General features: G+C 44.2%; 1 long non-coding RNA gene across 1 annotated transcript; it reads right to left on the reverse strand.

The window, feature by feature from the left end:
- Positions 1 to 22,376: 22,376 nt before the first annotated feature.
- Positions 22,377 to 118,658, reverse strand: LOC143963051 (uncharacterized). The gene is made up of 3 exons (XR_013270867.1): positions 118,409 to 118,658; positions 55,758 to 55,853; positions 22,377 to 24,440 (listed from the first exon to the last, which is right to left on the reverse strand). It is a non-coding gene; the product is annotated as an uncharacterized LOC143963051 (long non-coding RNA).
- Positions 118,659 to 144,179: the final 25,521 nt, after the last annotated feature.

Raw genomic sequence — 144,179 nt, forward strand, 5'->3', positions numbered from 1 at the left:
GCAAATAAAAAACTGAAAAGTGGTGCGTGCAAAATTATTCGGCCCCTTTACTTTCAGTGCAGCAAACTCACTCCAGAAGTTCAGCGAGGATCTCTGAATGATCCAATGTTGTCGAAATGACTGATGGTGATAAATAGAATCCACCTGTGTGTAATCAAGTCTGTATAAATGCACCTGCTCTGTGATAGTCTCAGGGTTCTGTTGAAAGCACAGAGAGCATCATGAAGACCAAGGAACACACCAGGCAGGTCCGTATTACTGTTGTGGAGAAGTTTAAAGCCGGATTAGGATACAAAAAGATTTCCCAAGCATTAAACATCCCATCCTCACTGTGCAAGCGATCATTTTGAAATGGAAGGAGTATCAGACCACTGCAAATCTACCAAGACCTGGCCGTCCCTCTAAACTTTCAGCTCAGACAAGGAGAAGACTGATCAGAGATGCAGCCAAGAGGCCCATGATCACTCTGGATGAACTGCAGAGAACTACAGCTGAGGTGGGAGAGTCTGTCCATAGGACAACAATCAGACATACACTGCACAAATCTGGCCTTTATGGAAGAGTGGCAAGAAGAAAGCCATTTCTCAAAGATATCCATAAAAAGTCTCGTCTAAAGTTTGCCACAAGCCACCTGGGAGACACACCAAACATGTGGAAGAAGGTGCTCTGGTCAGATGAAACCAAAATCGAACCTTTTGCCCACAATGCAAAACGATATGTTTGGCGTAAAAGCAACACAGCTCATCACCCTCAACACACCATCCCCACTGTCAAACATGGTGGTGGCAGCATCATGGTTTGGGCCTGCTTTTCTTCAGCAGGGACAGGGAAGATGGTTAAAATTGAGGGGAAGATGGATGCAGCCAAATACAGGACCATTCTGGATGAAAACCTGTTGGAGTCTGCAAAAGACCTGAAACTGGGACGGAGATTTATCTTCCAACAAGACAAGGATCCCAAACATACAGCAAAATCTACAAAGGAATGGTTCACAAATAAACGTATCCAGGTGTTAGAATGGCCAAGTCAAAGTCCAGACCTGAATCCAATCGAGAATCTGTGGAAAGAGCTGAAAACTGCTGTTCACAAACGCTCTCCATCCAACCTCACTGAGCTCGAGCTGTTTTGCAAGGAAGAATGGGCAAGAATTTCAGTCTCTCGATGTGCAAAACTGATAGAGACATACCCCAAGCGACTTGCAGCTGTAATCGCAGCAAAAGGCTCTACAAAGTATTAACGCAAGGGGGCCGAATTATTTTGCACACCCCACTTTTCATTTTTTTATTAGTTAAAAAAGTTTCAAAAATCCAATAGATTTCGTTACACTTCACAATTGTGTCCCACTTGTTGGTGATTCTTCACAAAAAATAAAAATGTTATATCTTTATGTTTGAAGCCTGAAATGTGGCAAAAGGTTGAAAAGTTCAAGGGGGCCGAATACTTTCGCAAGGCACTGTATATGCTATAGTTTGTAGGTACTATAACTTTCACATCGATATATACTTATTATGAGTTTTTTTTTGTATCAAACACATGTAGCAGAATATATTTTGGCCAAAATGTATGAAGAAAAAATATTTTATTTTATTGGCTGTTTGTAGCAGGAGAAAAAAATAATTTTTTTCAAAATTGTTGGTCTTTTTTCCTATACCGTATATGGCAAAAACAGAAAAAAAAACAATGGTGAATACCACCAAAAGAGAGCTCTATTTGTGTGAAAAAAAAATATATATGAATTTTGTATGGCAGGGTTGCATGACTATGCAGCTGTTAGCTAAAGTAGCACAGTGCTAAATAGCAAAAAATGGCCTGGTCATGAAGGGGGTAAAATCTTTCAAAGGTCAAGTGGTTAAACAAATTCAATATCTGCACTGTAAAATCACCAAACACAGCAATAAACAAATATTTTACAATCAGTGCAGCACTCCAATCAGTGACCTTTCATAAAAAAATTAACTGATATCTGTATAATACACTGTATCAACCAATATAATCTCGACGTATATACATACACTTATAATGTGCAACAAATGAAATAAATGTGCAACAAATGATATATACTATATAAATGTTCACTTTCTGAGAGGCAATGAAGTGCAATATACTGTTATTCCACACTTCGCAGCTGTGCTCTTCTCCAAACACCAATGTGCCCAATCAGATATACTCTCACCTGTACCGATGGATGAGGACAAACCAAACGTTTTAATATTAAGATGGCTTCCCCCAGGACTCCTGCTTAATGGGAATATTTTAGACTCCACTCTGAATCCCACAGTTTTTTTCTCCACACTCCAACATCAATTCAAAAATGCTACACCCGCTTATTTATAGTGCTCACTTGGGTATTTAATAAATGTATACCAAATTAATTGCACTTATAGTTTTAAATTATTAACACAAGTGCTTCACAGAGTTAGAACCAAGATGTATTGAATGCAGTCCTGCTGTTGGATTGTCAGACTCAGTATGATGACGTCACAACCTACTCCACCTGATGTGTTGCGTCCACTGGACGTTCTCAAGGGCTTTTGAAAGTGTGCACACTCTCTGCTAATTTGAACGCAGTAGTTATCACTGAGCAGCAGGTGTGTCAGACCACTGGAGATAGAATACAGCTGTCCCACAGAGGGCAGTGATCCTCACCTACAGTGTGCTGCTGGTAAAGGGGACTCTGGGGTAGGGCAGGACAGCTTTTAAAGCTCAGTTAATACCATTTCTATATTACTGTTAAGCATTCAGGGTTTAAAAAAGCAAATAATATATGTTTTGTGTTTAAAATGCTGTAGAACTATATCAAGTTGCTATGTGTCTGCAGCATGCTGGAGATTTCGATTGTAACACAGAATGCAGTGGTTTGGATCTCCAGTGGTCCCACATGCCCCTAGCACAGTGCTGCAATTAACAAAGCCACACAAGTGAGACAACTATAATTAGAAAAAATATAAATGTTTAGAAAACCTTATATTATTCATGACACCACTAAGAGGATTTATATAAGGCCTTAGAGTCAGACTTGGGGGTCTGCAGCCCTTGTCATAAAAGTCATATATGGATAAAACATATTTGATATCCAAAAGCAAATGACTCTATAAAAAGGCATCATAGTTTAAAGTGCAAAACACCAAATTGGGAACCATTTAGACTCCTTAGTCTCCATGGTTAGCCTAACATTGGTTTCCTTTGTTAATGTATTCATCAATCATGAATAGAATTGATATGATATACTGCATAAATTATAATTTATAAACGTCATATTTATAAACAATCAATTATACTATTTATTTTTGTTTCTGCTTTTACCCTGGTCTACCCTATGCTTCCTGTTATTTTTTTGTGGCTGCTGTTTACGGACCTTCTGTACATGCTGTTATACTTGAAGAAAGCTTTACACTGCACACCAGACAAAAAAACTTATTGTAGCATAGTAAAGGGAACATTACAGCGTGGGGCTGCTTTGCTGCCTTAGGGCTTCAACAGACTGTAATTACTGCAGAACCACTGAAATCCAAGTTGGATTAACAACTTTTTACTGCTGAATATCAGGGTGTCTGCTTGTGATCTAAAACTTGATAGAAACAGGACAACGAACCTAAACACAAAAGTCTAATACAGTGCTGCACAAAAGGAAAAATGTGTTTATTTTAGAACGACCAAGGCCTGACTTCAGTTCAAATAAAATACCATGGTGTAATCTGAAAGAAACTTCTCAAGCAAGACATTAAAAAAATATTCATGAATTGAAATGGATTAATGTTCAGGAATGAGACCAGCTTATTTATTTCTTCTGTTATTTAAATACAATTGTAGCTTAAGCTTTCACAACTTGGTCTAAGTCAAGGTGCAGAAATAGTTAACTTTTTAATAATCTTACTTTTTTCCTTTTTTGTTTAAAGCCAAATTAAATCTTTTTTGCTTTTCACAATCAAAGTTTTATTGAATGTTGACAGAATAACAAGGTAACATAATAATATTCATCAGATGCAATTTCCAATCTTAGGTCAGTTTACAATTGTTTAATAATCCAATGTATTCAGCAAAAATTTGCAAAAAGGGGAAGACACCCCTTGATCTGCAGGGAAAGTATGTATAGGGTAGATTTAAGGTTGAGGGGATGGGAAGTAAGTGGGGTGATGCATAGTAAAATAATAACAGATACGTTATAATATTGAGGTAATGAGTGAGAGTATGGCCTATTAGTGAAGAGTATAAAGTTTAATGTTATAAGGACACTTTAATGCTTCCTTGATAAAGGAAAAGGAGTAAGAATGTTTTACATAGGCGTTATTTCTTATCTTCTGATTGAGGTTGGATATCATTCCAGTTCAACAAGTTTGGGTAATACTTGCAGTTATTTATTCATTAGCTTTTGCAAACTCATCGATTGAGTGAAAAGCCACCAGTGTTTCCACATCTTATGAAATTTAACAGTAGATTCCTTCTGCATTGCTAAAGTTTCCTCCATATTATAGACAGTATTGACCTTTGCGAACCAGTCCTTGAGTGTTGGGACATATGTGGATTTCCAATAGATTGGGATAAGGGCCTTAGTTAGTAAGCGATCTCTTGTATTTCCAGATGGAGTGAGAGTTTATGTGTGATAAGCAAGCAGCAGCATCTAAGACCAATGGAGTATCCATAATCCATAATTTGTGTGATCCAGCGTATGATTTGTTGCCAAAAGTCATGGATTGGAGAACAGGTCCACTACATGTGCAAGAATGTGTCCATGTTTAAGCAGCATCTCCAGCAAGTATCCAATGCAGGTTACCCTGTGTGGCTTCGCCTTTTGACCACATTTTTATAGCACTGATCACGGTATAATTGTCACTGCTCCCAAAAATGTGTCAAAAGTGTCTAATGTGTCTGCCGCAATATTGCAGTCCCAATAAAAATCGCAGATTGCCACCATTACTAGTAAAAAAACAAAAAAATAATAATAAAAATGCTATACATTTATCCCCTATTTTGTATAACTTTTGCGCAAACCAATCAATATAAGCTTATTGCGATTTTCTTTTCCCCAAAGATATGTAGAAGAATACATAGTGTCAGTGATAATTCCCAAAAGATACCCTTCAGTCATAGTAATGGACGAACATGAGGTGGTAAGAATAGGCTTCTCGACGACTTGCACCCGGGTGGTCTACATGGTAATACTCGGTCCAATCCCAATGAGGAGGGTTCGAGTACACTTACCAACAGATCAACTACACAAGTAGATGAACACCATGATATGGGTAATCCAAACTCTGCACAATCCCCCGCTCCTTCTGGCACATCCACACCTTTGTTTTTTTCCGGGCCAAAGAAAGGGGTGGCTCCTCCACCAAAAGAAAGGAAACCAAGCAGAAATCTAGAACCATTTGTAGACAAGACCACATAACTAACACTGCCCTGAATGTGATCGATCAATGTGATTACAGTTTGACTCCTGCCAAAACAAAAGTATTGAGCCTAGGTTTAACATTTTGTCCCACCCAGGAAATAGATCAATTTGAGACTATTAAGGATTTACATTTGTTTGCTCATAAGCTGACCTACAAATATCTATTTGATTCAGATAGAAAAAGAAAAGATAAAGATAAAAAACTTGGGGATCAATGGAAAACCTTCTCAGTGAGGGACTTTCGAGCACTAAGAGACTTAACGGATCTCTTGGAAGAGAACAAAAGATATGATCAGCAATTACAGACCCCACAAGTTATGGACAGGAATGTAATTCCCAATGTCTATACGGATAACCTCTCTCACATCTCTATGAAAAAGAAATCAAATAAATTACCCCCCATTGCAAACAAATCCAAATATCTGGGCATTTATTATACAGGTTGCAAAACAAATTGAAAAATTACAAGTTTATCCTCATAACGTGGATAATTTATCTCCCATGTAGAAACAGGCTTTACAAAAACTTTGTTCACAAGAGGAAATTGTTATAAAGCCCTTGGACAAAGGGGGCAACATTGTCCTTATGAACAAAGTTCAATATATTGTCATGTGTAACAAAATCCTAGAAAATTAGGATTGGTATAAAAGGATCCTTGCAGAATATGTCAGCAAAATTCAGGATGAATTTCATTTACTCTTTCTGGACTCCTTTCATCAAGGATTTATCACTAAAGATCTACACAAGCCCCTTCTCGTCAAACATCCTACCATCCCTACCTTTTATTTTCTACCTAAGATGCATAAAGATCTGGTTTGTCCTCCTGGAAGGCCTATTATTTTTGAGAATGGTGCATATACCAAACAGGCTGGTCAATTCGTTGACAAATACCTTCGCCCTCATGTCATGTCACTTCCTATGTTCAGGACACACCAGATCTTTTGTGACGTCTAGAAAATATCCAAGTACCCACCGATGCCATTTTAGTGGCCATTGACGCTTTGTACAGTAGCATTCCACATTCCTCAGGCCTCTCTGTTATACAGGACTTACACAGGACTCATGGTCCTTTAGCAAATGTATCTTTTAATGATTCTCACTACCTCCAGGTGCAGGGGGTTGCGATGGTGACCTCTTGTGCCCCATTGTATGCCAACCTGTACCTGGGGGTGGGAACGTATGCTGTTCTCAGATGAAAGATACGTCAAATATTGGGATTCCATTCTAATGTGGAACCGATATATAGATGACGATGCTTTGGACTGGTTCCACTGCCGACCTGGCTAATGTTATGCTTGATTTAGGCCACAATGTATTCAACTTAAAATTCACTATGCATCAGAGTATGCAATGTATTCCATTTTTGGATATAGCAGTTGTGATTGAAGGTAATCTTCTCTACTCTCTGTGGGGACGGGATGAGTTCTGAGACCTTTCTCTTATAACGGTGGTCAAACATAGTTGCCAACCAGTAATAATCCTTCTACTTTATGCCACGTATTTTTGGGTCCTTTCGCAGGCTTTGAAGCATGAGGTTGCCCATGCGCCTCAAATTTGCCGAAGCTTGAGACGCAGACTCCTTGGGGTTACTCAGGATGACAGCATCTGGAACTTCCTCCTCCCAGTCACATACTACTCCCAAGGGTCCTGGGGTTGGAAAGCCATCGCTTACAGATTGACGCATGTCTTCCTCTTCTTCAAAGCCCATGAAAGTGCCAGAATGCCCCTCCTCATCCTCCTGCCCTCTCTCCTCCTGTGTGTTCTGTGCTATAGGAATGATGGTGTCTGGATCAAGTGGACCTTAAGAGGAAAGGAAGTCCTCCTCTTCCTCCTGCTGCTCTGCCCCCAGTGCTCTGTCCATATTGCCACGCAGAGCCTGCTCCAGCAGGGACACAACCGGGGTTGTGTCACTGATGCATGCACTGTCACAGCTCACCATCCTTGTGGCCTCTTAAAATGGTAACAATACAGTGCATGCATCCTTAATGCCATTGGCGTGGGGAAACAAAGCCGAGTTGGCCTGAGAATGTCATAGTGCCGTATTCGCACAGGTACTTGTTGATGGCCCTCTGCTGCATGCATAGGTCTTATTACACTACAATGAAACTATCTGAGCTGACCCTACTCTAGCTGCACACTATGCAAAGCTGAATGATAGTCCTCCTCACTACACTCACACTATTCCTATGCTGACACTAAACTAATATTCTACACTGACAATTGAAGCAAAATAGCTCAGTATAGCACACTAACTAATAGTACTGAACAGAGCCTTGTTCTACCTCTCTCCATGTCAAAATCACACTGAAAATGGCAGCCATTAAAAGAATACTTTTAGGGGGCGTGGCTAACCGCCGAGCTTGATGGACGCCTGAATCCTCAGCTCCTGCACCGACCGGATTATACAACGGAACCATCGCCGCTCAGTCTGCTTTTCCAATCTCCTAATCACACGGAGAGACTGCCGCTAGACCCAGCTATGTCCCAGCCGAACCGCAAACGAAAAGATTACAGGCCGCCGAAGAAACTGACTGATTACTTTAATCAGCCGCCTGACTCTGAAATCCAAGATGGCGCCCGCGGCCCTGCTTGAGAATCATCTTCATACACAGACCTCCCAGATGCAGATGAACATGTCATATCTACTCTGCAGCACTCTCCCGAATCATCCACACAGTATACTCTCTCCTCGGCCAGTAATAGCCCAGCAAAGGCGCGGATGCGACTGGATTCTGCAGGGCCCAACTCTGAGGTAAGCCCTGCATCCCTCACTATCACACATCAGCCTTCAGCTATTGCGGCCTTCCCTACCTCTGACCAGCCTGTCCTGGACACTACCATGAAGGAGATGCTCATCTCCCTACAATCCTCCCTACATGCTGAACTTACATCCATGTTCACTAAATTTTCCTCTCATGTGCTGCACATAGACCGCAAAATCCAACGTGTTGAACATCATATGGGTGACCTGACAAATACAGTCAATGACCTTGTAGATGCCCAAGACCACACGCATGATGAACAACAGTGGCTGAAATCCAAAATGGCGGACCTCGAAGACCGCTCTAGATGTAACAACGTCAAAATCAGAGGTATCCCCGAATCGATCTTGCCTCATGACCTTAACACATATGCCAGAAAAATGATCTCCACTATCCTGCCAGACCTGTCACCTATGGAGACCATAATTGATCGCATACACCGCATTCCCAAGCCGCCACATCTTGCAGCAACCGTACCCAGGGATGTCTTGATGCGGATCCATTTTTTACACGCTAAAGATCAGTTACTATTCAAGACCAGACACCTGAACAAGCTACCCGAACCGTTTACTGACCTGCAGCTCTTTGCAGATCTGTCGCAGCATACCAGACAACTGCGCAAACAGCTGATCTCCATCACCAAACCACTGTTTAACCACAAGATCCCCTACCAATGGGGATTTCCGACTAAACTAATCGTCACCAGAAATGGAACGAAACATGTCATCTCTTCAGTCCCTGAAGGCTTAAAGCTCCTACAACAATGGGACATCATCCCAGAAGAACCTACTGCATTGTCCAATACTCGAAAGGGTCCTTCCCAACCCCTCTATGCCAAACAACCTCCCAATGCTCGCTGAAACCACTTTTTAGGCGATGATCATTCTTCTTACAATATGCTTACTCCGGTCGGTGCCCTGCTTGGGCAGTGTTCACCACAAACTTTTACCCAATTCACTTAACACAGCCTAGAGTTTACGGCTGTTCTAAGCTATAGTTCATACCGATTACTTCACTGTTCTGTTTACAGTATTACAGTTGCTACAGTTACCACAGTATTCTATTGTAACCTCTTTTCTCCACCTTCTCCCTCCCTGATCTACCTTCTTCTTGAGAAATCCACCTGCAACGCCTACAGGAACTTGCACCCAGGAACCATTTGCCATTCTACAGAGATTTCCACTTAACGTGAGTACTACCTACTACTACTACACCTAGCACCCAAGCCTACTATACATTATGCCTAAATTTCTTTCACTTAATACAAAAGGACTTAATCATCCGGCGAAAAGATCTTCCATGTGGAGGACCGCTACTCAATCCAAATGTGACATCTTATGTCTCCAAGAGACACACTTTAAAAAAGCTGATGAGCCTCGCTGTACTAACCGCCGATTCCCCCACATTTTTAAGTCTTCAGGTCCTAACAAACGCAATGGGGTTATGATAGCGATTAAAGACACCATTACCTTCACTCTACACAACAGCATAATGGATGAGGATGGGAGATTCATAGCACTAGACTGCACTCTTGACAAAACAAGATACACCATTGTAAATGTCTACTCCCCCAATACTGGCCAAATCAAATTTCTATCTAGATTGATGAAAAAGCTCGAAAAATTTCGGCAGGGTTGTTTCATTATTTGTGGAGACTTTAATGTGGTGCCAGACAATTCGATGGACGCTTCTTCACGTTCTTCCAGACTAGCTTCTCCAATGACCGCCTTCATCCGAAACAACAACCTCTACGACATCTGGAGATGTCATCATACCACAGAAAGGGACTACTCCTTTTTTTCTCATAGGCATAACTGTTTTACGAGGATTGACTACTTTCTTGTCGATAAATGGACGCTAACCAGATCCACAGACTCGGGCATCGGTACGATAACCTGGTCGGACCACGCTCCAATAACACTCACTGTTACAGATCATCCAAATTCCCAGCGACACGGGGTATGGAGGGCAGATGCAGACATAATCCATTCCACGGAACATTCTTCTTATATTCGCACTCGGCTAGAAGAATATTTTAAGATCAATGCTGGCTCAGTCTCTAGTAACACTGTTCTCTGGAATGCTCACAAGGCATTTGTTAGAGGGATCATTATACAACTCTCTTCACGAGAGAAGAGGAGGAGATCACAGCGCCTAGACACCATTATAGCCAAGATACATGCACTTGATGTGCAAAATCAAACCAATCCAGATCCCAAACTCAAAGACCAGTTAGTTCTCCTTCGGCAGGAACTTAGAAATGTACTCCTAGAAACACACACTAAGTTCCACACAAAATTGAAAGCACATTATTACACTACGGGCAATAAAGCGGGAAAGGCACTTGCACTCCAGATTAAGGGTCGCTACATTAAATCCAAAATACACCACCTCTTCCACCCCATTTTAAAGCAGAAACTTTTAGATCCGCAGGCTATTGCCGATACCTTCAGTCATTACTACCAATCATTGTACAACTTGAAGGATGACACTAACACGAAACAACCCTCCTTCGCAGACATTAACACGTTCCTACATACCATTGATTTACCGACACTATCTCCACAACACTTAACTGACCTGAATGCACCCTTTACCCAGTTGGAAATTCAAAACACAGTAGCAGCGTTACCTACCAACAAATCACCAGGGCCTGATGGCTTAACCAATGAATACTACAAAAAATTCTGTACTACCTTGGCTCCTTATCTCTCTCAAGTGTGCAATGACGCTGCCTCCTCCTCTTCTCTTCCAGATGAAATGCTTAAAGCTCTAATAATTACGCTGCCGAAGCCAGGGAAGGAACCTGACACACCACAAAACTTTCCCCCAATCTCACTCCTCAATGTAGACACCAAAATATTTGCTAAACTTATCGCTAACCGACTGATTCAAATTATGCCCACTCTGATCCACCCAGATCAATCTGGCTTTACGAAGGGTAGACAAACCTATGACGCTTCCAGGAGACTCATCAACATAATACACCATGCAGAGACCACCAGAACGCCTTCTCTGCTTCTATCCTTGGATGCAGAGAAGGCGTTCGACAGAGTCCACTGGGCTTATTTAGAAGCCACACTTCATAAATTTGGTTTCCATGGCCATATATTTTCGGCCATCATGGCCTTATATTCCTCCCCGTCTGCACAAGTTTACACTGATGGCATTGTCTCCCGCTCCTTCCCAATAACCAATGGAACCCGTCAGGGCTGCCCCCTATCACCACTCATCTTTAACCTAATAATGGAACCCCTAGCAGCACATATCAGAAAATGTGCCACTATAACAGGCTTCAAAATAGGACACCTTGAACATAAAATAAATCTGTTCGCAGATGACGTCATAATGATGCTTACCAATCCCATGACTTCCCTGGCTTCGGTACAACGTGTCCTAACCAACTTCGGTTTGGTTTCATACTATAAGGTCAATGAATCTAAATCGTATATTTTAGACCTAGGTCTTGATGCTATTACCAGTTCTATTTTACTCCATCAATATGCATACCCCTGGGCTGACAATGGTATACCATACTTAGGCATCGTACTCACCAAATCAACTTCCAGATTGTTCCAGTCCAACTATATAGTCGCCAAACAAATGCTAATCAAAGAACTATCCAAGCTGACCCAATTTGAACTCTCATGGTCAGGTAGACTAGCAGCCTTTAAAATGTTTCTACTACCCAAACTATTATACACGTTTCGCACCCTTCCCATCCCCTTATCTAAAGCCTACCTAAATTCTTTGCAATCTATCCTTGCCAACTACATATGGCAAGGTAAAAGACCTAGAAGCAACCACTCTAAGCTTATCAAACATAAACGTGTGGGGGGCATGGGATACACCGACATCCGGGATTACTACTTAGCCACTATCCTTTCCCAATTGCAGGAATGGACTAATCCCCCTCACACCACTCTATGGGGAGATATCGAAAATCACGCCACTCCCGGCTCTGATCTTAAAAGCTGGCTATGTAGCACCTCAGCTTTTGTAACAAATTTACGCCTCTACTCCCCCACTATACAGGCATCGATCTCTGCATGGAAAAGTTTGCTCAATAATAAGTGGATATCGTTTCCCACGAAAGACATACAGATACCCCTACAAACTCTCCAAATTTTGTCCCCCGATCTGACCCTCCCTACTTGACTCACATCACACGCTTCAACACAGCTGAACTTAGAACCCTCACTGACCTCAAAACATTCCCTGAGATCCAGTCCGCATACGGGGCACCCAACTCAGATTTCCTCACATTCCACAGGATACGCTCCTGTCTAACCACATACACTAGCATAGAAGGGTCACTACCTACCAAATTGTGGAATTTCTATTTCTCCCATAACTCCACGGCTAAAGGCATCTCACTTATCTACCCATTACTTCAAGAAAAAAACATCTTCTACAAATCCAAACCCTTCTTGGACTGGGAAACAGAAACACACATGCAATTCTCTGATGCCCAATGGCAACAAGCATTAAACTCTGTCTATAAAGCCACACGGTGCACAAACTTATGGGAACTAACAACTAAAATCACACTTCGATGGTACCTAACCCCTCACAGGTTGGCTAAATTTCAAACCTCCGTCACTCCATTATGCTGGCGAAATTGCAATCATACAGGGACTCTGATCCACATTTTATGGTATTGTCCTAAAATTCAATCCCTCTGGTCAGAAGTCACTCATCTCATACATGAAATCAGTAATACCACTCTTTCCTTGACACCACAACTGGCCATACTTAATATAATACCAGATGATGTCCCCAATACATTTCACACAGTTCTTACTCACATACTTCTAGCTACTAGACTACTTATAACTAGAAACTGGAAATCATCAAACTTGCCCACTATCCTTGACGTCACTACATTGGTTCACTCACACTTCACCTATGAACTGCTAGGAACAAGAGGCCTAGCCTCATCCATCAAAACTCAGAACAAATGGCTCCCATGGCTCAGATGGTATAAATCTAAAATTAATTGATCATCCACTTGTTGACTATTTTTCTCTTTTGTTATTATTCCTGTACGTGAAACACTACATGCCTTACAACCCTAATCTCAAGACCCTTATCCCTTCCTGATCCGCCCCCCTCCTCCCTCTCCTGCCCCATTTCCTATCCCCTTACCCTATACTTCAGTTGTTGCATGGCACACTAACAACTCTTTTGCCTTTTTCCTGATTTACTATCAATTGTATATATGTGTGCCGAGAATATTGTTCCTACTGGCAATTTCTGTTATGATATATTAAGATTGTATCCAATTGAATGTTATTTCTTTTAATATTGTCCATTGTGAAATTCAATAAAAAAAAAAGAATACTTTTATACTGTGGGGCGGGAATGAGCCATGATTGGATAAAGCCGTGATGACAGTGTCCAATCATGACACTGACAGTGCTCTGTGCCCTGATTGGCTGAAGCTTTCACTGCTTCAGCGCAATGCATTGTGGTCGGTTCGGGGGGCCGAACAAACGGTCAAATGACCCGTTTGTTCGGATGTTCACCGAACAACCTAATAACGTAAGTTCGGCCAGAACTAATGCTCAGGCTGAACCATTCGCCCATCCCTAGCCATGAGTGGTTCTGTGAGTTGGTTGTGTACAGAATGCCCCAGGAATATAATTTCCTGTAGATGTGATTGGCTCAATACATTTCTGATAAATTTGCATAGAGCTTGAAGTCAAATTATAGCTATCCATTGCAAATAGAATTTGAATTTTTTATGAAACCCTTTCAGAGCCTTTCAGATAAAAATGCCTAGGATTTCTTAATGAAATATTGAAACTTACTTAGGAAAGAAGTCTGCCAAAGGTTCAGTTAGAGCTTGTTCACATTTGATGCTTTAATTTCTGAAGAACGATCAATTTCAGACAAAGCATTAAAGAGCATTTGACAGGCAGTGAGGAGGCATTGAACTGACTCCTCACCACCCATAATTCCTGCTGTAGAGCAAAGCATTGTGGCCATGGCATGTGTACACTGCTGACCGCTGCCTCTACAGGTATAATTAACATTGATAGGGAATTTTACTTATCACAACAGGGGTTATATAATTGTGCAGCATAACAGCTGCATAAACTTATATTATCAATTTTATAGATAGATTAGGTCTTCTTAAAGAGGAACTTCACCCTTCCTAACAATTGTTTGTATTCCTTGGTAATTGTACGTGAACAAAGTCATACTTAATAGTCCATACAATGTCCTATTCCAGCTCAAAGGGTTTTTTTTTTGGGGGGGGGGGGGCGGCCCTGCTTCTGTGGGTCTTTTAGGACCTGTCGAAGACTTGCGGCATGTTTGCGCATGCACAAAATCTGTTTAACACCCTCCACACATGTGCTGAAATGTTGTGGTTCTCTGACAGGTCCTGCAGATATGGAGATATGCACAGCCTTAGCAGAGTATACATCTTCCTTGTTTAGGTTAGGGTGGCAGAAATAAAAACTATAAAAAAGGTAATTTTTTTTCAATTGCTTAAGAGGGAGGGGCAAGGCATTAGAGGAGAAGAAGTTCTTTTTTATGGGCAAAGCTCTGCTTTACATATAAACCATATTTTTTACATGGTCAAACATCTGATTGTCACCATCCCTACCGAACAATGGTTCAAAAACCCACACAGCAGCTCCTTTCCCTGCAGAAAAATAAATGTATCATATTATTCATCACTGCTCTACAATGTAATTATTCGTTTTCAGAAAGAATTAAGCATATCATATCTCTGTGCGTTTTCATTTTTTTGTTTTGTTTGTGCTTGATTGTTTATTTGGTTCATCTCTCTTTGTAGCCCTGGTGTTCAGTACACTCACAATATACTCATTATGTGCAAACAGCAATGCACAATGAACATGTAAATTATATTTCTCTTAATGCTCGAAACCATAGAAACCTTTTAGAGACATAACCTTTATTCATTGTTTTAGGAGACACACTGTGATGTGATAGGTTGCACCAGTTCCTACTTTACCCAGTTAATTTTACAGCATAAAACACTCTTTAGAATATATTGTGTGTTGCTCGCATCCACCTTTTTAATGATTTTGAGGAACCTTGTTAAACAGTTTCAAAGTATAGGGTATTGTAAGGAGGGACGATCCTCCCAGTAGGGGTCTCAAAAGGGATAGAGTTGTGATTCTTCCCTTATAATAAATTAGAGCAGAACTAGATTCTTCAAGACTATACAGGATGGCCTTCAAAAGAGGCACTTCAATAACAGTGGGGTCAAACTCCAGGGCCACGCTTTGGCAGGATGCTTTCTCTATCATGGAAAGACTTGTCACAACTATCTTGTGCATCTTGAGTATAAACTTTGGTTGACTATTGTGCCAAGATCTCGCCTTGTGGCTTCGTCCCTGAACTTGATGGTCTCTCATGTACCTGGTGGAGATTGAGATGGAGAGGAGGCTTCTCTTGTAACCCTTGTCCAACACCCCTGGTAGTGATGAGAGGAGGTGTGAGAATGCAGAGTGGCATGAGAGCTGGCGTAACAGGTACAGCCAGCTAATGTTTGCATGAAGGAGCGTAGTCGGGACATAAACCAAAAGGTCATCAACAGCCAGGCAGCGAGGTATAGGAACATCAGGCAGAAGCAGAGTTATGCCCCGTACACACGAGAGGAATTAAGTCTGACAGACCTCCAAAGGAGTTCCGCCGGAGTTCCGCTGGAGTTCCGACGGAGTTCTGGCGGACTTTTCGACCGAACGGACTTGACCACACACCATCACACCAAACTCCGACGGAGTCGAACGTGATGACGTACGACTGGATTCGACGTAGGAAGTTCATAGACAGTAGCCAATAGCTGCCCTAGCGTCGGTTTTAGTCCGTCGGAGTAGCACACACACGAGCGGATTTTTCAAAGGGGACCGGGTCCGGCGGAGTTCCGTCGGGAAAATTTAAAGCATGCTTCATTTCTAAAGTCCGTCAGACTTTAGCTTCGCTAAAGTCCGTTGCAGCCCACACACGATCGGATAGTCCGCCGGACTCAGTCCGTCGGAGTTTGGATGTCGAAAAGTCCGCTCGTGTGTACGGGGCATTAGGATACAAGCCAGGATTGGTATACAGCCAGGCAGCAAGATACAGAAGACAGGATCAAAGTCATAGTACAAGTCAAAGTCACAGCAGGCAGGCGGAAATCCAGAGACAGGTCATGGGCAAGCCAAGTATTAAGTAAAATAAAGTTTATCTTTAAAGTGAAAATAAAAGTACAAATACATACCTCTGCTCCAAGGGTCAGACGCCCACAAAGACCATCAAAGGTGCCATAAACGTTTCTCTGCATACTGTTTTTTGATCATCTTGATTGGTAGGTGGGTGATGACGTCACTCCTGCACATGCTTGGGAGTCATTCAACCCAGCTCACTGGCACTGTGCTGGAAATGTAAATTGGGGTGGGGGGGGGGGGGCATGGCTTGGTGGCTGGCTGATGTGAAAATACCCTGACTTCAGAGCTTCTGCAGAAACCTTGATTACTTTTTTGCGTCAGCGGGCCAACCACTGTTCCAGCTGCTTCTTAACAGATCGGACAACCCAGATAGTGATCCTGATTCGCAGATGCCCTGCCTGCATCATAACAAGAAAGATTAAAGTCAAGCAAACCATGCCAGGCAGAGTTCCCCAAGATGGTGCAGGATCTCTGCTGCAGTGTGCTCCAAGAGACAGTAGAAAAGGGGTTTCTAGTAAGCTGGAGAGCTTTGTTTGCAATCCAGGGAAGGCCACAGTGCAAAGAGGTGGTCAGAACAACATAACTATGAATGTCACTCTACTACTACTGGAAATGCTATTGCTGCTCTCTCTTTGCCCACCTGGGCTTAATGGGCAACCTCTAATCCTTTCTTCGTAGCTCCTGTGGCAGTTCTGGGACATACTGTATTTCATCGAAAGCATTGTTGCTATTCCTGTGCTGTTAGATGTTTGTAAAATTTTGGTATTAATTGCCTCTCTGCTTGAGGACCATATTAATATGTTTTGGGCTGTCGCTTTGTGCCTATTTGATTGTTTTATTTATGAGTAAAAGAATATTAGTTACTTCTTGGAATGTTAGGGAATTGAAATACCCCAATAAGAAATATGCCTTATTTCATACTTTATCACAATACAGTTCTCTAGTGAGAACTTGCTTGCAGGCAACTAATTTAACTTAGGAGGATACTGGTTTGGTTAAAGTGCTACTAAATATAATTTTTTTCCTAAAATAAAAAAGAAGTTACTCTTACCTTGGTCTGTGATATTGCACAGAGCAACCTCTCACCTCCTCTTCTGGGGTCCCCCGCCAGCACTCTCCGCTCTCCCTCTTCTTTGAATGCTGTGTACTGAGGGGGCACTCATGGGGGCACACTTTCAAGCTGGGTTGTGTGTGTCTATAGACACACATAGCGCATTATGGCTCCCACTCTCTCCTGACAGGATTTGGCTGACAGTGGCAGGGGTCATGGGGTGCAGCAATGTATCCTGTGAGGAGAGGAAGAGAGAGCAGCGCTTTCGCAGATGGGCATATTACTGAATCAAGAGAGGACTCAAGGAAAGTGTTAAGAGGTGGGGGAGGAACAAGTAGTGGGGTGTTTTTTACCTTAAAGTGGAGTTCCACCCAAAAGGGGAACTTCCGCCCATCTGATTCCTCACTCCTAGAGGCGATTCAGTTCGCATTGTGCGCTATATAAGTATTTCATTCATTCATTCATTCACTCCCTCCAGTGCCACATTTGGCACCTTTTGGCAGGAAGGGGAAGAGGATACCTGTCTTTCACAGGTATCCCGTCCCCACTTTTGGGAGCCTGCCGCAGCCCTTGACGTCACTGTTAGGCTCCCTCCTCCTTCCCCCGCTGCTGGGCCAATAGGAGAGAGAAGAGGAGCACATGCGCAGTAGGGTTTCCAGCGTGAAGCTGAAAGGCTACACTGTCTGGTTCCCTTCTCTGCAATGGCGGCGGCAGTACCCAAGAGCTGCAGCTATGGGCTTTTAATTTTTGAAGCGGTGGGTGGACCTCTTCTTTAATACTTCACCCACCAGATGCCTTCACTGGTTAACCTTTCTTGACTTAAACTTTTCCCAAAGGCTTTTTTCTGTTGGGTAGACTCTAGGGGTTGATTTACTACAGGTAAATGGACTTACAAAGGGCAATTACACTCTGAAAATGCAGTAGCTCCAGAGCTTAGTAAATAAGGTAAAGCTTCATTTTGCAAAAAATACCCAATTACGTGCAAGGAAAAAAAAAACATTTTAGCATGTGATTGGATGATGGAAGTCAGCATACAGTAGCTTTACCAAGCTGTGGAGCAACTGCTCTGGCATAGTGCAACTGCACTTTGCAGCCTGCTTACATCTAGTAATAGCACCCATACAGTGTCATCCTACCTTTCATATAATTACTATTCAGAAAAATAGCTACAGAAGAAGTTCATACAGTATATGAATGCTGATTTAGACACTGTTGGATTTATAATGTTGTTTAGCCAATCTCCTGATTTAAAGAGACACTGTTACCTTGTCCATGCAGGGCAAAGTGACAGTGTATGGTTACAATTCTATATCCACAGTGTTCAAATAAATACTCTCATACTGTGCCTGGACCCCTTGCTAACCTGATTGCCTGGCAGAGACTACCTCTGCCCTGCCCTTAGTGGCAGTGGTATACTTAAAAGGTGGTATGTGTTGGTGCATTTTTTTCCTATACCTTTGAGGCATCCCTCCTATATATGTATACCGTACATATCTTGACACCCTTTGTTTGAAATCCGTTGAAAAATGTCTGTGCTTATTTTTCCCTCAACCTCTCTACAAATCTAAGTGGCGGACAATAAACAAAAAATCTTACCATCAAGTATATTTATCAATAAATTCATCATCGATGCATTTTAATGATAAATATACAGAATTAAGCATCCTTTTTAAAGCCCATCTTCTGCCCGCTGCCCTGCTTTCAGTTTGAACACCACCCATCGTCATTCAGCATTTTCCTTTGAGCTTAGGCTGTGAAGAATACACCTCCTGGGCTAGCATCATCAAAAAGGTGATGGGTTCACAATGTAATGAATAGAATGGCTCTTACACATCACAACATGAGTAGAGGAAGAGGGCAGTGCTCATGGTAGACACTTGAAATTAAAGTGGAGGATAAGGCTAACCTAACTATTCTTAGTTCCCTCCCCTTCCGCCTACCTATCCTGCATAACCTGTACGAAAAAAATAACATTTCTGAACTAACCTTTCTTTTAACACCATCATGTCACATGATCCAGCAGCTCCATCTCCCCTGTGTCAGTGAGCAGTTGCAGTGGAGAGAAGGGAGCATCAACAATGGAGGGGCAATGGGAGCCTACGGTGATATCACTGTTCCTTGAGAATTTACATTGTTGAGCCGAACACCCCCCGGTTTGGTTCGCACCAGAACCTGCGAACAGACCTAAACTTCGTGTGAACTTTAGAACCCCATTAAAGTCTATGGGACTTAAACGTTCAAAATCGAAAGTGCTAATTTTAAAGGTTAATATGCAAGTTATTGTCATAAAAAGTTTCAAAAACAGCCGTTTTTTGGGAAGAGTGATTTTAATAATGCTTCCCCAATGATGTTTGGGTGACCCCGCCCCCCACTGATGTAATGCAGGTTTCCGTTACATCAGAGGGGGCTGGGTCACCCACACGTCATTGGGAAAGCCAGGCTTTCCCACTTGCATCAGAGGGGGGTGGGGTCAGGTGATGGGTGGCCCCGCCCTCCTCATATAAGAAATGTCAGGCTGACGGGATCCCCGCAGTGTCTCCGCCAGTGGAGACAGAGGATGGATGGACGGTGCTGCACTGGAGGGAGAGATCACCCATCGCTGGATCAGATCAGCCATCGCTGGACCCCGGAGAGATGATCATCTGTCACTGGATAGCAAGAGTGGATTACTACCGCTGGAATCTTTTAAAAAAAAAATATATTTTTAATAAAGGACTTTTTCAACGGTGTGTGCGTCTTTTTTAACATTCTTCTACACTTTCTTTGTGAAATGGTAGTACCCCCTTACCATTTAAAATGAGGGGGCAGGATCTGGGGGTCCCCTTGTTAACCACTTCCCACCCAGCCAATGTACATATACGGCCGGGTGGGAGCCATCTACTTCTTATAGGACGTTCAGGAACGTCCTTCAGAAGGAGCGGGATCGCGTGCGCGCGATCCCGATGTGCTCGTGTCACCCGGACACGGCGCATCTCAGATCGGCAGAAGGGCTCTGTGATTGGCCCTCCTGATCACATGACGGCTGTGTCCAATCATGGCCGTCATGTGATGTAAACAAACAGCTGGTTGCTAGGCAATCGGCTCCTCCTCTCCTCACACAGAAGTCATCGCTGAGGAGAGGAGAGCAGATCGCTGCAGCCGGCTGATGATCAGTGAGTATAAGCTGTTTTTTACATTATTACATTAATTATTATACACTTAACGGATTTTTTTTTTACCAAAAACATGTAGCAGAATACATTTTGGCTTAAATTTATGACAAAATTCGATTTTATTGGATTTCTTTTAAAATAGAAAAAAGAAAATATTGTTTTTTTTCCAAATTTCCGCTTTTTTTGCGCTTATATCGCAAAAAATAAAAAACGGAGTCGTGAATAAATACCACCAAAATAAAGCTCTATTTGTGCGAACAAAATTATAAAAATGTAATTTGGGTACAGTGTAGCAGGAACGTGCAATTATCACTGAAAGCGCGAGATCGATGAAAGCTGAAAATTGGGCTGGGAAGGAAGGGGGCGAAAGTGCCCTGTATTGAAGTGGTTAAAGGGGGCTTCCAGATTCTGATAAGCCCCCCGACCGCAGACCCCCACAACCACCGGCCAGGGTTGTGGGGATGAGGCCCTTGTCCTCATCAACATGGGGACAAGGTGCTTTGTGGGGTCACAGACCCCCAAAGCATCCTCCCAATGTTGAGGGCATGTAGCCTGGTACGGTTCAGGAGGGGGGGCGCTCTCTCGTCCCCCCTCTGTTCCAGCGGCCTGCCAGGTTGCGTGCTCGGATAAAGGGTCTGGTATGAATTTTTAGGGGGAGCTCTATGCCATTTTTTTTTTAAATTTGACTTGGAGCTCCCCTTAAAATCCATACCAGACCTGAAGGGTCTGGTATGTATATTTAGGGGAGATCCCACGTCGTTTTTTTTTATTTGACGTGGGGTTCCCCTTAATATCCATACCAGACCTGAAGGGCCTGGTAATTGAATTTGGGGGAACCCCACATTTTTTTTTTTATCAATGACTTTCAATGATTGTTCTCTGCATTACGGGGAGCCGACAATTCATTATAGCTGCGAGTGCTTTTAAATTACTTTTTTTCCTGCAGAAATGACACTTTGTGCAGGGACTGTTCTAAGCATGGGAAACATGCGCCCCTTCACAGGCATACTATAGACACCCCCAGGTACAAAATTTAAATATTACACTTTTATTGTTTCACTTTAAGCATTATTAAAATCACTGCTCCCGAAAAAACTGCAATTTTTAAAACTTTTTTTTGCATTGATACATGTCCCCTGGGGCAGGACCCAGGTCCCCAAACACTTTTTAGGACAATAACTTGCATATTATATTAGCCTTTAAAATGAGTACTTTAGATTTTTCCCATAGACTTGTACAGGGTGTTCCGCGGCTTTTCGAATTTTCCGCGAATACCCCAAATTGTTCACTGTTCGCCGAACAGGCGAACAGGCAATGTTCGAGTCGAACATGAGTTTGACTCAAACTCGAAGCTCATCCCTATCGTCGAGCACTCCTGTACATTGGGTAACCAAAGCTGCTGGATCATTTGACCAGACTCCATTAGAAAAGTTAATTGCGCCAACCTTTTTTTATACATGGCTTGCAGAATATGTAGGAGGAGTGGGAGAGATGGTTTTTAAAAATAGTTTATAATTATGAAATCATCATTGCAAGTAGGGGAGGGGGAAAGAATTGTTTTTCTTTAGTAGGCTGCAGGTGATCTGAACATGCAGTCAGTTTTGGTTTCTATGTGGTCTTCTGATTGGGGGAACTATGCAATCCAATAGTGTAATGGTAGCTCAGCCTTTAAGGCATGCACCATACTGCTTACAGTCAAGTGTAAAGTTTGTAATAATAGACATAGGTGGTAACATTATGACCTGTACAAAAGAACACTGTTAATAGATTAAAGGTAACATAAATACAGTCTGGACAATCCAAAAAATATTTTTATTAACAAGAAATGCACTGTAATATTATTATAAGCACGTTATTTATTTATTTATTTATAATTTAAAAGAGGCAATCATGAGTGAATATGTACAATAGGATTGTCCTTAGTGGTAAAGAAGACCTTTAACATCTTTGTCATACAGATGAGATGATAAAGACAGTTCTATCCAAGTTACTACTGATTTACACCTGGTGCAGGTGCACTGTAAGTGAGAAATCCATTTGATGGATTAGAGAAGCTATAAAACAGAATGAACAAATTTTGAATACGTTAAAAATATTTTACTACCAGAATCATATGTTAATATTAGATCAGAACAGCATAAATCAAAGCTAATTAACTTCCAAACTACAAACTTGCAAATAACAACAACAAAAATAATCCACCAATAATTCAGTTAAGGTTGAAATGTTTTATACGATTGTTACATATTTATTTTGCGTAGCTGTTTGTTAATAAGATTTGGTGGCTGATGCAATTCAATCAACTTGCAAGTTCTGAGATAGTGATAAAAAAGCTTATCCACTATAGCAATGTTTCTCAACTCCAGTCCTCAAGTACCCCCAACGGGTCATGTTTTCAGGATTTCCCTCAGATAAAACGGTTGTGGTAATTACTAATGCAGTGAAACTCATCAAATCACCTGTGCAAAATAATGCAAAGCCTGAAAACATGACCTGTTGGGGACACTTGAGAACTGGAGTTGAGAAACATTGCACTACAGTGTCATCAGAGAAGTCTTTGTGCCAAGCTTTCTGAAAATTATTTCAGCATACCTTGGCAAATTTGAGATTAAGCATTAGATAAAGATAAGATATTGAGTAGGAACCTTAAGGCTTGATCCACCACCGATAGTGGAAAGAGATCTTTCTCTGTGTAGCACGCCTTGGTATAGTCATTAAGCAGATGGTAGTGGAATACATGGTGAGGAGATAGGTGAATCTCAAACACTAGTTCCGAGTAAGATTTTAATTTGAGTGTCCTTGTGGAAAGGAAATTACACTGATGTCAAATCTTTACATTTCCAACTGTAAAAAAGCTGTATATTCCATATTTTCGGGCAAATAAGGGGTTGTCATGGATTGAAAGGTATCGATTGGAATAAATAACTGCTCCCACCTCTCCCTCCAGGTGACCAATGTGTCTCAAATAAGCAGATTTTGCTGAAGTTCTCACAGGAGCACAGTCAATTTACTGTGTAATAGTGCCCGAAGGTTGAAAGGAAGCACCATCTTTGCTTCCAAGGCATGGTTTGTGAAAGTCGAGTTTAATGCAGATTGTTTGTTTAAGGGCTGCCGCCCCCACTGCTCAGGTTACGTGGGGGAGCCACACTCTTGTTCTCTCTCATTCAGCTCCAAGGTGTCTGCAGCAGATGTCTGCTCTAGCTCCTCCCTCCTTCGTAGTCATGCCCCCGGCACCAACAGCTGACCTATATGGGTGGCCGCGTGACCGCAGAGAGGCTGAAGGTGTCTCCTCTAGCTCCTCCCCCTTCATGTTTCCGCTCCCCTGGTGCCGATTGTTGAGCTTAACTGGCAACCGGGCGGCCGCGGAGCCCTGCAAGGATTTGCGGCCTGGCGGCCCGGCGGCCCGGCTCACTGGATAAGTTTGCCCTGTGGCCAATCCAGGCCTGACTATGGGAGTTAAGCTGATAGGGAAAATAAAACTACAGTTGCTAGGTGGAGGCGGGATAGACTTCTCTGAACAGAATGGTTTTCAGGGATCATCTGAAAGTGGACAGAGTAGGAAATAGTCAGGAAGATTGGGGTAGGAATTTTCAGAAGATTGGAGTGGCTAGGGAGAAGTCATTGAGGTGAGCATGGGAGGAGGCGACAAGGGAGCTAGAGAGCAGGCGGTCTTAGGCGGAATGAAGAGAACCATTAGGTTGCTATTTTGAGACTAGGCTAGTGATGTAGCTGGAAAGATAGAAATATATTATACATATAGTAGAGAAACACAATACACCTGTAGTTGGAATAGCTTGTGGAATGTTTATAGAGTTGCTAGGAATTTCAGAAGTTGATGGAAAGTATTGGTGGTTCAATAAGATCTTGTCCCTTTTTTGATGTTTGGTCAATACTCCCAATCTAAAAACAACAAAAAAAAGGTGTTTAATTGCAAAACAAAATGTATAATTTAATGATAGCATTTAGCATAGAGGTCCAAAATACTTGTAACACCAAATAAACTGTTAAAAAGATATTAACAGATTTTTCTGACATGCAAGATGGATTTACATTGGGATGCAGGAGACAATGGTTTTTCCCTTTCCCTTTTTGATTGTGTTCCATTGGGCAGACTTCAATCCTTTCAAAATGTGGGGAATCCCCTTTTGGTTGTCACAAGAAAATCTTGGGTGCAAATTGTGTTAATAAACAATGAAAACATTAATAAATAGATTCCTTATATTGTCAGGTTTGCCAATTATTAGGCCATCTTTAGACCAAATTGGCAACTAAACTCAAACTAGAAAAATAAAACCTAAAACCTGAGGTTTGTTTGCCCACATACCTGGAAATTCAGCTTGATGCTTCCATTTTATTCTGTAGGTCTCATCATAATAGAGCTCCTTCTTTTCCTCACTTAACGTGGCCCCGTTTATTCCCACCTGTATTCTAATGTCTTTGAAGTGGGCCTTTGGGTTAACCTTTTTTAGTTTTTGCTGGAATTGTGGGCCACACCATAAAAGTGTTCATAGGCTGCTTGATCAGTCCATTTAAATTCCTTCCAAAAGGCACATCTGGGAATCCTGAGACAAAATAGTATAAAGTAGCAACCCCCACTTATTGCTTTAGAGGGTATACATTCTAAAGAGTTAAAGTACTACATTGAGGAGCCCATAAATGTAATTAGGAAAAAGCAGATCTACAACTATAGCTGTAGTTTTTGTTGTTGTTTTAGAGTGAAGAAGGGTTAGAACCTCTATTTTTTATTGCTGTCTGTGTACCTATTTGGAATATATTAATAAACTAAAAATACCCATGCTATGACGATATCCTATTGTTCTTAGGGGATATGAGATACTCACTACCAAGGGCAATGGGACTGGTGCAAGGGTTTGGAGGCTTTACTGGGCTGGAGATAAATTGGGAAAAATCGGAATGTCTCCCTTTGGACCCAATTGGTCAGCAAACGGCCCTGGGAACCCCCCAAATGCCAATAGTGGATAAGTTGAAATATCTGGGAGTAACCTTGTCAAGGGATCCTAAGCAATATATAAGTCATAACTTAGTCCCATTATTGGCTAAGTTTAAACAAAAAATTGCTATATGGAAACGAATGCCTCTCTCGGTCGCTGGCAGATGCAATCTGATAAAAATGATATGGATGCCCCAACTTTTATACATATTACACAATGCCCCAATTTGGATTAACAAAAGCTGGTTTGATAAAATCGAGATGCTGTTTAGGGAGCTAATATGGAGGGGAGGACAGGCTAGATTGAGATTGCGGATGCTTCAGCTACCGGGAGAGGAAGGAGGATTCGCGGTCCCTTACCCGGAGTGCTATTTTTGGGCGTCCCAATTACAACAGCTAGGGGGGATCGATGAGAAGAACGGAGGAACCCCAAATGGGAGATTAGTATTAACAGGCTCCCCACATAGTACCCTGATTGAGACCCTGGAAGCGGACTCATTCCAGTGTAGATGCCCTACAGTAAAAATGATGTTAAAGCTATGGGGTACAGTTAAAAAAAAAATGGGATATAGTGAAATAACAAAGTATACGCCTCTATGGAACAATAAGAAGCTACAGGAAATATGGCGGGTTGGAAAAATTGCAGATTGGGAAAAATGTGGCATTGTAAGGCTAAGCCATTTATATGGCGGCAGGGGTATTAAATCCTTCGACCAGCTGCAAAGAGAATTTAAGATATCACAAAATTCATTCTATGCCTATATACAAGTGAGGCATGCTTTAAGGACCCAGTTTGGAAATCTGTTATTAACATGGGAGGAAATGCCCTTGCTATACCCAGTAGCACAAGCAGGACCCACTAAAGGATTAATATCTAAATTCTATGCCCAGCTGGGTGAACAGATTAATAGTGAGAGGAAAGGGAGGGTTGAGAAAGGGAAATGGGAGCAAGACCTAGGTAATATAACACGAGTACAGTGGAAAAATATCCTAGCGGCATGCCCAAAGGTCTCGGTCTCTCCTCCTCAGAGGATTTCCCATTTAATGGTAATTAATAGAGCATACTATACTCCCCAGAAATTATTTAAATTTGGTAAGAGAACAGATGACTTTTGCCCCAGATGTGGGGGGTCAGGGAATTTAATGCACATGCTTTGGAAATGTCCCAAATTATTTAGATACTGGGAAGGAGTGGTAAAGATAATAAGTAGGGTCTTTGGGACGGTAATAGAGTTAAATCCCATAGTGTGCATTTTAGGCTACAGAGAGGAGGAAGTAGAAAGGAAGGGAACAACAACGGCAATCCTAAGATGTTTATTTCAAGCTAGAAGGATGATAGCTAGGAGATGGCAATCAAAGCTACCCCCTACAGTAGAGGATTGGACAAGGGCGGTAAATGACTATCTATGTAAGGAGAGGGCAGTATATGCAAAACGAAATAACTTAAAGGAGTTTAATAGGAACTGGCGAGAGTGGATAGAAGTGATGCATACCCCAGTTTAAACCATGATAGGAAAGGGAAGAGGGGAGGGGGAGGGGGGATGGGTAATGGGAAGGAGTAGGGTAGGGTACATTAAAGGTTCGGGAATCATTATAACACAATTATGCTATACTGTAGGATAGAAGCACCAATATATATATAAGAGGGGAGGGGAGGGGGGGCGGGGTTGATAGAAAGGATGGGAGGGAGGGGTGGGGTTATAACAATAGGAAAAACGTAGGAATTGCAAAAATAGTGATGGTAGGAGAAGGGGGGATATGGTATTGTTTAGATAATGTGCTTTTTTTTTTTTTGCTAATTATATGTGATGTATGGATGTATCTTCATGTCCCCCTTCCCTTCCTAGAACTCTAAAACTCAGATCTCGGAAGGGAAGAAAGAGGTATTTGAACCCTGGTAATGTTATTTTAAAATGTGGTCTGTATAAATGTGAAAATTTAATAAAGATTAATAATTAAAAAAAAAAAAAAAAAAAAAAAAATACCCATGCTATGGACTTTATTAATATATTCGTGCTATTGACGGGCAACCGTACCATAGCCAATAGTACAACGAGCAGTTATAATCAGAGATCTGAGATTAGAAAAAGTCCCTATTGTTCTGGCACATTAGATCCATCCAATATTTATATCAAGAAGATCTGAAACACCTTGGTTGGAGGGTTCATATATTCCCTACCTTGGAGGATATGGACTCTGAAATGAAACTGAGTTGGGAAAAAGTACGTCACACCTGTTCACTTGGTTTGCTGGAACTCCTGATAGAAGAATACAAGAAAAGGTCCAGCACCCTTGATATTGACATTACTAATCTATGTGGTAAACTACAACTTTTTAAAGCACATACATCTATATAGAATAGAGAGAAAACATTGGAAATAGGAAAACAGGAAATATTGTTCAAAAAGGGACAGAAATTCCTACGGGATAAAAATGCCTTTCAAGGAAGAAAGGCATATAAATGGAGTCATACTAATAAGACCAGTGTTAGAGCCAATCTGTACTGTGTTCAACTTTAATCTTCCTCGAAACCGTCTAGTAATGTATTATCTGTTCCCTCACATGTATCTGTTCAACACAAAAATGGACAAAGCACTAAACACCAGTATTATGGCGACTCCACACAAGGTCAAAAAGAGAAAGAGTCCGGACACACCTCACAAATCTTTACATGTCACCAATCGAAAACTAGGGTGTAACCCCTCTGGGGGACATAGACAGAAGCCCTTCTCTGTCTGTTGGACAAGCCCTGACTCCAGCAGTTAATCCCACTGATCTCTCAACATTTATGGCCACTTTCTCTAACATGCTCGCCAGGGGCCTTGCACAATCAGCCACGCAAATTACCTCAACTATCCAGGCTGACCTGCACAATCTGGAAGCAAGAATAGAGGCCATTGAACAAAAAGCAGAGCATACGATTGCCAGAGCTAATCAAAATACAGCTCGTATACAGGATCTGCAGGATCAGCTGGACTTTGCTCTTGGGAAAATTGATGACCTTGAAAACAGGTCCAGGCGTTCTAACTTCAGAATCAGAGGACTTCTAGAATACTTTAAAGATGTTCCTATGGCAGTTCGCTTCCTAATCAAGGACCTGATACCAGACACACCAGATCATCTAGAGTTGCATAGAGCACACAGAGCATTGCAACTACTTCCCTCTGATGGCCTCCCCAGGGACATTGTTATGAAATCACACTATTATAGTGTGAAGGAGGACATTATTCAGAGATCTAGGGAGGCTGACCAACTTACTATCCAGGGTCACCCTGTCCAGATGTTTGCAGACTTATCCCCTACTACTATCCAGAGAAGCTGCTCTCTCAAATCACTACTACTTATCCTGTCACATAAGTCTACCAAATACTGTCGGTCATTTAAATTCAAGCTAAGCTTCACTTACTGGAACAAAACACACAGCTTCTCTACAATTCAAGATGGGGAATATCTACTCCTGCACTTGGGTTTTATTTTTCAAGATCCTGCATCTTCTTCTTCCTACAAAATCTCAGAATATTCCAAGAGGCCTCCTCCATTGAGCCCTGTCATCCCAGTATGGAAAAAGCAGCAAACCAAGAGGTCCAAAGACTCTAGGGCTATTTGATTACATTCTTTGCCCATTAGGATCTTCAAATTCCAATTTCTCCATGATTATAACTGTTGGCTTGATACTTATTACAGTATCCTTCAAGAGCTGTTTAACAATTATTCAGTCCCCTATCTTCCCTATAAATTTTGATTATATACATGTTTGTACGTTATAGTTTTACTGCTTACTGTTTACTATGACACATTTTGTCAGGGAGAACCTGGAGGCTTTTCTTTTTCAACCCCAGGTCCTTCCTCACAGGTTAACCTTGTAATTGTATTCTTGCTCATCGAGCCTCACTTACGGTACTGTCTGGTCCCATCCTGCTATGACCATCTGTTTTGAACTGCCTTGAATGGGGACCTTTGTGCATTTGGGGTCTTTACTTCCTGAGGGTTGTTTTTATCCTTGAGGGAGCTGTTTAGTTGAATAGGACCTAGGCCGGAGTGGTGTACATGCTCCTCCATCTACCTTAATTTTGGGATTCTAATTGGTGGATACTCTATGGCTCCCTTCTCTTTCTCTTCTTTATTTCACCATGCTGCTCTAGTTCACAATAATATTCTTCTTTTTTTTAGACATCAAGGATACTTCCCATATGGTAACTCTCTGTTCCCTTTTACCCAGGTGCTCTTGCTACTACATTTATCAGGTACATCCTCACTTCATATGGTAAGACTCGGCTATGTGATGAGTATTGATCTCTCTCTGATCCATGATGCCTACTGACACTTCCACATACCTCATACGGACAGCTTCCCATAATGTACAGGGCCTAAACTCTCAGATTAAACATCATAAACTGTTTCAAACCTACCACTCCCAACACTTAGATGTTCTTTTCCTACAAGAGACACACTTCCCTAAACAATATAATCACTCTTTTATTCACCATAAATACCCACAGTTTTATCTTTCTAATACGGAGGAGAAAACTGAAGTGTGTCTGGAATATTTTTTTCAGACACACCTCCTTCTCCCTATCAAAAGAAATGAAAGAGCCTGAGGGTAGGTTTCTTCTCCTTGCAGAAACCATTGATGGATCCAACTTCACCTTTGTGCCCTATTATGCTCCTAAATGTGGGCAAGGTGAATTATTTTCATCTATGATGAAGACCCTCTCCCCCCACTTTACAGTCATGGTTATTATAGGGGGTTATTCGAAATGTAGCTCAGATCCTTTATAAATTGGGAGATGAACACTCACGCCTCCTCCACAGAGAGCTATTGATGTAATCTTGCTTCTGTTGTCACATTGGGATGGGGGGACTCCTGAGAAGGGCTTTCTCCTGTCCATCAATTTAAAAAAAGCCTTTGACACAGTGGAATGGCCATACTCATTTGAGGTTCTTTCCAAGAGGGTGTTTGGACCCCATTTCTTAGGGATCCTTAGGGCCTTGCATTCCAAGCTGACCGCATGCGTGAGACTTCAAGGCCACTATTCGGACCCACTTCCTATATCAAAAGGCACGGAACAGGGTTGTTCCTTGTCCCCCCATCTTCATCATCGCGATTGAGACACTGGCAATTGGGATTAAGAACCCTCTGATATTCATGGGGTGCAGTGTGGCCCTCAGACTCATAAGTGCGCTCTATTTTACGATGACTTATACATTTTGTCACATCTCCACTGATTTCTACACCAAACATTCTGACACTGCTATATAAATTCAGGAGGGCTTCTGGGTTACAAGTTAACTTGTCTAAATCTATGGCACTAAACATTACCATTCTGACTCCACTACTTTAAAGACTGAAAAACTATTTCCCCTTTCATTGGAGCTCATCTTCTCTTCCTTAATTGGGGGTCAACCTAACCGCTGATATGGGACATCTTTATAGTGATAATTTCCCTAAAAAACTGAGTTTTGATTTGGATACATGGTCCAGATGTGATCTATCTTGAATAGGTAGCGTAAACTCTGTTAAAATGACCTTATTGCCAAGGTTATTATACCTCTTCAGATCTCTACCTATCCCAATTTTAAAATCCAACCTTAATAAATTCCAATCCAAAGTCATCAATTTTGTTTGGGGTTCTAAGGTCAATTGATGTCCTAGGAGTGTTCTCTTCAGATTGCCAGCTCAAGGGGGCTTAGACCTTCCAGATTTATGGAGGTACTACCAGACAGCCCAACAAGCTCAAGTTTCCATAGTCTATGCTCGTGGTAATAGACCTGATTGGGTCAGCATAGAGAGACAATCCACTCCCAGGCACACCATAGATTTTCTTCTTTAGTGACCCTACAAGAGCAGACCACCTAATTTAACACCTACCATCTCACATTCTATGGCCTTATGCGACTCCCTTTACTCTAACCCTGCGTTCACGTCTGAACTTCGCCCATTAACCCACCTCTTTCGTAATCCGCAATTTCATCCGGTTCTTGATATTAGAGCTTTCCAGCGGTGGTTAAATAAAGGGTTGTTTAGGATAGGGCACTTCCTCTCCTCTCTGGGTCCCTTAACTCGAGCCATTGTGTTAGCAAACTTGAGATGCCCTAATCTGAGAAATTCAGACTGATACAAATCCAAAATTTCTTGCTTTCTATCTAAACCAAATAAGTTTATATTGGTCTCATCAGACCACAGGACATGGTTCCAGTAATCCATGTCCTTAGTCTTCTTGTCTTCGGCAAACTGCGGGCTTTCTTGTTCATCCTTTTTAGAAGAGGCTTCCTTCTGGGACGACAGCCATGCAGACCAATTTGATGCAGTGTGCGACATGTGGTCTGAGCACTGACAGGCTGACTCCCCCACCCCTTCAACCTCTGCAGCAATGCTGGCAGCCCTCATACATCTATTTCCCAAAGACAACCTCTGGATATGACGCTGAGCACGTGCACTCAACTTCTTTGGTCAACCATGGCAAGGCCTGTTCTGAGTGGAACCTGTACTGTTAAACTGATGTATGGTCTTAGCCACTGTGCTGCAGCTCAGTTTCAGGGTATTGGCAATCCTCTTATAGCCTAGGCCATCTTTATGTAGCGCAACAATTCTTTTTTTCAGATCCTCAGAGAGTTCTTTGCCATCAGGTGCCATGTTGAACTTCCAGTGACCAGTATGAGAGAGTGAGAGTGATAATACTAAATTTAACACATCTGCTCTCCATTCACACCAGGGACCTTATAACACTAATGAATAAAATGACCCCTGAGAGGGAAAATGGATAATTGGGCCCAATTTGGACATTTTCACTTAGGGTTGTACTCACTTTTGTTGCCAGCGGTTTAGACATTAATGGCTGCGTGTTGAGTTATTTTGAGGGGACAGCAAATTTACACTACTTTACATTTTAGCAAAGTGTAATTTCTTCAGTGTTGTCACATGAAAAGGTATAATAAAATATTTACAAAAATGTGAGGGGTGTACTCACTTTTGTGAGATACTGTATGTATGAGATGCCCCTTGAATAGATGGTTGTTTGAGCCATAACATTGTAGCAGGGGAGGTAGAATCTTGGCCTGTTCTATCCACTGTGTTTTAGTGAGAAGAGATCTGATCCTGAGGTAGATGTAGAATGTTCTTGGAGAGAGGTCATATTTGGCTTGGAGTTTTTCAAAAGTCATTATACAAGAAGAGGCGAAGAGCAGGGGCGGACTGACAACTCATGGGGCCCCTGGGCAACAGGAGATTATGGGCCCCCAAGCAATCAGATTATGGGGCCACACAGTATACAAAAATACACACACACAGTATACAATCACACAGTATACACATACATGTACACACAGTATACACAGACATGTTTCTATTGGCTGAGAAGGTACTGGAGAGGTGGTGCAGCTATAATCTCTGGATTTTTAGACGAAAAGGATGTCGGTAAGGGGTATTTCAGAGACAGATGTAAAAAACAACACAGATTTTTACATACTGTCCCTGGTTTTACTGAGGCTGGCAACCCTGATGGGGCCCCCTAGTGGTCCGGGGCACTCGGGCAGTGCCCGAGTGGCTGAATGGTCAGTCCGCCCCTGGCAAAGAGGTTTCCTATGGTGCTAATTCCTGCATCAATCCAAGGATGTAGTTGAAGATCCGGAAGAATAAGTGTGATAGCTTGGATTGGCAAGTGTGATAGTATAGTATGAGATATACCTTTCACCATTTGAGGTATTGATGACCAGATTCTTAAGGAGGCTGTTATTGTGTCCATTGGGAAGTGCTTAGTAACGGGGGGTTAGAAGTGATTCTTTGGTCAGTACCACTGCTTCTATTTGTTTCCAATTGGAAGGGACATCTGTCTTCCACCAGAGCTTGAGTTGGTCCAGTAGGACTGCTTTGTAATAATAGTGTACATTAGGAGTGCCTACTCCACCCATTCGTGTTGGGAGCATCAGGTTGGCTTTTTTTTATCCTGGGGCATTTTTGCTGCCATATAAAGGAGTTAATACGAGTTTGTATAGTCCGTAATTGCACTGGAAGGAATGGAACGGGTAATATGTGAAAAATACATAAAACAGGCAGAAGCATATACCTTTTGACTAAAGAAATTCTGCCGGCCCATGACACAAAAGGATGGTGAAGGTAATTTAAAAATCATTGAAGCTTTTCTACAAGGTCTGCTAGATTGGAGCGTAATATTTTTTTACTGGGTGAGATCAGGAGAAAACCTAGGTAGGACAGGGATGAGTTTGGCAACCATAAAAATGGGGATTGTTTTGAAATGTGTTGTGTGGTGTGCTTGTCTAATCCTATTGCTAGCATATATGACTTATTATGATTTACTTTGTATAAGGATATAGCCCAGGATCTGTAAGGGCAATTATCAAATCATCAGCCCAATTTTGTGTTCTATGGTAACAATGTTGACACCCTTGACTTGGGGTGTGGAGTTAATCAGTTGGGCTAAGGGCTCCATAACCTTGTCAAAGGTTAAAGGTGACAATGGGAAACCTTGTCTCGTGACGTTTGTGATGTTAAAAAAGTTCGATATTACCCCCCATATACATACATTCACGCTTGGGGACGTGTATAGGCTGAGGATGGGCGTTTTAAAATATACCTGCTATGCCGAACTTATGCAAGCCTCCAGGTAAGTCCATTGTTCTCTATCGGAGCAGAGCGGAGCAGAGACAGCATTCGTTTGTCTTCTACCCATCTTGGTCTATATGTATAAACCAAGGTGAGACAGAGTGCTAGTAGTTTTGTGTATAGTTTTGTGTCTGTATTTAATAGAGAGATGGGTCTGTAGTTCTTCGGAGTATGTTGTTTTGCCCGGTTTGGGGAGAGTCACTATTAATGCTTCCAGGGATTCTTTGGGAATTTTCCCAGTTTAGGCATATTGATTAAATGTGGTACATAGGTGAGGTGATAGAATGTCACTCAAGTGTTTGTAGTATTCATTAAAAAACCCATCAGGACCCAGGGCTTTGTGAAGTGGAAGCGATTTAATAGCTTTAGAGACCTCATCCGGAGTGAAGGGGGTAGATAGAGCTGTTGTGTGGGAGATAATGAGGGGAGATGTATGGATGATAGAAAGGATTATATTTTTTCTAAATCTGGTGAGGTGGTGGATTCTGACTCTTGCAAGTTGTATAGTTGAGCATAGAAAGATGCAAAGGTATTGGCTATGTCCAGTGGATTAGTCATGCATGCTCCTTGCGGGTTTAGGGGGAAAGGAATTTTGATGCAGATTTGTTGCTGTTTGATTTGTCTAGCCAGGAAAGCCCCATTTTGCTCATTATGCAAAATAGGGAAGGACACTCTGCCAGTTGTAATATTAATGAATGATAAGAGTGTGGACTTTCATTATGCAAAATAAGTGAAGGACTTTCTGCCAGTTATAATACTATTTAATGAATGATAATTGGGATAGTTTAATTGATTCATGTAATACTTATTGGCGCAGCTCTATATTTGCCCTCATTTTTATAACTCAAGGAGTATGAATTCAGCTTCATATGGTTGACATAGTAGTTGAAATGATGATAGAGGAGTCCGCTTGCGTTATAGGTTGCCTGATTGGGTGAATTTTTATTTGTTCTAGAGTTTTGAGTTGCTGTAGCATTGAGTCTATTTCAGCTGACTTTCTTTTATGCTCTTGAGTGCCAAATTTAATAAGAAGACCTCGTAGAAAGGCTTTATGTGCTAACCATATCATAGATTGATCATTAATAGAGTTAAAATTATTCTTAAAATAGTTCTCTAGCTCAGATTTGATTTGGGTTTCATATCTTGGGTTGGTTACTGTAGGAGGGATGAATTTTGCCTCCTCAGAGAATGATTGGTTGGGCGAGATTGGGGAAAAAGTTTAAGAGAGATAGGGGCATGGTCTGACCATGTAATGTCGGTTTCTAATGTAGCCAACATTATTTAATATCATATTTATGGTATTTCATTCCCTGTCTGATACAGGCAGTTGAAATGTAACCAGTTACACATCAGAACTTGTAACATATCAGAATCTGCATCTGAAATCTAGCAAGGTTTGGCTCCAGATCGTCTATTGCTATAAAGTAATCTTCAAAGAGCTATGGCTGCCAGGTTGGTTGATGATGGTGGGTGACAAAGATCAAAGGATCAACAGCCATTAGAGATGATACATGGACAATGCTGCCCCTATAGAGCAATACAACAGGATGAAAATATTGAAAGGAATACCTCTTGGCAATGCCTCATTGGGCAGGAGGCTAGTGGAGGTGGTTATGAATAGTTCTGGATGAATGTGTAAAAATAACACACAGGAAGCAATGTCCCTTTTTTGTTCTTGGTTCAAGCATGGTGAGCCTGATGACTCTCCGAGCCGCATGGCTATCTTTTGGTCATCTGAGCCTAGCTAGAAGAAACAAGTCTCGCGGAGAGCCTTGTGATAAGTATCTTTGATTCTTGTATTATATATTCTGGTTATATGATTTGTAATATTGTAATATCTTTCTTTAGTATTCTCATGTTAGCGTTTTCCTATCTTCTTGAGACTGTTTTATTAAGCCCTGTGCTTGATTTCATAGCTAACCTTATTATATAGTGATATCAACAGTAACGTGATTAGAGTTTTAATAGACTAGATGACTAGGGGAATAGACAAGTTAATACATAGGTACAATAATATTTATTGTACCATTTACTTCAATTGGCACCCCAGATGGGACTCAAACCCATAATATAGATAGAGGGGACCCATAACCACCTTTGTATAATATTTGTTTGCATCATTTTACTTCAGAGGTCCATCTGAGAGTAGGAATTATTAGAAGGGAAGTAGAAGGTATAATCACACTCAACGTCATGCAAGCACCACCAAGGATGGTGTAGATCTTAATTTTCAATGAATGGGGAGAGGGCTGATGATCTATGTCTGTGAGGATTTGTGGAGGCCAAAGTGGAGTTTGGGATATTATTAAAGTCACTGCACATGACTAATGCAGTGTTTTTATAGGAGGCCCAGTTTGTTCTGAAGCTTTCAGTAAAATTTACGTTGGGCAGTGTTGGGTGCATAAATGTTCACTATAGTCAGGGGGTGATTGTCAATAGTGGCCGATAAGATTATGAATCTGCCGTCCTCATCTGTGTCTACATGGTGTAAGATGAATGAAACGCTGGCAAACAAATAATGAAAGTATTTTTTAAGGGTGCAAGGGGGGTTTGATTTTGGAAAGATTAGTCTCTTGGACACATAGTATGTCTGCGTTTTGGGAACATGCTTCTTCCAAGAGAAGAGTCCTTTTAAAAGGAGAATTAAGCCCTTTGGCATTAATAGATGTAATATTGAGTAACATATTTTTGGAATACAGTGGCTGGCCTGTGGAAGTTGAGCAAGACTATAGCACTGTATATTTTAAGTAGTTTTAAAAGGAGATTGATATACTGTTGTATTAAACATTATAATGAAGAGCAATTAAGTCTGAACGTGTTATTACAGATTATGAACGTTCGGTAAAAATACCCCACACTAGAAATGGAGAAGAAAGGCAAGAAATGTGTAACTTGTGAGGTGGTATAGAGCAATGTTCAACTTGGCACACTATTGACATAGTATCAATGAGTGTTCTCTGTATTAGCCGACAATTCATTCATTGATAAAAAAAAAAGCGTAGGGGTTCCCCTAAATTCAATTACCAGGCCCTTCAGGTCTGGTATGGATATTAAGGGGAACCCCGCATCAAATTAAAAAAAAATGTGGGGATCCCCATAAAAATCCATACCAGACCCTTTATCCGAGCACGCAACCTGGCAGGCCGCATGAAAAGAGGGGGGGACGAGAGAGCGCCCCCCTCCTGAACCACACCAGGCCTCATGCCCTTAGCATTGGGAGGATGCGACCCCTCAAAGCACCATGTCCCCATATTGATGGGGACAAGGGCTTTATCACCACAACCCTGGCCGGTGGTTGTGGGGGTCTGAGGGCGGGGGGCTTATCAGAATCTGGAAGCCCCCTTTAACAAGGGGACCCCCAGATCCCACCCCCGTTTGAAATGGTAAGGGGGTACAAAAGTACCCCTACCATTTCACAAAGAAAGCGTAAAAATGGTTAAATAAGACAAACACACTTTTGAAAAATTCCTTTATTAAAAAAATAAAAATAAATCCAGCGGTGCTAATTCACTCTTGCTATCCAGCGATGGATGATCATCTCTCCGGGGTCCAGAGATGGCTGATCTGATCCAGCGATGGGGAATCTCTCAGTCCAGCGCTGTCCATACATGCATCCGTCTTCTGTCTCCACTGCGGAGACACTGCGGGATCCCAGCGCTGACGTTTCTTATATTAGGAGGGCGGGGCCACCCGTCACCTGACCCTACCCCCTCTGACGCTGGTAAGGGAAGCCATGGGGTTCCGTCTCTGGATAGCAAGAGTGGATTAGCACCGCTGGAATCTTTTTTTTTTTTTTTTTTAATAAAGGAATTTTTCAAAAGTGTGTTTGTCTTATTTAACTATTTTTACACTTTCTTTGTGAAATGGTAGGGGTACTTTTGTACCCCCTTACCATTTCAAACAGGGGGGGGGCGGGATCTGGGGGACCCCTTGTTAAAGGGGGCTTCCAGATTCTGATAAGCCCCCCGCCCGCAGACCCCCACAACCACCGGCCAGGGTTGTGAGGATGAGGCCCTTGTCCCCATCAACATGGGGACATGGTGCTTTTAGGGGTCACAGACCACCAAAGCATCCTCCCAATGTTGAGGGCATGTGGTCTGGTACGGTTCAGGAGGGGGGCGCTCTCTCGTCCCCCCCTCTTTTCCTGTGGCCTGCCAGGTTGCGTGCTCAGATAAAGGGTATGGTATGGATTTTTAGGGGGACCCCCACCTCAAATATTTTTTTGAATTTGATGCAGGGTTCTCCCCTTAATATCCATACCAGACCTGAAGGTCCTGTGCAACAGGAAGAAACAGGGTATTGATATTTGGTTGGAAGTAGAGTATATTGGGCTGAAACTGAGGTTGCCATAGGTGATGGAGGAAGAGACTCTTGGGCAGGCAGGTGTTTGGTAGCAGAGATGGTTTGTTGTGGGCTGGCTGTGGCTGATTGCAAAATACCAGACCATGCTAAAAGTAGTGGTTGTACAAACTGTGGGTTACAGACTGCCTCTCTAACAAGGGATTATACGGAATCAACACATTCTATTATCATCTATTGGGAACAGGTCGTGTAATGCTCAAAAAAGTAAAGGGAATCATCTTCCAGAAGCCATACCAGTGATGTGACTTGATTAATACTGAAAGGAGGAGAAAAATCATCATGGCCCCCTGGGATGCAGGTCAGGGCCAGCTCTGTGCAGATTTGAATTAATGGCTGAACATCCCCAAACAGCATACAGCCCTGATCAACCCAGGAGTGAGCTAAACGAATGGTTTCCAACAGCTGATCACTGGTCCACTCTTTCAGTGTCTGGCGGAGATAGTCACTACTCTCAGACGCCAGCAAAGCATAATAACGAATCACCTCTAAATTCATTTCAGTAAGCAACCTGAACCAAGATGGTCCCTCTGTGTAGCCACTTCTGGTCAGGGATGGCCTTGGTATTCTGTCATGTATCAGATAAGACCAGAACTGTGTGGACTGCAACAGAGGAAACCCAAATGTGTATAAGTGAAATATAATGATTTATTAAGGAAAGTGAATAATATAAATACAACCACACAGTGCAATAAATCAACCAACAGAGACCCAAAAACAACAGACAGATAGATATGTACAATAAATGGGAAATACCAGGATCGTAAATGATAGGCAGGCCAGGGTCATGCACAGAGGATCAGTAGATAAACAAGGGCAGTCCAGAATCAGAGACACAAGCCAGGCCAAGGTCTTACACGGGGAGATCAGCAGATGGGGTAAGGAACACAGGACAGGGAGAAGGTGGACGGATCAGACTGCAGGACAGGGATGATGGTAACAGGTGGGGCAGGGTAGGGACCAGGACAGGGAAACAGGATCAGAACCACAGGTCACAGGTTCAGGGCGCCGGAACAGGTTCAGAATCAGGCTCAGGATCACAAGCAGCAGGTCAGGGCACAAGGACAATACCAAGGCAAACATATGAGTGCTTGCCAGCTATTTATAGGCCTGTGATTGGCCTCAAGTGACACCTGATTGCAGGAGGTGCTGCCTGCTCCATACTGCTAGGATCCATCCGCTGGTGGATGCCAGTACTGCAGCCAAAAGATCCTGACAGCTCAAAACTGACAGGAGACACCTGCTGGTGGACCTCAGTACTGCACGCCAAAAGACAGATATTATCACCGGATGGAACATTTCCTGACAGGGACAAGGTGCTTTGGGGGGCTACCCCAATGCACCTTCCTAATGTTGAGGGCATGTGGCCTGGTACATCCCCCCTCTTTTCCTGTGGTCTGCCAGGTTGCATGCTCAGATAATGGTCTGGTATGGATTTTTGGGGGAACCCCACACCAATTTTTTTTTTATTTTGGCGTGGGGTTACCCTTAATATCCATACCAGACCTGAAGGGATTTTTTTTTTTTTTTGGTTTGGGATTCCCCTGTGGGGAAATCCCATGCCGTTTTTATCAATGAACTTTTATGTGTATTGTCGGACCGACAATTCATTATAGACACGAATAGTTTTAAATTACTTTTTTTCCTTTAGAAATGTCATTTTTCTGTCAGACTATTCTAAACATGGGAAACATGCGCCCCTTTACAGGAATACTATAGACACCCCCAGGTATGAAATTTAAAGGAATATTACACTTTTATTGTTTCACTTTGAGCATTATTAAAATCACTGCTCCCGAAAAACTATTTTTTGCATTGATACATGTCCCTTGGGGCAGGACCCAGGTCCCCAAACACTTTTTATGACAATACCATGCATATAAGTCTTTAAAATTAGCACTTTTGATTATTCATGTTCCTGTCCCATAGACTTTAATGGTGTTCGAACAAATTTTTTGCCTGTTCGCATGTTCTGGATGTGAACCAAACAGAGGGGTGTTCGGCTCATCCCTATTGCAGATATATGAGAGAAGCTCTGGAGAGTGGGGTCTTAGGCAGCTCAATTATGTTTTTTAGCCAGGGGGGTTTTGCTAGGAGAGTTGAAGGGAGATGAGGCGATCCTCTTACCTCTGTGACTTTTCCAATTTGCATGGTCTGAGGTTGGAGGAGGTAGACTGTCCATCTCTTCAGTTCTCTCATCCCTGAGAAAGCTGCCTGATCAGAGCGTTGTGATGGCTGCGCAGCGCTGGACTGGCTGCATTTAGTGGCTGAGGGCAGTGGCAGAATTACAGGGGTCGCCAAGATCGCCATGGCGACCAGGCCCCTTCCTGCAGGGGGCCCGAGTACTCTTCGATAGGAGGGAAGGCTGAGAGGAGCTCACAATCATCAGCCCGAACTGAAATCGGCACTGTGCGGGAGCTCCTCACATTAGGCTTAGTGAAAGCAGTGTGTGCTCTTTGTCTCCCCCTAGAGTGCAGTACCCGGAAGAGCCAAGGTAAATGTCTGCTGTTTTTTTTTAATAAGACTATCTACTGTATTTGTGTGTGTGTGTGTGTGTGAGCATGCTTGCATGTGCATGTGTGTGAGCATGCTTGTATGTGTGTGTGAGCATGCTTGTATGTGCGTGTGTGTGAGCATGCGTGTATGTGCATGTGTGTGAGCATGCTTGTATGTGTGTGTGAGCATGCTTGTATGTGCATGTGTGTGAGCATGCTTGTGTGTGCGTGTGTGTGTGTGAGCATGCTTGTGTGTGTGAGCATGCTTCTATGTGCGTGTGTGTGAGCATGCTTGTGTGTGTGTGTGTGAGCATGCTTGTATGTGTGTGTGTGTGTGAGCATGCTTGTATGTGCATGTGTGTGAGCATGCATGTGTGTGTGTGTAAGCATGCTTGTGTGTGCGTGAGAATGCTTGTGTGTGCGTGAGCATGCTTGTATGTGCGTGTGTGTGTGAGCATGTTTGCATGTGTGTGTGTGAGCATGCTTGTATGTGCGGCTGTGTGTGAGCATGTATGTGTGTGTGTGTGAGCATGCATGTATGTGTGTGCGTGTGTGTGAGCATGCATGTATGTGTGTGTGTGAGCATGCATGTATGTGTGTGTGAGCATGCATGTATGTGTGTGTGAGCATGCTTGTATGTGTATGCGTGTGTGTGAGCATGCTTGTATGTGCGTGAGCATGCTTGTATGTGTGTGTGTGAGCATGTATGTATGTGCATGTGTGTGAGCATGTGTGTGTGTGTGTGTGTGTGAGCATGCATGTATGTGTGTGTGTGAGCATTAATGTATGTGTGTGTGTGTGTGAGCATGCTTGTATGTGTGTGAGCGTGTGTGTGTGTGAGCATGCTTGTGTGTGAGTATGTGTGATCATGCTTGTATGTGTGTGTGTGTGAGCATGCATGTATATGTGTGTGTGTTCATATATGTATGTGTATGTATGCATGTGTGTGTGCATCAGTGGCGGTGCATCCAAAAGGGTGCACAGGTTCCACCCCCTCTATGACCAATGGATAGATTCATGCATAGCATAGCATGAATCTATCCATGGCCACCGCTACACACTCATATTTAGGTGTCTGGTCCCTTTTGGGGTGCCGGGTGCCTGAATTACAGCGGCGGGGGGGGGGGGGGGGGTGTTTTTGCAGCACCTGATTAGAGCCATGGGCTTTAATAGGCTTCAAAATAGGTGAACTGCGAACGGAGGAGAGGACGGGAGATGAGGATGGCAGTAGCTGCATGGGGGACCCCACTCATGGCCTTTACCCGCTGCCCCACCAAGACAGGGTAAGTGGCGGGCAGACAGTGAGCGGGCGGTGGGGATTCACAGTGCCAGCATTTGATGGGCACACCAACAGCATTTGATGTGCACAGTAGCAGCATTTGATGGGCACAATGGCGGCATTTGATGGGTACACTGGCGGCATTTGATGGGCACAGCGGCAGAGCTTGATGGGCACAGTGGCAGAGTTTGATGGGCACAGTAGTGACATTTGATGGTACAGTGGTGGCATTAGATGGTACAGTGGTGGCGTTTGATGGGCACAGTGGCTGTAATTGATGTTTTTTAAATCGGTTCCTTTATATGCAGCCACCCACTCCACCATCGGGCTCGGAGAAAAGAGCCCTGTCCGGAGGTCGGGGGGGGGGGGCCGCCATGGTTTCCTGCATCGGGGCCCTGAAGGTTCTAGTTATGCCACTGGCTGAGTTGTCTGGAGTCTGATTCCATGAGGTTGAAGTACTGGGTCAGGCAGCACGGCAGATTTCACCTCCTTGACATGCTGTTTAGTGTACCAGTGATTTCCCCTCACAGACCAGAGGAGAAGGGAGAAGTTAGTTGTCATTCATTCTATCACTGCCATGAAGCAGAGCTCAGGCTTCAAGTGGCCATCCCCATTCTGTGGCTAGCCACACCCCCCACATCTATCCTTTTTTTCAGCCGCTCGCTGCATTTTTTAAGGGTCAGGGACTTTTTTTTAATGCAAAATGGTGCATTTATGGTTCAATACACTTTAATGGAGAATCTTCAGAAAAGCATGTAGTGATTTTTCTGTGACTTTGCAGCGATGTTACATCAATTTGCATTTTTTAATCTGCCTGGCAACAAACTGGCCAAAAAAACCCCCACAAAACTCATCAAAACCACACAAAAAATGCATTTAAAACACGTGTAAAAAAGAACCTAATAAAGAAATATTATTCACCCATCACATCTAAGTAATCTGCAATATAATAAATGTTTGCTTTTAGGTTTGATATCAATTTAACCATACAGATCATGTAGTACCATCCACTTCCCAGTCCAGAATGCTGGCGTGTGTTCTGATACAGGAAATTACATAGTGGAATTGACACAGTGACCTTTCCTGATGACATTGTGTATACAAAATGCCTAGAGCGAAGTTAACCTCACTGTGTCACTTCTGCTATGTAATTTCTTGGCAGATTACACTCTAAGGATCTTCTGTCTTTACTAGGCTAACGTCAATCCAATTATGGATGTAGATCACTGGTTAAAGCTCTGCACAGTTGATATACTGTTTGGAAGATTGCTTTCACTTCCTGTCCTGGTGACAACAGGAAGTGGTATGAAATCTCAACGCAAATAAAAGCTCATTACCGTGAATGCCCATGCTGGTGATATGTTATTTAGAAGTGTCAAGATTAACCTCTTTCGGGCCTTATAACACATATGTGCAGCCGCAAAAGGATGGACTTTAAAGCATTGCTGGGCAGCCAATATTTCTGTGCTGAGAGAGTGCCACTGCTCACTGTGCACTTCCAGCACAGAGATTGAGCTGTGAAAGACAGCCTAACATACTATATATGATGCTGTGACAAAGTATTTGCCCCCTTTCTGATTTTTTTTTTTTTTTTTTTTCATATTTGTCACACTTAAATGACTCAGATCATCAAACTAATTTTGTATTACACAAAGATAACCCAAGTAAATATAAAATGCAGTTTTATTTATTAAGGCAAACCTACCTGGCTGTATGTGAAAAAGTAATTGCCCCCTAAACCTAATAACTGGTTGTACCACCCTTGGCGGCAGCAACTGCAATCAAGCGTTTGCGATAACTGACAATGAGTCTTTCACATTGCTGTGGAGCAATTTTGGCCCACTCTTCTTTGCAGAATTGTTTTAATTCCGTCACATTGGAGGGTTTTCCACCATGAACAGCCTGTGCAAGGTCATAACACAGCATTTCAATTGGATTTAAGTCCGGGCTTTGACTAGGCCACTCCAAAACCTAAATTTTGCTTTGTTTGAACCATTTAGAGGTGGACTTGCTATTGTGTTTTGGATCACTATCCTGCTGCATAATCCAAGTCAGGGGAGGATCCAGAGTCTAGTCTCGAGAGGGGCACTGCCAGAAAATATTTTTTTTTTTTGCAGGCAATTTATCAGGGAAATGGCTGGTGTTTGCGCTTCAATCATCCTGGCACTATGGTTGTTATGGTGTCAGAATGATAAAAGCACATTATTTCTATTATTACATTGTTATATAAAATGAAATAGTTCAACTCACCATAATGCAGAATCAGTGGGAGCCATGATTGTGTTACTTGCAAGGTTACCTGCCACAAGTTGCAGATTGTCACTTGCCACATCACCTGCCACAAGTTGCAGATTGTCATTTGCCTTTCACCTGCCACAAGTTGCAGATTGTCACTTGCCATATCACCTGCCACAATTTACATATTTTCACTTTCCACATCACCTGCCACACGTTGAGCAATGTCGCTTGCCACGTCACATGTCATCATATGTACATTGTCACTTGCCACATCACCTACCACAAGTTGTGGATTGTCACTTGCCATGTCACCTGCCACACATTTTGGCTTGTCACTTGCCAATTCGCCTGTCATCAAATGTGGATTGTCACTTGCCATGTCACCTGCCACACGTTGTGGATTGTCACTTATCACGTCACCTGCCACATGTTGCAGATTGTCACTTGCCTTTTACCTGCCACAAATTGCAGATTGTCACTTGCCACATCACCTGCCACAATTTACATATTTTCACTTTCCACATCACCTGCCACACGTTGAGCAATGTCGCTTGCCACGTCACATGTCATCATATGTACATTGTCACTTGCCACATCACCTACCACAAGTTGTGGATTGTCACTTGCCATGTCACCTGCCACACATTTTGGCTTGTCCCTTGCCAATTCGCCTGTTATCAAATGTGGATTGTCACTTGCCATGTCACCTGCCACACGTTGTGGATTGTCACTTATCACGTCACCTGCCACATGTTGCAGATTGTCACTTGCCTTTTACCTGCCACAAATTGCAGATTGTCACTTGCCACATCACCTGCCACAATTTACATATTTTCACTTTCCACATCACCTGCCACACGTTGAGTAATGTTGCTTGCCACGTCGCATGTCACCATATGTACATTGTCACTTGCCACGTCACCTGACACAAGTTGTGGATTGTCACTTGCCTCGTCACCTGCCACATATTTTGGATTGTCACTTGCCAAGTCGCCTATCATCAGATGTGGATTGTCACTTGCCACGTCACCTGCTGCACGTTGTGGATTGTCACTTGTCACGTCACCTGCCACATGTTGCGTATTGTCACTTGCCACGTCGCCTGTCACCAGATGCAGATTGTCACTTGCCACGTCCCCTGCTACATGTTGCGGATTTTCACTTGCCACGTCACCTGCCACACTCGGATTGTCACTTCCTGTGTCCCAGAGGGAAGTCAGGCAGCAAAGAGATGATGTAATCTCTCTGCTGCCCGCGGCTGGTTCACAGTGGGAGCGGAACTACAGGGATGCAGAGCGGGCGCCAGGCCATGAGAGATGATATCATCTCTCTGCTCCTCGCCTGGCAGCCCAATGATTGACCAGCTGCCCGCTCACCTGCTGACTGGCCCACTCGCTCACCCACAGAGCCACCCACCTGCTCACCCACCGAGCTCCCTGCCTGCTCACCCACCAAATTGCCCATCTGCTCACTCACCCACCCACCGAGCTACCTGCCCAACGAGCCGCCTGCTCACTCACCCGTCGAGCTCCCGGCCGCTCATTCTCAACAAATTTCTCAGGGGGGGTGGCCTCGTCGCCCCCCTGGACCCGCCCCTGACCCAAATGCACAGATCAAGAACTGATGGCCGGACATTCTCCTTTAGGATTTTCAGCCTTTAGGCATTCTCCTTTAGCATTTTCATCATGTATTTACTCATGTTATCTTTGTGTAATATTAAAATGTGTTTGATGATCTGAATCATTTAACTGTGAGAAATATGCAAAAAAAATTAAATCAACAAGGGGCAAATACTTTTTCACAGCACTGTGTGTGTATGTATATATATATATATATATATATATATATATATATATATATATATATATATATGTATATGTATATATATATATATATATATGTATGTATATATATATATATATATATATATATATATATATATATATATATATATATATGACATAAATACACACAAAATATGACAGCAAAATTCAAATCATGTGAATTTACAAATATGCATATGAATAAATCCTAAGGGCTATTTCAGTTGGGTGAGGTGGTAAAAAACAGTTATTTTACTGCCCTCTGGCTGCCCACCTGAACTGTTAAAATACAGCTGGGCAAAGCTATACACATGCTATTGCATCTTTACCCTTTTGGGTGCAGAATTTTATGTAGTTGCAGTGCAGCCTCGCAATGTAAAATTCAGTACATCAAGTGTGATCAGGTGTGATCAATTTTCAATGATTTGTACCATAGTTTGTAGACTCTATAACTTTCACAAAGACAAAATAATTTACACTAATTTGGGTTATTTTTACCAAAGATATGTAGTAATATGTGGCCAAAATGTATGAAGAAAAATTACTAATTTGCAGCATTTTATAACAGAAACAAAGAAAAATGCATTTTATTTACAAAATGTTTTTTTTTTTTTTTTTCATTTATAGCACAAAAAATAAAAAATAAACTGTTTTGATCAAATACCACCAAAATAAATCTCTATTTGTGTGAAAAAAGGACAAACATTTCATGTGGGTACAGTGTTGCCCAACTTGTCATTCAAAATGCACCAAAAGCTGAAAATTGGTCTGGTTAGGAAGGGGGTTTAATTGCCCAGTTGTCAAGTGGTTCTTTATACTGTAAAGATGAATAACAAAGGAAGGTGGTGGCTTCAGAATCAGCCAATCAGGCACTTGTATTCTTTTAAAAGAACCAGTCACACACACATGTATATATTCAAACAGAATTCCAAGAGTGACGTGTGCAGATGGTCATGTGCAGAGCCATGCGGCAAGCGTCTTGTGAGACACAAAGTGTTTCACAATTTGAACACACTTACATGGCTCTGAACATGATCCTGTGCACATTCCCACTGCTACCAATGATGCAAACCATACTCTATCATGGCTCAGTGGGCCATAATTTTGTATGGTTATGCTATAGTTCTCATGTATGCAGATCTGCTTACTAGGAGCGTTAATGCAGTCACCATAAGGTAAAAAGTCTCTTTGTGAGGCATGCACGAACATCCTTAAAAGAGCAAACAGATCTGCCGTGTCCATGGGAAGGTTTCCGCAGCCAATGGTCTTCCACCAACGTCTGTACGTGTGAATATGCCCGCATGAGCATATTACAGCAAAACTGACACTGGGGGACATCTGACAACATACATTAATAAAAATTTCCACAACACATTGAATTTACTGGATGTTATGTGAAGATCCATGTTGGCGAGATGAAGTGGACACCCTGTGAGCTATCTGTGGGGGTCCAACCACTACGATACTTCCATTAATTATGGGTCAAATTTCATGGTAAGGACTGTAGTATGGCTATACATTGGTGGCAGTGAAGGATGCTTTCACTTGGTGTGCTGACTAGGGATGGGCCGAAACACCTCCCGGTTCGGTTCGCACCAGAACATACCGAAAAGGCAAAAAATTCAGCAGAACACACAAACACCATTAAAGTCTATGGGACACAAACATGAATAATCAAAAGTGCTCATTTTAAAGGCTTATATGCAAGTTATTGTCATAAAAAGTTTTTGGGGACCCGGGTCCTGCCGCAGGGGGCATGTATCAATGCAAAAAAAAGTTTTAAAAACTGCAGTTTTTTCGGGAGCAGTGATTTTAATAATGTTTAAAGTGAAACAATAAAAATGAAATATTTCTTTAAATTTAGTAGCTGGGGGTGTCTATAGTATGCCTGTAAAGTGGCACATTTTTCCCGTGTTTAGAACAATCCCTGCAGAAAATGATATTTCTAAAGGAAAAAAAGTAATCTAAAAGTTTGCAGCTATATTGAATTGTCGGTCCCGCTAATACAGATAAAAGTCATTGAAAAAATGACATGGGATTCCTCTAATCCTTCAGGTCTGGTATGGATTTTAAGGGGAACCCCACGCCAAAATAAAAAAAATGGTGCGGGGGTCCCCCCAAAAATCCATACCAGACCCTTATCCGAGCACACAACCTGGCAGGCTTCAGGAAAAGAGGAGAGGACGAGAGAACACCCCCCCTCCTGAATCGTACAAGGCCACATGCCCTCAACATGGGGAGGGTGCTTTGGGGTAGCCCCCCAAAGCACCTTGTTCTCATGCTGATGGGAAGGGATGAGCCGAAACACCCCCTGCTCGGTTCGCAGCAGAACATGTAAACAGGCAAAAAATGTGTTCAAACACGTGAACACCATTAAAGTCTATGGAACAGAAACATGAAAAATCAAAAGTTCTAATTTTAAGGGTTAATATGCAAGTTATTTTCATAAAAAGTGTTTGGTATCCTGCCCCAGGTGACATGTATCAATGCAAAAAAAAGTTTTAAAAACTGCAGTTTTTTTAATTTTAACCACTTCAATACAGGGCACTTAAACACCTTCCTGCCCAGACCAATTTTGAGCTTTCAGCGCTGTCGCACTTTGAATGACAATTGCACGGTCATGCTACACTGTACCCAAATGAAATTTTTATCATTTTTTTCCCACAAATAGAGCTTTCTTTTGGTGGTATTTGATCACCTCTACGGTTTTTATTTTTTGCGCTACAAATAAAAAAATACCGAAAATTTTGAGTTTCAGTTTCAAAACTTTGTAAATAAGTACGTTTTCTCCTTCACTGATGGGGCTACACTGATGGGCACTGATAAGGCGGCACTGATGGGCACCAATGATGTGGCACCAATGAAGTGGCACTGATGAGGTGGCATTGATGGACACTGATATGTGGCACTGATAGGCGGCACTGATAGGCGGCACGGATGGGCGTTACGGATGGACACTGATAGGTGGCACAAATTGGCACTGATAGCTGTCACGAATTGGCATGGATGGGCGGCACAGATGGGCATGGATGGGCGGCACAGATGGGCATGGATAGGCGGCACAGATGGGCATGGATAGGCGGCACAGATGGGCATGGGTGGGCACTGATAGGCGGCACAGGTGGGCACTGATAGGCGGCACAGGTGGGCACTGATAGGCGGCACAGGTGGGCACTCATAGGCAGCATTGGTGTTATACTGTACTAATGGATGCCAATCAGTGCCAAACAATAATGCATGCAAATCAGTGATGCCCATTGTGGGCACTGATTGGCATCCATTATGGGCACTGATTGGCATCCATTGTGCTGACTGGCATCCCTGGTGGTCTAGGGAGGATTACCTTTTGCTGGGCATCCCTGGTGGTCTGGTGGCGTCCCTGGTGGTCCAGTTTGGGCATCCTCGGGGGGGCTGTTCTGATAATCGATCAGCACAGACCCCCCCCTGTCAGAGGAGCAGCCGATTGGCTCTCCTCTACTCGCGTCTGACAGACGCGAGTGAGGAAAAGCCGATCACTGGCTCTTCCTATTTACACTGTGATCAGCCGTGATTGGACACGGCTGATCACGTGGTAAAGAGTCTCCGTCGGAGACTCTTTACAGAGATCGTAGTTGCCGGGTGTCAGACTGACACCCCGCAACAACGATCACCGCGATGCGCGCCCCCGGGGGCGCGCAGTGCGATCAGGATTATGAAACCACTTTGTCACCGTCAATTGTCTATAGGGCGGGCAGCAAGTGGTTAATAATGCTTAAAGTGAAACAATAACAAGTGAAATATTCCTTTAAATTTCATACCTGGGGGTATTGATAGTATAATTGTAAAATGGCACATTTTTCCCATGTAGAACATTCCCTGCACAAAATGAAATTTCTAAGGCCGCGTACACACGGGCGGACTGTTGGCTCAACTTTGTCCGCTGAACAGTGTTTCAGCGGACAGTCCGCTCGTGTGTGGGGCTTCAGCGGACAGTTTCAGCGGACAGTTTGACGAACAAAGTTTTTCGGAAATTTCGAAAAACTGTCCGCTGAAACTTGGTTTGAGCGAACAGTCCGCCCGTGTGTAGGCCACTTTCGAAATGAGCAAACTGTTCCCGCTCAGAGGAAAGTCCGCTCATTTCGAGCGCGTGTGCAGGTAGGCGGGGCCCGCGACGGAGACGTCGCGGGCTCTGACGCCTGGAATGGACTTAAAGGGGAACCCCAACGCCGAAAAAAATCGGCGTGGGGGTCCCCCCAAAGTCCACAACAGACCCTTGTCCGAGCACGCTACCCGGCTGGCCAGGAAAGGGGGGGCGAGCGAGCGCGCCCCCCCTCCTGAGCCGTACCAGGCCGCGTGCCCTCAACATGGGGGGTGCCTTGGGGAAGGGGGGGCCGCGCGGCCCCCCCACCCCAAAGCACCTTGTCCCCATGTTGATGAGGACAAGGGCCTCTTCCCGACAACCCTGGCCGTTGGTTGTCGGGGTCTGCGGGCGGGGGGCTTATCGGAATCCGGGAGCCCCCTTTAATAAGGGGGCCCCCGGATACCGGCCCCCCACCCTATGTGAATGAGTATGGGGTACAATGTACCCCTACCCATTCACCTGTAAAATAAAAGTACCCAAAAAAAAAACACAACACACGAGATAAAATATTTTATTGCACAGCTCCGGGGGTCTTCCGTCTTCGGGGGTCTTCTCGCCGGACTCCTCCGCTATCTTCTTGTAGCTCTTTTGCTAGCGGAGGAGTCCGACTTTCTTCCTCCCCGCCGCCGGCCTCTTCTCCCGACTTCGGGGGTCTTGTCCCCCTCTTCGGTTCTTCTGCCGGGCCACCGCGCCTTCTTATAGCTCTTTTGCAGGCGGTGGCCCGGTCTTCTGTCGCCGCTGTCGCCGCCGCCTTCCGTTCTTCTTCTTCTTCTTGTTCTTCTTGTTCTTCTCCAGGAGATGTTGACACGTCGCTCTCTCCGGCCGGAATGCCAGAGCCGCGCTGAGCGGCCACTTATATAGTGACAATGGGGCGGTGTCACATGGTATATGTCACATGGGTTGGTCACATGGGTTGATGTCACATGGGGACTATGACATCGTAAGGGGGCGGGGTCACCATGTGACCAACCCATGTGACATATACCATGTGACACCGCCCCATTGTCACTATATAAGTGGCCGCTCAGCGCGGCTCTGGCATTCCGACCGGAGAGAGCGACGTGTCAACATCTCCTGGAGAAGAACAAGAAGAAGAAGAAGAACGGAAGGCGGCGGCGACAGCGGCGACAGAAGACCGGGCCACCGCCTGCAAAAGAGTTATAAGAAGGCGCGGTGGCCCGGCAGAAGAACCGAAGAGGGGGACAAGACCCCCGAAGTCGGGAGAAGAGGCCGGCGGCGGGGAGGAAGAAAGCCGGACTCCTCCGCTAGCAAAAGAGCTACAAGAAGATAGCGGAGGAGTCCGGCGAGAAGACCCCCGAAGACGGAAGACCCCCGGAGCTGTGCAATAAAATATTTTATCTCGTGTGTTGTGTTTTTTTTTTGGGTACTTTTATTTTACAGGTGAATGGGTAGGGGTACATTGTACCCCATACTCATTCACATAGGGTGGGGGGCCGGTATCCGGGGGCCCCCTTATTAAAGGGGGCTCCCGGATTCCGATAAGCCCCCCGCCCGCAGACCCCGACAACCAACGGCCAGGGTTGTTGGGAAGAGGCCCTTGTCCTCATCAACATGGGGACAAGGTGCTTTGGGGTGGGGGGGCCGCGCGGCCCCCCCTTCCCCAAGGCACCCCCCATGTTGAGGGCACGCGGCCTGGTACGGCTCAGGAGGGGGGCGCGCTCGCTCGCCCCCCTTTCCTGGCCGGCCGGGTATCGTGCTCGGACAAGGGTCTGTTGTGGACTTTGGGGGGACCCCCACGCCGATTTTTTTCGGCGTTGGGGTTCCCCTTTAAGTCCATTCCAGGCAGCGGAGCCCGCGACGTCTCCGTCGCGGGCCCCGCCTACCTGCACACGCGCTCGAAATGAGCGGACTGTTGCCTCGTGTGTGGGCGAGTCCGCTCATTTCAAAAGTTGCGCGGACTTAGTACGACGAACAAAGTTTGCCGTATTTGTCCGCTCAAAAAGTGCCGTGTGTGGGCGTGTTCGTTCATTCAAAAGTTTGAGCGGACTGTTTGACGAACTTAGTTTCGGCAGACAGTCCCCGCGTGTGTACGCCGCCTAAAGGAAAAAAAGTAATTTAAAACTATTCGCGGGTATAATGAATTGTTGGGTCACGGCAATACAGATAAAAGTCATTGAAAAAATGGCATGGGGGTCCCCCCCCCCAAAAATCCATACCAGGCTCTTTGGGTCTGAATATTAAAGGGAACCCCCGAACCATCGGGGTTAGGCATCATTAAAATCACTGCTCCCGAAAAAACTGCTGTTTTTAAACCTTTTTTTTGCATTGATACATGTCTCCTGGGGCAGGATCCGTGTCCCCAAACACTTTTTATGACAATAAATTGCAAATAAGCCTTTAAAATTAACACTTTTGATTTTTTCTGTTAATGTCCCATATACTTTAACGGTGCTCTGGCAGCTTTCGAATTTGGCCCGAACACCGCATATTGTTCATATATTGTTCAATGTGCAGAACACCCGAACAACCAAAGTTTGGCCTGAACTTATGTTCGGGCCAAACCATTCGCCAATCCCTAGTACTGACACTGTTAAATGGAGAGAAGTGTTTTTAACTAATGCATGGGGGACTTTGATGGGACTTGGTTTATACAGTATATATAAATCTTTTTTTTTTATGGACGTTGGAATTTAAAGTCACAATAATCAAATTGTTCACATTTCTTAAAGGGACAATAGTTATTATTATTGCAAGTTAGTGTTGCACCTAAAGTGACAGGACTGTACATGTGTGGTGTATAATCATATAGAGCTGTATACCTGAATATCTAATTGTGAGACAACAAAATATAATTTTGGTTTCCCTTTCACATGATTGGGTATTAAACGTGAACACAGTTCCACCTCATTTTGCAACATTCACTTTGCTAAGACCCATAATCTGACTTATAGAGCACTAGTCTAACCAATAACTCCAGGACATTCATTACTTCCACTAACACTGGGGCATGTATTACTCTCAAAAACACCAGGGCATTTATTATTATCAAAGAACAGTACTGTATGTAATGTTGCAGAGGGCTGAATGTCTCCTTATTTCTAATAGGATAACTTATGATAGTCAAGTAATGACATTTTCCATCACTGAATGTCTTATCTGGGACAAATCCCATCTAACCTAAAAGATTTATTTGAATCAGTGCATTATGTAACTGAAGCAATACACCACGCCTTATTGAATAAAGAGCTTTTAATAATCTATGCAGAAAAAAATTCAATTTTATTTTACAGAATTCTGGGCAGTAGTAGATCGATTCAGATCATTTACTTGAATTCATGTGCCTAAACTTTTTTTTGGGGGGGTTTTTGCTCACTTTCAGTCCTAATGACAGAGGTCACTCAGAAAAGCAGAGGAAGTGAAACTTCCTAATAAGGACAAAGACAGTAATGGAAACCTGACTGAGACTATAACTCCACATCTCCCCAAAACTAAAATAAAAAAAAATAAGTGTGGGCTTTAGACTAGAATATTGGTAAGAGGAGAAAGCAGAGTGACAGAGAAATTAGTGCATCACTGTTCTGCATCTCATTTCACTGTCCAATAAGTGGTAGGGGCAGGCCCAGGTCAGACTGGGCTCAGATAAAGTGAATTAAATGATACTGGCCATTAGCCTGGGATACACTTAGCAGCAAAAGCAAAATATTGTGGGGGAAATATTTTAATTTAGGGTAAATATTGCAGGAAAAGTTTGTTCTAACATTTTTTTTTTATTAAGCCCTTTAGCAATATACAAATATACAGAAACCATTGACAGTGAGCCAACAATTTGCATCAAGAGTTAGGAAACTGCCAAGTAAGGGTCACAAAGACGAAATAACAATACTCCAAGTTAATTTCCAAAGGCACTGTCTCCCGCCCCTCCTTCCATTCCCAACATTTTACCTCAACATTAAATACAATCACAACAACAAATGGAAAAAGAGAACTGCAGACTGATAGCCTCCCAGCATCCCTGTATATTAGCCAGATATGTGCCAATTATAGGGTAAGGATAAGGGTCTGATATGTACTTTGGGGGGACCCCCACGCCATTTTTTCGGCGTAGGGCTTCAGCTTTAAGTCCATACCAGGTGACGGGGGCCAGCGACATGTCAATCTCGCCGCCTAAGGCGGCGACATTGACTTCCTCCGCTAGTCCCGGCTACCTGGAGCCGCGTTCAAAATGAACGGACTTTCCTCCGTGTGTGGGCAAGTCCGTTCATTTCAAAAGTACAGCAGACTCCCGCCATAGTCCGATGGACCTAGTCCGCCGGAAAAGTCTGCTTGTGTGTGGGCAGGTCCACTCGTTCAGAAAGTCTGGTGGACCTCCGCTTCAAAGTCCGGCGGTTTGTCCGCCAGGCTAAGTCTGCCGGACAGTCTGATCGTGTGTACGCGGCATTAGAGATAGAGTCCTCAATACCAAGACGTGGAGGTGGGAAAAAAAGTGGGATGGGGGGGTAAGGGAAACTATAACTAATACCCTTACCAGGAAAAGCATACGTAAGGGTCCATAAGATGCCTTTTACAGAGGATAATGGGTCACCTAAGTTGTGACCAGGGGGCTGTATTCCTGACACAACTGGAAATCCTGCCACTGATACTGCTTTCTACCGGAAACATTCCTCCTTATGTTGCAGAGCAGTGGTCAGTGTTTCCACATTGTTGAGTACATTTACCAAATCCACTGGCTCACCGTTGGGGGATCAGGACATCTCCACCTTTCTGAAATACATACCTGTGCTGCATTAAGGAGGTGGATCAGGAGAAATGTCTTGTATCTCCTTCTGGAAAGTGGGTTCAGATGTAGAAGAAATTGGTCTTCTGGGATTTTGGTTAGCTTAAAAATGGGACGTTGGACTTCTCCCCAGAAAAGACATATAAGGTGGTAGGTCCATAAAATGTGCAGCAGGATGCCATTGTCTTGCTGACCTCTTCAGTAAAGTAGCAAAACTGCTGGAATAATTCTATGTAATAGACACTCTGTACCAGAAAATCTAGATTGAATATGGACACTCCCTTTCAGGATGTAATTGAGCATAGTTTTTTCTTAAGAACATAAATAGGTAGGACACTGTTACAAGGTTTGTTAAAATCCTTGAAAAGTATTTAGATTTTCTTAACAAAAGTGAAGTTACTCTTTAAGTACTCTCTGCTGAAAAAACTGATTGTGTTATTCTTACAGGGCATGTCATGTGAGAAAAGGTACTAGTTTCTGTTCAATTCTTTCAATTTTTGGATTTTAGAAAGTACAGAGATGGATTGTGGAAGTGGTTAAATGTGGAACTTCCTTTAAACTGTGTCTATGAAATGATTATTTTAGTAATATGCTTACCTGAAAGAAATGATGTTCATTGAAGTTCTCCACACATATTTTCCAGACTCCCAAGAGAGTTTTTCATGATGTTTTATACAGCTTGCATGGAGAGTCCTGAAACAGAGAAATGTACAAATTCAGTGACCCTACTCAAAGCCAGCTGTTTACTCCTGGCGGACTCATCAGCTTCACTTAAACTGCTGATGCTGCACTCATGCACTGCAAAGAACATGGTGAGTGTAAGCATATTTTTTTATGGTGAAGAAATATACCATGCAAGGTAGACAACACAAACTACTGTTTTGCAGAACTTGGCATTAAATGGACAGACAATTATAAAATGGCAGTAAGAGGCTATAATGAACCTTATTAGCATGGTGTTTGCTAAGAAGTACTAAAGTATACCTGTCATGAAGGCTCCGAAAGTTCCAACATCAATATTACAGTTTGAAATAAAGGCAAATTCATATCAAAATGTAAAATTAAACCTTGAAATGTATACAGGAAACAAAGCAATCATCCTCAGTTCTTATTCAGGCTTTGCTACAGTTCCCTTTGTTACCCCAATCCCTTAATATTCTGGTAATCTAATACCCCTGGACAGTGGCGGCTGGTGCTCAAAACTTTTGGGGGGAGGGGGTGAAAACAAATTGAAAAATTCTGAAAAATACTTTATAAAAAAAACATCAATTGCAACCTCACTGTGCCTATCAAATTCAGCCACTTTGCCCATCAAATACAGCCACTGTGCCATCAAATGCAGCCACTGTGCCCATCAAATACAGCCACTGTGCACATCATATGCAGCCACTGTGCCATCATATGTAGCCACTGTGCCCATTATATGCAGCCATTGTGCCCATCAAATACAGACATTGTGCCCATCAAATGCAGCCACTATGCCCATCATATGCAGCCACTGTGTTCATCATATGCAGCCACTGTACCATCAAATGCAGCCACTGTGCCCATCATATGCAGCCACTGGGCCCAGCAAATACAGACACTGTGCCCATCATATGCAACCACTGTGCCCAGAAAATACAGCCACTGTGCCCATCACATGCAGCCAGGTGCATCCCCCGACTGTCACTTTAACCTAGCCCCCCACGGCCGGTCCAGCAGCACTTAATGCTTGTGTGGTGAGGCTCTGCTTCTCTCCTAGAGTGACCTGACTCTCCTCCACTTCTTCTGTTGTGTCAGGAAGCGTCAACTCCTGTGTCCGCTCGACTCCTCAGGCTCCTCGGCTGTGTCTCCTCTTCTGTAAAATCGTTAGGCATCCAATAGGATCGGCTAATGCTTTGGCCAGTTGGGACACAGGTCTCACTGACCTGCCTCCTGATTGGCAGGGAGGAACATTAATGTGAAAATAGTGAAAATTCATATGCTATGTCACACAACAGGGTGGGATCGGCACGCAGTGCTCTGCGCCTCTAGCTCATTCTATTTAGAAACCTATTAGAACCTCTGGTTCTAATCACATGCTTCAAAATACACACCCCCTGCCATAGTATTTCATGTGTCCAGCATCCTGAAAGGGGCCAAGCACATAAAGTGCGGCAAAGGTGTCAGGGGGGGGCAGCGCCCATGTGCCCACAATGCACAGGCCGCCACTGCCCCTGCATGTGATGCATGTGAGAAGAATTCCTAAACATAACCACTACTGACTCTTAAAGTATGATTTCTGCAGAAAGCATGATGTCAAAATATATACTAAAGAGGTCCTTCAGCCAGGTTTTCCAAATTCAAAGTCAGCTTCTACAAAAACTGATATTCACCTGTCCAGGGATCCAGCTCCGGCCTCACCCGTACCAATTCTTCACCGATCTTTGGTGCCCGGCACTGGCAAGTTAACTGTGGGAGACAGGGTGTGATTCCTTGCACCTTCATAGCCAGCTTCCCACTGCACATACGTGAGACCTGCTGCACGCTGTGAATGGTCTTGCAGCCTCATGGGACCTGTGATGTGTCCCAGAAGGTTGCAGACAGGGAAAAGGTGAAGAGAGGGGCCTTGGCAATTCAAGCAGAAGTGGGAGCAGGTACTCACTCACCAATAAATAGATTAAATAAATTAATACATAAATAAATAATGTGACAATTGAAGGAGGAGGAGAAAGAGTGGAACTTTAAGTATTCTTCCACAGCCACCAAAGTCAAACCTGCCTTGGATAATGTTAGATGCAAAATGGTCTATAATATTTGAAATGTTCCCAAAATATTCATAAATGGAACAAAAATGTGCACTTATTTTGACTACCCATTGCCTTGTTCATACCTTTTAAGTTGTCGGAAATGTAACAAAAGCACAGTGGAAACGTCAAAGTCTAAGGCCCTGTTCACACTGGCATGAAAATCAGGAGTTTGAGGTACATTTTTAACAAGTTGCACGATGATGTACGTCGGCAGAATGGCACGGGCAGGCATATGGGCGTACCTATACGTCCCTGCCTCCCAGCGGGTGGGGGGCCCTAACTGGGCCCCTCGGTGCCAGCGGCGGTTGGAATTCTTTCAGGCCACCCCCTCACGATCGCTCCTGACAAATGACAAGCTTCCTCTGCTTCTGAAATGTAAACAGAAGCAGCGGAAGTGATGTCATCTCTCCTCGTTTCGGTCTTTTCGTTCTGGCTTCCGAGGAGAGAAGACATCAAGTAAGTGCACCAACACTACACTTACAGTAGAACATGCAGGCACACTTATCACCCCCCCCAATCGCTCGCCGATCACCCCCCAATCACTCCCCTGCACCCCCTGTCACAGTGACACCAATAGCAGTTTTTTTTTTTTTTTTTTTTACTGATTACTACATTGGTGTCATTTGTGACTATTATAAGTGGTAGCGCAGTTAGTGTTAGGCCCCTTTAGGTCTAGGGTACCCCCCTAACCACCCTAATAAAGATTTAACCCCTTGATCACCCCCCATCGCCAGTGTCACTAAGCAATCTTTTTTTCTGATTGCAATATTAGTGTCACAGGTGACGCTAGTTAGCCAGGTAAGTATTTAGGTTCGCCGTCAGCTTTTTATACCGTCAGGTATCCCCATATACTACCTAATAAAGGTAAATAATAAAGGTTTAACCCCCTGATTGCTCCCTAGTTAACCCTTTTACCAGTGATGACCGTATAACTGTTTACGGGTGACGCTGGTTAGTTAGTTATTTTTTATAGTGTCAGAGCACCCGCTGTTTATTACCTAATAAAGGTTTAACCCCCTGATCACCTTGCGGGTGATATAAGCTAGGTTTTAGGGTCAGATAGGCTCTGCTTCACCCCAGGCAGCATCAGGTTAGTGCCAGTACCGCTAACACCCACGCACGCAGCATACACCTCCCTTAGTGGTATAGTATCTGAACGGATCGATATCTGATCTGATCAGATCTATGTTAGCGTCCCCAGCAGTTTAGGGTTCCCAAAAATGCAGTGTTAGTAGAATCAACCCAGATACCTGCTAGCACCTGCGTTTTGCCCCTCCGCCCAGCCCACCCAAGTGCAGTATCGATCGATCACTGTCACTTAAAAAACACTAAACACATAATTGCAGCATTCGCAGAGTCAGGCCTGATCCCTGCGATCGCGAACAGTTTATTTGGTAGCTTTTTGATACAGTCACTGACAGTCAGGAGCTTTTTTACCTGTGAGTCTCACTAGTGTACCACTAAATTTAGAGGCCAAAATGGAAAATCTAAGATACACTAGTGAAGAGGCCTACACGTTTCTGAGCATGACAGATAGTGAAGAGGAAGTCTCTCATCTGTCAGATTCAGGCTCAGAATACGATACTGTAGATGACAGCAGCTCCATGACAGATAGCTCTGACGATGGAGTTGTGGTCCCTGCCAAGGTCAGGCGTACCAGACCCCTATCTTCTTCTGCTGTTGAGGTGAAAGAACTGCAGTACTCTCGTATGGAGCAGAGAAGTACTAGTGCCGCTCATCCTTCTGGTGAACTGGCAAGCACCAATGGTCTAGTACACCCTGGTCATAGTCAAACCAACATTTGTGACGTAGCGAGTCCCATAGGTGCAGTTCAAGCTGGAGAGGTGGCAAGTTCCCCAGTCCTCCCATGCCAGAGATTGAAAACCAATTACGGTTTCCGAATTTAAGACCTTTTTGGGCCTATCCCTCTTCATGGCCATAACCAAAGAGTTGCGGTCATATTGGTCCACTGACCCAATTTGCCATATGCCAGTGTTCTCTGCTTCCATGGCCAGGGCACGATACGAGCAGATCTTGCGGTTCATGCACTTCAACAACAATGAAATCTGTCATCCTCATGGAGACCCTGGATACGATGGGCTCTACAAAATTCAGCCCCTTGTAAACCCCTTCAACCAATGTTTTGCAGACTTATTTACTTCCCATCAAGTTGTCTGTGTTGATGAGTCCCTGATTAAGTTTTCTGGCCACTTGTCATTCAAACAGTATCTTCTCAGCAAGCATGCCAGATAAGGGGTCAAGATGTGTAAGATCTGTGACAGGGCCACAGGCTATAGATGTAGTTTTATGGTTTATGAAGGAAGAGATGGTCACGTAGAGCCGAAAAACTGCCCTGACTACATAGGAACCTCTGGCAAGATTGTGTGGGACTTGGTGTCACCCTTATTAGGAAAGGGGTACCACTTGTACGTGGACAATTATTACACAAGCGTGACACTTTTTAGTCACTTGTTTGATCATCAGATTGGAGCATGTGGCACCGTGCGATCTAATCACCGGGGCTTTCCCCAGTGGCTTGTAGATTCCCGTCTTAGGCTGGGGGAGAGAGCCTGCTTGAAGTGTAATAACTAGCCCGCTATGAAGTGGAGGCATAATAAGAATGTTTTCGTTCTTACCTCCCTTCATGCAGACATGACGTTCCAAATTACTATGGCGACTGGTGTTGTGGAGAAACCCCTCTGTGTCCACGAATATAACAAAAATATGGGAGGGGTGGACCTCAACGACCAGTTGTTGGCGCCGTACCTAGTTGCCATAAGGCCAGATGCTGGTACAAGAAAGTGTCTGTTTATTTATTTCAATTGGCTTTGCTGAACGCTCATGTGCTATACAGAGCTTTAGGACAGACTGGATCCTTCCTTAAATTCCAGGAAGAGATCGTCAGAGCCCTTCTGTTTCCAGACGGTGCTCCACCTCACCTTCCCAATCCAAATGCACAAAAAAAAAAAAAAAAAAAAAAAATAGTTTTATTGTTTTCTCTCTCTCTCTCTCTCTCTCTCTCTCTCTCTATTCTCTCTCTATTCTCTCTCTATTGTTCTGCTCTTTTTTACTGTATTCTATTCTGCAATGTTTTATTGTTATTATTTTTTATCATATTTGCTTTTCAGGTATGTAATTTTTTTTATACTTTACTGTTTACTATGTTTTATTGTTAACCATTTTTTGTTTTCAGGTATGCCATTCAGCTGCAGCGCAGATTTATTTATCTTGACAGCAACAGCGTTTGCTCCCACGATACATAAAGCCACGACTCCAGCGCTGTCGGAGGTGATTTCATCACCACAGTTAAAAAAAAGAGCATATATGCCGAAGCATAGGGCAGTAGGGGTGGAGGAGCAATCCTAACTTTTGGGGCAGATGCCCCATGCTTCGGCACATATATATATTTTAGGTATAGGTTGCGTTAAAATTTTTTTTAATTTTTACTATTTTTTTTTTGTATTTGCTTTGCAGGTATGGTATGTTTTACTGTTATTGTCATGATCGTCCTGGCGTCCCAGTCGCACATGGCAGAATTACCCACAGAAACCTGTTGTCGAGAACCCGTCGTTCCCCTTTGACGCGCATTAGCGCGAACGGACGCACTCGGGTGCGCGTCGGCACGAACGAGCGCACACGTGCGCGCGGGGTCACGAACGGGCGCACGCCCACTCGCGGGGGCACGCTGACTCGTCGTGCGACCGTTTTGGCACCCTAAAGGCTTCTTAAGGTCTCTGCTCCATTCCCTTCTTGCTGTCCAGTCTACAGCGTGTTCGGAGATTCTGCTATTCTGTTACCTGTTACCCGTTGCCTAGATTCCTGTGACCCGGCTTGTTCTTGACCACGATCCGTTGCTGCCTGCCTTCGACTACCTGCCTGTCTGACCACGTCTCTGCCTCGTCCCCTTGTACTGTGTTGACCGCCTGCTGCCGACCCGGCCTGTACCCGACTCTGCTGTTCCTGCCAATCCGTTCGGATTTCCTGTGCCTGCTGTCTCCGCTGACGATCGTCTGCTTGCCAGTCTATCCGCTTGTGCCTGCCGTCACCAGCCGATCGTCATCAGCCTTATCTACCTGCTGTCTGTGTGCTGCTGACTATCCAGACCTGCCTCTACCTGCCAGGCACTTGTGCCCTCTGAACTTTTGAATCCCTGTTACCACCTCCAGGGGTTCTTGAGCCAGGGGATACGAGGGGCCGCTCCCTGCATTCCGGGCTCGCCTACTAGGTACGTGACAGTTATACTGTAATGTTACTTTATCAGGTACCTTAGCAGGTATGCCATTTGGCTGCAGCATGGATTTATTTATCTTGACAGCAACAGCGTTTGCTCCCGCGATACATTAAGCCATGACTCCAGCACTATTGAAGGTGATTTCACCACCACGGTTAAAAAAAGAGCATATATGCCGAAGCATGGGGGTAGCAGAGGTGGAGGAGCAATTTGCTCCTAACTTTTGGGGTGGATGCCTCTATGCTTCGGCCTATATTTTTTTAGGCCATTCAGCTGCAGCACTGATTTATTTATCTTGACAGCAACAGTGTTTGCTCCCACGATACATAAATTTGTGACTCCAGCGTTGTCAGAGGTGATTTCACCACCACAGTTAAAAACAAAATGGTGGATGAAGGGAAGTATTGTAATGGTGGGCATACCCACCGATCAATCCCTTTTTTTCATTCAGCCCACAGGCTGCATGAAAAAAAAAGATTACAATATATGCCCAACAAGGACCAGCAACGTACTGGTATGTTGCTAGGACTTTGAGTGATTATACCAGAATGATGCCTGTGGGTTTAGGTATCATCTTGGTATCATTCTTTTCAGCCAGTGGTGGTTTTCATGTAAAAGCAAACCTAGTGGCTAATTAGCCTCTAGACTCCTTTTACAAGCAGTGGAAGGGAATATCCCCCGCCCCACAGTCTTCCATGATTTTCTCTGGCTCTCCTGTCCCAACAGGGAACCTGAGAATGCAGCCAGTGGTTCCGCTAGCTGACCATAGAGCTGATCAGAGACCAGAATGGCTCCAATCATCTCTATGGCCTAAGAAACTGGAAGCTACGAGCATTTCATGACTTAGATATAAACAGCGCCATTGGGAATTTGGGAAAGCATTTTATCACACTGATCTTGGTGTGGTCAGATGCTTTGAGGGCAAAGCAGAGATATAGGGTCTAATAGACCCCATTTTTTTTCAAAAAAGAGTACCTGTCACTACCTATTGCTATCATAGGGGATATTTACTTTCCCTGAGATAACAATAAAAATTATCAGAAAATATATATATATAAATGAAAGGAACAGTTTAAAAATAAAATAAAAAATAAAAATAAATAATAAAACCCCCCACCCCTGACCCCCATTGCGCAAAGGCGAACGCAAGCGTCGGTCTGGCATCATATGTGAACAGCAATTGCACCATGCATGTGAGGTATCACCGTAAAGGTCAGATCGAGCTCAGTAATTTTATCAGTAGACCTCCTCCATAAATCTAAAGTGGTTACGCATTTAAAGACTTTTAAAAATGTATGTAGTTTGTCGCCACTGCACGTTTTTGCGCAACTTTAAAACATGCCGTGTTTGGTATCCATGTACTCGGCCTAAGATCATCTTTTTTATGTCATCAAACATTTGGGCAATATAGTGTGTTTTAGTGCATTAAAATTAAAAAGTGTGCGCAATTACAAACCATGTGGAAAAAAAATGAAGCACCCACCATTTTAATCTGTAGGGCCTTTGCTTTAAAAAATATATAATGTTTTGGGGTTCAAAGTAATTTTCTTGCAAAAAAATAATTTTTTCATGTAAACAAAAAGTGTCAGAAGGGGCTTTGTCTTTAAGTAGTTAGAGTGGGTGATTTGTGACATAAGCTTCTAAATGTTGTGCATAAAGTGCCAGGACAGTTCAAAACCCTTCCAAATGACCCCATTTTGGAAAGTAGATACCCCAAGCTATTTGCTGAGAGGCATGTCAATGGAATATTATATTTTGACACAAGTTGCGGGAAAAAGACAATGTTGTTTTTTGCACAAAGTTGTCACTAAATGATATATTGCTCAAACATGCCATGGGCATATGTGAAATTACTTATAATGTTATTATAGGGCTTATGGCGCTACCTATACCAGAATGACTAATTTATCTATAATATAATACCCAGGTTATATTTCCCAGTGCTCATGCCAGTGTATAAATAATGGAATTAGCTTATCCCCACACCATGTTACCAGTCATATATGCACTGTACTATTGTAAAGGAGATAGCAACCCAAAAAAGAAAAAAAGGAAGGGGAAGGAGGCTCAAATCAATATCTTATATGAAGACAGAATCCCTAACAAAAGGCTCCTTTAATGCTAATGTGTGCTCACTTCCCACCTACCCCCTTTATGTACACCCCTCTGTGGTGCGCCCAAAATGTATTGTACCCTAGGTGGGTAATGGGCATAAACTAAATAAGTATTCCTTCAAATATAAGTGGTGAAATGTGAAAAATAAAAAATAATGAAAATAGAAGATCCCAATAAACAAATAACTATACGTGTTTAGTGTATCCTTCTTACAGGAAGGATCTAGGTAATGTCCACATGAACGTTCTATTATATCTGATGTAGTACAAACTCCAGATCCTTATCTCACAGATACTATAGAATCCAACGCCATTAGAAAATATTATAAACTAATAAAGTGTCCTCAAGGTGCAAATAGTGCTCAAATGCAATACATGCAAAATAACTTGATGCAGCAAAAAACCATCAAAAAAATATACACTAGACCCATGCAAAAAAATATAAAAGCTACGGTGAAGAAAAAAACGATAATTGCAACAATATTTTAGACCGTACAGACAACCATATTAGGTTGTCTATACTAAACAGAAATCCACAATAATCAGGAGCAAAGATTATGAAGTTTACTAAAATATACAACAGTAATGTCCCAAAAAGCAACCTAAACATATTCTGCTTCCTAATATGTGAAATTACACCCCAAAACACATTCAGTTGGTTCTCCTGAGTACGGGGATACCACTTGTACTAGTCCTGTATGCAACTAGACTTTTTGGGAGCCTAGTCTCGTATGGGACCCCGAAAACCAAGCACCGCCTTCAGGATTTCTAAGAGCGTAAATTTTTGATTTCACTCTTCACTACCTATCACAGTTTTGGAGGACATGGAATGCATTGATTGGATTTCAGGGCCCGTACGCTGCTAGACTCCCAAAAAGTCCCACACATGTGGTATCCCCGTACTCGGGAAAAGCAGCAGAATGTATTTTGGGGTGTAATTACACATATGCCCATGGCATGTTTGAGCAATATATCATTTTATTATTATTATACATGATTCATATAGCGCGAACAGTTTACGCAGTGCTTTACAATGTATAAGGGGGACAACACAATTACAGTACAATACAAAAGGTACAGGAGGGTCCTGCTCATAGAGCTTACAGTCTAAAGTGAGGGGGTGGTGGTACAAAAGGTAATAGCTGCAGAGGATGATTTGATGGGGGTGGCTCCCCATCAAATCGCAGCTAGGCTCCCAAAAAGTCCCACACATGTGGTATCCCCATACCAGATGTGTATTTTGGGGTGCAATTCCACATATAACCATGGCTTGTGTGAGAAATAAATCATTTAGTGACAACTTTTTGCAAAAATATAATTTTTTTGTCATTATTCAATCACTTGGGACAAAAAAATAATATATTCAATGGGCTCAACATGCCTCTAAGCAATTTCCTTAAGGTGTCTTCTTTCCAAAATGGGGTCATGGGGGGGTGTGTGCTGTACTGCCCTGGTATTTTAGCACCTCAAGAAATGAAATAGGCAGTCATAAACTAAAAGCTGTGTAAATTCCCAAAAACGTACCCTAGTTTGTAGACGCTATAACTTTTGCGCAAACCAATAAATATATGCTTATTGACGTTTTTTTTTACCAAAGACATGTGGCTGAATACATTTTGGCCTAAATGTATAACTAAAATTGAGTTTATTGGATTTTTATTATAACAAAAAGTAGAAAATATAATTTTTTTCCACATTTTTGGTATTTTTCTGTTTATATCTCAAAAAATAGAAATCACAGAGGCAATCAAATACCATCAAAAGAAAGCGCTATTTGTGGGGAAAAAAAGACGCAAATTTCGTTAGGGTACAACATTGCATGACCGCACAATTACCAGTTAAAGCAGCACAGTGTCAAATTGTAAAAAGTCCTCTGGTCTTTGGCCAGCCAAATGGTCCAGGGCTTAAAGCGGAGGTCCACCCTAAAGTGGAGCTTCCGCTCATTGGAACCCTCCCCCCCTCCGGCGCCACGATTGGCACCTTTCAGGGGGGATGAGGGTGCAGGTACAGTACAGGTATCTGCACCCACTTCCAGCATAGATATCTGCAGAATATACGCCCCTTTCCGCAGATATCTACGCCCCTTTCCAAAGGTCCCCCGCTGTCTGCTGGGAAACACACGGATCCCAGGAACCATCCTTATTGCTCAGCGCGACTCACGCATGCGCAGTAGGGAACCGGAAAATGAAGCCGCAAGGCTCCACTTCCTGATTCCCATAGCCAAGATGGTGGCGGCAGCACCCGAGAGACGATCGAGAGATCGGCTTCGGGTGCCAACATCGCGGGCACGCTGGGCGGGTAAGTGTCATTATTTTAAAAGTCAGAAGCTGCAGTATTTGTAGCTGCTGGCTTTAAAAAAAAAAAAACGGCAGACTCCTGCTTTAACCACTTGCCGACCGCCTAACGCCGATGTACGTCATCAGAATGGCACGGGCAGGCATAAGCACGTAGATGTACGTGATTTGCCTCCCGCGGGTCGGGGGCCCGATCGGGCCCCCGCCCGGTGCCTGCGGCGGTCGGTTTTCGTTCGGGAGCGATCCCGGACGAGGGGACGGCCATTCATTCATGGCCACCCCCTCGCGATCGCTCCCGACGAATGGAAATCCCCGGTGACATCACTTCCTCTCCTGTAATGTAAACACAGGAGAGGAAGTGATGTATTCTCTCCTCCGTGTCGGTATTTTTCGTTCCGACACGGAGGAGAGCGGATCAGTGAGTTGCACCAACACATCCCACACACAGTAGAACATGCCAGGCACACTCACACCCCCCCTTTACCCCCCGATCACCCCCCCAATTACCCCTGCCCCCCAGTCACAGTGACACCAATGTCATTTTTTTTTTTTTTTTTTTTTTTTTTGCATTGGTGTCATTTGTGACTGTAATAACTGTTAGGGCAGTTAGGGTTAGCCCCCTTTAGTTCTAATGTACCCCCCTAACCCCCCCAATAAAGGTTTAACCCCGTGATCACCCCCCGTCGCCAGTGTCACTAAGGCTGGGTTCACATTGCAGCGGTTTATGAGAACGAATGTGATTCGCACCGCACTGCAGTGCAAATCACATCCGATCTCTGTGCGATTCGAGTTCAGCCATTCGCCGCACCCGCCGCACCCGCCACACCCGCCGCACCCGCCGCAAATTCGCACGGGACCCTTTTTTTGGCCCGCAGCAGAATCGGATCGCATGGGTGTTCACACCATGCGATCCGAGTTTGCAGATCGCACTGCGATATGCGAACTGATCTGGGGGTGTCAGTAACATTTCACTGACACTCCCAGCAGTTCGCATAGGGCAGTGTGAACTGCCGCCGGGAGGCATGCGATGCGGGAACCCGCCGCGGATTCGCGGCGTTTCCGCATCGCTCCAGTGTGAACCCAGCCTAATAAGCGATCATTTTTCTGATCGCCGTATTAGTGTCACAGGTGACGCTAGTTAGGCAGGTAGGTATTTAGGTTCGCCGCAGCTTTTTATAGCGCTAGGGACCCCCATATACTACCGCATAAAGCCCCCTGATTGCCCCCTAGTTAACCCTTTCACCAGTGATCACCATATAACTGTTACAGGTGACGCTGGTTGGTTAGTTATTTTTTTATAGTTTCAGGGCACCCGCCATTTATTACCTAATAAAGGTTTAACCCCCTGATCACCCGGCAGGTGTCATTTGTGACTAATAACTATTAGGGCAGTTAGGGTTAGCCCCCTTTAGTTCTAAGGTACCCCCCTAACCCCCCCAATAAAGGTTTAACCCCGTGATCACCCCCCGTCGCCAGTGTCACTAAGGCTGGGTTCACATTGCAGCGGTTTATGAGAACGGATGTGATTCGCACCGCACTGCAGTGCAAATCACATCCGATCTCTGTGCGATTCGAGTTCAGCTATACAGATAGTATGGCTGAATTCGTGTCGCACCCGCCGCACCCGCCGCAAACTCGCACGGGACCCTTTTTTTGGTCCGCAGCAGAATCGGATCGCATGGGTGTTCACACCATGCGATCCAAGTTTGCAGATCGCACTGCGATATGCGAACTGATCTGGGGGTGTCATTAACATTTCACTGACACTCCCAGCAGTTCGCATAGGGCAGTGTGAACTGCCGCCGGGAGGCATGCGATGCGGGAACCCGCCGCGCATTCGTGGCGTTCCCGCATCGCTCCAGTGTGAACCCAGCCTAATAAGCGATCGTTTTTCTGATCGCTGTATTAGTGTCACAGGTGACGCTAGTTAGGCAGGTAGGTATTTAGGTTCGCCGCAGCTTTTTATAGCGCCAGGGACCCCCATATACTACCGCATAAAGCCCCCTGATTGCCCCCTAGTTAACCCTTTCACCAGTGATCACCATATAACTGTTACAGGTGACGCTGGTTGGTTAGTTATTTTTTTATAGTTTCAGGGCACCCGCCATTTATTACCTAGTCTCACTAGTGTACCCCTAAATTTAGGGGTGTCTACTTTCTAAAATGGGGTCATTTGGGGGGGGGGGTTTGTGCCATCTTGGCATTTTATGGCCTTCAAAACTGTAACGCCCTTAGAAAGCCTGAAGGCGGTGCTTGGTTTTTGGGGCCCCGTACGCGGCTAGGCTCCCAAAAAGTCCCACATATGTGGTATCCCCGTACTCAGGAGAAGCAGCAGAATTTATTTTGGGGTGTCATTTCACATATGCCCATGGCATGCGTGAGCAATATATCATTTAGTGACAACTTTGTGAAAAAAAAAAAAAGTTTGTAATTTTCCCGCAACTTGTGGCAAAATATAAAATATTCCATGGACTCAACATGCCTCTCAGCAAATAGCTTGGGGTGTCTACTTTCTAAAATGGGGTCATTTGTGGGGGTTTTGTGCCATCTTGGCATTTTATGGCCTTCAAAACTGTAATAGGTAGTGAGAAGTGAACTCAAAAAATTACGCCCTTAGAAAGCCTGAAGGCGGTGCTTGGTTTTCGGGGCCCCGTACGCGGCTAGGCTCCCAAAAAGTCCCACATATGTGGTATCCCCGTACTCAGGAGAAGCAGCAGAATTTATTTTGGGGTGTCATTTCACATATGCCCATGGCATGCATGAGCAATATATCATTTAGTGACAACTTTGTGAAAAAAAAAAAAAAAAAAAAAAAGTTTGTAATTTTCCCGCAACTTGTGGCAAAATATAAAATATTCCATGGACTCAACATGCCTCTCAGCAAATAGCTTGGGGTGTCTACTTTCTAAAATGGGGTCATTTGTGGGGGTTTTGTGCCATCTTGGCATTTTATGGCCTTCAAAACTGTAATAGGTAGTGAGGCGTGAAATCAAAAATTTACGCCCTTAGAAAGCCTGAAGGCGGTGCTTGGTTTTCGGGGCCCTGTACGCGGCTAGGCTCCCAAAAAGTCCCACATATGTGGTATCCCCGTACTCAGGAGAAGCAGCAGAATTTATTTTGGGGTGTCATTTCACATACGCCCATAGCATGTGTGAGCAATATATCATTTAGTGACAACTTTGTGTAAAAAAAAAAAAAAAATTTTTTTTTTGTCATTATTCAATCGCTTGAGGCAAAAAAATAAAATATTCAATGGGCTCAACATGCCTCTTATCAATTTCCTTAGGGGGTCTACTTTCCAAAATGGGGTCATTTGGGGGGGTTTTGTACTGCCCTGTCATTTTAGCACCTCAAGAAATGAGATAGGCAGTCGTAAACTAAAAGCTGCGTAAATTCCAGAAAACGTACCTTAGTTTGTAGATGTGACAACTTTTGCGCAAACCAATAAATATACAATTATTGACTTTTTTTTTACCAAAGACATGTGGCTGAATACATTTTGTCCTAAATGTATGACTAAAATTGAGTTTATTGGATTTTTCTAATAACAAAAAGTAGAAAATATCATTTTTTTTCAAAATTTGCGGTCTTTTTACGTTTATATCGCAAAAAATAAAAATCGCAGAGGCAATCAAATACCATCAAAAGAAAGCTCTATTTGTGGGAAGAAAAGGACGCAAATTTTGTTTGGGTACAACATTGCATGACCGCGCAATTACCAGTTAAAGCAGCGCAGTGCCAAAGTGTAAAAAGACCTCTGGTCATTTACCAGCAAAATGGTCCGGTCTGAAAGTGGTTAAGTGGTTAACACTCCGGAAACTCCTAGTAAGGCAGTCTGAAGTTGATAATATGGATGGCACACAATACTGCTCACATTTTCAAAACAGGAATTGTTTGCATTGCATTGCTGTGTTTCAAAAATGAATCATCAGGTGGACTTGAAGCCTCAATCTCAACTTCTTCCATTCAAGTCTATGTCAGCGCACCATTTGCAGCATTTTTCCGCTGCGTTTGTGGTGGGTTAGGCACTGCATCACTTTAACTGACAATTGTGTGGTCGTGTGATGTTGCACCCAAATAAAATTGATATCCAGAGGTGATCAAATACCACCAAAATAAATAGAGCTTTATTTTGTTGGTATTTGATCACCTCTGTGGTTTTTATATTTTGTACTATTCTTCTACATATTTTTGGTAACAAAAACGGCAATACACGTATATTGATTCATTTGCTCAAAAGTTATAGTGTCTACAAATAGGGGGTATATTTATGGCATTTTTATTATTATTATTTTTTTACTAGTAATGGTGGCGATCTGCAATTTTTAGTGGGACTGAGACATTGCGGCGGACAGATTTGACACTTTTGACACTTTTTTGGGACCATTGAAATTTATATAGCGATCAAAGCTAAAAATAGCCACTGATTACTGTACAGATGTCATTGGCAGGGAATGGGTTAACACTAGGGGACAATCAAGGGGTTAAATGTGTGTCCTAGGGAGTGATTGTAACTGTGGGGGGATGGGACTGCCTGGAGGAGGAGACCGATCGATGTTCATACTTAGTATGAACAGTAGATCTCTGTTCTGTCAGGAGAGAGAAGACAGATCTACTGTTCATACTTAGTATGAACAGTAGATCTGTCTTCTCTCTCCTGACAGAACAGAGATATGTCTGTTTACATTGACAGATCTCTGTTCTGTCTCTCTCAGCAGCAATCGCGGGCGCCTGGCAGACATGGCAGCTGCCGGGCACGTGCATCGGCTCCATTGTTGAGCCACCAGTGGGCGCCCCGTAGTGGTCTCAAAGCAGCGGACGTACAGCTACAGTGATTTGCCCAAGGGAGCCAACCTGCCGCAATATAACTGCGGCGGCTGGTCCTCAAGTGGTTAATGCTATAAACACACTTAAATTGATTGTAAAGGCTTGTTTTTTTCCCCCTATAAAAATAACAAACATGTTATACTTACCTGCTTTGTTGCAGTGGATTTGCACAGAGCAGCCTGGATCCTCCTTTTGTTGGGTGCCTCTTCGCTGCTCCTGGCCCCTCCCTCCTGTTTAGTACCCCCACAGCCAGCAGCTTGCTATTGGGTCACCCAAGCTGTGTCATATCTTTGTTCAGACATGGTGCCTGACCCAGCCCTGCCCCTCTCTCCCCTGATTGGCTAGCTGACTTTAATTGCTGTGTCTCAGCCAATCAGTAAATGAGAATCTCGGACAGCTGACACATTCGTGGACATTGCTGGACAGAGAGGGACCTCAGGTAAGTATTTGGGGGGCTGAGGGGGGTTGCTGCACACAGAAGGATTTTTATCTTATTGCATAGAATGCATTAAGATAAAAAAACCTTGTGCCTTTACGATCCCTTTAAGCGTCAGTATTTTAAGCAAGTGTGAACAAGGCCTAACAGGGATAAAACCTTTTTCTACTGATAGCACAATGGGACCACTACACTGCAGCCTGGAAAATTGCAGACAACTTTCTTGGCAGAGAAGCCACTGCTCAGACACCCCAATGAAAAGCTTCAAGTTCTTTGCAGCTACTCCACTTTGTACAATGCAACCTGGACAGCAGCAGCATTCTTCAGGAAGTAGCAAAAAAAGGAGCAATTAATTGGGATCCTAGGCAGTGTTCTCTCTTATGGGAAGTTCAACAGCAATTTGTAGGGCAGCATTGTATCAATCCAAACGCGATATTAATAGCTTAATTTTGTTCCGCCTTAGAAAAATGAGCATTAACAGTAGACTGGAGCCTGAGAATATGGTTTTCTGGCCCTGTTATCCTATGCCTAAATTGAGAAGGGTTTGGAAGATAGCAGATGGTAAAATGGGCATGATTTTAAAGGTTCGTAGACAGGTGTTTTTTCTTATTCCCTGTACACACGACCCGTTTTCCCGCCGGATTCAACTTTGAAGGTTTTTCCGATGGAGTTCCGACGGAATTCTGCTGAAACTGTCTTGCGTACACACGATCACACCAAAGTTCGACCGTCAAGAATGCGGTGACGTACAATACCGATGACCGGACTAGAAAAAGGAAGTTCAATAGCCAGTAGCCAATAGCTTCTGTCTTGTACTTGCTTAAGAGCATGCGTTGTTTTTGGTCTGTCGGAACAGCATACAGACAAGTGGTTTTCCCAATAGGAATTGGTTCCATCGGAAATATTTAGAACATGTTCTATTTCTAGGTCCATAAGAATGTTCAGCGTAAAAAGTCCGATGGGGCATACACACGATCGGAATATATGATGAAAAGCTCCTGTCAGACTTTTTCTGTCGGACATTGTGTGTACGTGGCATTAGAAACATTTAAGATTTTTTTTCCTCTTGTTTTTAGTAAATTCATTATTAAAGGATAAATTGGTACCTATCCTTTCATAAAAGATGTAAAAGAAAACCTGAAGTTTTATATATGAGCTAAAGCGGAGTTCCACCCAGAAATGGAACTTCCACTGATCCGGTTCCCCCCCCCCCCCTCCAGTGTCACATTTGGCACCTTTCAGGGGGGAGGGAGTTTCAGATACCTGCAAAATCCAGGTATTTGCTCCCACTTCCGGCAAAAGAGCGCCACAGATTCTGCAGCGAACTACGCAATGTCTGGCCCCTCCTCCTTCCCCCCACCCCTGCTGTCTTCTGGGAAACACACAGGTCCCAGAAGACAGCAGGGACCATTCAGAATGCATAGTGCGAATCGCGCATGCGCAGTAGGAAACAGGCTGTGAAGCTGCAAGGCTTCACTTCCTGTTTCCCATACTGAAGATGCCAACGCCTGCACCCAGAGCCAAGGGACGGGTCGGTTTTGGGTGAGGACATTGCAGACGTCCTGGACAGGTAAGTGTCCTTATATTTAAAGTCAGCAGCTATAGTATTTGTAGCTGCTGACTAAATTTATTTTGCAGTTGTAACTCCTCTTTAAGTAAGGGCAAAATGCAGTTTATGTTGCAACAATCTGAGTAAAAGATACATTTTTTTAAATAGTTTTAGCATTTATATTGTCATATGAAATTACACACTCGCCAGTAAAATTATTGCCTAGATTCAAAGGTCCACCCCTCCTGCCTCCTAATGATTAGATATTATAGTGAGAAAGAGAGAAAGGTTAGCACACATTCATACAGAAATATTGGTAGCCAATCTAATCCTTTCTCTTTAATAACAGAGACCGATAATAGTCCAAAAATGCATCAAGCTGACAACTTGGATTCAGCTGAAGAGCCAACATTTAGAAGATAAGCAAGGGTCAAGTGCTGTGACAGAAACAATGACACTTGTCAGATTTAACTAGAAGCAGCAATCACATTTTAAAAATCAAATATATATTTCTTTACCAAAGAAAAATCATGATCATGAGGTCTTCATCCTTCACCCGTCGCTAGGTGTTTTTTTTTTTTTCTCTTTGGGCACAGCTTCTGCAATACACTTCCTCTTTAATATATGGGTTTTTCCCTGCCAGTCTTAAAAATGAACTCATTGTCCTGGTGTCCATCTTCCTTATTGCCACTTTGTAAGCATGGGTCCGTGATAATAGGGAGTGGGAGTTCACCCCCTAGAGGGCAGAAAGCAGCAAAGCACAAGCCGTTAGGTAATTCTTCACACTTTGGTTCCCTTGTGTTTGACCAATACACACCTGGAAATACAGACAGTGTTCTCTTCTCTCTCTCCTTCTCAAGTAAATCACTGTTACCTGACAGGGGTGCAGAATAGGCCCTGTGCCTTAACAGGCTCTTGCGCCTCCTCAGGGCACCTAACACTTACCCATGATACATTTATTCAGAATTCAGTTTGCTGTTTAAACACCTATAATGCTGTGTACACACAATCGGACTATGCGGCGGACCAGAGTCTGCCGGACAATCCGCCTGTGTGTGGGCTCCGGCGGACTTTCTCTTTCCAAAAGTCCGGCAGACAATCGTAAAGAAGTTTTGACTCAAAATTGTTCGCTAGACTCAGCAGTCCGGCAGACAATCCGCCCGTCTGTGTTCTAGTCCGCCGGACTTTTGAAATGAACGGACTTGCCCACACACGGAGAAAGTCCGTTCATTTTGAACATGGCTCCAGGTAGCTGCGATTAGCGGAGGAAGTGAATGTCGCTGCCTCCATCGGCGAGATTGACACCTTGCTAGCCCCGTCACCTGGTATGTATTTAAAGGGGAAGCCCTACGCCGATAAAACGGAGTGGGGGTCCCCCCAAAGTCCATAGCAGACCCTTATCTGAGCACGCAGCCCGGCCGGTCAGGAAAGGGGGTGGAGACGAGCGAGGGCCCCCCTCCTGAGCCGTACCAGGCTGCGTGCCCTCAACATGGGGGGTGCTTTGGGGCCCCCCACCCCAAAGCACCTTGTCCCCATGTTGATGAGGACAAGGGCCTCTTCCCTGGCCAATGGTTGTCAGTGTCTACGGCGGGGGGCTTATCAGAATCTGGGAGCCCCCTTTAATAAGGGGGCCCCCAGATACCGGCCTCCCACCCTATGTGAATGAGTATGGGGTACGATGTACCCCTACCCATTCACCTGGTGAAAAAAGTGTAAATAAAAAAACAACACAAGTTTTTAAAATAATTTATTAGACAGCTCCGGTGGTCTTCTTCCGTCTTGGGGGGGCCTTCTCGCCGGACTCCTCTGGTATCTTCTGCTCTTTTACTAGCTCTTTTACTAGCGGAGAAGCCCGGCTTTCTTCTTCGTCGTCACCACCACCGTCGTCCGGGGTCTTCTTCCGACTTCGGGGTCTTGTCCCACTCTTCTGGGGTCTTGTCTCGCTCGTCGGTTCTTCTGCCGGGCCTCCGCTATCTTCTTATAGCTCTTTTACTAGCGTTGGCCCGGTCTTCTGTCGCTGCCACCTTCTTCTCTTCTTTTCTTCTTCTTCTTCTCTTCTCTTCTACTTCTTCTTCTTCTAAGCTCCCGTACACACGGTCAGACATTCCGGCAACCAAATCCGTTGGATAAATTCCGACAGATTTAGTCCAGAAGTGGTCTGGAAGTGGTGCTGCATACACACGGTCAGACTCAGTTGTCGGAATTTCCGGTTGCCAAGAACGCGGTGCAGTAAACCGCGTATGACAGCACTAGAAAAGGGAAGTTCAGCACCATGTCCGGCACTCTTTGGGCTCCTTCTGCTGATCTTGTGTTTATCGCGTGTTAGTAGAAGTTTGGTGAGAGACGATTCGTGCTTTTCAGATTTGTGATTCAGTTCGTTACTGCTCTTCAGTTTGTGCTTGTCGGTGCGTATCTGCTTATCAGTTCAGTGAGGTCAGTAAGCATTTGTTGCTCATTGTGGACTATATCTTGGTATAGTACCCTTTGATTTGCATTGCTTATTGTCTGCTCGTTTCTGCTTTTCAGGTCGTTCTTTTAGGTGCTTTCTGTTGTTCGTTCTGACCAGCCGACCATTTTAAGCCATGTTTGGTGTACGTACTCGTCGTAGAGTTTGTGCTGTGCAGGGGCTTGGTGTTGGGCTTTTAGCTTTGACACAAGCCCGGTCCATGAACAGGACAAGGAGGAGTTTGTGGACCAAGAATTGGTTGCGCCAGCGTGACCAGTTCTCGCACATGCCTTTGCTCCGTGAGATCCGGGAAAATAATCCTGATGATTTCAGGAATTATCTCCGGATGACGGACCCCGTTTTTCACCGTCTGCTGGCTTTGCTGTCCCCTTATATCACAAGGCAGGATACCTGCATGCGGCAAGCCATCACTCCGGAGCAGAGGCTCATCGCCACTTTGCGCTACTTGGCGACAGGGAGAAGCCTTCAGGACCTGAAGTTCTCCACAGGCATCTCCCCCCAGGCTTTGGGGATCATTATTCCAGAGACCTGTTCTGCCATCATTCAGGTCCTGCAGAAGGACTATATGAAGGTAAGTTTTCTCCTTTAACATATATTTAATGATTGCTAATGTATTGGATTTCTTTCCTCATTCCCTAATTACCATGATTGCAATATGCTCTAATTGATATGCTGTGCCCCTTTGTCCTCATGCATGCTGGAAGCTTTTCAAGTTCCTTTTTTGTCCTACATGCATATTTGCCTTCACTAACTTCCCCAGCATGCTCTTCTGGGCCCATAAACCTATAGTCTAGTCACTTAGCAATGTATTTTGTCAGCTCAATAGTATTGCTTTCCCCTAAACACCCCCTAAAATGTGTACAAATGTTATGTGTGTGCTTAAATTTTTTTGGTTGGGCAAAACTCATTAGGAACCCCCCTCCCCCCAACTGCTAGGTCAGCTGATAGCAATCCTCTATCTGCTGACTTTGCCAAACCCAATACCCACTATACCTACCTTTTTCCTGTTTAGATTTATGGACAAATTCCCCAAAGCATGTAGTGCAAGGGCCTGCCTCAATACTTTCAAATGCTACAGTTTCAAGTATTTTTTCTCCTATTATTATCTTGATAGGTAATAGCAGAATGTCAAAATGTGCTTCCATTTGTTCAATTTTTTTGGTATTATGACACTTCTTACCTGTCCGGTGGGCTGCCAATAGTGTAAGTAAGGAGGGGCTGGCCAAAGTATCACACATTATTTCTGCATTCAGCTCTCAATGAAGTGGAGAGGGTTACCTGTCCAAAACATTCCCCCCCTCATTTTTTTCAAGGGCCCATCAGATGTGGGGGGTGGGGGGGTGATGACTCGCCACAGGAATGGCAGACTGTGGCCTCCCACTTTGCCAGCCGTTGGGACTTTCCCAATTGTGGAGGTTCAATTGATGGGAAACACGTCTGCATCGTCCCACCCCCCAACTCGGGGTCGTACTATTATAATTACAAGGGGTTTAATAGTATCGTGATGTTGGCGGTGGTGTCAGCGACCTTCCTTTATGTGGACGTGGGGCAAAATGGCCGGATGTCGGATGGTGGAGTGTTCGCATGGTCGCAATTCTACTGGCATCTCCAGAGTGGCAGTCTGGGCTTGCCATCCCCAGAGGAGAATGTAGAAGAACTCCCGTTCGTTTTCGTCGTGGGTGAGGCGTTTGCTCTGGCAAACCACCTGATGCGGCCTTTCCCGGTGAGGACCCTCACCCCGGATCAGAGGATTTTTAATTTCCGGCTGGCCAGAGCCAGAAGAGTCGTGGAGAACACTTTTGGAATACTGGCCAGCCGGTTCCGTCTATTTTTGACGCCAATCCACATGGCGGAATATAAACGAAATCACATTGTGCTTGCCTGCTGTGTTCTGCACAATTTTTTGAAAAAAAAATCCTCAAACTATGCGGTCTCAGTTGGCCCAGATACAGACTTGCCGGAAAATGACAACCTCACGGCCCTTGAAGCTGCTTGTCCTGGCTTGCCCCCCCAAAGCGCCCGCAAGGTCAGAAACCAATACATGGAGTACTTTATGGTTAGGGGGGCCATTGATATGCCAGACAATGTCTGAGAGGCATTTTTTTAATACATTTTTCTTTGAAATTCCAATAATCTTTGATTTCATTTACTGCTTGGCTTTGTTTTAGGTGTCTCATAGGTATTTATGCAGTTTTTTTGTGCCTTTTTTAACAACAGTGCAAACCCAAGTTCTGAGCAAGATGAGGTGACAGTCTCTTCTTCAGATAATCTTATTATGTTGTGGGGCTCCTACACACACACCTTGTTTTTATTGATAATGTATGTAGTGCATTACTCACAAAAATATTGCTCATTTTTAGCACCATGGCAGAAATATGTGGGGTCATGAAAATGGCGTGATTGGGGACATTTAAACATCACTGTGGGTGTTATTTACTAAAGGCGCATCCACTATGCACTACAAATGCACTGCAAAGTGCACCTGAAACTGCACTTGGAGTGCAAAGTGGATTTGCCTTTAGTAAATACCACAGAAAACAACAACTTTACTCCAAATCCTGCATTTGCGCATTGAAAAAGGAAGCCACACATTGTTGTTAATTTCACTTTTTACTCAAAGCACATTCGCATGTGCGTTTAGAAAAGGGTTTTACAACAAACCAACATATTTGGTGTATAGAAAACATTATTTTGGGTAACATTTTTATAACTTGGCGTTTTTGTGTAAACAGACATGTATCAAAGCATAACATACAGTACACAGGAACTTACAAAGTTCAACTTTGAAAAGTGAAGACAATATCAGACATGAGTATGTACAAACTGTGCTGATATTGCCTTCATTGGATGGGGTGTCACCCCTGGAAAAGCCAAATTTGCAAGATTTACACACATTGAGAATACAAAAGTGGCCATTTTCCTCCTGATCCCATGCCTAATGTCAACATGTGCTATCTCCCATCATGGGGTATCAATGTACATGTTTTGGGGGTGCAACCCCTTCATCTCAGCCACTTTCGTAGCAAGAAATGGGTTGCACCCACAAAACACGTACATTGATCCCCCATGATGGGAGATAGTACATGTTGACACACTGTGTGCATCTTCCAAATTTGGCTTTTTGAAAAATATAAAAGTTTTTTGAACAAATAAAAAAATATGCTAGCTAGTTTGGGGTGTTTCAGACTCTCCCCAAAACATCAATGATGTTCTTCATATTCTGTTGAACATCATTGATGTTTTTCTGTATATTTTCTAAATCGCGATTGCACCCCATTATCTCCCCAATGAGGATCTGGGCACTTTCACTAGTAAAATGTGATTCTTCTTTCACATCACCTAAAAAACAAAAAATAAACACACCATGTATTATAAATATGCAGACATACATTGATTAGCTTACCAGAAGCTGTGGTCTCCGACACTCACCTGTTGTGGTGACAATTTGTCCAACTTCAACAATCTCTCCTTCCTCCTCCTCCTCCTCTGCTTCTGGTGTTGGAATTCCCCCTTCTTTGGGAGATGTGGGGTCCCTGGTGTCCTCAGATGTCCCAAGTCTTCTCTCCCCTATGAGAATGTAAAAAAGGAATACTTAGCACACAGAGGGCAGAAATAGGAATATGAAACACTGCTTGGAAGTGTACAATTGTGTTTTTTGGCCGAGTTCAAAGGTGAGAACATTATTTTGGACACTTTCTAAAGCTGGAATACTTACCTACAGTGTAAACAAATGTAGTGAAGTGTAAGGTGGCAAAGCATTGTTTTTGGAGTGGGCTAACGAACAATGTTTATTACGAACGATTGAACCCATAAACATGAAAGTGGCCATTTTAAACTGTACAACATTAAATCAAAGCACATGGAGCAGTATGCAAGCAATAATAATAATATGAACATACGACAACTACTTACTTTTTTGAAGAACTCGCTTGATCCTTCTGTACTGATGGTGCTTTCTCAGTTTCAGGTCTGACCAGCGTTTTCTCAGTTGATCCTTGGATCGTCGTACCCCAAAATTCTTCTGAAGACTCACAACTTTAGTCATGATCTTGGCCTTTCTGATATTTGGGTTTGGGTAAGGTCCATACTTCCCATCATAGTCGTTCCTCTTCAATATGTCCTCCATCTCCAACATCTCTCCAAAAGACATATTTGAGGCCTTAAATCTTCTCCCCCGGGATTGGAACATTTCAGGCTCCGGGATTTCCTCGCCCTCCTCCTCGTTAGTGGAACTATGATTGCGCACCTGCGTTGTCTCCGCCATGTGCTCTCCCCACTGCGCCAAAAGAGAAGGGGTGGGGAATACTCTAGAAAGAACTTCAGGGGCGGGTGGAGTTTCACGCAAGCGCACTGTATATAAAACGCAACATTCATGTGTTGTACGTACGATCTGTGAACAGAGGGAGAAGCTGACGCACCAATCGTGCAAACTAAGGTACAATTTTTAACTTGCTACATCACTATGCTATACAGCTTCTAGAATGAGGCCTGAATTGGGACAAGATTTAGTCGAGTTTAGCCTGACATTAGGGTTTGTCTTGTGTTTTGTCTTGCAGAGATTATGGACGGGTTTAATGACCACAGTTTCCTCCCTCTGTTCATCGATAAGTACAGGGAGCTGCCCTGCCTGTGGAAATCTATGCATCCACATTACAGAAACAAACTAAAGAGGCAGGCAGCGATGGAGAAACTGGTTGAGTTTGTGAAGCCGGTGGTCCCCAGGGCAAACATCAACTATTTAAGAACAAAAATTGGTGGCCTCAGGAGTACATATCTGAGGGAGTGGAAGAAGGTGCTGGAGTCCATGCAAACTGGAACTGCAGCAGATGACGTTTATGTACCCAGGCTGTGGTATAATAAGAGGATGCATTTTCTGTCAGACCAGGCTGAGATTAGGGAATCCCTCTCTACCCTTCCTTCCACGAGTCCTTCTATGCTATATTCCACACCTGCTGAGTCTTCCGACGCCCAACCTGGGCCTTCCACTCAGGAAGAACTGGAGGAGCCCAGCTTGAGCCAGGTATAGTATTGTTCTACATATTTTGGGAGTAAATATGAATGATGTTAACTTGATTTTTGCTCTCTAATTGCTGATTTTAGAAAGTGTTTCACATATCAATAGACGGTAGTGGCCAAAACCTTTGGGCCAAGAATGAAAAATGTTGGGCTCAGAATAATAGTCTTTTGTATTGGTTAACAATTTGCAACAGTCTTGAGCTAAAAATTGTGTGTGTGTTTGATGAACCAAAAACTAAAACTATGTCCCTTTTTCATACACAGGAAGACATCAGCCAGGAGGAGGGTGTGGAATGCAGCAGCCAGGAGGTGGCTGGGGAAAGTGGCAGCCAGGAGGAGGCAGGGGTAAGCGGCAGCCAAGCGGTAGGCGGGCGGAGGAGCCTGACTGAATCACAGGTCCCTCCCCTCCGCCTTCCACGCAAAAGGGCCAGAAAGGGGGGGGGAATGTGTAGGAGTTGGCTCTGAAGCTGATCGGGGAGGCTTCAGTGGCCCTCAAAGCCACCCCCACCTATCAAGAGGCCTTTGCCGCCTTGGCTGCCTGCAAACTCGAGCAAATGGAGGAGAGGCAACAGATCTTGTGTGAGGAGCTAATTATCCACACCCTCAACAAAGGGCTGTTGGGCCAAATCACACAAGCAACACACTTGTGTGATTTGGCCCATGCCCCTCCACCTCCTCCTTCTGCCACACCTCCAGCACCACAGCCACAGCCTGGAAGGAAGCATGGAAGGAAGACCAGAGTGTGATAACCTGGGTTCAGTCTGGTCTGACAGAAGATGCAGCCTCTTGTAGGACCACAGCCTGGGAACATAGATGTCATCTGCTGCTGTTCCGGGTTTCTTGGACTTCAGGACCAGACTGCTCTCCCTCCGACATTTACTCCTCAGGTCACCAATTTTTGCATTTAAATAGTTGATGTGTGCCCTGGGGGCCAAAGGCTTCACTAATCTCCCCAGTTTCTCCAGCGCTGCCTCCTTCTTTATTTGTTACTGACACCTAAATAAAGTTTTTTTTTGGTTGAAGAAATACTTGCGTATGTGTTTTATTTAAAAAAGGACATTTTATTTGTGAGTAGGCAGGTACATTTCAAAAATACAAAGTCAAATTAATAACAAGGGGCACCAACACCATACAACCTCCTGTAGATTAAAAAAGAAAACAATAAATTAAAAAGATAATAATGGTGTTGTGGTAAGTTGACACACAAAACACACCAAAAAAAATGCAAAGATGAGCAAACTGTCAAAAAAGGAGATGGCGATTAAAAAAACCAACCACAAAATAAAAAAAATAAAAATAATTATTGGGGAGATGTGACAAATTAAAATATTGTATTGCTGAAATGAGTAAAAAGAATAAAGAAATAAGTTTGGGAGAAGTGTGTGTGAATATGAGCATCAAAACAAGTTCATTCTTGCAGCATTGTAAAGAAAAAGAGAATGCGCTGCATGAAAGAATTTTTAACATTGCAGCATGATGAATGTGCTATATCGATTACGAGCAGTAGTTTTACCTGAGCGAGCGCTTCCGTCTCAGAATTTTATTGTGAGCATGCGTGACACCTTGTCCGTCGGACTAGGCTACACACAATCGGAACTGACGTGATCGGATCATGTTGTCGGAAAATTTTATAGCCCAGCTGTAAAACTTGGTCCGTCGGATATTCCGACGGAAACAGTCCGATGGAGCCCACACACTGTCGGATTGTCCATCGGAATATCTGACTGTGTGTACAAGGGCTTATTCCTTGAGATGTTGACACAACGCTGTCTCTGGCCGCAATGACAGAGACGCGTTGTGCGGCGACTTATATAGGGACAAGGGGTGGGGTCACCGGGAGATGTCACATGGTGACCCCGCCCCTTATGATGTCACAGTCACAGTCCAAGCATCCTCCAGAACATGAGATCATAAGGGGTGATTGGACACGGCCATCATGTGATCAGGAGGGCCAATCACAGAGCCCTCCTGCCCACATGATTGGACATGGCCATCATGTGATCAGGAGGGCCAATCACAGAGCCCTCCTGCCGATCCGAGATCGGGATCGCGCCGCTGCAGGGGCACGCGCGCACGTGATCCCCCTATTTCTGATGGACGTTCAGGAACGAACACTCAGAAGTAGAGAGCTCCCACCCGGCCGTATATGTACATTGGCCGGGTGGGAAGTAGTTAAAATAAATAATATAAATACACATATATAAAAGTTTATAAAGATAAGCTTTCTTCATGTGTCAGGTGTATGTTTGCCTAAAATCCAACCGTTAGTATGCTCCATCAGACAATTGTTGGCCAACTCTCCGCCAACAAATGTTGGATGGCAGGCTAGTAAATTTTCGGAGGACAATGGTCTGTCAAATTTTCCTATCGTGTGCACACAAGTCCGTCACACAAAAGTCCAAAGTAAAAACATGCATGCTCGGAAGTAAGGGTGAGCCAGAAGCGTTCGGTCTTGTAAACAAGTATTCATAATGGAGAATTAACATTTGTGACACAGCAAATTATCAAATCTCGATAGCAGCGCACATTTTCTTCTTCTATAATGGATTAATAATGAAGCTGCATTGCTGGTGATACTGATGGACTAGTTTACATCAACTTCCAAAATACAAACACGCATGCTCGAAGACATGGCATGGAGACATGGCAAACACATTTTCAAATGCTTTTTTTTCTAGGGATATCAAGAATAATATTATTATGCCATGGAAGGGATTGGCAGAGAGGGGTAGCCGTCATGGATCGGTTAGTGAGGAGTATTAGTCTAGCAGCAGCATTCATAATAGACTGAAGGGGGAATAGCCTGCATAAGGGTAGGCCATTAAGGAGAGATTGGCAGTAGTCATCCTAGGGAAATCCTAGTCCCCTTTTACTGTGAGTTCTAGGGGGATTGTGGTTGATGTTAGACCCGATCAGTCTTTGCTGGGAGAGACTATCTGTATCTAGATGTACACTCCAGGACAGACCAAGTCTGTATTCTGCCCGTATGGAGGCTGAGGGTCATTCAAGTCCCCTAGTTGGGCTAAAGAAGTGAAAGTCTGAGATGCTGTAATGAGATGATAAGTTGTGGATCCAACTTTTGGTTAACAAATCGGAACAAAAACTTGAGGCCATCACATTGGAGAGTCACATAACGAGCAAAGGATAAAGGTCCAAAGCAGAATGACCAATGCAAAAGTTAGGAACGTGAAGTTTGGAGAGGTTAGGAGCTATAGGTCGTACGACAGGTTGAGCCCCAAATGCAATTAAGGGTTAAAGGGGTAGTATAAAAGTGGTAATGTGTAAGGCTATGATACCCTATTATCCCTAATTAGGGAGGCCTATTATCAGTGTTTTTCTTGTCCTTGGCCTTGTTCCATACTGGGGCAACTGGGCTGGGTGGGAGAGGACGTTTGGTGGTTCCAGTTGCCAAGTTAGTAAAATCCAGCGCCGTCTTGTGTGATTACTTTAGGGTTTAGAATGGTTCTTTCTCCTTTTGGGAAGTCTTTGAAGGTGTATGTTTTGCCCTTATAGGTGAATTTAACAGCAAACGGGAATCCCCACTAGGGATGAGCCGAACACCCCCCGGTTCGGTTCGCACCAGAACTTGCGAACGACCCCCGCGTTCGGTACGAACGTTAGAACCCCATTGAAGTCTATGGGACTCGAACGTTCGAATTGGAAAGTGCAAATTTTAACGGCTAATATGCAAGATAGTGTCCTAAAAAGGGTTTGGGGACCTGCCTCCTGCCTCAGGGGACATGGGTCACTGCAAAAAAAAGTTTTAAAAACTGCCGTTTTGGCGGGAGCACTGATTTTAATGACGATTAAAGTGAAAAAAAAAAGTGAAATATTCCTTTAAATATGGTGCCTGGGGGGTGTCTGTAGTATGCCTGTGAAGTGCCAAGTGTTTCCCGTGTTTAGAACAGTCCCTGCACAAAATGACATTAAACGGAAATAACACCATTTAAAACTGCTTGCGGTTTTAATGTTATATCTGGTTCCTGCAATATGGTTGAAAATCATTGAGAAACATGGCATGGGTAGCCCTCCCTGCCCATTACCAGCCTATTTGGGTCTTGTACGCATATTAAAGGGAACCCCGTACCCATATTAAAAAAAGGAAATGCGTGTGGCCCCCAGGCCCTATATACTCAGAACAGCAGTATACAGGCGGTGCAAACAAGACAGGGACTGTGTAGGTTTGTTGTGTTACCGTATATACTCGAGTATAGGCCGACCCGAGTATAAGCCGAGGCCCCCAATTTACCCCCAAAAAACTGGAAAACTTATTGACTCGTGTATAAGCCGAGGGTGAGACATGGCTGTCCATCCCTGTGTGTCCGTCCATCCCTGTGTGTGTGTCCGTCCATCCATCCCTGTGTGTGTGTCCATCCATCCATCCATCACTGTGTGTGTATCCATCCATCCATCCATCCCTGTGTGTGTGTGTGTGTGTGTGTGTGTGTATCCATCCATCCATCCATCCATCCCTGTGTGTGTGTGTGTGTGTGTGTGTGTATCCATCCATCCATCCATCCATCCCTGTGTGTGTGTGTGTGTGTGTGTGTGTGTGTGTGTGTGTGTCCGTGCAGCCTTGTGTGTGTGTCCAGCCTACCTGTGTCCCAAGCCTCCGTCCCGAGCCGCCGTCGTCCCGAGCCTCCTCCGTCCCGTGCCGTGCCTCCTCCGTCCCGTGCCTCCTCCGTCCCGTGCCGTGCCTCCTCCGTCCCGTGTCTCCTCCGTCCCGTGCCGTGCCTCCTCCGTCCCGTGCCTCCTCCGTCCCGTGCCGATGGATCGCCGCTCTTCTTGGCGGCCATTCTACAATTCAAAATTCCGCCTCCGCCTGTGATAGGCGGAACACTGAATTTCCCAGCAGCCTGTGTTCCGCCTATCACGGACATCCTCTCATACTCGTCCGTAGTATGAGAATGAGCGGATGTCCGTGATAGGCGGAACACTGACTGCTGGGAAATTCAGTGTTCCGCCTATCACAGGCGGAGGCGGAGAAGGAGGCGCGGCTTTTGAAAATTAATGTCCGCCGTCTGTCTGCTCGATACGCTGATCGAGCAGTCAGACAGCGGCGACTCGAGTATAAGCCGAGGGGGCACTTTCAGCCTCAAAAAAGAGGCTGAAAATCTCGGCTTATACTCGAGTATATACGGTAAGTTGAATCTGTTTGTCATTTTCAACCGGTACATTTTTAAAGTGTAGCTCCAGTCAAAAAAACTATCTTTAAGCTTTTTGGAAAACATAGGGAAGGGTTATCACCCCTGTATAATTTGTTTTGTCGTCCATCTTTTTTCATCTCACTTGCTGCTGTCTCCTTGCGTTTGCAAGTAGGAGATGTTTGTAAGTTGGATGTTTGAAAGTAGGGGCCTGCCCTATATTATAGCGGTATGTACTGGGTACAGAGCACGCAGACAGCACGCACTATCTCCTAACACTACTGACTGCAAGCTCTATTATTAACCACTTGTTAGCCCAATGTTTGCATAAAGTGAAAGATGAAGTTATGCTGAGTAAATAGATATCAAACATGTCACTCTTCAAAATTGCACATGCCCGTGGAATGGCGCCAAACGTCGCTACTTAAAAAATCCCCATAGGCGACGCTTTAATTTTTTTTTTTACTGGTTACATGTTTTGAGTTGCAGAGGAGGTCTAGGACTAGAATTATTGCTCTCGCTCTAACATTCTCGGCGATACCTCACATGTGTGGCACATGCGAGCACATGGGGACATGGGCGCTTTAATTTTTATTTTATTTTATTATTGTTCATTTTACTTTATTTATGTTAGTTTGACATTTTTTTCCCCAAAAATATATTTTTGATCACTTTTATTCCTATTACAAGAAATGTAAACATCCCTTGTAATAGGGATATGGGGTGACAGGTCCTCTTTACAGTGAAATCTGGGGGGTCAATATGACCCCACATCTCACCTCTAGGCTGGGAAGCCTGAAATAAAAAATAAAAAAAAAGATTCTGGCTTTGATCGTACTGGCGAGTTGGTAGAAGCACCGGAGGGCGGTGAGGGGTGGGGGGCGTCTATGGCTGGGTATTTCAGGGTATCACCGAGTATGGCTGGGTATCTCTGAGTATGGCTGGGTATGGCAATTTATGGCAGGGTATTACAGAGTATTGGCGGGGTATTGGCGGGGTACTACAGAGTAATAGCAGGGTACTGCAGAGTATTGGGGGTACTACAGAGTAATGGCAGGGTACTGCAGAGTATTGGGGGTACTGCAGAGTAATGGCGGGTACTGCAGAGTAATGGCGGGTACTGCAGAGTATTGGGGGGTACTGCAGAGTAATGGGGGTTACTGCAGAGTAATGGGGGGTACTGCAGAGTAATGGCAGGGTACTGCAGAGTATTGGGGGTACTGCAGAGTAATGGCGGGTACTGCAGAGTATTGGGGGTACTGCAGAGTAATGGGGGTTACTGCAGAGTAATGGGGGGTACTGCAGAGTAATGGCAGGGTACTGCACTGCAGAGTAATGGCAGGGTACTGCACTGCAGAGTAATGGCGGGGTACTGCAGAGTAATGGCAGGGTACTGCAGAGTATGCACTGGTATTGCAGAGTATTGGCAGGGAATTGAGGGGTTAAATTCGGTGAGCAGCGATGTGGGCACTGCAGATGCAGCCCACATCGCTGCTGACACCGATCTCTTTCCCCTCCGCTGTACCGATCGGTACAGAGAGGGGAGGGAGGAACAGGCATCATAACATGACGCCGGTTTGTTTCCAAGTATATAGGTGAGGTGAATATAGTGGTGTATACTGCAGTCAGGGCACAGACAACAACCACTACACAGCAGCAAGATAGGAAATCAGCCAAAAACGATTGGTGTGTACTGTGTTGAAGGTACACAGAACACCCACTGCTTCAGATGCTAAGTAACACACTACACGAAGCCGCCTCAAAGGCGGCCTTATATAGTGTGGGGCATGCACTACACAGCCTGAGCTATGATTGGCCACAGGCAGGATGCCTGTGGCCAATCATGGCTCTCCTCGCTGCCGGCGCTGCGATTGGCCAAGCATGCGGGGTCACAGTGCATGCTTGGCCAATCATGGGGCAGCAATGCACTGCGCCACCGCAGTGCATTGTGGTCCGCGCGCGCGTCACTCGAATTTTGACGCGAACGGCCCAAACGTTCGGAATTCGCCGAACGGCCGAACAGCCAATGTTCGAGTCGAACGTACGTTCGACTCGAACACGAAGCTCATCCCTAATCCCCACCAGTATTTGATTTCCTTTTGAGAAAGGACATTCAGGAGGGGTTTGAGGGATCTTCTTCTTTGGATTATTGAGGGGGAAAGGTTTGCAATTATTTGGATTTGGTGACCCAGGCACATCACCTTAGACTTTGCTTGGGATTGTCACATGACTTCCTCTTTTGTGGCGTAAAACTGGGGCTTGACTATGACATCCCTAGGGGATCCATCCTTCCTGGGGGGCCCAAGAGCTCTGTGAGCTCTGTCCAATTCAAGGCAGTGTTGGGGGATGCCTGGAATCAGGTTCTTCATGAGGTCCTTGATTGCTGTTTGGATGTCAGTGATTTTTCCAGGCAGACCCAGACCCTGAAATTATATCTTCTGGACCTACTCTCAAGGTCATCTATTCTGGAGAGAGCTGTATTGAGCTGATCCTGTAAAACTTAACCACCTCGCGCCCGCCCTATAGCCGAATGACGGCCGTAGAGCAGGCGCTTTCATCCGGGTGGACGTCCTGTTGTTTACTTCCGCAATGTGCGCCGCCGCGGGCGCGCATCGCGGAAGTTCTGTGTTTGCCGTGTCCCCCGGGGACAGGCAAACACAGATCGCTGTAAACGGCCAATCACAGTGGCCGTTTACAGCGCGATCGGCGTGTCCAATGGGAGATGATCTCATATGTAAACATATGAGATCATCTCTCAGCGCCGCTCTCCCTCCTCACACAGACAGAGTGTGAGAGGGGAGAGATGAACGGCTGCAGCGGCCGTCAGTGTAAAAAAAAAAAAAAGTAAACAAAAAAGTGCCATCCTCCCTCAGTGCCATCCTCCCCCAGTGCAATCCTGCCCCAGTGCTATCCTGCCCCAGTGCCATCCTGCCCCAGTGCCATCCGCCCCAGTGCCATCCTGCCCCAGTGCCATCCGCCCCAGTGCCATCCGCCCCAGTGCCATCCGCCCCAGTGCTACCCGCCCCCAGTGCTACCTGCCCCCAGTGCCACCTGTTGTCAGTGCCATTTGTCCCCAGTGCCATCTGTCATCAGTGCCACGTATAAGTTCCATCTGTCATCAGTGCCACGTGTCATCAGTGCCACATAGTGCCATCTGTCATCAGTGCCACGTATTAGTGTCATCTGTCATCAGTTCCACGTATCAGTGCCATTTTTCATCAGTGCCACCTGTCAGTGTCACATGCCATCTGTTGTCAGTGTCACGTGTCATCAATGCCACTTATCAGTGCCATCTGTCATCAGTGCCACGCGTCATCGGTGCCACATATTAGTGCCATCTGTCATCGGTGGCACGTATTAGTGCCACGTATTAGTGCCTTCTGTCATCAGTGCCAAGTATTAGTGCCACGTGTCATCAGTGCCACGTATTAGTGCCACGTGTCATCAGTGCCACGTATTAGTGCCACGTGTCATCAGTGCCACGTATTAGTGCCATCTGTCATCAGTGCCACATATTAGTGCCATCTGTCATCAGTGCCACGTATAAGTGTCATCATTGCCACGTATCAGTGCCATCTGTCATCAGTGTCACGTGTCATTATCCTGGTATTTCAAAAGTAATAAGTAGTCAACAAGTTAGATGTGTAATTTATGTTCCTAGAACACATGATGGTGCTCCCTGCATGTTGGGCCTCTCTATGTGGCCAGGCTGTGAAAAAGTCCCACACATGTGGTATTGTAATACTCAGGAGGAGTAGCAGAATTTTTTTGGGGGTGTCATTTGTGGTATACACATGCCATGTGAGAGAAATAACCTATTACAATGACAATTTTGTGGAGAAAAATAAAAAAAAAATTAAAATCTTAATTTTGCAAAGGATTGTGGGAAAAAATGACAACATCAAAAAGCTCACTATGCCTCTTACTAAATACCTTGGAATGTCTACTTTCTAAAAAGGGGTCATTTGGGGGGTATTTGTACTTTCCTGGCTTGTTCGGGTCACAAGAAGCGAGATAGACCACCAGTACATCTGATGTGATCAATTTTGTGCGATTCGCACCACAGCTTGTAGACTCTCTAACTTTCACAAAGACCAAATAATATCCACTAATTTGGGTTATTTTTACCAAAAATATGTAGCAGTATAAATTGTGGCCAAAATTTATGAAGAAAAATTAATAATTTGCATAATTTTTTCACAGAAACAAAGAAATATGCGTTTTTTTTCAAAATTTTCGGTCTTTTTTCATTTATAGCGCAAAAAATAAAAACCCCAGAGGTGATCAAATACCACCAAAAGAAATCTCTATTTTGGGAAAAAAAGGACAAAAAATTCATTTGAGTACAGTGTTGCATGACTGAGTAATTGTCATTCAAAGTGTGCGAGCACTGAAAGCTGAAAATTGGTCTGGGCAGGAAGGGTGTTTAAGTGCCTAGTAAGCAAGTGGTTAAATGTGGTCGGAGTTCTGATTGGTCCTTGAGACCGTGATGTGCAGTTTTTGCTCTATAGCATCCATTCTGGCACCCAAATTTAGAAAGATTGGGGGGGGGGGGGGGGTAGGTGTTTAGAGTTTGCTTTATGTGTAGTTTAGAAAAGAATAATGACCTTTTTAAAAAAAAAATTTCAGTGGCCTCATGATCATTCACAATGAATATTTCCCTGTATGCAGAGCATGAGCAGGTGGGCAGGATGAAAGCCATAGTGAGTGCTGGTGATATCACTGTCACTTATCCTATTACAACTTCAAGTATGAAAAAAAAAAACAGCCATGCCTGTCACTATCTTACCCATAGACACAGGGTCAGGATGGGGGGGGGGGGGGTGAGCAGAAGGGACATATGCCCTGCGTCTCACTGACAAGAGTGACTGCAGTGTCACTCCTGTCAGCAGGATTTTTTTTCCAATCAGTATTTGGAAGCTCCCCATACCACCATCTGCTCACCTCTGTCATATTATAAATACAGAAGCTGGCTTCCTCTGCCAGCTTAACCATTCCCGAGCCCTGTGACACCACCATGACAACAGACATCCCAACCTGCAAAAGCTCATTTCAAGGAGGTGGCAAACTCATTTCAGGGAGGTGACGCTTGGCGCTGACCCCCCCCCCCCCACCCCTATTAAATGCATCCTGATCAGTGCCAATTAAATGCAGCTATACCAGTGCATATACCAGTGCAAATTAAATGCAGCTATACCAGTGCCAATTAAATACAGCCTTACCAATGCCCATGGAATCATCGGATCATCCTGAGTGACACATGAAAAGGCAGTGATGAGTGAGCTGAGAGATGCAGTGAGAGAGTGGCACACATTGAAGCTCAGCATTATTGTGTCACTCTATCCACACTCTGCAGATCTCACATACTCTGGAGGACCAGCCGGTCCTCCAGAGTGTGACCCACACTGACTCTGCAAATGTGCTGCTTTTTTAGATGTGTGGGGGTGCCATTAAGAATGAATGGTAGCCAATAGTTTGCGCAGTGCTTTACAACTGCTTTACACTGCTGGTTTTTCGATTGACCCAGAGAAACTTTTGGCAGTCCTACAGTGGCCTTGACCCATGGCTTTACATCCTCTGCATTTCCTGGGCTTTGCCAACTACTATTGGAAATGTATTCGTAACTTCTCATCTCTGGTCAAGCCCCTGACTGATGTGACCAGAAAGGATGGTAATCCACAGAGTTGGTCTCCAGAGTCCATTAAGGCCTTTGAGACTCTGAGGGCTGCCTTTGTTTCTGCTCCTGTGTTGGCACATCCTGATCCTACGTTGCCTTTTAGCCTAGAAGTGGATGCTTCTGAGACTGGAGTTGGGGCCCTTCTATCTCAACGTCCTAACTGAGAGCGCTATGCATTCGCGTGGCTACTTTTCCAAGACATTGTCACCTGCTGAGTGCAATTATGAGATTGGTGAAAGAGAGCTGTTGGCGATCATTCTAGTCCTGAAAGAATGGAGATATCTCCTTGAAGGTACCACTGGGCTGGTTCTTATTCTTACTGACCATAAGAATCTTACATTCTTGTCTGAGGATAAGCGCCTCTCTCCCAGAAGGGCGCGATGGGCTCTTTTCTTGTCGAGTTTTAATTACATTGTCTCATTCTTACCCGGTACTAAGAATGTAAGGGCTGATGCATTGTCACAACAATTTTCCTTCACTTCCAAGTCGGAGTCCGTTCTGGTTCCTGTGATTCCTCCTGATTGTATCTTGGCTATGGTTCGCACCAGTCTTACTTCTCCTTTGGGTGACAAAATGCTTGTTGCTTAGGTCTATGCTCCTCCTGAGAAACCTTGTAACCTTCCAGTAGGCCTGCTACAACCCATACCCAATGAAGAGAGGACCTGGACCCACCTGTCAATGGATTTCATTGTGGAGTTGCCCAACTCCCAAGGCAACACTGTTATCCTTATGGTGGTTGAAAGGTTCTCAAAGATTCATCATTGTATTCCACGTAAGAAGTTGCCTACTTCTAAGGAACTGGCTTCCATTTTTGCTCGGGAGATCTTTCGCTTACATGGGCTACCCAAGGTGATTGTCTCAGACAGGGGCAGTCAGTTTGTCTCCCGGTTCTGGCGAGCCTTTTGTGCACAGTATGGAATCCAGCTTGCGTTCTCTTCTGTGTATCACCCGCAATCTAAAGGGGCTGCAGAGTGAGCCAATCAGTCTTTGGAGCAATTCCTATGTTGCTATATTTCTGACCACCATAACAATGGTCAGACCTATTACCATGGGCAGAGTTTGCTCACAAAAGTGCCTTGAATTCTGCCTCCCGATTGTCTCCATTTATGGCGAATTATGGTTTCCAACCTTCCATGTTGCCTGACTCGTTTGTTCCGCAGAGTATTCCTGCATTAGAGGAGCATCTCCGTGGTCTTCGTTCCACTTGGGTACAAGTCTATGATGCTTTTGACATGCAAATGATCGGTACAGGCTCCATGCTGACCACAGATGCCTGTCTGTGCATTCCTATTGGGGACAGGGTCTGGCTGTCATCTCGCAACCTCCGACTTCGTGTTCCCTCACTGAAGTTTTCACCTCGGTTTATTGGGCCTTTCCACATCCTTCGCAGGATTAACCCAGTGGGTTATGTGTTGGGCCTTCCTATTGTCTCCTTATTGAAACCATTGGTCTGCAACCGATTTACCACTTCGGTGCCACATCCTCACCCTATTCAGGTTGAGAGCCATGAGGAGTATGAGGTGTAATCCATTGTTGACTCCCGTAGGTTCCGTGGGCGCATACAGTATCTGGTGCATTGGAAGGGGTACGGTCCGGAGGAACACTCCTGGGTTTCATCCTCAGATGTACATGCCCCTGTCCTCCTCCGCGAGTTCCATAGATGTTTTCCCCTCAAGCCTGGTGGCCCTCCGAGGGAGAGGGGTCATTGAGGAGGGGTACTGTCAGGGCTGGCTTAGCCCTTCCTTCTCTGGGCCGGCTGCTCAGCTGTCGGCTAATTGCCAGCTCTCATCTCTCCACAGTTACCAGCTGTTCCTTAACCTGCTCATCTGACCTGCCTACTTAAAGCTGTCTAGCTCACCTCATCTCTGCCTTCGCCTTGGTCACATCACAAGAAACTATCTCCTGTGGTTCTGGTTTAAGACTGGCTTGCTGACATCCCTTCTGGCTCCTTATCCTGCTTGCTGTTACTCTACTTGGATCTCTGACTTCTGGCCTGGCTGATTACCCGATCTAGTTATTGAACTCTGTAATGGCTGACTACTCGATCCGGTTACTAGACTCTGGCTATGCTTTGACTACACTTTATCTATTTACCTTTTTATTTTTTATTAATAAACAAGTGGGATTTAATTGTACTTTTGTCTTGGTCTGGTTCATGGTTTCTGACATCCTTACAGGCACAACACTGATGCAAGGACATTTTTCCTTCAAGTCATAGCATAGGATCATACCACTTGCCACTAAGAAAGACCTGCAAGCCTTTGCATCCATGATGCAGCAGGTAATCAAAGATTTAGATATGGATATGTACACAATGCAGCAGCTCACCTCTCCATGCTGTCACAACAGCCAGTGGGTCCTCTAATCTCCTTTCTGACTATTCACGTCTTACTCTTGTGTTGGGAAATCTGGTTTTCCCACAAAGTGGTGTCAAACAGATGCTGTAGGCAACTCCTCATGCATAGGATTTGTGACTTCTTTTGTGATTCAGGTCAGAAAACCATCTGATCCATCCAACAGGTGTTCAACCTTCTGAATCTACGGTGCCTTCTACAATTGTGCTACTATTTGTCTTCACTCCAAAGAATGGATATCTCCTTAAACTCAGGTTAGTCTTTTGAGCATCTCTGTTCCGATTCTGGACCATCTTCTCATGTGGTCTCGATCACATACAAACTCCTGATCCAGCCATCAGACAATTTCAATCCCCAATTTCTGCTTAAACAGGAGACCGATGAGACTACATTCACTCCTGACTAAAGGAAGGATATCTTATACTTTGCACAATACTTCATAGCAAACAAAAATCAGGAACTGGGATATAAGGCCCTGACCAAATGGTACAAAGCTCCCGCGGTCCTCCACAAAATGTATCCCCAGACATCGAACAGTTGCTGGAGGAAAATATGTAGGTACACTTCTTCATATTTTCTGGTCATGTGACAAACTCCAGAGCTTTTGGTTCCAGGCAAGGACCATCATTAAACAATTGATGGGCTTTATCCTGGGGACTGACCTGGCAAAATACTTATTACACTCCTCACATTTACATAGACATGACAATTCTAGTTCATCTTGTTAAAGTAGCTAAGGTGTGCATTCCTGCCCTTTGGAAACTGGAGTCCTCCCTATCACTCACACTGTGATTCTCCAAGATTACTGAAATTCACCAGATGGAAAACCTCACTGCTACACTTAAAGGAAAAGAATAAAAGTTTAGGTTCGACCATGTTCACATGCTTTCATGTTCACATGAAATAGTGCGTGCTGGTGATGACCAGAATCAGTGGACCTACCTACCTATACGAGCACTGCTGAGGATTGAGCATCATGGTTCCAGGACATCCTCCTCTTCCCCCTTCCTTCTCTCCCTCCTTTCTTTTTCTTCTATTTCTTGTCTCCCCCTCTTCTTTTTTCCTTACATGTCTGTTTTCTCTTTCTCTTCAGTTTCTTTTTCTGTTCTACTTTTGAGCTGGACGGGAATTCGATCGCCAACTAATCGACTGTAGATTGTCTCGGAAAGGCGGGATGGGTATCTTGCATACTTGAGATATACTGTCTACACAAATGTTTGTACATATACCCTGGCCTCTTTTAGGTCTCTGTATCTGTAATTTGATTATTGCTCTGGACTCTCTGCCATTTCATGTTAAAAAACTTTAAAGATAAAAAAAGTTAAAAAAATAAAATAAAGGAGCCCAAAAAAACTCAAGGAAGCACCTGAATTTTTAATAAGTTTAGTTTAGAGACATTTTAAGGGTATGCTTACACCAGCTGCTGTGTTACAAAGCAGTGGCTGGTATGTGGCATGGTCTGGTCTAGTGCCTGGAGCAGCATCAAAAAAATATCAGCCTGTAGGATAAATGTCAATCAATCAGCGCTGCCAGCTATAGTAGGCAGCTATGATCATTGTATTCTGACAGTGGGGAAATTCTGCCATCATAACACAATAGCTTAGTGGGACTGATTCTCCCACCCAGGGCAGGACTTAGGGTGGTGGGGGCCCCTGGGCTTGAGTCACTTTCGGGCCCTACCTTCTATACATTACCGTATTCGGCATATAACACGCGCCAGTGTATAACACGCACCCCAAGTTTAGAAGGGAATTTTAAGGAAAAAAACTTTTAGGAATGAAGTTTAAGGAAAAAAACTTACATTTAAATGCCCATCAATGCAGCCTTATCAGTGTCCATCTTCAGCCTTGTCCATCCATCTGTAGCCTTGTCCAGTGTCATTGCAGCCGTGTCAGTGTCATTTGCAGCTGTGTCAATGTTACATAGTTACATAGTTAGTAAGGTTGAATAAAGACACCAGTCCATCCAGTTCAACCCGAGTGTCTACAATTGTCCCTATCCCAGTACATTGCACACTCACATCAATCCCTACCCTCAAAGAGCCCAGGATCCAAGGTCCCCATTCATATACTAGGGTCAATTTTGGACAGAAGCCAATTAACCTACCTGCATGTCTTTGGAGTGTGGGAGGAAACCGGAGTACCCGGAGGAAACCCACGCAGGCACAGGGAGAACATGCAAACTCCAGGCAGGTAGTGTCGTGGTTGGGATTTGAACCAGCGACCCTTCTTACTGCTAGGTGAGAGTGCTAACCACTACACCACTGTGCCGCCCAAGCCTTGTCATTTGCAGCCTTGCCACAGTGTCATTTGCAGCCTTGTCATTCGCAGCCTTGTTATTGCTGTCTTGAAGTTTAAAAATGGCACCGCCGAGATACTGAGTCCTGTGTATCTCGGCAGCTCTCGGGTCCTCTCAGTGGCTCTTGTGTCCTCTTGGGTCCTCTTGCAATCCCGAGCGGAGCTGAGAGTAGCAGAGTGTACTTGGCTTGGCTCACAGTCACGCCCAGTCCCTGTGTTATGTCCATCATAGTGCGGGACTGGGCATGACTGTGAGCGGAGCCGAGCCGAGTACACTCGGCTATGTATCTTGGTGGGGCCCCCTATTGGGCGGGGCCCATGGGCTTGAGCCCAGTCAAGCCCAATGGTAAGTCCAGCCCTGCTCCCACCCACTTTAAATGTGGGGATGGGGGAATCGGGTCTGTTTTTTTCATTTCACACACTGCTTGACAAAAAAAAAAATTGAACCATCTATGGCCAGCTTTTGTGTTGGTGAGTTTACTGTAAGGCCTTGGTTTAGGGGAAAATTAACCTGTAAGTATTAAGGTGGCACTTTAGTGTAGAGGAGAAGACATTGGCCAGCCACAATATTTGTTCTCAGCACCAAGAGCATCCCATTAAAGCCTGCAAAGAACAAATGTATCAAGTCAGGAAATTTGGATGCTAGTAATCCTAGACATTTACCAAGCAGAGTAGTTATAGAAGGGGTACTTTAAATATGCTCTTTTTGTTCATAAACCTTTACAAAGTTTAATAAATGTAACTCAGATACATTTTCCTGCATGACAAAGCAATATGAATATACTTTAAATGTACCCTGTTGTTATTGAATACGGTAATCACTGCCCTCCACCACATTTTTTCGAATGCGTGGTATAGCGCGTGATGGTTTCATAATTACTTTACAAAAAGAACATTCAGATCCAAGGTCATAAATCATATAATAGATTAGGCAGAATTGATGAAAACAAAACTCAAAGCTTTGCATCACCATGGTAACATTAAAAAGTCTGCAAAATGGTTTCAAACATTCCTAATTTTTTTTTTTTCTTTCTTTTTCTTAAACTTTTTGCCACTTATTTTGAATAGTTTCAACTAAGACAAAATGTATTCAGACTTTGTATTTCTAAGTGTTCCTAATATAATAAAGTAATGCAGCAGAGTGATCATGATAAGGACAAGCAGAAAAAGGATAAATGTTAGCAAGGGGTCAATTGAAAAGAAATTATATCACTGTAAATATATGGATAAGAGACATGCAAAGTCTAGCAACGAAAAATGATATCTGGCCCAAGTGTAGCGAGTTGCTGACCTAAGAACTGGATTAGGTCTTGGTAATCTAACAGTAATCTAAAAGCCACAGATCAAAGGTATGAAGGAGTTCTATTCACCTAAATTTACTGTAAGTCTAGATAGAATTTCTATCTGCACTGGAATTGTAATAGAAAAGAGAAATAGAAGACTTCCCTGAAATTATCTGAAAGGTTATGTCCAGGCGTTACCCATATTTAGCTGCAAACCTCCTGTATTTTCCCTAGAACGCTCTTCTGAACCTTTTTAACCCACTGGAACCCTTGAAGTAAATTTCAGGTCTCAGATAAACCCTGCTAAAATTATTATATGTACAGCTCATGCTACATAAGCAGTGTCAGAAAGTTTTAGAATAGATATAATATTTAAAAAAAAACAATATAGAGTGTGATGTGCCTAGAATATTTGACACCTATAGTGGATCATTTCCACTTCCCCTTGCTCTATATGATAAAATCATTTGCAGGAACAATCAGAATATTAAAACACAAAAAATGGTTTGTAAAGACTTTTCATGGATAACTACAACTTTGAGGTTGCTCTTTGTGGACAGCGAGTCACCCCTCCCAGTCAGTTACAGAAAAAAACACAGCAAGGCACACACCATGATACTTAAAGAAAGGTACAAAAATTAAGGTTTTATAGATGTCCTTACAATTGACAGTATATGGTTTATTGAGGACTGTTTTTTTTTTTTTTTTTTGTATCAAACTAAACTAGAGTTTAACTTTACATTAACCCCTATAAATGATTATAGAAGTTTTATTACATATTTTAGAATTGAAGGCTTTATTGGAAATCCTGAAAACAAATTTATAATACAGTGAATTTGACTTTCATCAAACATTCACTGGTGGCGATTTAATCATTGCCATTTAAAAATACATGAACTGTAAAATGTATCTGTGGTGAAAGTTTGATGAACTTTAAATTGAGTTTCAATTGCAATTTAAAACATTTTTGATATCCCCATTAACACAGTCATTGTTCCCTTCTGTTGTGCTATTGTATTCTGACAGCTTGGGGTTTCCTAGCCATCAGAATACAATGATAACTGCTAAAGGCCCCGATGATCACGAAAAAAAAAAAGCCAGACGGGCTGATGGATCCACTTCGGTACAGCTAGCCTGCCCATAGATGGATAAAAATTCATTGAGTTCTTTTTGAACCGGTCAAATTTTGATCTGTCTATGGCTGGGCTTACGTGCATAACGATAGCACCCTCTCTTTTTAGAAGAACAGTTTAATTATATTTTCAGTGTCTGGTAAAATGGCTTAGTTTGCAGCCTAGCTGAATATGATGTTTTTTTGTGTGTTCCCTTAACAGATACTTATTTAAGTCAATTGATTTTTGAGAGGTTAGAAATAGGCCCCAAACTGTGTTTGTATAATACAGAAAGAAAAGAGCTTATCTTTATCAAGGACCGCTGGGGTTAGAAAGACCACCTAGCTACAATGTCCTGTATTATTCCTCTTGTTTATTTGTAAAGAGGCCACAACAGATTGACATTCACCTAAGTCTGCTAGGGGCATCTAAATAAAAAGCTAGAGGAGTATTAAAAGTGGTAAAAGATAATATTATTTATAGGATTTAAAAGCACTACATGTGAGCAATCTATTTTTATTTTTAAAAAATACCCTTTTTTATGAAATACAAGATTCATTGTATAATGTGTTCTTTATTTGTTGTATAACTATGGATTTTAGTTGATGGATAGATAGCAGTGGTGGCTCACCCATAGGGGGGCTTTTATGGGGACATCTGATTTAAAGGGGGACTCTTATGGGGACAGCTGATGTAAAGGGGGACATCTGATGTAAAGGAGTCTGATGGTGACATCTGATGTAAAGGGGGACTCTGATGATGACATCTAATGTAAAGGGGGACTCCGATGGGGACATCTGATGTAAAGGGGGACTCTGATGGGGACATCTAATGTGAAGGGGGGACTCTGATGGGGATAACTGATGTAAAGAGGGACTCTGATGAGGACATTTAATGTAAAGGGGGGGGGCATTTTTGAGCAAATCTGATGTAAAGGGGGACTCTGATGGGGAAATGTGATGTAAAGGAGGACTCTGATGGTGACATATTATATAAAAGGGGAACTCTGATGGGGGCACCTAATGCAAAGGAACATTCTGATGGGAACATCTGCTGTAAGGTAGGACTCTAATGAGGACATCTAATGTAAAGGAGGACTCTGATGGGGACATCTAATGTATAAGATGACTCTAATGGGGACATCTGATGTAAAGGAGGACTCTGATGGGGACATCTAATGTAAAGGGGGTCTCTGATAGTGACATCTAATGTAAAGGAGGACTCTGATGGGGGCATCTAATGTAAAGTGGGGCACTGATAGTGACATCTAATGTAAAGGAGGACTCTGATGGGGACATCTGATGTAAAGGAGGACTCTGGTGGTGACATCTATTGTAAAGGGGGACTCTTAAGATGACATCTAATGTAAAGGGGGACTCTGATGGGGACATCTAATGTAAAGGGGGACTCTGACGGTGACATCTAATGGAAAGGAGAAGAAACAAAGAGCAACAATTTTGGGAAAAAAAAAATGTTAAACTTTTTATAGCAAAAAGTTTAAAAACATTTTTTTTTTTACATATCTCAAAAAAAATAATTATTCATAAGTTTAGGCCGATATATCTTCTACATATTTTTGGTAAAAAAAAAAAAATCACAATAGGCGTATATTGATTTGTTTGTGCAAAAGTTATTGCGTCTACAAACTATGGGATAGATTTAGGGACTTTTATATATTTTTTAATGTTTTTACTAGTCTAATCAACCCAAGTGTAAACCTTATTTACACTTCAAAATATGGACTTGAGGGCTTTTTCACATATGTGGCATTGGAGTATTGAAAACAGGTGTTTTATCCCTGTTTTGAATGCCCCTCTACTGCTCAATAAAACATTTAAATATGACCACAAAACATGATTCACACAGCTGCTTTGTGGCAAGTGTGAAGCATTGCTTTGTGGCAATTTCGGCTTGTCGAGTTTAACCGCTTGCTGACCAGCCACCGCAGTTGTACTGCGGCAACATGGCTCGGCTGTGTGAATTTATATGAAGTTATATGTTTCTCCCTCTGGTGGCCACTAGGAGCACACGCGTGCAGCTCGCCCCCAGAGCCGCTGCGAGTGTCCGGCGATCTCGATGACCGCCGGGCTCCTGCGATCACTCGTAACTTGATGAGAACTGGGATCTCTGTGTTTAAACACAGAGATCCCGGTTCTCTGTGGGGATAAGTGACAGATCTGTCACAGAGTATGATTAGCGATCTGTCATCTCCTCTAGTCAGCCCCTCCCCCTTCAGTTAGAACACACAGTAGCGAACACAATTAACCCCTTGATCGTCCCCTAGTGATAACCCCTACACTGCCAGTGACATTTTTACAGTAATCAATGCAATATTGATCGCTGTATTAATGCTAATGGTCCCAAAAATGTGTCAAAATTGTCCAATGTGTCCGCCATAATGTCGCAGTCATGATAAAAATCGCAGATCGCCGCCATTACTAGTAAAAAAAATAATAATAATAAAAATGCTATAAATCTATCACCAATTTTGTAGAAACCATAACTTTTGTGCAAACCAATCAATATACGCTTATTGCGATTTTTTTTTTTTTTTACCCAAAAATATGTAGAAGAATACATATCGGCCCAAACTGAGGAACAAAATAGTTTTTTTTTATATTTTTTTGGGGATATTTATTTTAGCAAAAGGATATTAATGAATCCATGAAGTTGAACAACGTACTTAGGTGTATGACCACTATGGATGAGCCGAACAACCCCTGATTCGGTTCGCACCAAAACCTGCGAACAGACCTAAACTTCGTGTGAACTTTAGAACCCTATTAAAGTCTATGGGACTCAAACATACAAAATCTAAAGTGCTAATTTTAAGGTTACTATGCAAGTTATTGTCCTAAAAAGTGTTTGGGGACCTGGGTCCTGCCCCAGGGGACATGTATCAATGCAAAAAAAAGTTTTAAAAACGCCAGTTTTTTCGGGAGCACTGATTTTAATAATGCTTAAAGTGAAACAATAAAGTGTAATATTCCTTTAAATTTCCCATGCTTAGAACTGTCCCTGCACAAAGTATCATTTCTGCAAGAAAAAAAGTCATTTAAAATCACTTGCGGAATTGAAAAAAACAAAACAAAAAAAAAACGTGGGGTTCCTCCAAATTCAATTACCAGGCCTTACAGGTTTGGTATGGATATTAAAGGGAACCCCGTGTCAAATAAAAAAAAAATTATGTGGGGTTCCCCCTAAATATCCATACCAGACCCTGTATCCAAGCACTCAACCTGGCAGGCCGCAGGGAAAGAGGGGGGGACGAGAGAGCGCCCCCCTCCTGAACCATACCAGGCCACATGCCCTCAACATTGGGAGGATGCTTTGGGGGTCTGTGACCCCTTAAAGCACTTGTCCCCATGTCGATGAGGACAAGGGCCTCATCCCCACATCCCTGGCCGGTGGTTGTGGGGGTCTGCGGGCGGGGGGCTTATCAGAATCTGGAAGCCCCCTTTAACAAGGGAACCCCCAGATCCTGCCCCCCCTGTTTGAAATGGTAAGGGGGTACAAAAGTACCCCTACCATTTCACAAAGAAAGTGTAAAAGAATGTTAAAAAAAGACACATACTTTTGAAAAAGTCCTTTTGAAAAAAAAAAAAGATTCCAGCGGTGGTAATCCACTCTTGCTATCCAGCGACGGATGATCATCTCTCCGGGGTCCAGCGATGGCTGATCTGATACAGCGACGGGTGATCTCTCCCTCCAGTCCAGTGCAGTCAATCCATCCTCTGTCTCCACTGGTGGAGACACTGCAGGGATCCCGGCAGCTTGACATTACTTATATGAGGAGGGCGGGGCCATTCATCACCTGACCCCGCCCCCTCTGACGCAGGGGGGAAAGCCTGGCTTCCCCAATGACGTGTGGGTGACCCTGCCCCCCTCTGATGGCTGTGCTGTATAGAAGTTCTGCCTGGTCATAGGTGGGGTTTTACACCTGTGGGAGGAGGAGGCGCAGTAACTGGAAGGAGGATTCTAAAGTGTTCCGGTGCCGTCTCGGGTTTGGAGATACCCAGCAACTCTACACATGACCAGGGGAGGACTCCTCAGTAAGAGAGCCATGCACAAGGCTGGCTGCTTGGTGAGAGCCTGGAAGCTGAGCATGGACATTGATTGAATCCACAATTCTTACAGTATCGCCGGACCGGCTGAAAGATTCTGGTACAGTAAGAAAGGTTCCTACTTCTATCATTCCAGTTGTAACTAAGTTTCCAACCAAGTCTGTGTGAGAGACTTTGAAAAAGCTAGAATTACCTGTTGGCTGCTAAACACAAACTTAAGGATTTATCCAACAGTTAAAGAGTCCAGTTGCGAGCGGCTGTTCCTGGATTGTGTACAGAGAGAGAGAGAGACTTTTATTGAAGTCAGCAGTTCCAAGCACCTGAGCTAAACTTTACCCTGATACCCTCTATTCCCAACTTAGAGACTGAGTATGTTCAACTGTTTTATGCAAAATAAAAATCCTAACAAGGAATTCAAGTGTCGGTCTCTACAGTTACTGGGTCATCAACCCTGGGAACCCCTAGACAAGGACAACGAATGTGAGCTGGTGGAGGTAATTGGTAATCACAGAAAAATTCAGCAGCTCTTTTGGGGGTTAGTGCTACACAGGCATTGGTAACCCATATGCAACAGAGCTGCTATAAGATAGATGCACATACCATATACATGAGTGGTTACAAACTACTCAATGAATTTTAAATGTATAAAAGATACATATTGGCCAGTAAATAGGTAGTAAGCCAGGCTTGACACTGCACCCCATGGAAACTCGACACATTTCATAGCTATCTGCCATTCATCGGGAGTTGGGTACAGAAGTGAACTGTAAATACAATATAACATGTTCCAAACCTAATCTTATTCTTTAAGTCCCTGGCCAGCCCCCTTACTACAACCCACCTGGCATGCTGTCAAGGGGAAACAGCCCGCTTCACAACCAGCTACTCTTTAAAAGAAAAAGAAAACAACAAATGACCCAGAGCAATAACACATCATAAAATTGCTGGAAATAATGAAGGATCAGTTTACTTAGAGAAAGGAACTCAAAGTCAGAGACGAAGTCTCAGCCTTTCTCCGAATATTAGAATATGACTTGAGGCAAATTTCACTTCACGGATTTCAAGGCCTAAAACTTAACATACTGCGCGTTGTGGAACTTTATATCAATATGCCACCTACACCAACCACATACGAACCCTACACAACAGCTATACTACTACTCACAGCAAACCTCACAAACCAGCTAAGGCCACAGAAAGAACACTAAAGCCTCATACACACTATCAGATTTTCTGCTGATTTTTTTCCTTCAGATTTACCAAAACCATATAATATGAGGTCAACCCTTAGGAGTTTCAATTTGTATGCAATCAAACAGGTCCTTGCATGACATTGTTTTGGTAAATCTGAAGACAAAAATCATCAGAAAATCTGATAGTGTGTATGGGGCTTCACAAACATATCCAGCATATAACACATTCTCTACATCAACACAACACTGCACATACACCACAGACATAGCATCCATAGGGGCCAGTACAGGTGAGCCCATGCTTCGTGGTAATTTTCCACCTGTCTATCCACCCTCCTCACAGGAGCCCACATGCAGGAACTTGTGAGTTTGGCTGCTGAAATCATTATTAGGTAAAAAAAAAAGTTATAGGACAGCCTCTTTAAAATATTACTGTTAGTTCTTGTTTGCATTGTAAGATTTTTTTTTATTTTGAAGTTCTAAATTTAACTGCTTCAATAGCAGACACTTTTCCCCCTTCCTGGCCATATAAATTTTCAGTTGTCACACTTTGAATGATAATTACGCAGTCATGCAACACTGACATTTTTATAATTTTTTCACACAAATAGAGTTTTTTTTGGTGGTCTTTAAAGTATAACAAAAGTCAAAACTTTTTTTCCTAATTTTGGATACAGTGCAAAAGGATTAGAAGACCTGTCTGTTTTTATTGCTGTCTGCGTCCCCATTAGGGAGATTCACCCGCTCTAATTCTCCTATTTAACATAATCATTGAAAGTGAAAGTAAAAGAAAATCCAAAATTTTGGGTTGTCACCAGAAAAGTAATAGAGAGGAAATCTTCCAATGGGGACACTAGTTCTGGTGACCTGGGGATTTCGCCTCACTTCCTGAGGAGAAAATCTCCACAATGGGAACAGATGGCAAAAAAAAAATCTGACGGGGTTATAACCCACCCCTGCTCTATCCAAAATAAAAAAAAAACAAAAACAAATGCCTATAGATCTACTTTTTTACTGCTGTTTTTATTTTTTGCTAAATAAACTAAAAAAAAGCTAACATTTTGAAAAAAATTCATTTTTCTTTGTTTCTGTTATAACATTTTGCAAATAAATGATCTTTCTTCATAAATTTAGGGCAAAATGTATGCTGCTACATTTCTTTGGTGAAAAGAACTCAAATTCGTGTATATTATTCAGTCTGTAGGAAAGCTATAGAGTCCACAAACTATGGTATATGTATCTGAAAATTGATCAGTCCTGATGTACTGACGGCCTATCTCATTTCTCGAGACCCAAAAATGTCAGGACAGCACAAAAATCCCCCAAACTTGCCCTTTTTTGGAAAGTAGACAATCCAAGGCATTTAGTAAGAGGCATGGCAAGTTTTATGAAGTTGTAATTTTTTTTTCACAACTTGGAACAACTTCTTCACATTTTTACTTTCAATATTTTTTTATTGTATCAAGGTATAGTGATACAACAATAGAGACTGAAACAGTTTAAAGCTATCAGTAGGTATTCAATGTTAACATAACAACAAAGTAATCCAAAAAAAGTAGTGTCATTTGAACAATAGACAAAGGGAAAGTAACTTAACCTATTATTAACCATGAACATTCAAGATACAGTTGTCGAAGGGAGAAGGGGGGAGATTAAAAATAAAAAAAGAGGGGGAGGGGTGGTCACCAGTGTGAAGTATACCCCTGTTAGTGATTCTTGGGTTGGTTTACATTACCTTGAATCTTAACCACTTGCCGACCGCCGCACGACGATGTACGTCCTATTTTTGAAGAGGGATATCTCGGTAACGGCAGCAGCTGCTGCCACAACCGAGATATCCATCTCTTCAGGCGGCGGTTGGCTGTACGATAACGGTGGTCTCCGCGGCGGATTCGCCGCGAGATCACCGCTATCGGCGGCGGGAGAGGTGCCACCCCCCCTCCCGCCGCCCTCCCGCACCTTCCGCTGCTTACCGGAGCCGTCGGTAGCGGCGGAGGCGATCGGGCCCTTCCGTCTGCTGGGCATAGAGACAAGTGAGGCTAAGATGGCCCCCACTCGTCTCTATACCATAGGAGGGCGGAAGCGACGTCCAAAGTCACTTCCGCCCATACCTCTTAAAGGTATATTTTTTTTTTAAATGTCAGATTTTCTTTTTTTTTTTTGGTTGCATTTTAGCCCAAATATGAGATCTGAGGACTTTTTGACCCCAGATCTCATATTTAAGAGGACCTGTCATGCTTTTTTCTATTACAAGGGATGTTTACATTCCTTGTAATAGGAATAAAAGTGATCCATTTTTTTTTTTTTTAAAACAGTGTAAAAATAAATAAAATCAATTAAAATAAATAAGAAAAAAAAAAATTTTTTTTTTAAAAAACACCCCGTTACGACGAGCTTGCGCACAGAAGCGAACACATAAGTGAGTAGCGCCCGCATATGAAAATGGTGGTCAAACCACATATGTGAGGTATCCCTGCGATCGGTAGAGCGAGAGCAATAATTCTAGCCCTAGACCTCCTCTGTAACGCAAAAAATGCAACCTGTAGAATTTTTTAAATGTCGCTTATGGAGATTTTTGAGGCTAAAAGTTTGACGCCATTCCACGAGTGGGCGCAATTTTGAAGCGTGACATGTTGGGTATCAATTTACTCGGCATACCATTATCTTTCACAGTATAAAAAAAAATTGGGCTAATTTTACTGTTGTCTTATTTTTTTATTCAAAAAAGTGATTTTTTTCCAAAAAAAGTGCGCTTCTAAGACCGCTGCGCAAATACGGTGTGAAAAAAAGTATTTCAATGACCGCCATTTTATTCTCTAGGGTGTTAGAAAAAAAACAATATAAAATGTTTGGGGGTTCTAAGTAATTTTCTAGCAAAAAAAACTGTTTTAAACATGGAAACACCAAGTCTGAAAAAGAGGCCTGGTCCTTAAGTGGTTAAGTTAACAGTTTTCAAGTTTTGACTGTACACTAATGCCACGTACACATGACCAGACTTTCCAACGGACTAGGTCCGACGGTGTTCCCGGCGGACTTTCAGTGGAGTTCCGACAGACTTCCGAACGAACAGACTTGGCCAGACACAAGCACACCAAAGTTCGATGGATTAGAACATGATGAAATACAATCGGACTAGAATAAGGAAGTTCATAGCCAGTAGCCAATAGCTGCCCTAGCATTGGTTTTCGTTCGTCGGACTAGCATACAGACGAACCGGACTTGAGTAGTCGGAAAGATTTGAAAAATGTTTTATTTCTAGATCCATCTTATTTTTGGGAAAAAAGTCCCCTGGAGCCCATACACGATCATAATATCCGACGGATTCATTCCGTCGGACCTAGTTCATCAAATTCTGGTCATGTGTACACGGCATTAGAGTTGCATAGCCATAGATTCTACTTAACTTTGAATGGTGCAACTGTAAGGTTCATAGTGGCCAACAATTTTTCCATCTCGCATTGGTGGTTTAGGGTAAGGATGGTATCCAGAGGGGAAGGTGGATTAGGTTTGTTTCACAATCTCGTAATTGTGAGTGTTGCGGCGAGTAGAAGTTGTGTAGCTACTACTCGCATGTTGGGTAGTAGTTCCTGGAAAGTCGGGTGTAAGATTGCTAGTTCAGGGCTAGGAGCTATGTGATGGTCACCTATGTCTGACAGTATCGAGAAAATGTTGTTCCAAAATGACCTTAGTGATATAGAGGACCATAATAAGTGGAATAATGTACCTGATACTTGATACAAAGGATAAAACTTAGAGAGTTTGAATGGAATAAGATACCAGGAGTGCCCTACTTTCTGGAAGAGTTCCCAGTGATTCACACACCTAGTTGAGGCATCAGTGATAGAGAAAGTTTTTTTTTCCAATAGGTATCTGTAAAGGTCTTGCCTAAGGTTGCCTCCCATTTGGTAATGATAGTGGACTTTAAAAAAGGAATCCTGTGCGTTGAACACTTTATAGAATAGGGAGATCCCTCTTAATGGAGTTTTAGCTTCTTGGAGGAATGTAAGTATTGTGGCTGGTATGTCTAAGTACTAGGGTAGGGGGTGTTTGTGAAGGAAGGTTCGAACTTGTAGGTAAATAAAGTGTGCTAAGGGAGGAAGATTAAAGTGAGAGGGGAGATATGCAAAAGTATGTAGGGTTGTTCCCTGATATAGGTCTTTTACTAGGGTAAGTCCTTTAGTTTCCCATAGATTCAGGTCAATGCAGGGTATAAAGTGGTGGAGTACTGATAGTGGGATAGGGAGCTTGCATTTAGATGGAGATGAAAGGGGAGTTTCTTACCATATAGTCATAGAGGTTTGCACTGTTGGGATAAGGGAACGAGGAGGTGGGGCTCCTATCTTAAGAGTGATTAGGGTTGATTTAGAATCTTTACGCAGAACGGTTTTGGATTCCATGCGTGTCCATGTTTTATGTTTGGGGGGTGTCCACCAATATTTAATTTGATCTCTGAAGCAGGCTTTTAAATAAACCATAACATTGGGGATGCCCATTCCTTCATTCTTCCTATGCCTCATAATGTTGAGAGAGCACCTAGGGGGTATGTGGCAGGGGAAGTAACATTTTCAGGGTCGCTATTTTCCCTGCTGTTGGGAGTTATTTATTTCCTGGATGAGAGAGTTGTTGGGGTAGTGAATCCAGGAAAGATTTAAAATTATGTTTGTAAAGCTGTGAAGTATCTGGGGTCAGTTGGATGCCTAGAAATGATAGCAAGTGAGGGGACCAAAGAAAAGGACATTTTTGATACGGTCAACTGCAAAAAGGCTGGGATAGTAATACCTAGGATTTTGGACTTTGTTGCCCTCAATTCCACACTTCTGGAGGGAAAGATCCAGAGGAGGAGGCAATATTGAAGCTCGTAGGTGAGGGGCAGTTTCATTAGGGAGACTATTATAATATTTGTTTGAGAAACCATTGTCTCCCGGGGGTTTGTGGTTGGGGAGTTGTTTGATGATTAAACAGATTTCCTGGGTTGTTAATGGCTGGGAGATGGACCTGAGTTGATCGTTAGTGAGGCTAGGAAGCTTCACATTGCTCAAAAAACGATTGATAAGCTCAGGAGAGGGTTGGAGAGTGGCCTTATCACTGCGGATATCATAGAGAGAAATCCACAAAGGCATTGGCAAAATCTTTGGTGTTGAAAAGAGTTTTGTGGGATGGGGGTGAGTAATGGCACGTACACACGACCGGAATGTCTGACAGAAAAGTCAGACTGGAGCTTTTCATCGTATACTCTGATCATTTTATATCACATTCTGACTGATCTAGAAATAGAACATGTTCTAAATATTTCTGACAGAATCAATTCCTATCGGGAAAACCGCTCATCTGTATCCTGTTTCGACGGACCAAAACCGATGCATGCTCTGAAGCAAGTATGAGAAGGAAGCTATTGGCTACTGGCTATTGAACTTCCTTTTTCTAGTCCCATTGTACGTGTTGTACTTCAGTCAGCCTTTGGTGTGATCGTGTGTATGCAAGACAGTTTCAGCGGAATTCCGTCGGAAAAACCTTCGGAGTTTATTCCGATGGGAAAACTGGTGGTGTATACAGGGCATTAGGGTAGCTATTTTGTGCTTAAGCTGTTTCGCTTTGATTTTTTTTTTTAGCTAACCGAGCTCCTGCTTTGTTATGCAGGCAATAATAGCTAGCTTTGAGGTAATTTAGGTGAACTTCAAATTTATAAAGTAACAGGGATCTTAGTTTTTCTCTCTCTTGGAGAGATTCTTGCACAATCTTTTGGTACAATTGCTTGTTCTCCAAGAGGGATGTGCTCAGTCTCCATAACGGGGGGGGGGGGGTTACAAAGTTTATCGTCAAATTTTAGTGTAATCAGAGCATTGTCTGACCAAGAAATTGTACCAATGTCAGGGTGGAGAACATTTTGTAAAGACATTTTAGTAGTTAAGAAAAAGTCAATGCGGGAATATGAAGAGTGGGCTGCAGATAAAAAGGTATAATCCTTCTCAGACCCATGGAAACAGCACCAGATGTCATCTAACTCATGCTTGTGGAGTAATGGGGTGATGGAGTGTTAAGGTCTCCTTGTAGAGGTGGTAGAGTCCATGGCAGGGTTAAGGGATGTATTGAAGTCCCCACCGATGATCAGGGTGCCTTGTTTTTCCTCCAGGGCCTTGGCAAGTAGTGGGACTAAGAATTTCCTCTTTCATGTTTGCGGCATAAAGGTTGACTAGTGTGAAAACCATTTGGTTAAATTCACAAGTCCTTCACGAATTGAGTCCTTGATGGTAATAAAAACCCTGCAAGCCTTTTTGAAGCCATTGGCTAAGTATAGATGAGAGGGGGGGCGTGGCTTAGCGGCGCATGTAGACGGTCGCACTTCTCTCCTGCTCCGCCGAAAATCCTGACACTTATCCGGTATATTTGAGGACACGCTCCGGAGCGAGCCCCACTGTGACCTCCACGATACCGCGGAGGCGGCGACACGTCCCGAGGGGATCCGGGACGCTTAAATCCATGTCCAGGAGCGGTAAAGACTCCCGGAGCATGCAGGCCGAACTCTCCCAAGATGGCGCCTTGCCACAGCGCTCCTCCAGGGATCAATACAGGGAGGCTGCCCAGAAGCTTCTTTATGGAGGTAACGCCTCGAAAGGGATGCCCTCTCCCCCCTCAGGTGCTGGGGATGCCATGAGCGATCACTCGGCTGCAGATGACACGGTCCCGCTGGAGGATGCAGAGGGATTGTCCCCGGCCTGGAACGCTGTGAGTACACCACGGGGCGGCTTGGTGGGGCCTACTTCCCTTCCCTCTCCATCTGATGGCACGGAACCCACTCTCAGGGACATTTTCTCCGCTGTAACCGCTTGCAATATGTCTATCTCAGCACTTGCTACTGAAGTGAAAGGGGTGAAAGCTGAGATTTCTTATGTGCGGCAGGACATGCAAAAGCTGCGGGAACGCACGGCAGCCATTGAAGGCAGAGTGAGTGCTATAGAGGATGATATCCCCCCTATGCAAAGAGACTTGCAATACAACTGTCACCTTAGTGCACAGCATGCGTCTCGCCTAGACGACCTCGTAAATCGCATGAGACGAAACAACATCCATGCAATAGGCATCCCGGAGCGGGCTGAGGGCAAAGACCCGGTTGCATTTATTGAGAATTGGCTGCTTACAGTATTTGGCAAAGAGGCCTTTTCTCCACTTTTTGCGGTTGAACGCGCGCACAGAGTTCCGTCCAGGCCCCTGCCACCTAGCAATCATCCTAGGGCTTTCCTCTTTAAACTGTTGAATTACAAGGACAGGGACGCTATACTATCCAAGGCCAGAACCATGGGAGGCACACTGGCTATTGACAACGCTAAAGTTTCCTTGTACCCAGATTTTTCAGCTGAGCTGCAGAAGCAACGTGCAAAGTTCATTGATGTAAAGAAAAGATTGCGGGAGCTTAACTTCCTTATGCCATGCTTTACCCAGCACGCCTCAGAGTTGTTGCTCTGGGAGAAACCCATTTCTTTGATCGGCCTACCAACGCAGCTCAATGGTTGGACAGAGAAGATAGGGCCCTCAAAGCTAACCGAGTGCAACACAATGCCCGGCCTGAGGAGAAGGCCCCGGGGACCTAGACGCCGCTGACTGCCTTGAAGTAACTACCTCTAATTCTGCAATGGCCATGTACGGGCTCGGTCTGTTTGAACTATTTTTTATCCCCCTTTTTTTTTTATTACATGTCTGATCTCTGTCCTACAATAGGAGCAAGGTGGCAAAGGGAGACCAACTGTCACGATACACCCTACGCGACACGGCGCACTCTACAGGTGCCGTTGATGTGAAGCTCCTAGTTGAACTAACCTGTGGGTTTCATGGGAGTTTCCTCTGCCTTCCCCCCCCTCAGCAGACGCAGGGGGTTTGTTTGTTACGCAGCCCAAGCGGCTGGGGGCCCTGTTGGTCCCAAACATAGAACTGAGCTTGCAGTCTGTCATCTACAATCGCAAAGTGTTCCAAGGTTTCTACTGTTCCTTTTTTGACTCTTCCACTCCTCTGCTCATAGTAGTCATGATGTTTGCCTATGTACAGATATTTATTTGCAAACTGGGTAATTTTGATGCTCTATTAACTGTAACTCTTCCTTGGTGCAATGCCATGTCCTTTTTGGAGGTGGGGTCGTACCGAGTATTGTATGTTATCCTGACATTATTTGTGGTAGGCCCCAATGGCGGTTGAGCTAAATGTCCTCACTTGGAATGTGCGGGGTCTAGGTAATCCGGTGAAAAAAATAGCTGTATTACGCCATTTAAAATCAATGAATGCAAGTGTTGTGTGTCTGCAGGAAACGCATTTTGCGGCTGATCCCCCCCCTAGCCTGAGCCCGCGCATGTATGATGTTCAGTACCACTCCACATACTCCTCATACTCCAGGGGGGTAAGCGGGCTTGTACGTAAAGGTGTCCGGTTTCAATGTTCTCAGGTACAGATTGACCCAGGTGGCAGATATATTTTTTTACTGTGCAAGGTCCATAGGTTGACCTGCATCCTGGCTAATATTTATGTGCCTCCGCCGTACTCGGCGGGGGTTCTCGGGAGCCTGGCAAAATTTATGGCACAATATCAGGAGGTTCCACTGCTGGCAGTGGGAGACTTCAACAACTATTTGAGTCATACCAAAGACAAGTTCCCCATACCCAGTAACGTGGAGCCCGGCACAGCGGGTTGTACTCCTTTTGCCAGGGTATTGCAGGAATTGGGGCTGACCGACGTATGGCATAGCAGGAACCCGAACCTTAAAAAGTATTCTTGCCACTCGGCCTCCTATGGAGGCCTTTCTAGAATAGACCTGGGCCTGGGTAATGACAGGATGTTGCCACATATTAAAGACTCGGACTACGCTGACAGACACCTTTCTGACCACTCCTCGCCCCGCATTCGGGTATCTTTTCCTGATATGGTTGGGTGCACGGTTTGGAAGCTTAACCCCTTCTGGCTTACGCTGTTCCCGGAGCTAGATCCACTCCGGGAAGCGATTAAAACCTTTCTACTGGATAATGTTGACACTACGAATCTGGGGGTGGTGTGGGATGCCTTGAAGGCTTACACAAGGGGGCAATGCATACAAATTATCAATCGAATCAAATCAGACACTAAAGCTTGGGAGGTGACGGTGCGCTGAGTGGTCTCCGAAACAGAAGACAGGTATATTGCCAATCCCACAGACGACACAAAAAGGGCATGGTTGGGAGCACAATCCATGTCTAGGCAACTGGCGTTGCAGCTGGCTGAAAATAAGCACTTTTTTCTGCGACAGACACCCTTTGAGGAGGGTGAGGCGACTGGTCATATGCTGGCGGTTATGGCGCGAGCGCAACAGTCGTCTTCCACCATTTCGGCTATCTGCGACGACCAGGGGATTGAATATTCTTCCACCTCAGACATTGTTCGTGTTTTTAAAGATTTCTATGAGGACCTGTATACATCTAAAGTGAGACCCACGGAGGGGGAGATTGGGGACTTTCTAAATAGAAGCGAACTCCCGGCCCTGTCATTAGAAGACACTGCTATGCTTAATGCGCCACTGACAGAGGAAGAACTGGGCGTGGCTCTGTCACACTCCCAAAATAACAAATCGCCAGGGATGGATGGCCTTCCGTCTGAATTTTATAAACGGTACCCCTGTACTTTATTCCCCACCCTTTTGAACGTTTATACTGAGGCTCTTGAGCGAGGGTCTCTGCCGAGCTCCATGAATGAGGCAATTATTGTGGTCTTGTTGAAACCAGGCAAGGAGGCTAGATCCCCGGGCTCGTATAGGCCTATATCCTTGCTGACGGCGGATGTCAAGCTGCTGGCAAGGGTATTGGCGAACAGACTGGCCAAGGTGATACATAAATTAGTGCATAAAGACCAATCCGGATTTATCCCTTCTAGATCCACAGCGCAAAATATTAGGAGGCTCTTTTTGAACCTACAAATCCCAACAGATAACACTGGCAACAGAGCAATTTTCTCCCTTGACGCAGCTAAGGCCTTCGACAGTGTTGAGTGGCCTTATCTGTGGCAAGTGCTGCGGTGTATGGGACTGGGAGACACTTTTATTAAATGGGTTCAGTTGCTATATGCTAGGCCCACAGAGAGACTTAGGGTGAATGGGGACTTGTCGGAGCCGTTTTCATTGTACAGGGGCACTCGGCAGGGGTGCCCTCTATCACCCCTGTTGTTTGCTCTAGCTCTGGAGCCACTGGCAGCTAGGATACGCGGGGACAAAGATATAATTGGGTTCCAAAGATCTATGGGTACGGATGTGGTGTCCCTGTACGCTGACGACACCCTGCTGTACCTAGGGGACACGCAGGGATCTTTGCAGGCAGTTATGGGCCTTATTAAGGCCTTTGGGGAATTGTCAGGTTTTGCCATTAATTGGGATAAGTCAGTGCTGATGCCTTTAGACCCCTTACTCGTCCCTCTCCCTGGTTGTGCAGCGATGGTCCAGATAGTGACTGAATTTAAGTATTTGGGGGTGCAGGTGACCCCGGACCCTTCCCACTATATTGCGCGCAACTTGGCCCCCCTTCTTGGCAACTTTAGGAAAAAATGCACGGCCTGGTGCAAACTACCTCTGTCGATTGCCGGGAGAATTAACTTAATTAAAATGATTTGGGCTCCACAATTACTATATATATTCCATAATTCCCCAGTGTGGATCCCTAGGAGATGGTTTGAAAAAATTGAGTCGCAATTTCGGGAGTTGATTTGGCGGAAAAAAGCAGCTAGGATTAAGTTATCTACCCTCCAGTACAATAAGGAAGAAGGTGGGATGGCGGTCCCGCATCCCAGGACTTACTTTTTAGCATCCCAACTGCAACAGCTAGGGGGGTGGGGTTTGACAGACCTGACCGACCCTATCCGTAAACTGTTAGACATTAACGGGGACAGCGAAACTGCACTTACGAGGTTGGAGGCGGGTTACCCGCACCTAGATTCAAAGGCCCCCACTGTGCAACTGTTGAATACTCTGTGGCCATATGTCAAAAAGACACTTGGAGTATGGGGGTACTTGCCCGACACGCCTATATGGCGCAACAAACAATTCAAAGAACTTCAGAAACTGACAGGCTTCGGCAACTGGGAAAGGGCGGGTATTAAGTATGTCTCCCAGCTGTATGCAGGTCATATATTTAAGTTGTTTTCTGATATTCAAATAGAATTTGGGGTTCCGCACAACAATTTCTTTAAATACCTACAGCTGCGCCATGCGTTGCAAATACAGGCAAGGTCCACTGTGCTGCGGCCTGCAGATCACGCTATTCTTCAATCCATCCTTATGAAGGAGGACAGGAAGGGGATGATCTCGAGCTGCTACAGTATACTCCTTGCACGAATACAGGACCCTGCTAAGCTGCCATGTAGACAGGGGTGAGAGGCAGATCTTGGCCCCATTGACGGGGAAAAATGGGAATTGTGTCTAGCAGCAACCCCTTTGGTCTCACTGTCAGCGTCCCACAAATTGTCACAATTATACCTGTTACATAGGGCCTATAGGACACCCAAGAGACTCCACTCATGGGGCATCAGAGATTCCCCCCTGTGCCCAAAGTGTGAGACAGACCATGGTGATCTTCTTCATATGCTGTGCAAGTGCCCCAAGCTTTTTAGATTCTGGAAGGAGGTTACAGTTATGATTTCTACAGTATATAGTGTGACCATCCCAATGGATCCGGCCGTCTGTCTGCTGGGTGCCCTGGAAGATGATACGCTGACTTCACACACACGCACCGCAGTCCTCAGATTGCTCTATGAGGCACGTAAACTGATTGCCCAACGGTGGATTACCCCAAGGGTGCCTACCAGGGGGCAATGGGTGGACAGTGTGAGCAACTTATTAATTAAAGAAAAATTAACATACCAGCATAGGAAAGTCCCACAAAAATTTTATTTAATGTGGCAAGCATGGCTGGAGGTTCCGGGGTTGGTCCCCTACCAACTAATCAAAGATAGACTGATTCTGGGATAGACACTCGGAGCACGATTGCCCATAGGCTGCTGATAGGGACAGAGAGTGAGCCGTACGAAAACAAGGCATTTCTGCTATTGGAGGAGGGAACGTTGGAATACCACTTTATTATGCTGTTCTTATCTAGAATGTGTACACAGGAAACTAAAAGTACTGCAAAGGGTTACTTTGAATGTAATGTTGTTTTTGACATATTAGTTGCTATGTTTTTTTTCTATCTAAGATACATGATATTGGAATTGTTGCACAGTGGATAGCCTGGTGTATAAGGAATGACGGGGAGAGTCAGTGGACAGAATAATGGTACGTTGTAATAAGAACCTGGGAATAACGAGGGTATGTACCGAAAGGGATTAAATGCACAAATGCAAGGGAATGGGTTGTGAAATCATTCTTTTTGGGACTTGATTATTCTCTCACTGCATCTTACGTTGTTGTAATCAATGTTTTGCTTTTGTTTCCTTATGTCTTTTTCTGCACTGTCTGGTGTATAGTTTGTACTGTGCAACAAGCAAAATAAAAGTTATTTTCTGATTTAAAAAAAAAAAAAAAAATAAAAGTATAGATGAGAGAAATGTTGGAAATTCAGTTGTGGACATTTGTTGGCAATAAAATTAGTTTCCTGAGCAAAAATTATGTCTGCTTTGAGGGAGCAAGCTTCCTTTAACAGTGCTGCACGCTTAAAGGAGCTATTGAGACCTTTAGAGTTAAGAGTAAGGATGAGCCGAACACCCCTCGGTTCGGTTCGCACCAGAACCTGCGAACAGACCTAAACTTTGTGTGAACTTTAGATCCCTATTAAAGTATATGGGACTCGAACATTCAAAATTTAAAGTGCTAATTTTAAAGGCTAATATGCAAGTCACTGTCCTAAAAAGTGTTTGGGGACCTGGGTCCTGCCCCAGGGGACATGTATCAATGCAAAAAAAAGTTTTAAAAATGGCAGTTTTTTCAGGAGCAGTGATTTTAATAATGATTAAAGTGAAACAATAAAAGTGTGATATTCCTTAAAATTTTGTACCTGGGGACTGTCTATAGTATGCCTGTGAAGGGGCGCATGTTTCCTGTGCTTAGAACTGTCCCTGCACAAAGTGTCATTTCTGCAGAAAAAAAATTAATTTAAAATCACTCGCAGCTATAATGAATTGTCGGCTCCCGTAATACAGAGCACACTCATTGAAAGTCATTGATAAAAAAAAAAAAGCGTGGGGTTCCCCCAAATTCAATTGCCAGCCCCTTCAGGTCTGGTATGGATATTAAGGTAAGGGGAACCCCGCGTCAAATTTATAAAAAAAATTGACATGGGGGTTCCCCTAAAAATCCATACCAGACCCTTTATCCGAGCATGCAACCTGGCAGGCCGCAGGAAAAGAGAGGGGACAAGAGAGCACCCCCCCCTCCTGAGCCGTACCAGGCCACATGCCCCCAGCATTGGGAGGATGCTTTGGGGGTCTGTGACCCCTCAAAGCACCATGTCCCCATGTTGATGGGGACAAGGGCCTCATCCCCACAACCCTGGCCGGTGTTTGTGGGGGTCTGCGGGCAGGGGGCTTATCAGAATCTGTAAGCCCCCTTTAACAAGGGGACCCCCAGATCCTGGCCCCCCTGTTTGAAATGGTAAGGGGGTACAAAACGCAGGTTTCTGTTACATCAGAGGGGGGCGGGGTCACCAATATGTCATTGGGGAAGCCCGACTTCCTTCACTAGCGTCAGAGTGGGGTGGGGTCAGGTGGCGGGTGGCCTCGCCCTCCTCATATAAGAAACGCCAGGCTCCCTGCAGTGTCTCCGACAGTGGAGACAGAGGATGCATGGATGGACTGCGCTGGACTGAGAAATCACCCGTCGCTGGATCAGATCAGCCATCGCTGGACCCTGGAGAGATGATCATCCGTCGCTGGATAGCAAGAGTGGATTACCACTGCTGGAATCTTTTTTTTATTTATTTATTTTTTTTAATAAAGGAATTTCTCAAAAGTGTGTTTGTCTTATTTAACTATTTTTTACACTTTCTTTGTGAAATGGTAGGGGTACTTTTGTACCCCCTTACCATTCCAAATGGGGGGCTGGGATCTGGAGGTCCCCTTGTTAAAGGGGGCTTCAAGATTCTGATAAGCCCCCTGCCCGCAGACCCCCACAACCACCGGCCAGGGTTGTGGGGATGAGGCCCTTGTCCCCATCAACATAGGGACATGGTGCTTTGAGGGGTCACAGACCCCCAAAGCATCCTCCCAATGTTGAGGGCACGTGGCCTGGTACAGTTCAGGAGGGGGGGGCGCTCTCTCACCCCCTTCTTTTCCTGCGTCCTGCCAGGTTGCGTGCTTTTAGGGGGACCCCACGTCAATTTTTTTAATTTGACACGGGGTTCCCCTTAATATCCATACCAGACCTGAAGGGCATGCTAGGGTGTTGCCATATGAAACTGTGTCATATTGAGGAAGAAAGGGAAAGGAGTACCTGATGGGTGGGAAGTTCAATATCCATGGAATAATGTTGCATATGGTAGGGTTTTTCAGGTTGATCACTTCTGAGGGGATAGGTAGAGGCTCCACAGATTCAAAAGGTAGTACATTTGACATAGTCAGTAGGAAGGCCATTCCAAGTGACAAGCAGTTTAGTGGGGAGCTCAACCGATAGATGATGCTGTTGTTACGTAGGATTTTTGTAAGTGGAGTGAGATTCTTCCTGTTGATCGCTGTCTGCTGCAATATGTCTGTGAATAGAGAAATACCAATGAATTCTTCTGGAGCTTTTGGACTTTGCTTGGCCGCCGATTAGGGTTGCTATTAAGTTTGGGATTAGTGTTAGGATTATGGTTAACAGGGCTAGCCCTAATCCCAAACCTAGCCCTAATTCCAAACCTAATCCTAGATCCAACTCTAATACCAACCCTAACCATAAACCTAATCCCAACCCTAACCCTAAATCTAATCTCAATACTTATCTTAAACCCAACACAAACCCTAAACGCAACACTAATCCTAACCCTAACCCTAGTTTGATGCCTGTGTTTTCTGCTTTCAACTGCCCTCTCAGATAGATCTAGACATTTTCCTGACTCTTTATACGATCTGTCAAGACCTCTTATGGCCTCAGTTAATTGGTTAATTATTATAATTGAACCACACCCTGCTTCTGCCCCAGCGCACCAGGAGATTGTTCCTACCCTCTTCTCCACTACTTTAGTTTTGTCCAGTGCTGCAATGCTTTCTAAAACTCACTCACAGCTCAAGTGCATCAATCCCATCCACAGCTCTATTATACTGCTCCATGATATATGTCCCATCAACCTCTGTAGTGACATGGTTCTCCAACACAGTCATTGTCAGTGTACGCTAATCTCCCTGAATACACAGCCAGTGTTGTCCTCTGCTGATGGATCATTTTCTACCTCTTCTTCTCCCTGCATAGATTGTTCATTTGCCAGAATATGCACACTAAAGCAGGGGAAGTAGCTGAGCGATCATATAAAAGCCTATGTGGAGCAAGAACGTAAAATAGAAAACAGGAGAAGCGTGTCCCTGGAAGTCTGTAATACACCAGAAATGAACTAGTTTACATGTGCCCATGAGAGGGAGGCTGGCAACAGAGAGGACAGAGAGAGAGAAAGCGATTCCCTGATCACTTTCCCTTGGATTTAGGTGTTCCACATTACAGTTTCTGCTGCAATGACCAGCTTTAGGCCCCTTTCATGTAGGTATTTAGCACATGTGCATTGATTAGCAGAATTTTATGTTTATTCAGATACTGAGACCCATCCTCTGTGCTGAGCCGCTGTATGCAGATGCAGCAGCTGCACAGACACAGTCACATGTCAAATTTTGATACAACACAGGACATCACCGCTCACAGTAAAAAGCTTATGATGTATGCCCTTTACCATGTGATCAGCTGTCTTCAATCACAGCTGATCAGTGTAAACAGGAAATGCTGGTTATCACCATTCCTCTACTCATGCTGACAGCGTGAGGAGAGAGGGTGAGCAGCATTGCTCAGAGGGTACATCTGCGCTGAAAATCTTAGTTACATAATAGGTGAGGTTGAAAAATTAAAACAACTCCATCAAGTCCAACCTATGTGTGTGATATGTCATACACATAGGCATATCCCTGTATTTTGCGGTCATTCTGGTGCTTATCTAATAGTTTTTTTACATTCTTTCCGCTCTTACAGTAAAGAACCCTCTATGTAGTTTACGGTTAAACCTCTTTTCTTCTCATTTTAATGAGTGGCCACATGTCTTGTTAAGCTCCCTTCCACAAAAAAGTTTTATCCCTATTGTGGGGTCACCAGTACACTATTTATAAATTGAAATCATATCCCCTCTCAAACGTCTCTTCTCCAGTTCAGTGCTCGCAACCTTTCCTCATAACTAATATCCTCCAGACTCTTTATTAGCTTAGTTGCCCTGCTTTGTACTCGTTCCATTTCCAGTACATCCTTCATGAGGTCTGGTGTCTAGAACAGGACAGCATACTCTAGGTGTGGCCAGACCAGAGTCTTGTAGAGCGGGAGAATTATCATTTTATCTCTGGAGTTGATCCCCTTTTTAATGCATGCCAATATTCTGTTTTCTTTATTAGCAGCAGCTTGGCATTGCATCATCTACTAGAACTCCCAGGTCCTTTTCCATCCTAAATTCCCCCAGAGGTTCGTCCCCCATGTATAGATTGCATTCATATTTTTGCCACCCAAATGCATTATTTTACATTTTTCTAGCTTAAATCTCATTTGCCATGTAATTGCCCACCCATTCATTTGTTCAGATCTTTTTGCAAGATTTCCACATAAAGTGAAATAAGTTATTGCCCTGCTTAGCTTAGTATTGTCCGTAAACACAAAGATTGAACTGTTTACCCCATCCTCCAGGTCGTTTATGAACAAAATAAATAGGATTGGTCCCAGCACAGAACCCTGGGGGACCCCACTACCCGCCCCTGACCATTCCAAGTACTCCCCAATTATCATCACCCTCTGAACTCGCCCTTGTAGCCAGGTTTCAATCCATCTACTCACCCTATGGTCCATGCCAACAGACCTTATTTTGTACAGTAAACGTTTATGGGGAACTGTGTCAAATGCTTTTGCAAAATACAGATACACCACGTCTACGGGCCTTCCTTTATCTGGATGGCAACTCACCTCCTCATAGAAGGTTAATAGATTGGTTTGGCAAGAACGATTCTTCATTAATCCATGCTGATTACTGCTAATGATACCGTACTCATTACTAAAATCTTGTATATAGTCCCTTATCATCCCCTCCAAGAGCTTGCATATTATCGACGTTAGGCTAACTGGTCTGTAATTCCTAGAGATGTACTTTGGATCCTTTTTAAATATTGGTGCTACATTGGCATTATGCAATTGTCATTCAAAGTACGACAGCACCGAAAGCTGAAAATTGGATTTGGCAGGAAGGTGGTGAAAGTGCCCAGCAAGCATTCACAAAACATTTTGCAGATATCAGTGCTGTGTCCCCTTAAGGCTCAGACTTCCAGCTCACATAAACCAGCATGGATTCAGCCTCACTTTCTGCTGGTCACGCAGACGTAACCAGTCCCTGCTCTGATGCATTTCATCACACTCATGTGACTTTTTGAAAGGGTTTTAAAAAAATGCAACCCATTGGTAGTATGTGTATTGCAGGGAAAAACGTGCCAAAAAATGTATGCTTACACTATGCTAGATGTGAATGGGGCCTAAAAGTGAACTTGGTGTATTTACAGCCTCCCCCTCCTTGAGCTGGAACTTAATTACAAGAACAGTGACAGCTAAGTGTATATACCCACTCCCTCCCATGCACTTGTATAAATCCAGAAGTAGGAAAATGGGTGAAAATAAAAAAAAATAGGTGGTACATTAATGAGGGAGGTGTGGTCCAGAGAGGTAAAAACGCCTTCTATTCTATTCTGTAGGAGGCAACGCATATTGGGATATTAATTTCCCTCGACAGTCACATGATTCTATCTTTTGAAATTTTGAAAAATTAGGTGAAGATTCAAGGACTAGGTAAGTGAAAGAAAAGCATATTGGGATGGCCTGGGCAAGAGACATTAGAAAACGCATCTACGTCACATGTCATAGCTCATCATTATGCACCAGAACAGACAGTGGCCACCTTGTTGGTTTGAAACAATAGTACATTAATATGCTGGGTTTTCTTTATCCTATTTAAGTTTAATAATTTACATAAATACAGTTTTTAGAGGATACTACAATATGAGATGTTTTTGCTTCCTTTATGATCTGTGTGTTTTGGGAGATCTATATATTTTCTTGATGGTGAACTGATCCTGTTATTGGAGGATGTGTGGTCACTGATGAGGTGGAGGATATGTCTGGCTTGTTTGATATCACTTACCACATTTGGAGTCCTCATGAGTATAATAAATTAACTCTCAAGTTTTTTCTAATGCCGCGTACACATGATCAGAATTATGGTCGGAAAAAGGTCTGATGGTTTTCCTGATGGAATTCCACTCAAGCTGTCTTGCCTACACACGGTTGCACCAAATTCCGATGAATGCGGTGACATGCAATAAGTACAACAAGACTATAAAAAGGAAGTCCAATAGCCAGTAGCCAATAGCATCCATCTTGTAGTTGAATCTGAGCATGCGTGAGTTTTTGCGCGTCGGAATGGCAAACACACGATTGGAATTTCCGATAGAAAGTTTTTCTGTCAGGAAAATTGAAAACATGTTCTTAAATTTTTGCTGGCGGGAATTTGGACAGCTAAATTCTGATGGAGCCTACACACGGTCTCATTTTCTGATGAAAAGATCTCATCGGTCTTTTACTGGCCGAAATTCTGATTGTGTGTACGCTACATTAATGTTTGCACACTTTTAACCCACCTTGGAGCTGTTAATATTGCACTATTTAATCTCTTTGAAAATGAGTGCTACACCTTTATTTTTACTCAGGCCCAGACTGGCCACAGGGCACACTGAGCACTTGCCCGGTGGGCCGGGGCCGCATGTCCTTCTGGAACCCAAGGCAGCTGGGCTGCAGGGCTGCCATTTCAGTTCAGCCGTCGGGGCAGGGGGCAGAAACTACAGGTCAGCTGATCTGTAACCATGAGGAGGGAGGAGCTGGAGAAGATCCCGGACCAGAAAGAAAGTGAGTGTGGCCCCATGCACCTGGATAGGGGGAGTGGGGGGAGGGGGGGAGACTGCATTTAGAAGAATCAATCTGTCTATTTTCAACCTGCAGCCTCTGTAATCCCACTTCTCCTCTCCCTCTCGCAGACATTCAGAGGCTGCAGGAGGAAAATTGACAGATTGATTCTTCTAAATACAGCCACCCGCCCGCTCCTCTTATCCAGCTTTCTTCTGTTGCCCACTTCGCGCTCTCCAGCCCTGCTTTGTGCTCCTCCCCCCATGCTCTGCGCCCCCCCTTGCGCTCTCAGCCCCCCCTTTTGCTCTCAGCCCCCCCAGTGCTCTCTGAACCCCCCCATGCTCCCTGGACCCCCAATGCTCTCTGACCACCCCCATGCTCTCCAGCCCCCAGGTGACAGTATATAAAAAAATATTGAAAAGTTTTCTTTTATTTTACACTATTATTGCTTTTAGAGGGATGATAACTGTATAGACAATAATTTTAACTGTGATTGTCATCCATTCATGATTCCATTGTTTACTATTTTACTATAGGATTGCTGTGTTTGGCCATAGCTATCCCATGGTACAGGGCAGCTGTGATTCCATGTGATGATCACTGTAACCAATCACAGAGATCACAGTAGTAAGCAATGACATTATATAGGAAAGCCATTGTTTCCTAGTGGACATGTGATCACTGTGATTGGTCACAGCAATCACTTGGTGCCACGGGCAATCACCGCTGTCCCGTACCCTGCACAAGGTGCACTTCTGGTATTTCCCCCCAGAGCGATGGGACAGAGCGTAAGTAATTAGTCATCTAGAGTAAAAGAGAATGATGTTACATGCAGAGAGGAAGTAGAACATTAAATAAAACTCAGAGACATAAACAGATGGGCAAATTGCTACGCATACAGTTAAAAAGATACCTATATAAAAAGATAGTACTTGTGTGAAATATAATTATGCTCTTATTTATTAGATAATTTGTAACGATTGAGAGATATGCTTTAAGAACCACATCTCCACATGTGATGACACAAAGAAGAACCTTAGTTTTACATTAAGTATCTTTTATTTATTTGCTTATCATATGATTTGTGGCTCAAAGTGCTCAGTGTGGAGAAATGCAATATAAACGTAAGGTCTTTTCTCTGTACCCTGTGTAATAAATAATTCATTCAAAACTGTTTGGAAATTGGGTGCGGTTTAGAGAAAGAATAGATTACTGTCAACTCAGAGAGGTTGATGGGATTGGGAATGCCATTTTGTCATTTAATAACATTATACTCACTTTGCTTTTGTGAGGGAAATGCAGACATTGAACTATACAGTAATTCTGCAGACCTGATACACATCAAAAATGTCATTAAATTGTCTTCAGGGAAGACTATTAGGTTTGCAAAATGCTCAATGAGAATTTAGAATAAGTAAAATGATGCTGCTATTTTCACTGTTTCATTTGTAGGTTTGCCTAAAACTCATGTTCTTGTATTAAGTGGGCATCTATGGCATGCATCCCCCCTTTTCTTGGAATGTCTTGTAAAAATAAATCTAAAGCCCCATACACACAATCAGTTTTTTCTGCTGAGTTTTTCCTTCAGGTTTACCAATACCATGTAGTGCAAGGGCCTGCCTGATAGCATACAAATTGAAACTCCTAAGGTTTGACCTCATATTATATGGTTTTGGTAAACCTGAAAGAAAAACTCAGCAGAAAAAAACTGATAGTGCGTATAGGACTTAAGGGTTGCATTTTTATTAGAAATAACTGGTGATCCAGGTGCAGATATATCATGAGTTGCATTGAGAAACTAGTTGGCGGTTCAGCTTGTCAGGATCCATCCCAAATTATCAGGTCTAAACTGTCAACATGTCCACTTTAATATCTGCCAATGAATTGGTATCACTTAGGGAATCTCCAAAACCTTTTCATGATTCCTGTCCAGTAAAGAAAAAAATGTTTAACCACTTGCTTACTGGGCACTTAAACCCCCCTCAGTCCCAGACCAATTTTCAGCTTTCAGCGCTGATGCACTTTGAATGACAATTGCGCGGGCATACAACACTGTACCCAAATTAAATTTTTATCATTTTTTTCCCACAAATAGAGCTTTCTTTTGGTGGTATTTAATTACAGCTCGGAGTTTTATTTTTTGCTAAACAAACAAAAAAAGATGCAAAAAAAAAAAAAATCATGTTTAATAGTTTGTTATAAAATTTTGCAAACGGGTCATTTTTCTCCTTCATTGAAGTGCGCTGATGAGGCGGCACTGATAGGCTGCACTGGTAGGCACTGATGGGCTGCATTGGTGGGCACTGATAGGCTGCACTGGTGGGCACTGATAGGCATAGTTAAGGCGGCACTAATAGGCACAGATAAGGCGGCACCGATGGGCACAGACAAGGCGGCACTGATGGGCAAAGATGGGCACAGATAAGGTGGCATGGATGGGTGGCACAGATGGGTGGCACGGATGGGCACTGATAGGTACCACTGATAGATGAGACTGATGGGCACTGATAGGTGGCACTGATAGGTGGCTCTGATAGGTGGCACTGCTGGGCACTGATGGGCGGCACTGATGGGCACTGGTAGATGACACTGATGGGCACGGATATGTGGCACTGGGGTGCAGCACCTTTGTTGAGGCAGATTGTGGGCACTGCTGGGTGGCACTGTGGGCACTGCTGGGTGGCACTGCTGGGTGGCACTATGGGCACTGCTGGGTGGCACTGACAGGGGGCACTTACTTTTTTTAATGTGGCACTGGCAGGGGGCAGGTGGGCACTGGCAGGGGGCAGGTGGGCACTAGCAGGGCTGGCCATGATCGGGACTGATGTCCCGATCACAGCCGCCGGTGATCGGCTTTTTTTTTTCTCCTCGCGCTGACAGCGCGAGGAGGAATAATAGCCGATTACCGGCTCCGTTATATCACATGATCAGCTGTCATTGGCTGACAGCTGATCACGTGATAAGGGGTCGGGATCGACCCCTTGCACGGATCGGTGATCAGGCGAGTCTCGTACACTCGCCGATCACAGAGCGCGCCGCGCGCGCCCCTCAGGGCGCTCGTGCACGGGACTAGGTCTATTGATGTCGTCCTGGAAAAGGAGATCCGCGCTGTAGCCGTCATTTGGCTATAGCGCGGATCTCAAGTGGTTAAACTCCCATTGCTGACTTATTTTTAAAAGTACATGTACCACAATGTCATTGTTATTTTGCCTTTGTTACCTTTGTGTGTTGAGTCACCAGTTTAAAACAAACAACATCCACTATGCTTGTTCTGAGTTGGTAGCTCAGTAGGTAGAAAAAAAGAAGATAAGGATGACAAACCTGAGGAATGCATCTTCAAAAAGAAGTCAACCAACTCTTATGCTGCGTACACACAACCGGACTTTCCATCAGAATGAACTCTGACAGACTTTTCTACGAAGTTCTGATGGAGTTCCACTGAAATGGACTTGCCTACACACGATCACACCAAAGTCCGATTGTTTAACACAATGACGTACGATGGGACTAGAAAAAGGAAGTTCAATAGCCAGTAGCCAATAGCTGCCTTTGCGTCATCGTTGGTCCGTCGGACCTGCATACAGACGAGCGGTTTTCTCGGTAGGAACTGGTTCCGGCAAAGTTCCGGCGGAAAGATTTGAAACATGTTCTATTTCTAAAGTCCCTCATATTTTTTGACAGAAAAGGTCTGATGAAGCCCACACATGATCGAATTGTCCGATGGATTTGTTCCATCTGAACTTTGCTGTCGAAAAGTCCGGTCGTGTATACACGGCATTATAATTCTATCCAAACAGGTTTCTAACAATTTTTTTTCAACCAATTAAAGCGACCCTCATGCAAAAAAAAGTATAAAAAGAGATTTCCATGTGAAGAATAGATATTATATCAAACCTGTCGCTTGCACTCTTCAAGACCTATGGTGCTTGGAGAATTCTCTTATTGGGGGTGGGGGATTGGATTCCTGGTCCCCTACCAAGCATTGTGGTTTCTTCTGTTGGTCCCTACATCATGGGAGGAGATGGTAGTCATGTTGTTTCCTGAGGGTTTCGAAATTTTGCACTCCTGGAGTTGTGGTTGGATGAAAATAGAATCTCTGGGCACCATAGGTCATGAAGAGAGTGAAGATCAGTAGCAGGACAGGTAATTATATTTTTTCTTTTTTAGAGAACCTTTTTTATTTCTAACTTTGTGACATGGAAATTATAATACCTTCATTGTTCTTTATGTTCTTATCCCAAGTCTGCCAGATGAAGAATGTCTGTATTTTCATTTCAGTAAGCAAGAAATGACTTGAAAGCTATAATTAGCGGTCCTTCCTCTTTAATTAAGGTTGCATGCAAATGAGAAAAGACTTTTAAAGCAATGATTATAGATTACCTATAAAGTACATCATTTTCATGCAGATAAATGTATTACTATAATTTAGGAAATATATTAATTGACATTTCAAATGTCTATTTTGATGCCATAGTGTGTTTGTGTGTGTGTGTGTGTGTATGTAAGTATTAAAAGCACACCTTCTGTATACTTTATATATATATATATATATATATATATATATATATATATGGGATGAGCTTCGAGTTCAAGTCAAACTCATATTTGACTCGAACAGCGAACAATTTGGGGTGTTTGCGGCAAATTCGAAAAGCCGCGGAACACCCTGTACAAGTCTATGGGAGAAATCTAAAGTGCTAATTTTAAAGGCTAATATGCAAGTTATTGTCCTAAAAAGTGTTTGGGGACCTGGGTCCTGCCCCAGGGGACATGTATCAATGCATAAAAAAAGTTTTAAAAACGGCAGTTTTTTCGGGAAGGCTTTATATCTTAATGCATGGAATACATTATGATAAAAAACCTTCTCATTTTACAGTCACTTTAACCACTTGCCGACTGCCCATCGTTCGATTGACGGCCACAGAATGGCACTCCTCCGCAAATGGCTGTAGCTGTAAGGCGCTTTAAGGAGTATACAGTGAGGGAACACATTTAACCCCTTGATTGCCCCCTAATGTTAAACCCCTTCCCTGCCAGTGACATTTATACAGTAATTGGTGCATTTTTATAGCACTGATGTCTGTATAAATGTCAATGGTCCCAAAAGTGTGTCAAAGTGTCTCATCTATCCGCTGCAAAAATCGTAGATCGCCGCCATAACTAGTAAAAAAATATAAATAAAATCAAAATGCTACAAATCTATCTCCTATTTTGAAGATGCTATAACTTTTGCACAAACCAATCAATATACGCTTATTGCATTTTTTTCTTTTTTTTTACCAAAAATATGTAAAAGAATACATATGCTACAAATCTATCTCCTATTTTGTAGACACTTAAACTTGTGCGCAAACCAATCAATATACGTTTATTGCGTGTTTTTTTTTACCAAAAATATGTAGAAGAATACATATCGGCCTAAACTGTTGAAGAAATGATTTATTTATTTTTTAAAGTGGGATATTTATTATAGCAAAAAGTAAAAAAATATTGTGTTTTTTTTTCAAAATTGTGGCTTTTCTTTTGTTTATAGCACAAAAAGTAAAAACCACAGAGGCGCTAAATGACCACCAAAAGAAATCTCTATTTGTGGGAAAAATGGACATACATTTTGTTTGGGTACAACATCGCATGACCACACAATAGTCAGTTAAATCGACACAGTGCCGTATCACAAAAAATGGCTTGGTCGGGAAGGGGGTAAAACCTTCCAGGCTGAAGTGGTTAAAGTACAAATCTCAACACCAAGTTCACTATATGGACCACTCCATACCTCTTATCAGTTTGGTTGCCCTTCTTCACGCTTTCTCCAGTTCCCCGATATCCTTTTTGTGAACTGGTGCCCAAAACTGAACTGCATATTCCAGATAAGGTCTTACTATTTTTATTCTCACAAAAGTGGAAAAACATTTAAAGCTTTTTGGTATGGTTTGGTCCCAGCTAAGTATCAGCAAGTCCTTAAAGTATATCCTCTAAAATGGATCCTAAATACCAAATGTACAGTATGCCAAATGTACAGCACTATACAGTATATTGGGACTATATTGTCCAAATTAACTACTTATCCTTGCTATATTTATTGTACCAGAAGAATACAAAAAAAAAAGAAGTTTTAGTTGTTTTCTTAGTTTCTGCCTAATGTAGGGATAGGTTTAATAGTTTAAGAGAGAGGACTGATAAATAGTGGTGTTGTATTTAAAAAAAACAAGCTTAAAGTGATATTAACGAGCTGCTGCTTTTTATGTAGAATGCATTAAGATAAAAAACCTTCCACCTTTAGAACCATTCTAACTTGTATACATTTGGATTCCAGACAGGAAAATATCTGAACCATTAGAAAGGTTCTGTGTTCTTATATACAACCCTGGTTTACAAAGGCTGCTCTACAGGCTTACTGGGAAAGAGAATGGAGCTGAAAAATTGCCCAAAAACTCTAGGCTCAGCTCTTCCTCTCCTCTACAGGTGTGGGCAGTGGCCAGTTTTTTGTTACTGTTTGTATATATGGTCCGGAGTCACACTGGGCACCTTTGCTGCCATTGTGCTCTTGCTGGGTGTTCTGTGTGCTCCTGTTCCTTTAAGGAGGCTTGGGCAGCTTCCAGGCTTACCTGTCCCACATAGTGATGGACGAACTTCCGACGGGACGTTTCGCGAACGCGAAACGCGAACGGACACAAACGTTCGCGAAAACGACCGTTCGCCGCGGGCTCCATTGACTTCAATGGGAGGCGAATTTCGCAAACCTTTAGGTCGAATTTGCGGCCACGGGGTAATTATTAGGGGGTAGCACGTAGTCCCACCACCTGGACAATAGCATAATACATGTATGAGGTGAATTTGGGATCGATAACTACAAGCATTTTTTTTTTATTTGGGAAATTGTTCTGACAATTCAGGACTATGGAGCTAATGAAGGCAATGGAGGAGAGGGAAGGTCAGGGACCAGGGTAGGCAAACAAGAGGGTGCAGGAGATACAGAGCACTGACAGCAGCACCGTAATACAGAGCACTGACATCAGCACCGTGACATACAGCGCTGACAGCAGCTCCGTGACATACAGCGCTGACAGCAGCTCCGTGACATACAGCGCTGACAGCAGCTCCGTGACATACAGCGCTGACAGCAGCTCCGTGACATACAGCGCTGACAGCAGCTCCGTGACATACAGCGCTGACAGCAGCACCGTGACATACAGCGCTGACAGCAGCTCCGTGACATACAGCGCTGACAGCAGCTCCGTGACATACAGCGCTGACAGCAGCTCCGTGACATACAGCACTGACAGCAGCTCCGTGACATACAGCGCTGACAGCAGCTCCGTGACATACAGCGCTGACAGCAGCACCGTGACATACAGCGCTGACAGCAGCTCCGTGACATACAGCGCTGACAGCAGCTCCGTGACATACAGCGCTGACAGCAGCTCCGTGACATACAGCGCTGACAGCAGCTCCGTGACATACAGCGCTGACAGCAGCTCCGTGACATACAGCGCTGACAGCAGCTCCGTGACATACAGCGCTGACAGCAGCTCCGTGACATACAGCGCTGACAGCAGCTCCGTGACATACAGCGCTGACAGCAGCTCCGTGACATACAGCGCTGACAGCAGCTCCGTGACATACAGCGCTGACAGCAGCACCGTAAGCAGCCCCAGGAGGAAGTCAGCACAGCACAGGGATGGTGTGATCCCCTCATAATAAGAACCCCCAGGAGGAAGTCAGCACAGCACAGGGATGGTGGGAGCCCCTCATAATAAGAACACCCAGGAGGAAGTCAGCACAGCACAGGGATGGTGGGAACCCCTCATAATAAGCAGCCCCAGTAGAAATATGACACCGCTCAACCTCTTCAAAGAGGAGGGTAGGGGCATATAGTACGGTGTGCTTTTTTGGGTCAGGGAAGTGAGCCAAATGAATTAAGAAGGTCTGTGTGCTTGATTCCAAAAATTGTTTATAGACATATACATGGTCTACTGATCACATGTGTTGAATTCCTCCGAGATCCATGCCTCATTCATTTTTAGAAATGTGAGGTAGTTAACACTGTGGTGAGCTAGGCGAGTACGCTTATCGGTCACAATCCCCCCTGCTGCGCTGAACGTCCTTTCGGACAGGACACTGGATGAGGGGCAAGCCAACAGTTCGATTGCAAATTGGGCAAGCTCTGGCCAGAGGTCAAGCCTGCCCACCCAGTAGTCTAGGGGTTCATCACTCCTCAGAGCGTCCACATCGGCCGTTAACCCAATGTAGTCGGACACCTGACGGTCTAGGCGTTCCCTGATGCTGGATCCGGATGACACCTGTCGATGGGTCGGCTGAAAGAATGACCTCATATCCGAAGTCACCAACACATCTTCAAACCGGCCTCTTCTTGCAGGCGCTGTTGGATTGGTACCCGCAAATCCTTCTCTGGGAGTGGGAATTGCTCCTCTGCCAGCGCACGCAAAAGCAGAATGCAGCATTTCTCGAAGCAAGGCCTGGAAGTGCTGCATTCTGACAGCCCTCTGCGACGGCGGTAACATTTCCGCCATTTTGTGTTTGTACCGGGGGTCTAAGTACGTTGCCACCCAGTACTGGTCCTTGACCCTCATGCTTTTTATACGGGGGTCCCTATTAAAACACTGGAGCATGAAGGCCCCCATTTGCACTAAAGTGGAAGCGGTGTGGTGGCCTGGCTCCTGCTCATCATCCAGGATAATGTCGTCCTCTTCATTCTCCTCTCCCCATCCTCGCACAACAGGGATCCCAGAAAGGTTTAAAGCATGCTCTTCTTGCTCCTGCTCATCCGCCCCGGCACCATCCTCCTCTGACTCCTCATCAGACTCCTGTTGTTGACTTGTCTCAGATAGAGTAGCCCCCCCTGGGAATTCATCCAGCATTGCGACTTCCTCATCTTCCCGCTCCTGCTCCTCCACAGCCTGATCAATGACACGACGCAATGCACGCTCCAGAAAGAAGGCATAAGGTACCATGTCACTGATGGCGCCATGGCTGCGACTGACCAGTTTGGTGATCTCCTCAAATGGCCGCAGAAGTCTGCATGTGTCGCGCATGAGCAGCCACTGGCGCGGTGAAAAAAAACCCAGCTCCCCAGAACCGTTTCTTTCGCAGAGTTCATACAGGTAGACGTTAACTGCACGTTTCTGCTGGAGCAGCCTATCAAGCATATAGAAGGTTGAGTTCCATCGCGTCGGGCAATCGCAAATAAGACGTCTGACCGGCAGATGGTGTCGCCGCTGAATGTCAGCAAGGCGAGCCATGGCCGTGTAAGATCTTCTGAAATGGGCCGAGATTTTCCTTGCCTGCCGCAAGATGTCCTGGACCCCAGGGTATTTGACAAGGAATCGCTGCACGACCAAGTTTAAGACGTGTGCCATGCACGGCACGTGCGTGATTTTGCCCTGTTTCAATGCGCTAAGCAGATTGGCACCGTTGTCACACACCACTTTACCAACTGTCAAATTGAGCGGTGTTAGCCACTCATCTGCCTGTGAACGCAAAGCTGAAAGGAGTGCCGGGCCAGTGTGGCTCTTTGCTTCCAGGCACAACAGACGCAGCACGGCATGGCAACGTCTCACCTGGCATGTGGAATAGGTTCTGGGGAGCTTGGGCGGTGCAGTGGAAGAGACGCTAGCAGCGGAAAAGGAGGAGGCAGCTGAGGAGGAGAGGGAGGAGGATGGAGTAGGAGGAGGAGAAGAAGAGTCAGGCCTGCATGCAATCCGTGGCGGTAAAACCAAATCTACACGGGTGCCACGGGTTACATGCTTGACGGCCGTCAGAAGGTTCACCCAGTGGGCAGTAAAACTGATATACCTTCCCTGCCCGTGTTTGCTAGACCACGTGTCTGTGGTCAGATGTATCTTGGCACCGACACTGTGTGCCAGAGATACATTCACTTGCCGCTGAACATGGCCATATAGCTCTGGGATGCCCTTCTCTGAGAAATACTTCCTTCCTGGGACCTTCCATTGTGGTGTTCCAATGGCCACAAATTTGCGAAAGGCCTCCGAGTCCACCAGTTTATATGGCAGTAGTTGGCGGGCTATGAGTTCTGACAAGCCAGCCGCCAACCGTTGGGCAAGAGGGTTATCCGGCGTCATCATTTTTTTACGCTCAAACATTAGGCCCACGGAAGCCTGCCTTTTTGCAGAAAAATGTGAGCTTGGCGTGATGGAAGGTGGAGTGGAGGACAATTGTGAGGAGAGAGGAGAAGGAGAAGTAGAAGACGAGGCTGGACGGTGAGAGCCTGCAGTGTGGCTTTGTGTGTTCCGTTGCTCCCACTGGGCTCGGTGATGGCTGCTCATGTGCCTTCTTAAGGCGGTCGTCCCTAGGTGAGTATTGGGCTTACCGCGACTAACGCGTTGACTGCAAAGATTGCAGATGGCAACGCTATTGTCAGCAGCGGACACGTTAAAAAAAGCCCACACTGCGGAGCCATGTGCCGGTGTCCTGGGAGCGCCAGATGTGACCGTACATGGTCGATGACTCGCTCCTGATACATTTGCAGTCTGCTTTGTCCCTGCTGTGCAATGTAAGTCATTGCTGCTTCTCCTCCCTATCTGCTGGTCCATATCTCCCTCTGAACTCCCCTCCTCTTCCTCTCTTGTGGGCACCCACGTGACATCACTAGACACGTCATCATCAACGTCACCTTCCCCACCGCTATAAGTAGAGTAGGCAGCAACACCGGGGACCAACCTCCTCCTTGGGCTGATCTGGGTACTGGCGTCAGACTGCTGAGTAGCGCTTGTTGCTACCTCCTCTTCCTGATCCAATACCAAGAGTGGCTGCGCATCAGAAATGTCCTCTTGATATGGATCGGAAAATAATTCCAGTGACTCAAGCGGAAGGTATGTGGTGGTGGTGGTGGTGGTCGTGTTGTTGGTGGTAGTGTCTTTGGGGGTGCACATAGCAGAGAGTGAAGAAGAGGGTGCAGATCGAGAGGATGAGGAGGGTGCAGAAGAGTAAGGCTGAGCGAGCCACTCAACCAAGTCTGGTGCATCCTTTAAAGTAATTGAACGCACCTTCTGCAACTTCCCACTTTGGCTCAAGCCTGTTGCTCCTGCCCTACCCCTACCACCCCTGCGGAAGGGCCTGCCTCTTCCTCTGCATGTCATTTTTTAAATGACCCTGTGACAAAACTCTTAGTCCCTATACCGCTGAAGGACTGCTGCAGTATAGGTGAGCGGTCAGCAGTGGTGCACGTCAACCCTATCTATTGTGGACCTATAGCGGTCCTTACAGAACAGCAGACTGTACCGCACTCAAGCCTATGTACCGTAGCACCCTATACCAAGTTACCAGTCCTTATAAGAACTTTTGTGGACCAAGCAGGTTGTGTATTAGTGTTTAGCAGACTGTACGTCAGTCCCTATACCGCTGAAGGACTGCTGCAGTATAGGGCAGCGGTCAGCAGTGGTGCACGTCAACCCTATCTATTGTGGACCGATAGCGGTCCTTACAGAACAGCAGACTGTACCGCACTCAAGCCTATGTACCGTAGCACCCTATACCAAGTTACCAGTCCTTATAAGAACTTTTGTGGACCAAGCAGGTTGTGTGTTAGTGTTTAGCAGACTGTGCGTCAGTCCCTATACCGCTGAAGGACTGCTGCAGTATAGGGCAGCGGTCAGCAGTAGTGCACGGCAACCCTATGTATTGTGGACCGATAGCGGTCCTTACAGAACAGCAGACTGTAACGCACTCAGGCCTATGTACCGTAGCACCCTATACCAAGTTACCAGTCCTTATAAGAACTTTTGTGGACCAAGCAGGTTGTGTGTTAGTGATTAGCAGACTGTACGTCAGTCCCTATACCAATGAAGGACTGCTGCAGTATAGGGCAGCGGTCAGCAGTAGTGCACGGCAACCCTATGTATTGTGGACCGATAGCGGTCCTTACAGAACAGCAGACTGTAACGCACTCAGGCCTATGTACCGTAGCACCCTATACCAAGTTACCAGTCCTTATAAAAACTTTTGTGGACCAAGCAGGTTGTGTGTTAGTGTTTAGCAGACTGTGCGTCAGTCCCTATACCGCTGAAGGACTGCTGCAGTATAGGGCAGCGGTCAGCAGTGGTGCACGTCAACCCTATCTATTGTGGACCGATAGCGGTCCTTACAGAACAGCAGACTGTACCGCACTCAAGCCTATGTACCGTAGCACCCTATACCAAGTTACCAGTCCTTATAAGAACTTTTGTGGACCAAGCAGGTTGTGTATTAGTGTTTAGCAGACTGTACGTCAGTCCCTATACCGCTGAAGGACTGCTGCAGTATAGGGCAGCGGTCAGCAGTGGTGCACGTCAACCCTATCTATTGTGGACCGATAGCGGTCCTTACAGAACAGCAGACTGTACCGCACTCAAGCCTATGTACCGTAGCACCCTATACCAAGTTACCAGTCCTTATAAGAACTTTTGTGGAACAAGCAGGTTGTGTGTTAGTGATTAGCAGACTGTACGTCAGTCCCTATACCAATGAAGGACTGCTGCAGTATAGGGCAGCGGTCAGCAGTAGTGCACGGCAACCCTATGTATTGTGGACCGATAGCGGTCCTTACAGAACAGCAGACTGTACTGCACTCAGGCCTATGTACCGTAGCACCCTATACCAAGTTACCAGTCCTTATAAAAACTTTTGTGGACCAAGCAGGTTGTGTGTTAGTGTTTAGCAGACTGTGCGTCAGTCCCTATACCGCTGAAGGACTGCTGCAGTATAGGGCAGCGGTCAGCAGTAGTGCACGGCAACCCTATGTATTGTGGACCGATAGCGGTCCTTACAGAACAGCAGACTGTAACGCACTCAGGCCTATGTACCGTAGCACCCTATACCAAGTTACCAGTCCTTATAAGAACTTTTGTGGACCAAGCAGGTTGTGTGTTAGTGATTAGCAGACTGTACGTCAGTCCCTATACCAATGAAGGACTGCTGCAGTATAGGGCAGCGGTCAGCAGTAGTGCACGGCAACCCTATGTATTGTGGACCGATAGCGGTCCTTACAGAACAGCAGACTGTAACGCACTCAGGCCTATGTACCGTAGCACCCTATACCAAGTTACCAGTCCTTATAAAAACTTTTGTGGACCAAGCAGGTTGTGTGTTAGTGTTTAGCAGACTGTGCGTCAGTCCCTATACCGCTGAAGGACTGCTGCAGTATAGGGCAGCGGTCAGAAGTGGTGCACGTCAACCCTATCTATTGTGGACCGATAGCGGTCCTTACAGAACAGCAGACTGTACCGCACTCAAGCCTATGTACCGTAGCACCCTATACCAAGTTACCAGTCCTTATAAGAACTTTTGTGGACCAAGCAGGTTGTGTATTAGTGTTTAGCAGACTGTACGTCAGTCCCTATACCGCTGAAGGACTGCTGCAGTATAGGGCAGCGGTCAGCAGTGGTGCACGTCAACCCTATCTATTGTGGACCGATAGCGGTCCTTACAGAACAGCAGACTGTACCGCACTCAAGCCTATGTACCGTAGCACCCTATACCAAGTTACCAGTCCTTATAAGAACTTTTGTGGAACAAGCAGGTTGTGTGTTAGTGATTAGCAGACTGTACGTCAGTCCCTATACCAATGAAGGACTGCTGCAGTATAGGGCAGCGGTCAGCAGTAGTGCACGGCAACCCTATGTATTGTGGACCGATAGCGGTCCTTACAGAACAGCAGACTGTAACGCACTCAGGCCTATGTACCGTAGCACCCTATACCAAGTTACCAGTCCTTATAAGAACTTTTGTGGAACAAGCAGGTTGTGTGTTAGTGATTAGCAGACTGTACGTCAGTCCCTATACCAATGAAGGACTGCTGCAGTATAGGGCAGCGGTCAGCAGTAGTGCACGGCAACCCTATGTATTGTGGACCGATAGCGGTCCTTACAGAACAGCAGACTGTAACGCACTCAGGCCTATGTACCGTAGCACCCTATACCAAGTTACCAGTCCTTATAAGAACTTTTGTGGACCAAGCAGGTTGTGTGTTAGTGATTAGCAGACTGTACGTCAGTCCCTATACCAATGAAGGACTGCTGCAGTATAGGGCAGCGGTCAGCAGTAGTGCACGGCAACCCTATGTATTGTGGACCGATAGCGGTCCTTACAGAACAGCAGACTGTACTGCACTCAGGCCTATGTACCGTAGCACCCTATACCAAGTTACCAGTCCTTATAAGAACTTTTGTGGACCAAGCAGGTTGTGTGTTAGTGTTTAGCAGACTGTGCGTCAGTCCCTATACCGCTGAAGGACTGCTGCAGTATAGGGCAGCGGTCAGCAGTAGTGCACGGCAACCCTATGTATTGTGGACCGATAGCGGTCCTTACAGAACAGCAGACTGTAACGCACTCAGGCCTATGTACCGTAGCACCCTATACCAAGTTACCAGTCCTTATAAGAACTTTTGTGGACCAAGCAGGTTGTGTGTTAGTGATTAGCAGACTGTACGTCAGTCCCTATACCAATGAAGGACTGCTGCAGTATAGGGCAGCGGTCAGCAGTAGTGCACGGCAACCCTATGTATTGTGGACCGATAGCGGTCCTTACAGAACAGCAGACTGTAACGCACTCAGGCCTATGTACCGTAGCACCCTATACCAAGTTACCAGTCCTTATAAAAACTTTTGTGGACCAAGCAGGTTGTGTGTTAGTGTTTAGCAGACTGTGCGTCAGTCCCTATACCGCTGAAGGACTGCTGCAGTATAGGGCAGCGGTCAGCAGTAGTGCACGGCAACCCTATGTATTGTGGACCGATAGCGGTCCTTACAGAACAGCAGACTGTAACGCACTCAGGCCTATGTACCGTAGCACCCTATACCAAGTTACCAGTCCTTATAAGAACTTTTGTGGACCAAGCAGGTTGTGTGTTAGTGATTAGCAGACTGTACGTCAGTCCCTATACCAATGAAGGACTGCTGCAGTATAGGGCAGCGGTCAGCAGTAGTGCACGGCAACCCTATGTATTGTGGACCGATAGCGGTCCTTACAGAACAGCAGACTGTAACGCACTCAGGCCTATGTACCGTAGCACCCTATACCAAGTTACCAGTCCTTATAAGAACTTTTGTGGAACAAGCAGGTTGTGTGTTAGTGATTAGCAGACTGTACGTCAGTCCCTATACCAATGAAGGACTGCTGCAGTATAGGGCAGCGGTCAGCAGTAGTGCACGGCAACCCTATGTATTGTGGACCGATAGCGGTCCTTACAGAACAGCAGACTGTAACGCACTCAGGCCTATGTACCGTAGCACCCTATACCAAGTTACCAGTCCTTATAAGAACTTTTGTGGACCAAGCAGGTTGTGTGTTAGTGATTAGCAGACTGTACGTCAGTCCCTATACCAATGAAGGACTGCTGCAGTATAGGGCAGCGGTCAGCAGTAGTGCACGGCAACCCTATGTATTGTGGACCGATAGCGGTCCTTACAGAACAGCAGACTGTACTGCACTCAGGCCTATGTACCGTAGCACCCTATACCAAGTTACCAGTCCTTATAAAAACTTTTGTGGACCAAGCAGGTTGTGTGTTAGTGTTTAGCAGACTGTGCGTCAGTCCCTATACCGCTGAAGGACTGCTGCAGTATAGGGCAGCGGTCAGCAGTAGTGCACGGCAACCCTATGTATTGTGGACCGATAGCGGTCCTTACAGAACAGCAGACTGTAACGCACTCAGGCCTATGTACCGTAGCACCCTATACCAAGTTACCAGTCCTTATAAGAACTTTTGTGGACCAAGCAGGTTGTGTGTTAGTGATTAGCAGACTGTACGTCAGTCCCTATACCAATGAAGGACTGCTGCAGTATAGGGCAGCGGTCAGCAGTAGTGCACGGCAACCCTATGTATTGTGGACCGATAGCGGTCCTTACAGAACAGCAGACTGTACCGCACCCAAGCCTATGTACCGTAGCACCCTAGACAGACCAAGTTACCAGTCCTGATAAAGAGCTTTGTGGAACAAGTGAGTTGTGAATGATTAGCAGACTGCAGCAGAAGGGCAGCAGTCAAGTATAATATTCTTTCTATATTTGGAAGAAAGAATATTATACGTGTACAAGCCTATTACCGTACCACTGATACCAGTCCTGAAAAGAACCTTTGTGGAACTAATAGTAACAGCAAGTCTTTAAAATTATCCTCACTGCCTGACACACTGCTTCCTGCCTGTCCCTATACAAATTGGCAAAAAAGAGTAGGCTGGAACGATTAGCTGGAACAGCTCTTTTGTGGACCTGATAGTAACAGCTAATGATGATGATGATGATGATGATGAAGAAAGACTAATCTGGCTGAGCTGTCCCTAAAATAGCAGCATACAGCGCTCTGTCCCTTTATCTAAACTGACAAAAGAAACTCAGGCTGCTGACCTAACACCTATACCAGTCCTGAAAAGAACTTTTGTGTACCAAATAGCTAGCGTTTTCTCTGTCCCTACTCCACACAGGATCCTTTCCCTACAGTGACAGAAGAAAGAATGTAAAATGGCCACCGGATCGGGTGTATTTATAGGTTAGGGGGAATGTCCAAGTGTCCATGAGCTGTCATGTCTCAATTGGTTGTCCTGTAACACATGATAAACGTGTCACGAAAGGTTAAAGTTCTTGTATACATTAAACACGTAAGTCCGCCGGGGCGAACGACGGAAAAAGGCGTTCGAACCCGCGGACGGCGAAAGTCGGAAATTCGCCGCGAAACGACCGCCGGGCGAACCGTTCGGCCATCACTAGTCCCACATCTATCCATTCCATGCATGTGCTTCCACTGTGGAGACACTTATACATTTGTAGCGTTAGGACTGCAAGCAACACAGGGTGCCGTGACGAGGCCTTGCAGCTTTCACATTTGTTTGCAAATGTGTGCTAACTAAACCCCTGTTTTTAACAGATGGTTAGACAGGTAAATTTGGTTGGTCAGCAGACTGGTTGGTGAGTTGAGCTATGGAATTGTTTTTGTCTCCTCTACAGGTCCCTGCAAGAGTAGTGGACTATGCAGCGAGATGCTAGCTTGTCTGAATGGTTCAGAGTCTGGGATGTTGATGTTCAGTGACAGGTGTGCTGGGATTAAAAGAGGTTTAGAGCTAGGGGTGCAGGGGGGGCTCAGTGACAGGTGTTCTGGGAGTAAGAGAGGTTCAGGGTCAAGAGTTCTAAGAGGCAGGGATGTTCAGAGTCAGGGGTGCAGGGGGAGGGGGCAGGTGGGTAATGATGGAAGTACTGGACAACAGGGAGATGTTAGGGTGCAGAATGCTGAGGTACTGGGTTCTTCATAGGCTTCTCTGACAGAGTGCCCTCTGATGTAGTCCATGTTTCTGGACCATATTGCCCACTTATCTAAGACACACACTGCAACACATTGAGGCTGATTTACTAAGAAGAATGTGTTGCGCCAGTTCATACCTTAATTGGTGCGCTGGAAAAATTATTAACCGAACATGCGAACCGGCACACTTTGAAGTGCAAAATGATAAAAAATATGTAAAGTGCAACTGGTACGAGGGAAATTGTGGTTTTCTCATTGATAATAGCGCACACCCAATACAATTGGTTAATTTCATCTCATTGGATAGGTTTAGTGTAAGAGTCTGTTTGATTTCCTATAACTTGAATTAATTGTTCAAGTGCGTCTTCCTAATACCTATTTTGCCGAAATATAGAGTTGTACAGAGATTGGCCAATCAGATTGCATAATGTATGAGCATCTTAAGTGCCAAATTTGGAATGTGTCATGAGCCACTTGTATTTTCCTAACAATATTTCTTGGGCATAATACAAAGCACATGAGAAACCAACTTTTTTCAAGACATGCTAGAGTGATCAGGAATCTTCAAACTACGGCTCTGCAGCTGTTGCAGAACTACACATCCCATGAGGCATTGTAAAATTCTGACATTCACAGACATGACTAGGCATGATAGTTCCTGAACAACTGGAGGGCCATAGTTTGAAGACCCCTGTGCTAGACCATTATTATGCCTCCAGAATTGGGAATGTGGCATATACCCAACTTCTCTCTGCTGGTGGACTCCAGAACATATACATATTTGGGCAGCACAGTGGTGTAGTGGTTAGTTACTTTCTTATTCTAATTTGGGCATACTTGTTACTTGGGCAGTTGTTACTAAACTTCCTCACATCACTCCATAATATTGGCACCTCCATCTTCTGTTAACCACCTCAATACAGTGCAGTTACACCCCCTTCCTGTCCAGACCAATTTTCAGCGCTCTCACAGTTTGAATGACAATTACTCAGTCATCCAACACTGTATCCATATGAAACGTGCGTCCTTTTTTCCACACAAATAGAGCTTTCTTTTAGTGGTATTTAATCACTAGTGGGTTTTTTATTTTTTGTGCTATAAATAAAATAAAATGTAAATTTTGTGAAAAAAATGCCTTTTTCTTTGTTTCTGTCATAAATCTTTGCCAATTAGTAATTTTTCTTCATAAATTTTGGCCAAAATTTATACTGCTATATATCTTTGGTAAAAATAACCCACATTAGTATATATTATTTGGTCTTTGTGAAAGTTATAGAGTCTACAAACTATGGTGCCAATCACTGAAAATTGATCACTTCTGATCAGGCCTTCAGTACATCAGGTGTACCTCATTTCTTGAGACACTAACAAGTCAGGAAAGTACAAATACCCCCCAAATGGCCCCTTTTTACAAAGTAGACATTCTAAGGTATTAAGTAAGTAGCATGGTGAGTTTTTTTAAGTTGTCATTTTTTCCCACAGTTCTTTGCAAAATTAAGATTTTTTTTATTATTATTTTTTTTTACAAAATTGTCATATTATCAGGTTATTTCTCACACACAACATATGCATACAACAAATTACACCCCAAAATACATTCTGCTACTCTTACAGAGTACGGCGATACCACATGTGTCAGACTTTTACACAGCCTGGCCACATACAGAGCACTAACATTGATGTAGTACCTTCAGACGTTCTACGAGCAAAAATGACGCATCTCATTTCTCAACCACCTATTACACTTTTGAAGGCCCTGGAGTACCAGGACAATGGAATTTCCCATAAAATGACCCCATTTTAGAAAGCAAACACCCCAACGTATAATCTGTGAGGCATAATGAGTCTTTTGAGTGGTTAATTTTTTTCCAGAAGTTTTTGGAATATGTGGAAAAAAATTAAAACGCATTTTTTTTTTTACACAAAATTGTCAATTTATAAGATATTTCTAACACATAGCATGTATATAGCAAAAATTACACCCCAAAATACATTCTGCTACTCCTCCTGAGTATGGCGATACTACATGTGTAGGACTTTTATACAGCCTGGCCACATAGAGAGGCCGAACATTGAAGTAGTACGTTCAGGCGTTCTAGGAGCATAAATGACACATCTCATTTCATTCCTATCCATCACACTTTTGAAGGTCCTGGACCACCAGGACAGTGAAATTACCCACAAAATGACCCCATTTTGGAAAGCAAACACTCCAACATATATTCTATGAGACATGGGCTGCAAATAGGTACTCGGGTACTCTGATGGGCTGGAGATAGGTACTCTGATACTCTGATGGCCTGGTGAAAGGTACTCGGGTACTCTGATGGCCTGGTGACAGGTACTCGGGTACTCTGATGGCCTGATGACAGGTACTCGGGTACTCTGATGGCCTGGTGACAGGTACTCGGGTACTCTGATGGCCTGGTGACAAGTACTCAGGTACTCTGATGGCCTGGTGACAGGTACTCTGATGGTTTGGTGAGTGGTATTTGGGTACTCTGAAGGGTGGTGACAGGTACTCATATGGACTGTGATAGGTACTCGGGTACTCAGATGAACTGTGACAGGTACTCGGGTACTCAGATGAACTGTGACAGGTACTCGGGTACTCAGATGAACTGTGACAGGTACTCGGGTACTCAGATGGACTGTGACAGGTACTCTGGTACACAGATGGACTGTGACAGGTACTCGGTACTCTAATGGACTGTGATAGGTACTCGGTACCCTAATGGACTGTGACAGGTACTCGGTACTCTAATGGACTGTGACAGGTACTCGGTACTCTAATGGACTGTGACAGGTACTCGGGTACCCTGATGGACTGTGACAGGTACTCGGTTACTCAGATGGGCTGTGACAGGTACTCGGGTACCCTGATGGACTGTGACAGGTACTCGGGTACCCTGATGGACCGTGACAGGTACTCGGGTACCCTGATGGACCGTGACAGGTACTCGGGTACCCTGATGGGCCGTAACAGGTACTCGGGTACCCTGATGTGCCGTGACATGTACTCGGGTACTGTGATGTGCCGGGACAGGTACTCGGGTACTCTGATGGGCTGGGACAGGTACTTGGGTACTCTGATGGGCTGTGACAGGTACTTAGGGATGAGCCGAACACCCCCCGGTTCGGTTCGCACCAGAACTTGCGAACGACCCCCGCGTTCGGTACGAACGTTAGAACCCCATTGAAGTCTATGGGACTCGAACGTTCGAATTGGAAAGTGCTAATTTTAACGGCTAATATGCAAGATAGTGTCCTAAAAAGGGTTTGGGGACCTGCCTCAGGGGACATGGGTCACTGCAAAAAAAGTTTTAAAAACTGCCGTTTTGGCGGGAGCACTGATTTTAATGACGATTAAAGTGAAAAAAAAAAGTGAAATATTCCTTTAAATATGGTGCCTGGGGGGTGTCTGTAGTATGCCTGTGAAGTGCCACGTGTTTCCCGTGTTTAGAACAGTCCCTGCACAAAATGACATTAAACGGAAATAACACCATTTAAAACTGCTTGCGGTTTTAATGTTATATCTGGTTCCTGCAATATGGTTGAAAATCATTGAGAAACATGGCATGGGTAGCCCTCCCTGCCCATTACCAGCCTATTTGGGTCTTGTACGCATATTAAGGGGAACCCCGTACCCATATTAAAAAAAGGAAATGCGTGTGGCCCCCCTGGCCCTATATACTCAGAACAGCAGTATACAGGCGGTGCAAACAAGACAGGGACTGTGTAGGTTTGTTGTGTTAAGTTGAATCTGTTTGTCATTTTCAACCGGTACATTTTTAAAGTGTAGCTCCAGTCAAAAAAACTATCTTTAAGCTTTTTAGAAAACATAGGGAAGGGTTATC

This window comes from Lithobates pipiens, unplaced genomic scaffold (assembly GCF_037356315.1).
Source record: "Lithobates pipiens isolate NorthernLeopardFrog02 unplaced genomic scaffold, aLitPip1_a1.2 Scaffold_8, whole genome shotgun sequence".
Lineage (NCBI taxonomy): Eukaryota > Metazoa > Chordata > Amphibia > Anura > Ranidae > Lithobates > Lithobates pipiens.